The sequence below is a fragment of the Brachyistius frenatus genome, unplaced genomic scaffold, assembly GCF_029030835.1.
Source record: "Brachyistius frenatus isolate BFR_SWC_R1_liver_20210118 unplaced genomic scaffold, ASM2903083v1 Contig_363, whole genome shotgun sequence".
Taxonomy (NCBI): Eukaryota; Metazoa; Chordata; class Actinopteri; family Embiotocidae; genus Brachyistius; species Brachyistius frenatus.
Window position 1 is genome coordinate 1,146 of NW_027210962.1, and position 141,747 is coordinate 142,892.

At 42.3% G+C, this 141,747-nt stretch overlaps 9 protein-coding genes and 2 long non-coding RNA genes across 18 annotated transcripts in view; 8 read left to right on the top strand and 3 right to left on the bottom strand.

Annotated features, from left to right (window-relative positions):
- The first annotated feature begins 1,841 nt into the window (after positions 1-1,841).
- zdhhc12a (zinc finger DHHC-type palmitoyltransferase 12a) lies at positions 1,842-6,713 on the top strand. The gene is made up of 4 exons (XM_069724181.1): positions 1,842-1,969; positions 2,647-2,736; positions 3,825-3,991; positions 5,152-6,713. The coding sequence occupies exons 1-4, from the start codon at positions 1,934-1,936 to the stop codon at positions 5,465-5,467; spliced, it is 609 nt and encodes a 202-aa protein (XP_069580282.1). The 5' UTR covers positions 1,842-1,933; the 3' UTR covers positions 5,468-6,713.
- A 426-nt stretch (positions 6,714-7,139) lies between these two features.
- Positions 7,140-27,491, bottom strand: LOC138636245 (serine/threonine-protein kinase N2-like). 6 transcript variants are annotated; one of them, XR_011312246.1, is made up of 21 exons: positions 26,729-27,491; positions 26,348-26,507; positions 24,690-24,841; positions 23,108-23,330; positions 21,908-22,036; positions 20,834-20,943; positions 18,329-18,472; positions 17,874-17,949; positions 17,543-17,735; positions 16,365-16,500; positions 15,603-15,655; positions 15,311-15,368; positions 15,134-15,225; positions 14,406-14,582; positions 14,190-14,252; positions 14,030-14,106; positions 13,020-13,162; positions 12,711-12,818; positions 11,154-11,234; positions 10,785-11,056; positions 7,140-9,250 (listed from the first exon to the last, which is right to left on the bottom strand). XR_011312246.1 is itself a non-coding variant. In XM_069724177.1 (21 exons), the coding sequence occupies exons 3-21, from the start codon at positions 26,499-26,501 to the stop codon at positions 10,853-10,855; spliced, it is 2,373 nt and encodes a 790-aa protein (XP_069580278.1). In that variant the 5' UTR covers positions 26,502-26,507; positions 26,729-26,853; positions 26,938-27,491; the 3' UTR covers positions 7,140-10,852. The 6 variants fall into 6 exon arrangements, 5 of the variants coding, with proteins under 5 accessions (XP_069580278.1, XP_069580280.1, XP_069580277.1 ...); XM_069724177.1 differs by having other exon boundaries at positions 7,140-11,056; positions 26,729-26,853; positions 26,938-27,491; XM_069724179.1 differs by having other exon boundaries at positions 7,140-11,056; positions 26,348-26,488.
- Positions 27,492-28,829: 1,338 nt separating this feature from the next.
- Positions 28,830-32,786, top strand: seta (SET nuclear proto-oncogene a). Its single transcript, XM_069724182.1, has 8 exons — positions 28,830-29,144; positions 30,194-30,251; positions 30,491-30,633; positions 30,760-30,863; positions 30,965-31,078; positions 31,227-31,397; positions 31,582-31,713; positions 31,815-32,786. Exons 1-8 carry the CDS (start codon positions 29,072-29,074, stop codon positions 31,836-31,838), a joined length of 819 nt encoding a protein of 272 aa, XP_069580283.1. The 5' UTR covers positions 28,830-29,071; the 3' UTR covers positions 31,839-32,786.
- Positions 32,787-32,812: 26 nt separating this feature from the next.
- LOC138636249 (uncharacterized) lies at positions 32,813-34,146 on the bottom strand. Its single transcript, XM_069724183.1, is given in 3 exon segments — positions 32,813-33,051; positions 33,447-33,618; positions 33,621-34,146. Coding segments are annotated over 3 exon segments (564 nt in total). The 5' UTR covers positions 33,859-34,146; the 3' UTR covers positions 32,813-32,897.
- A 234-nt stretch (positions 34,147-34,380) lies between these two features.
- Positions 34,381-46,640, top strand: LOC138636253 (outer dense fiber protein 2-like). Its single transcript, XM_069724190.1, has 17 exons — positions 34,381-35,266; positions 35,523-35,618; positions 36,345-36,481; positions 37,877-38,000; positions 38,136-38,267; positions 38,349-38,423; positions 38,499-38,570; positions 38,704-38,820; positions 39,782-39,970; positions 40,649-40,749; positions 42,194-42,329; positions 42,666-42,776; positions 43,065-43,328; positions 44,348-44,448; positions 44,534-44,696; positions 45,578-45,703; positions 45,849-46,640. Exons 1-17 carry the CDS (start codon positions 35,162-35,164, stop codon positions 46,041-46,043), a joined length of 2,244 nt encoding a protein of 747 aa, XP_069580291.1. The 5' UTR covers positions 34,381-35,161; the 3' UTR covers positions 46,044-46,640.
- An 859-nt stretch (positions 46,641-47,499) lies between these two features.
- Positions 47,500-62,410, top strand: gle1 (GLE1 RNA export mediator). Of its 2 annotated transcripts, none has more exons than XM_069724172.1 (15): positions 47,500-47,693; positions 48,873-49,145; positions 49,909-50,067; positions 51,033-51,181; positions 51,269-51,329; positions 52,587-52,844; positions 53,500-53,722; positions 54,256-54,368; positions 57,266-57,478; positions 58,926-59,116; positions 59,210-59,339; positions 59,423-59,527; positions 60,678-60,760; positions 60,862-60,925; positions 61,727-62,410. In XM_069724172.1, the coding sequence occupies exons 1-15, from the start codon at positions 47,571-47,573 to the stop codon at positions 61,793-61,795; spliced, it is 2,214 nt and encodes a 737-aa protein (XP_069580273.1). In that variant the 5' UTR covers positions 47,500-47,570; the 3' UTR covers positions 61,796-62,410. The 2 variants fall into 2 exon arrangements, with proteins under 2 accessions (XP_069580273.1, XP_069580274.1); XM_069724173.1 differs by having other exon boundaries at positions 48,873-49,115.
- Positions 62,411-63,434: 1,024 nt separating this feature from the next.
- Positions 63,435-69,044, bottom strand: ptgesl (prostaglandin E synthase 2-like). Its single transcript, XM_069724174.1, has 7 exons — positions 68,743-69,044; positions 67,096-67,284; positions 66,741-66,796; positions 65,945-66,097; positions 65,240-65,440; positions 65,031-65,148; positions 63,435-64,753 (listed from the first exon to the last, which is right to left on the bottom strand). The coding sequence occupies exons 1-7, from the start codon at positions 69,031-69,033 to the stop codon at positions 64,604-64,606; spliced, it is 1,158 nt and encodes a 385-aa protein (XP_069580275.1). The 5' UTR covers positions 69,034-69,044; the 3' UTR covers positions 63,435-64,603.
- Positions 69,045-70,773: 1,729 nt separating this feature from the next.
- LOC138636254 (uncharacterized) lies at positions 70,774-71,085 on the top strand. Its single transcript, XR_011312247.1, has 3 exons — positions 70,774-70,855; positions 70,894-70,945; positions 70,987-71,085. It is a non-coding gene; the product is annotated as an uncharacterized lncRNA (long non-coding RNA).
- Positions 71,086-100,066: 28,981 nt separating this feature from the next.
- Positions 100,067-130,092, top strand: LOC138636256 (ral guanine nucleotide dissociation stimulator-like). The gene is given in 19 exon segments (XM_069724191.1): positions 100,067-100,279; positions 116,651-116,955; positions 117,605-117,679; positions 117,943-118,136; positions 118,472-118,596; positions 119,838-120,053; positions 120,159-120,262; positions 120,362-120,446; positions 124,074-124,151; positions 124,486-124,572; positions 124,686-124,718; positions 124,898-125,019; positions 125,806-125,901; positions 126,027-126,120; positions 126,122-126,265; positions 126,615-126,689; positions 127,280-127,546; positions 128,439-128,553; positions 129,264-130,092. Coding segments are annotated over 19 exon segments (2,580 nt in total). The 5' UTR covers positions 100,067-100,090; the 3' UTR covers positions 129,440-130,092.
- Positions 130,093-130,114: 22 nt separating this feature from the next.
- On the top strand, positions 130,115-133,530 carry LOC138636261 (uncharacterized). The gene is made up of 2 exons (XR_011312249.1): positions 130,115-131,841; positions 133,261-133,530. It is a non-coding gene; the product is annotated as an uncharacterized lncRNA (long non-coding RNA).
- Positions 133,531-135,951: 2,421 nt separating this feature from the next.
- The window catches only part of smarcb1a (SWI/SNF related BAF chromatin remodeling complex subunit B1a), an 8,770-nt gene continuing 2,974 nt past the window's right edge, over positions 135,952-141,747 (top strand). For both annotated transcript variants that reach the window (XM_069724185.1, XM_069724186.1), the window contains exons 1-5: positions 135,952-136,076; positions 138,425-138,536; positions 139,432-139,561; positions 140,674-140,811; positions 141,602-141,729. In XM_069724185.1, the coding sequence (XP_069580286.1) occupies positions 135,993-136,076; positions 138,425-138,536; positions 139,432-139,561; positions 140,674-140,811; positions 141,602-141,729 (592 nt within the window). In that variant the 5' untranslated portion in view covers positions 135,952-135,992. The remainder of the gene's footprint in view (positions 136,077-138,424; positions 138,537-139,431; positions 139,562-140,673; positions 140,812-141,601; positions 141,730-141,747) is intronic.

Sequence of the window (141,747 nt, forward strand, 5' to 3'; positions counted from 1 at the left end):
TAAATATAAACTATATATAAACTATACCTAAACTAAATATAAACTATATATAAACTATATATAAACTATATATAAACTATATATAAACTATATATAAACTATATATAAACTATATATAAACTATATATAAACTAAATATAAACTATATATAAACTAAATATAAACTATATATAAACTATATATAAACTATATATAAACTATATATATATATAAACTATATATAAACTATATATAAACTAAATATAAACTATATATAAACTATATATAAACTAAATATAAACTATATATAAACTAAATATAAACTATATATAAACTATACCTAAACTAAATATAAACTATATATAAACTATACCTAAACTATATATAAACTAAATATAAACTATATATAAACTATACCTAAACTATATATAAACTATATATAAACTAAATATAAACTATATATAAACTAAATATAAACTACAGATAAGCTATATATAAACTATTTATAAACTATATATAAACTACATATAAACTATATATAAACTATATATAAACTAAATATAAACTATACATAAACTAAATATAAACTATATATAGACTAAATATAAACTATATATAAACTACAGATAAACTATATATAAACTATATATAACCTATATATAAACTACAGATAAACTATATATAAACTATAGATAAACTATATATAAACTATATATAAACTATATATAAACTATATATAAACTATATTTAACTATATATAACCTATATATAAACTACAGATAAACTATATATAAACTACATATAAACTATATATAAACTATATATAAACTAAATATAAACTATATATAAACTACATATAAACTACATATAAACTATATATAAACTATATATATTGTAAAATATAAGGAGCTGATTAAATATGATGCTTTTTTTATAAATGAAAACCACCTAAAGATGAATATAAATATTTACTGAAACAGCAAATCAGTTGATCTATGCATTGATTGACAGGAAATAAACCGAAAACTATGTTGATAATTAAGTAATTTTCCATTTAAAATGTCAAAACCTTCATGATTCAGGTTTAGCAAAAATGTTTTAATTTCTTTTAAAATAATTTTAAAATTCTGGCAAAACTTATCAAAGTGACGTCACTCTGGAATCACTATGAAGTGATTTATTTATTACAAACCAAACAATTAATTCTGTGGATTCATCCATAATGAAAATAACCGTGATCATGAAATAATGAAATATCAGCTCCACGTCAAACCAGCAAACAAACGCTGTTGATAACTCCACTGTGTACTTTTAATACTTCAAGTACATTTTGCTTATTATACTAACATACTTTGCTCAAGTAACAGTGTATTTTTTTTCCAGTGTGGTTTTATATAAAGACTTGAATACTTCCTTCATTACCAGGTTACATTATATGAAAACATAACATTTAATTTGCTTTAAAGCAGCTTTAAACCATAAATACATGTGGATTACCAAGGCAACGGAAAAATACTGTAATTTTAGACCCATTTGTGTTGCTATGTGCTGGAAAATACATTATTATGTCATGTTGTCTATTTGTCTTTTTAAATATGTTATAAACATAAAGCATTAATCTTGAAAGGAAAAGATCAGAACTACGATATTTACACTGCTGATCACTAAACAATAAAAATACTTTATATCAAAGCATAAAGACAGTTCAGTATTTGTTAATGAGGCTTTGATCTAGTGTGTATGTACTAATAAAAAGGTGTGTGTGTGTGTGTGTGTGTGTGTGTGTGTGTGTGTGTGTGTGTGTGTGTGTGTGTGTGTGTGTGTGTGTGTGTGTGTGTGTGTGTGTGTGTGTGTAGATCTGCGGAGATGTGAGGAGCGTGGGGAGCTGCTGCTGCCGGTTCTGTTCTTCCTGCTGGTCGTGCTGTCGGTTCTGTTGTACTTCACCGTGTCACTGATGGATCCCGGCTTCGTTCTCACCGACGCCGTCAAAGTACGATTTGTTAACGAGACCCAGATCACAAAGACGGAGTTCAGATTTCAGACTCCTTGAAAAAGATTAATATGAAACTTGTGGTTGTTTCTGCTCGGTGACCTCATCACACGGGTCCCGTCTGTAGAGGCGGATTTTCTCAGTATGAAAATCAGAACGAGAAACTTATTCTGTACGATAGAAAACGGTGAGCAGTGATGTCAAGTTTATTTGCTTTTCAGTAAATGAACTAAAACATGCAGTAACATGTATAGTTATTTTGGGTAAAAGGTCACAGTGAATGCAGTGTGTGTATGTGTGTGTGTGTGTGTGTGTGTGTGTGTGTGTGTGTGTGTGTGTGTGTGTGTGTGTGTGTGTGTGTGTGTGTGTGTGTGTGTGTGTGTGTGTGTGTGTCTGTGTGTGTGTGTGTGTGTGTGTGTGTGTGTGTGTGTGTGTGTGTGTGTGTCTGTGTGTGTGTGTGTGTGTGTGTGTGTGTGTGTGTGTGTGTGTGTGTGTGTGTGTGTGTGTGTGTGTGTGTGTGTGTGTGTGTGTGTGTGTGTGTGTGTGTGTGTGTGTGTGTGTGTGTGTGTGTGTGTGTGTGTGTGTGTGTGTGTGTGTGTGTGTGTGTGTGTGTGTGTGTGTGTGTGTCTGTGTGTGTGTGTGTGTGTGTGTGACCCACATCTGTGTGTGCTCTGCAGGCCGTTCAGGGTTCGAATGAAGAAATGGAGTCGATGCTTCCCGAGCCGTCGACCTCTCGGCTGCGTCGCTGTGGTTACTGTCTGCTGCAGGTAACCAGCTGATGTCGGCTGCTCACCTTCAGTGTTCATCTGAATTATCACGAGTTTGTCGTGAACACATATGGTTTATTAATACATCCTTATGCTGTGTAATATGTCAATAAAAACAGAATTTGCGACTCATGTAAACTCATATTTAATTGAAAATGAAACAAAGACAACATATCGAATGTTGAAACTGAGGAATTTTATTGTTTTATGAAAAATAAATGCTCATTTTGAATTTGATGCCAACAACACGTCTCAAAAATGTTCAACAAAACACTGGGAAAGTTGTGTAACGCTAAAAAAACAAAAAAAACACCTGGTGGAACATCTAACAACTACTGAGGTTACCATGGCAACAGATCAGCAACATGATTGGGTATAAAAGATGATTTCAGAGAGGCAGAGTCTCTCAGCAGTGAAGATGGGGAGAGGTTCACCACTCTGAAAGACTGTGTTGGAAAATAGTTCAACAATCTAAGAATAATGTTCCTCAACGTAAAACTACAAAGAATTAGTGGATTTCATCGTCTACGGTTCATAATATCATTAAAAGATTCAGAGAATCTGGAGAAATCTCTGAACACAAGGGACAAGGCTGGAAACCAATATTGGATGGTGGTGATCTTCGGGCCCTCAGGCAGCACTGCATTAAAAACACACTATTCTGGAGTGGAAATCACTGCATGGGCTCAGGAACACTTGTGAAAACCATCGTCTGTGAACACAGTTCATCGCTGCGTCCACAAATGATGTTAAAACTATCCAAAGAAGAAACCAGATAGAAACATGATCCAGAAACACCGCCGCCCTCTCTGGACCGAGATCATTGAAGATGGACTGAGGTGAAGTGGAAAACGATCACAAAGCAAAGAAATTCCTCATTCGATATGTCGTCTTTGGTCTATTTTCAAACAAAATATAGGTTGACAGGATTTGTAAATCAAACCAGTCTGGTTTTATTTTCTATTTTATACAGCGTTTAATCTTTTCTGGAAAGGGTTGTTTTATTTAAAACAAAAGAAAAATGACCTGTAAAGACGTGGAAAGTGGGTCTAACTTTTTTAACAGCAGCTCTTTCTGTTTCCGAGCAGCAGCCAATGAGAGCGAAGCACTGCCAGACCTGTCAGCGCTGCGTGCGTCGCTTCGACCACCACTGCCCCTGGATGGAGAACTGTGTGGGGGAGAAGAACCACCGCTGGTTCGTGGTCTACCTGCTGGTGCAGCTGCTCGTTCTGCTGTGGGCTCTTCACATCGCCCTGTACGTCTGCTCCAACATCTCCCACCTCCGGGGCGGGGGAGGGGGAGGGGGAGGGGGCAGTTAAAAATGACGATGTGGTGTCAGACGCTGAATTAGGTAACTTTTAGAGAACTTGATGGACTGATCTGTGTTGTGTAACAGCAGCTTTAATGTGTTGCACAAGCACACTGTGAAAGTCCAACACTCATTTCAGGTATTGATCTTTCTTGGCTGAAGGCTGATGAACGTCCACGAAGCGTGACGTAAATCAGAGCTGCAGGTGTGTGGACATTTCCTGGAGACAGAAATCATCTCACTGGAAGTTCAAAATCCTCACAGAAAGCTAACAGGGATTCATACAAAGTAATACAAACAAACAAACAAACAAACAAACAAACAAACAACAGGGTCTGAGGCTGACGAAGACCTCATCCAACCATCTGTAAGCAGGTCGTAGGTTTTAGTTTGGAGGTCATTCTTGTTGCCTGTCAGTCAACGTTCAGGGCTGATGATGATCCATATTTTCCTTATGGTTAACCAACCAGAGAGAAAATGTTCCATGAAGCGTTCACCCTCCTCCACCTCCTCCACATGTTCACCCTCCTCCACATGTTCACCCTCCACCTCCTCCACATGTTCACCCTCCTCCACCTCCTCCACATGTTCACCCTCCTCCACCTCCTCCACATGTTCACCCTCCTCCACATGTTCAACCTCCTCCACCTCCTCCACATGTTCACCCTCCTCCTCCACATGTTCACCCTCCTCCACATGTTCACCCTCCTCCTCCACATGTTCACCCTCCTCATGTTCACCCTCCTCCACATGTTCATCCTCCTCCACATGTTCATCCTCCTCCACATGTTCACCCTCCTCCTCCACATGTTCACCCTCCTCCACATGTTCACCCTCCTCCACATGTTCACCCTCCTCCACATGTTCATCCTCCTCCACATGTTCATCCTCCTCCACATGTTCACCCTCCTCCTCCACATGTTCACCCCCTCCTCCACATGTTCACCCTCCTCCACCTCCTCATGTTCCTCCTCCTCCACATGTTCACCCTCCTCCACATGTTCACCCTCCTCCTCCACATGTTCACCCTCCTCCTCCACATGTTCACCCATGTTCACCTTCCTCCTCCACATGTTCACCCTCCTCCTCTGCCGTCTGTGTTCCAGGTCCGGTGTTTCTCCCGGTGCCTCCTGGGAGTTGTGGTTCCGTGTGAACGGGTTCCTGCTGGCGGCGCTGGGCGTCGTCGGGCTGTTCTCCGGGGTGGTGCTGCTGCTGCTGGGCTGCCACCTCTACCTGATCTCCATCAACTGCACCACCTGGGAGTTCATGTCGCGCCACCGCATCGCGTACCTGAAGAACTGCCGAGAGGAGGCGAGCCCGTTCGACCGCGGCGTCGTCTGCAACCTCTGGGACTTCTTCTGCATGTGCAGGACGGTGATGTGGGAGCAGCTGCACCGGGGAAACACCGCCGACCCCGTCTGACCTGACGGACACCAGCAGGAGACGCACCTTCATGTCTGTGTTTTACTAAACTGACTGTTTGCAGCTGATAATTGAACAACTTTTGATGGGAAAGTGTTTGTTTCGTGGAGCCGATACTCTGGTTTGATAAATGTAAGACAGGTACACTGTTGGTTCGGTTCGTCCTCCACTTTGCTCCAGAAATATCCCGACATGTTTCTGGCATCCTCTGAGTGTCTCTGCAGCGCCACCATGAGGTGGGTTTGAGCGAAAACTACTGAATGGGCTCCCATGAAATCTGTTGCAGACATTTAGGTCATTCTCAGGATGAATTTGACCAGCTTTGGTGCTAACTTTCACTTTTAGACACCATCAGGGATCAAATGAGAAAAGAGAAAAACTTGAATAATCCCCACATGGAAATGATTTTGTAGCAGTAATGTGTGAACAGTTCCACATATTTGTCCCATGTTGTCTTATGTGGTGAACATGTGTCATACATGTGATCACATGTGGAAAACATGTTTTTTTTTCTGAAAGGGTTTCCCTTCTGAAAAACAAAAAATATGTGACCAATTATACAATCTCTGTCTCATTTGTTTACTCGGGTTACTTGTTGGATTCGAGAGAAATCAGATGATGTTTTTGGTGAAATATAGAAAACTCTCGAGCACCACTGTAGAAAACATCTGGTGCAGATGTGTTGTTGTGCTGGTGTGTGTTGCCTTTTACACAACAGAGTTTTGCTTGTAAAGAAAAAGCCAACGATAAAAAGTAAACACGGCTAATAATCCCACATTTGGTGCTTTTTTTTGGATAGTTTGATATTTAAATCTACAGACAAAAGGAATGAGATTTTACTGGTGAGTGTTTGTTTCTCCCGTTCAGTGTTTCTTTAATGTTTAATTTTTTAACTCTCTGGACCAACAATGTGAAACTGGACCAAACATGAGCAGTTATCTGAGGATCCTTTTATCCACAATCACAAAACTGCAGTTAAAGAAAAAACCCTGTGTGTTGTGTGGATGTTTTGTTTGACTGATTTTCCTCACGTCTCCTGTCTCTTTTTCTGCTGTACGTTACTGTTGGAACACTAATTGCCTTTAAACAGTTCATGTCTTGTGCCTTTGGTTTCATGTAATTAAATATTGATATGAGCTCGTGTTCACACTGACAGCCAAATATTTGACAAACTTTTTTTTTTTTTACTGTTATTCAGTTTGTATTTATTGACAACAAGAGTACATTAAAACACGGATGATATGCATGTTGTTGTGTCTGTACAGACTGACATTCGTGGTCAGGATGCTTCTTCGTATACGCAGATAAATACACTACTGACACACGAGTAACATGTAACATTCAGCAGCATCAACTTAAAGTGCGAGAACAGCAACGCTGCCGGACGGTCCCGGTCCAGTTTCCTCTGAAACAGGCGGACACTCAGTTTGAAGACAGCAGTCCTGTTTGTTTAAAGAGCAACTTAACACCCAGAAACAGACTCATTCACATAAAAACACAAATCTAAAACCTGCATGGATTTAAATATTTTGTAAAACAAACAGTGATGCGTAAGGAGGGTAGAGATGTCGTTTATGATGCCAGTCTGTGAGCACCATCCTCTTTCAAAATAAAAGCTGGTAACAGTGACTGTCGAGCATTTGGTGTCTATAGTTAAAAAAAATTACATAAATCAAATCAAAATTTGTTTATTTGCTTTTAAGTGATGCAGCCAACATACTTTTTTTTCCAGAGTGACCATGACTGACTAAAAGTACGCTGTAAAAAACGAACCTGCATGCAGAGTCCTTTCATATGTTGATGTGCGGCGTGATTGGTGCTTACAATTGTTCTGAAGTCAGATCATATCTATTCTGACAAGAGATCAATAAAGAAATAAAGAGCATCTCGGGATAAAAAGGATCTTTTTTACACTGAAGGCCGCACAAAACAAACAAGAGTTACAGACTTTATTTTTGTTCTCATAAAATATAAATAAAATAAAAATAAGTTGAAAATGATCAAAATAAAGTTGAAGTGTAACGAGTGTCAAGTTACTCTTAATGTCTTTAAACTCTGCGTCTGCCTCTCCTCTTCTTGTACTGCCCTGACATCATTAGAGCTCAGTATCACGTCATATGATCTGCTAAATTAAAAAAATACAGATATTTTCTCACTATTATGGCTATATTAGATTATCTATGGCTTCTTTTATACCGCTAGCGATTAACAGGATTTCTAGTGCACACGATCACCACGGTGCCATGCACTTCTACGGTCGGAGCAGAAGACGGCTGCTCGGGAGGAGGACGACTGACTGATGTGGGAATGACTTGACAAATATATGAAACATTTCCTCGTTGGATTTAACATCATTTTTCAAAAATAAAGGTTTAAAAATCAGAATCGGGTCAACTTTGTTTCATTTGTTTGGTCAAGGCAGTGGGCAAAGCCTGTCACAGTGATGCATAGAGATGGCAGCACATACTGAACCTCTGAAGATGAATTCTTTAAAGAAATGTGATGAGCAAAGGCCACGAAGCAAAGCTGGACTTGAGTCCAACACACGGGGGGCTCGGAGAGGAGACGACCGCTTACAAGTGCTACGAACAGGATTTATTTAAATCTGTAAGTAATCTGAATACTGTTGAAGTTGGATTTTTGCTGAACTGTTCATCCAAATTTGTGAGAAAGTTTCACCTTTTAAAAAACAACAACTAATACATCTCCTCCATCTTGTGGAGGGACTCTGTCAGAACTGTTTTAGTTCATGTTGTCGACATTTGTAATTAACACAGAACACCGTTCACAGAAACAGTCAGGCTGCAGCCAACAATTATTTTCATCCTCAATACAGCTGACGGTAATTTTCTTCTTTTGACAGATTTTTAATTCATTTTCAGTCTCAGCAACTTTCCAAAAACCTAAAACTGTTGCAAAAGTGTAAATATTTATGTTTGATATGTTGGCAGCTTTTGTCAATTTATGATGAAGCAATTCTTTAAATTGTTGAAGATTAATGCAGATCATGTTTCTTGTTTTTTAAACTTGATGAGGATGAAACTGAGTCGGTGTTTGCGTACTGACATCAGGAGGATACCTCATTAGTTCAGCCGTCTCTAACTGCTGATTAACAGCTGCTGTGTCGATGATTAGAGACCAACTAATCCCATTTTTAACTTTGTAACTTTGCCGAGTTTGTGACTGATGCTCCAAAACTGAAACTGAAACTGGCATTAAGTGACAATTATCATTTTATTCGTCTGAGTCAACATCCAGCAGCTTCCAGATGTATAAACTTCTGGTGTATTAGATGCAAAATTAACAAATGTACCACAGAGCTGCTGTCAATCAAGGTTTTCTGTGTGCTGTTTTGACTCGTATGTAGGAAATGATCCATTAATGGATCACTGAAATCCAACTACAGAGAGGAGTAAAGATGTGGATGGAAGCGGTGACACTGTAACGTCATGAACTCTTCAAGCTTCCCTGTATCTGGCCGTCAGATGGGTTTCATCCGTCCACCGTTTCATCAGACATAAATAAAGTGTGGCAGCAGGAGGAGACGGTGGACGTGTCCTGCTGCAGACCGACGCTCAGACATTATGAAGGGCTACAATCACTTTCTCTGCTCCGGTTAAAAACAACAAAGATGCTGCCGAGCCGTTGTGTCGACGGTCGGCTGTCGGTTGGATGACGAGGGAGAACAGTCGGTGTTATTAGCCATGGAAGTGTTGAGTCGAGGTTAGCGGTGACTGAGCTGCAGAAACATCCACAGTGTCCAGATCAGGGGGGGCGAACTTCCTTTAAAGGGTAACGAAGAAAGTTTGTTCCTGTTCCAGAGGATCAAGTGATCATTTACAGAATATCTGCAGGGGCTTAAAGTTAAAGATTTCTCTTTACAACCCAACAGTTAGTTCTGAAATGTTGAACTGTTCCTTTCAATTATTGGTTCGTTGTGTTTTGCTTCCAAGAGTCTGAAGTGAGGCCTTAAAAAAAACATGTTTACGTGCTAACAACCCCGTTTCCAAAAGAAGTTGGGACACTGTGTAAGATGTAGATAAAAACAAAATGCTATGATTTGTAAATTGCATAAACCCATATTTAATGGAAAATAGACAAAAGACAACATACCAAATGTTGAAACTGAGGAATTCGTTGTTTTATGAAAAATAAATGCTCATTTTGAATTTGATGACAGCAACCGGTCTCAAAAAAGCTGGTACAGGGGCAACAAAAGACTGGAAAAGTTGTGTGACAAAAAAAAAAAAACACCTGGTGAAACATCTGACAACTAATTATGTTACCATGGCAACAGATCAGTAACATGATTGGGTATAAAAAGATGATTTCAGAGAGGCAGAGTCTCTCAGTAGTGAAGATGGGGAGAGGTTCACCACTCTGAAAGACTGTGTTGGAAAATAGTTCAACAATCTAAGAATAATGTTCCTCAACGTAAAACTACAAAGAATTAGTAGATTTCATCCATATCCATATGGATATCATTAAAAGATTCAGAGAATCTGGAGAAATCTCTGAACACAAGGGACAAGGCTGGAAACCAATATTGGATGGTGGTGATCTTCGGGCCCTCAGGCAGCACTGCATTAAAAACACACTATTCTGGAGTGGAAATCACTGCATGGGCTCAGGAACACTTGTGAAAACCACCGTCTGTGAACACAGTTCGTTGAAATCCTATATAAGGCCAGAATGGGACAACATTTCACTTCCAAAACTCCAACAACTAGTCTCCTCAGTTCCCAAACATGCTGTAAAACAAAGTGATGCAACAAAGTGGTAAACTTGATCCCGTCCCAACTTTTTTGAGACATGTTGCTGCAATCAGATTCATAATGAGCATATATTTTTAATAAAACAATACAATTTCTCAGTTTCAACAGGTGATATGTTGTTTATGGTCTATTTTTAATCAAATATGGGTTTATGTTATTTGCAAATCATTGCATTCTGTTTTTATTTATATTTCACACAGCGTCACAACTTTTTTTGGAAACGGGGTTATAAAAGTTATAAAACAGTAAAAGGAAGCAAATCCTCATGTTTGTAGCAGCAATCAGCAAATGTTCAATATTTATTTAGTACTTGATAAAGAATTCCAATCAGTTATTTAAAATGGCAGTAATTAATTTTATGCCAAATGACTGATTAATTAATCAATTTATCCAGCACTGGACCGAAGGCAGCAGTTTTAAAAAGCTCTGTCTTTGCAGCTCTTTCTACACAATTAAACAGGACTGGTTGATTACTTTTCATGTTTTTATCAAACCATATAAAGCTACTGGTCATATAAATGTACATGATCGTGGTTGGTTACCTGTCTCGGTGGACAGTAACGTGGACCAGCTGCTGGTAGTTTCCCACCTGGTCTGTGCAGCTCTCATTTCACCCGTGTAGGGCGCAGAAGTCGAAGTCTGCGAAGGCCTCCTGCTGCTCGGAGGAGAGCGTGAAGGGCTTGGACGGAGGCGACAGGACCGGCTGCAGTCGCGTGAACTCGCTGTCGAAGTTGCTGACGTCGACGGACTCTTTGATTGACGGCAGGAACGGCGGCTTCAGTTTCTTGGCCAGCAGCGCTTCCCAGTCGATGGTCTAAACAAACACAAAGTGAATACAAAGATGTTCAGAGGTTGAACAGTTAACTTTTTATCTGAGAGGAAATGTTGGATGAAGAAGGAGAGTGATTCACCTCAAAGAATTTCTCCCCTTTGACCTCGTTTGCGTCCCTCTCTCCGGCTCCGAGCCTCTTCAGCGGGTTCTTCTTCAGCAGCTGGAAACAGAAGAGGTTTGTTGTAGAAAACAATCAGATCCCTGCTCGACTGGTAGATTACACATCTGATTGTTGCAGCTGAAACTCTCAGATTAACATTTTCAACAAAAAATATTATCCTATATTCTATTTGAGATCTGCAGACGTTTATAAATACCAAATTATGGTATGTTGAATTAAAGAAATTGGATATAACATGATTTATTATGCTTTGTGATGAAGTGGCTACACGCCCAGGGTGAAAGTCAGCTGGGATATCCTCCAAACCAATCGTGTTCAGAATAAAGGGTATGGATGGATGGATGGATGGATGGATGGATGGATGGATGGATGGATGGATGGATGGATGGATGGATGGATGGATGGATGATGGATGGAAGGAAGGATGGATGGATGATAGATGGATGGATGGAAGGAGGGATGGATGGATGATAGATGGAGATGGATGGATGGATGGATGGATGGATGGATGGATGGATGGATGGATGGATGGATGGATGGATGGAAGGAAGGAAGGATGGATGGATGGATGGATGGATGGATGGATGGATGGATGGATGGATGGATGGATGGATGGATGGATGGATGGATGGATGGATGGATGGAGGAAGGATGGATGGATGGATGGATGGATGGATGGATGGATGGATGGATGGATGGATGGATGGATGGATGGATGATTCATTGGACAACCCGGTTTCCAAAGAAGTTGGGAAGCTTTGTAAAATGGAAATAAAACCAGAATGTGATGTTTGCGAATCATGTAAATCCATATTGAACTGAAAATAGACCAAAGACAACATATCAAATGTTGAAACTAAGAATTTGTATTTATGCTCATTTTGAATATGAAGTTGGGACCGGGGCTACAAAACACTGAAAAAGTTGTCTAATGCAAAAAAACCCAACTTTTTTGCAAATGAGGTTGTAATGAATGGGTTTTTACATTTTATTTTATTAAGTACCAAAAACCTTCAATAAAACGTGTATTTATTCATTTTTGTGTATATTGTTTGTGTGTGTATTTATACATTGGTATTTTATTTATTTGCTATACTTTTTCTAAAAATATTTCTTCTTATTTTTATTATGCGTGTATTTTGTACCTTTTTTTCCGAACTGTGTTGTTATGCTGCTGCGACGACTGAATTGCCCCACTGCGGGAATAATAAAGTCTAAAACCTTATCTTATCTTATCTTATCTTAAAACATCTGAACAATATATACAGTATTTTTTTACTTTAAACCTGCTAAAGGATCAAGTTAAGGGTAAAGTCAGTTTAAGGAGTTAATTATTCTGATCTTTCTTTCTGATTAGCACATATTTCATAAAAAGCCAACTCAGCACATACAGTACGTGACATAAAGGTGTTATTCTTGCATGCACCACATCAGTAAACTGCACGAGTATTCAGAATTCAGGATTCAAGATGCTCATTTGATTGTTCGTGAAGAGAGAAGATGATGTCATATTACCTTCTGGATGATGGCGACAGCATCAGGAGGAAGAGAAGGTGGATACTGCACATCATCGTTGACGATGCTGTCGAACACCTCCTCCTCATCTTCACCAGGGAACGGAGACTAGCAGCGGAGCAGAAAGATGCTGAGTCAGCCGTTTCACTTTGCATTGATAAGTAAGTCATTTATAGCTTGTAATTCAAACATTAAAATATGGACAGATTAAATCAGAAAGAAAAATCCTGTGTTAGAAAAAAGGGGCCGTAAAAGCAGAAGGGGGCGGAGCTTCAGCGGTCTACTGAGAACTGAATATGCGCCAACAACCTCTCCAACCAGCATCTCGTAGATGAGGACGCCCATCCCCCACCAGTCCACCGCGCGGGTGTAGTTGTCGTCTGTCAGGACCTCCGGAGCCAGAAACTCTGGAGTGCCGCAGAAAGTCGAGGTCCGATCTCCGTGACCCATCCCTGTGTCGGGACAGGACAGTCATCACAGGTCAACCCGTCAGGAGCCGGGAGTCGGCTTTCAATCAGGGATCATAAAGACGAATAATTAGAGCCTCTATGTCGGGGGAGACACACAGAGATCAGAGGACAGAAACACAGCAGAGATGCTCACATTGAGCTGGAAACAAACGGCTGCTCAGAAATTAGGTCAATAACACAAATACAAGATTTTTGGCAGGACTGCAACAGAGGGGGCGGGGCTATAAGTTCCACTGAATGCGGCGACTTTTACAATTAAAAGAAAGAAAAGAATGAATGCTTTACACGTATGTGAACCACAGATGAAGGGACGTGATGTGATACGGTGATACGTGGACAGACAGAAAATAAGGAACTGAGGAAAAGTAAGCAATAAACATTGTTTTTGTGAGCTTCATTAATTGAAAAAAATAAAGAAATGGACATAGAAAAAAACATGCACTGAAATGAAGATGTGATAAAAAAAAAAAAAAGGAAAAAAAAGTGTTTTCACATAATAGAAGCTGATTTAGCTGGTTTGGGTGGAGCTCAGCTGTGTGAATAAATACTACCAAACATGAGCAGCTCTCAGACACTTTCATTTTGTCAAAGTAGCTCTCAGAGTAAAAAAGGTTGGAGTTCCCTGATCTATGTGCTGCTTTGACTTACAGCAGCATCAATGTGACTTCAATAGAAAACATCAAGCGTGCTGCTAATTATTCTGACTCAGATACTCAAACCAACACGGGGATAATTGAGTATTGAGAATTCTATAAATCAGTCAAGTTGCAGTGAAGTGATGAATCAAACATAAGTTGTATTTGGTTTGAAAGTAGAAGAGTCAGGTGACAATAAACAAACTCAACTCACCTTCTTTACAAAGTCCAAAGTCGGTGATTTTCACAAATCCATCTGCATCCATCAGCAGGTTGTCCAGCTTCAGATCTCTGTCATAAAACACAAAGCAGGTCCAGTGAAAGCTGCAGTTTGTTTGCAGTCACATGACGTCACTTTGGCCGGTGCGACCTACCGATAGATGATTTTATTCAGATGCAGGAACTCTAAACCCAGCAGGACGCATGCAGAATAAAACCTGCACACAACAACAACAACAACAACAGATGTTGAATTATTGATTATAATAATGAATGAAAACACACTTGCTGCACCACAATGCTCTTAAATGAGATAAATAGCATATATGCTAACAGCGGAGAATCTTTAGAGGGCAGGAGGACGGTCACACCTGGTCTGGGCCTCCGAGAAGACGTTGTTGTGGATGTGGATCATGAGGTCGCCGCCGGGTAAATACTCCATGACGAAGCAGACGTGGTCGCTGGTCTGGAAGCAGCCGTGCAGGTTGACCAAGAACGGATGTCTGGACGCGTTGATCATCTCAAAGATCCGCTTCTCGCTCATGAGGCTGCAGAATAATGTCCCAGATTAGCGTGAGTCACTCTGAACTCAGACCCGGAGGACGCGGTGACACCTTTAAAAACTTGTCCTGTTAGGTTTTAACTCGTATTGAGGAACGTGTCCACAAGTAAACCAATCAACCAATGGTTGCAGAGCGTGAAATAGACACGCCGGTCCACTACAGCAAAACGTGAAATAGACACGCTTTGGCCTCTCTAGGCGTGAAAGTTACACGTTCTGGAAGTGTGAAACTTGCATGTAAATGTCATGTGACGCAGGATCATGTGACCGAGGTCCCACTACAGAGACAACAAAGGAGATGTTTTGGCAGTACTAGGCCGCAGACAGCTGACATGGCAGAAAAGCTTTTCCTGATAAAGCCTTTCCCAAAGCCCTCATACATTTACTTACGATACATTAGGATCATTGGTAAGCACATGGTTGGGGTTACGAAACAATCCGAATCCCAACCTGTTGTTTTAGCTATAAGTGAAATTTTCCTGTAAATCACATGGTTTAATTTTTGTCCACAGCAGGAAAACATGTAGCTTTACTCACCTGTCCACTTCATCCCGAGTCACGATGTCTCTTTTCTTCAGGGCTTTGATGGCGTACAGTTTTCCCGTCTTCTTAAACTCCGCCAGAAGGACCTGGACAGAAAACATTCACAATCACCTGGCTGAGGACAAACAGGAGAAGTTCTGGACGAGCTCGACAACTTTAAAAAGCTGTTACCTTCCCAAAGTGTCCTCGGCCCAGAACGGAAATATACATGAAAGCTTCCATCTGCATCCTCGTGAGACAAAAAAAGACCAAAAAAAGACTTCAGTCTTAACTTTCAGAGTGTGATGGTGTCTGTGTGTGTGTGTGTGTGTGTGTGTGTGTGTGTGTGTGTGTGTGTGTGTGCGTGCGTGCGTGCGTGCGTGCGTGCGTGCGTGTGTGTGTGTGTGTGTGTGTGCGTGCGTGCGTGCGTGTGTGTGTGCGTGTGTGTGTGTGTGTGCGTGCGTGTGTGTGTGTGTGTGTGTACTTTAGAGCTGAGACAGGCTGATCTTCACTTCCCTCCGTGTTGTTTATGGACGACTGCAAAGAGAGACAAAGTTTGGAACATTTTACTGTCCAGAAACCAAATCACAGCTCGATCAATCAAACTTTTTCTGTTTTCTGTCTTCTTGTCTACTGGATCCATCCAGAGCATCAACGATCGTCTTTACTAAAAGAGACTGATGCTTCCCTCTCTGTTGACTTTGGAGAGACTTTCTTCACATTAAAGAGTTGTTTGTAATCGTAAGATCCCACAGAAGAAGCTGTGAATCTTTTTTTTTTTTTAAAGCTGAAATCATGTGAAGGCAATAATCATTTGTGTGATCTGGTGGATTACATCAAAACAACTCTAAATAGTACGTCTCAGCATACGAGGTAACAAATAATGTTTGATCCCAGATCCCAACAAACCAAATGTATGTTGGAGAGGAATGATGTGGGACGAATGCAAGTTTAGAGAAAACACACAACATACTATGCAGGTTACAGGTTCAGCCTTTAGCAAATATAATTTATTTAAATACAACTGTTCCAACTTTGACAACAGTAAATATGAAGGAATCTAAAGTTTCATACAGAAAATGTAGTCGTTGAAGCTGCATTTGCAGATTTTAGAAAAACGTCTTTCCTGTACTTGTTCACTTTTAAAAATAGAGCCAAACGAAATGTGGGACGTCGTCTCGAGATGTGGGAGATGGGATGAAAACGCTATGCAGTCCCACATAAAGATTTTTTTTGTTGCATTTACCAGCTGTTCTCGCAGCGCAGGCACAGACGATGTTTGGTGAGGTGCAGTGAGGACGCCGGAGGTGTCGTCTGCCTGGTCGCGGCCGGTGGGAGACGGCTGATCTCCAGCGATGCTGAGTCGGATGACTGGAGCGTCGCTGCACAGATCAGTGGCGGAAGAAGGATTCAGACCGTTCACTTCAGAGCACCAATATGTCAGTAATAAATACTTCATTTCAGTGTTTTTCAAGAGTATTTCCAGAAAACATACCTCAAATATCAACAGTAAAATGTCCTTTGAAACGGATTACTATTATTATTATTATTATTACATCGCTTTACTACATTGTCAAAACTGATGTATGCTGTTTATTTTGTATGTAGTTAAGTCATTTAATCCAGTGGTTCTCAACCTATGGGTCGGGTCCCGCCAAAGGGTCACAAGATCAATTTGAAGAGTCGTGAGATGAATAATGAAATTAAAAGGAGAAGAAAAAATACTCAGTCCAAACTTCATATATGACTGGACCTCGTATTAAAATGCCAGAAGGCTGTAAATTTGAAAGGGATGCAGGAAGTGACGACATTTTGCACTCGCAATGCCGATCCCACTGTGACAGTCCAGCCAAAAACTAATTCTGCCACACACTATTCATTTTCTGGAGTTTCTTTGCTATTTTTTGTGAAATATTGGATATTTTTCCTCTTTGGGTCTAAAACCATAATTTTAATGAAATGAAGTTTAGAAAATAAAACGTCTCTTTAGTGGAAATGTCAAAAACCCACAGACATGTTAAATTAGACAAATATACCAAACTAGATTTCTTTTTTAAGTGTCAAAAAGATTTGGGAACCACTTAATCTTTCACAATTTATTGTATATTAGAAGCTTTTAATGTGTGAAATCTAGTTTTTACTGTAAAATGAGTGTGTTGGAGTTCAATATTTCCCTCTAAATTGTAGCAGAGTTCAAGTATAAAGTTATTTCCAACTGGAAAATAAGTTGGTCCATGGTATAGTTACTATAGTTATAGTAAAGCCTGATATCTGCTGAGCTGTAATGCTTTGTCATAAAATAAAACCTAAAATCCAAACGCTAAATAAACATGGTGTTTCATGTCTTGTGAACGAGATGGAGAGGAGAAGCGTGTTTTACACTTCACTATCTGACGCCGTGTAAAACCTGAGGATGTTTCTGACCTCGGCAGTGAGGTGGTGCTCTGAGGCTCCTTGTCGGCGGGGTGTGCGGCGTTGTTGGCCACCAGGTCGAGGGTCGTGGACAGAGAGCAGCTGAACGTGGTGAAGGAGCTGTAGCGAGGCAGGATGTTCATCATCAGATGACCCCACGTGGCAAAGTTCATGTTCATCTGGGCAGCTCTCAGAAAGTTCTTCCCTGAGGAGCAAAACAAGTGTGTGAAGCCACAACAGGTAAAGAAAGTGACATGTTCAAATATTTTAACAGCACCGAGTTACACTGCAGAAACAAATACACAATAAGCATGACTTCAATGTGCAGGTTGTGCGTGTGCACCTCTCTCTTTAGTGAAGATGCAGCGCTGACGTCTCAGTTTCGGCTGCCACTCGACCACAGTGTCAATAAATCGAAGCTGTAAAACACACAGAAAATAAATTCATTCTTAGTATGTCAACATGCAGTAAAAAACAGTCGAGCACAAAAACAAAACATTTCCAAGTACAAAAGTAGAAACAATGAGCTCAACAGTGTTTTTCAGTCCATTAAAGTAATGAGAAGATGGTATTGAATTATAGCTGAAGAACATATCTCAGCTCAGCTTTGTCTTTTCCTCGTCCTCTCAAATTGATCAAACAATGTCTTCGTTAGAAAACGTGTGTGTGTGTGTGTGTGTGTGTGTGTGTGTGTGTGTGTGTGTGTGTGTGTGTGTGTGTGTGTGTGTGTGTGTGTGTGTGTGTGTGTGTGTGTGTGTGTGTGTGTGTGTGTGTGTGTGTGTGTGTGTGTGTACGTACCTTGGTGTAGAGGAGGCCCTGCGGCTCCAGACGTAACTTCCTGTTGTTATTCGGACTGTCCATCATCTCTCCCAGTCGCAGGAACTTGACGGCACACATCGCCCTGCGGCCGCCCCAGAAGACGCTGACCTCCAGCTCTCGAGACTGTCGTCAGTTCAACAGAAGAACACAATCAGAAAAACTGTATTTTTACAGTCTGAGGGTTTAACTGGGGAAACGTAACGAATGAAGAAAATGGATGATGAATTTACTCTTTGCTACTCAAAAGTAACATTTAATCTTGGTTTGATCCAGCTGCAGTTCAGTGTTTCATTTGTAAATGGATATTCAATCAATATTTCCAATTTGGAAAACACATTTTTACAAGATTTCAGGATTGTATTGTTTTTTTGGTTCCAACATTTACAAATGAAAATGCAGAACAGATAACACAAACAAACAAAAAAGCTTTTATCTTATTATCCCCAAACAGAAGGCATAATTTTACAGGATCATATATTTTTTTTTTTATAATAATGTCAAAAATGATCATAATTTTTTTTCTTTCTTTTTCTGATTTCAATGTTTTACTAGCATTTTTATTATTACATTAGCTCTGTTCCATTTCCTGATGACCTCTCAGCACCAAACAGGGTTTTAGTTGTTAACTTTTCTAATTAATGACCAAAAGTCTGTCGTGAGGGACCCCTGCTGGCGTCAGACACAACTACAAACATAAACCTGTGCATACAGTCTATGGTGCAGTGTATAGTAGTTGTTATAAAAAATAAAAAATAGAAGGGCACAACATTGTGCAACAGCTTCCCCCTGCTGGTCACAAAGAGGAATGACTTCATAAGGGTGAAATATGGAGTACGTGAATGGAGAGAATCCAAATCTTTTACTTAGTTAAATGTAGCATCATCCCAAAGTAAAAATTACTCCTGAATATTAAGTACTGTAGTATAAAATTATACTTCAGTACAATCAGCTGCAAAATGATGACGATAAAAAGAGTGCTGGAGATGCAGAATTACCTTTTTCTCATGATTTGAGTGTACCGATAAAAGTGGAACTACTTTTAAGTACTATATAATGCAAACTGCAGGGCAGCTAGTCAATAACATTTTATTTTTTGCATGTTGCATGTAAAACTTTAATGCAAAATGATAATTTTAATTTCCCTGTTCCAGCCTTTATCTGCCGGTAAAGTTGATATCTGCACCAGAGTGTCACAAAGTTCTGTGAATTCATCATACAAGGTGAACATAATGTCATGTATGCTACACAGGAACGAAACAGTTTCAAAATCACGTTGTGTCTTTATAATTAAACGTTTTTAAATGTTAAAACAGGACAATCGAGACGACAACAAACACACCGTAGGCATTTACACAAAAATGACACTATAACTGCCATGACAAAAAATACATCATTAAAATTGTGACAGCTAAAATGCTAAAAGATGAAATTTGAGTATACAGTGACATTTAAGCATTTCACACACACTTACTTTCTAACTATCATCTGCCATGTGCCATGTCTGCAGCTGCAGCGTCAACTAAAGGTGTGTAAACGCTCCTCTATAAAACTGAAACTGAGTAACAAAGTGGTCTCAACTCAAAGTGCAATGGAGCTGCGTCAGGTGTCTCTGTGTGTTGAAGAGGACGGCGAGTTGTGAGTCGAACGTCTGAAAATCAAAATCAATTGTACATTTTCCACCTCAGTATCACGGCAAAGCGTGAAATAGACACGCCGGTCCACTGCAGCCAAAAGTGAAATAGCCACGCTTAGGCCTGTCTAGACGTGACAGTTACACGTTTTGAAAGCGGCAAACATACATGCGCGTAAATGTCATGTGACGCAGGATCATGTGAACAAGGAACCGCAACAGATGCAATAAATCACATTCTTTCACAGGATAAGAGGTCGGGAGGGGAAGGGGGGGTAAACTAAATTTTCTTGTAAACCACACGGCTCTACACATGCGGTAGGTTTCATTTTCATCCACTACAGGAAAATGTGTAACTTTCACGCCTAGATAGACCAAAGCGTGGTTATTTTACGTATTGCCGAAGTGGACCGGCGTGTCTATTTCACATCTTACCGTGATACCGGGTTGACCTTTACGCTTTGCAATCATGAAGAAGAAACTTTCACACTCAAAAGACATTATGGTAAATTACATTATAACGATCTACATCAGGGGCCTCCGACCTTTGTACCTCTGAGACCTCCTGCGATCTACCGGTTAGACGTGACCGACTGGCTGCAGACCCACGATCTACATTATACACTGATATTTAAGTCTGACATTAGTAATGACGGTAAATAATAATGTAATACTGCTTTTGTTTTTTATTGTGGACATTAATTCTTAACTGCTGAGTTCAGTCGACAAATTTAACTGAAGCATATAATCAAAACTAAGCGTGTTTATGGGATGGTGAGCAGTCAGGTTTCTCCTGGTTAAAACCAGTGGAGACCCTGACGTGCTCCTAACTGTTAGTGTGTGACTGGACCCACCCGCTCCAGCTGGATGAAGAAGGTCTGATCCCAGCTCAGCCTGCTGACCGCTGCACGGCACGTCCGACCCACCATCCGGCCATCCAGCCGGAGCACCGCACTGACCTCTGCTGGGACACGGAGAATACGACCGAGAGTGACCTCAAACATAGAAACTCATTCATAGTAATACACTGACTGTAGACACCCAAAAATGACTGTGGATTTTCATCATTTTAAGTCTAGATATTGAGTCTATTCCCACGGAGACACGTACAAAAATTCAGCAGCAAGCAGGTCGTCCTCGTACTTCAAAAACTGCACACTGATAAAGACTTCATGCTTAGGTATCATTTATCTTCTCCGTTCAGTTTGAGGGAAATATTAAGTAAATGTCAACATCCTCGGCAAAGGACATAATTTAATTAAATGGAATAAGCCCACTGATAATAGTATATTAACCTCTAAACAAGCATTTCATACTTTAAATAAGCATTTTAATAAAGAAAATTTCAGAAAAACATGTTAGAATATCTGTAAGTATCAAACGTACATCGATGGAAACAAAACAACAAATGACTTCAGAGAGCCACTTTGATTTAAGATTATTTTTTATCAAACTTCTTACCAACCAGGTCAAATGTTTTTCATACACATCTAAACGTGTAATCTACCCAAACTCATCTTCATATACAGCTGTCTGCATTTCTGTGTTTTACTATCTTTTAAATTGTAATTTTTTTGTGTGTGTTGTTAATATTTCACGAGTTCCTTATAATCACGAAGGAGTCGGACAATGAATAACTAAAAATGCACCAACTAAATGTCTTTCTTATTATTAGAATTACTGCCAAAAAACTTCAATCTCTTAAGAGCCTATCTTTGGAAATCATTCAGAGACTGCAACTTTTTTCTGTTACTATATTAGTATTTACATTTTTACCTTTTGTTGCTGCAAGAACTGAACTGCGCTTGCCTCATTCTACTGAATCTTTATTAGGAAAATCAGAAACAAGCTAAACTTTGAGCAAAACCTTCAAACAAAACTACACAAAAAAACACTAAACGCTTTAAAAGTGCATAATGTGCACTCACGAGGAGACGTGTCGGTGTGGCGAGCCGCTGATGAGCTGTCGTCGGTGGGACTCGGAGGAGTTTCCTGCTCTGAGTCTGTCAGAGGTTTCAGTAAATCCTCACATCCCAGAAGCCTGACTTCAAGTTTACCTGGAAAGAACATTCAAAAACAGACGATAACTCATTTTACAAAAACATCCTGAAATTCTTAAAAAAGAATTTGTTTGTTTTACATTTGTTGTTTGTTTGTTTTGCATTTCAAAATAAAACCTTGACACGTTGTCAGCACAGATAAATGTCTGGAGCTGCACGCTGCACTTTCACAGCCTCATTTTCCTCCTTTCACTGTCGTGCTGAAAGCTGTGGAGCGCAAATTCACCGCCAGTGTTTTCGCTGCTCTGAGACTCATTCTCATTATTCGCTGCCAACAGAGCAACTCCAGGATTTGTCTCCTGGTTACATCATCAAAAGGCTTCTTTTTTTTTTTCCCCCGTTTTTGCCTCGTGCAGGGAAAGACCAGCTTACAACTGAAGCGCCCAAAACCAACAGATTACATGTCCTGACTATCCACTGCCAGAGGTCAGTGTACGGTAAACCGTGCTCAAAACTGGGCACAAGAGAGAGGATGCATGTTAGATAGAACTAAAATATTAACTTGTTACATTTTTTTCTTTAAAAGAAAAGTGATTTTGAAAATTACTGGGGAAAAAAAACAAAACATTTTTTTACAGCTCAGAATTTTCCAAGTGACTTCCCATAAATGTTCTTTGATGTTTTCTGGAAATAACTCTAATAATTAGAAAAATAGAGACAGCATTCGACTACTACAAAGCCATTAATTAATTCCACTAACAAAATGTGAAGGCGAGTACATAAAGAATAGAAATTCTGTAATAAATCAATTTATTTGGATTAAAAATGCAGCAGTTCTTTCAAGAAAAATGACTTTTACATAATTATCAGGGGAAATTATCAGGAAAATATTGACCCAAACAATAAAGTGGTACCCTGAAGAATCCCTCATCTCACACTTAAAAATCTGCCTTCATAGGAAACACAATGTTTCATTAAATCAAACGGATTTAAAAAGCCCCGTTGTTCACTATAGTGCATTTATTTTACCATTTAAATGCCTGAAAGTTTCCACACTGACATAAAAACTCCCCATCAGTCCCATGTTATGACAGCAGTGTTCAAAAACAGCCCAGCGTGTGTTGGTACCGGTCAAGGAGGCGGGTCTGATGGAGAAGATGGACGGCGAGGAGGACAGGGGACAGCCAGGACACCCAGGTCCGGGGTTTTGGGGAGACGTCGGTCCCTCGGAGGGGTCGAGCTCCGTCCCAGGCGGCTGCAGAGGCTCCGACTGCGTCTCCTTCGGGCATCTCTCCAGCGACAGCCGCAGAAGATCCAGCTTCTGGGAGGACTCCTGCACCCGCGACTGGGCCTGACAGGAAGATAAACATTGTGTTGTTATGTTTGGCCTGTTAAACATAGTGCTCTTTGGTATTTTGGGATGCGGTTAGTGGTCCTCCGCTTCCAACACAGACATTTCCCAGACTTTTGGATTTTAACTCGATCTGAAGATTTTTGCTATTATTTTGTACTTTTGTTAATTATAGGACTTGAACTAATCAGGATAATACTCTGACCACAACTGAACAGGATCAAAAAGACTCTTTATTTTGGTTGCATATTAATGTCCTAACTTAACCCTTAAAAGGGTTATGTTGGCTGCATTAGACCATTCAATACAAACAATGAACACTGTATTACTAGTTTCCATTCAGCTTCCACGTGACATAGAAATGAAAATGCCACCTACGTTGTTTAATGTATTATAATAAAAATCGGCATTTATTTGCATCACGAATACTGAATGATATTATTATAAGGTAACAGACTCATTCTCAACAACATTACTTCGAATTATTTTCTATTCAAATAATGCCAACTCTATTACACATTTTCATACTCCCACTAGTACTAATGTGTAAAACATTGTAAGGGACTACAGCTTGCATACACACTGGATTGGTCTTGAAAGGTTCCTCATGTATGATTGGAGGCCTGTTTCAGAGGCCTGACAATAATTCAGTTATTACAAGAACGAAAATGAGTCTGGTTTAAGATACTGAATATCAGCACCAATCTATATATTTGTACCTAAAATATGTTTTAAGGGAAACCAAATATTGTCAACATATTATATGTCGCTAAAAGTTGTTCTCCAATACAGTTAACAGGTAAAACACAATAGGGTAACTTGAAAACAAAAATCAATCCTGAGTACAGGCTGAATCTACCCCTGCATGTTTAGATTCAGATGTGCATTACAATCCAACCCGGTACCACAGCAAAACGTGAAATAGACACGCTGGTCCACGACAGCAAGCCGTGAAATAAACACGCTGATCCATGACAGCAAAACGTGAAATAGACACACTTGATCTGTCTAGGTGAGAGAGTTTAACGTTTTTTGTTCCTGTAGTGGATGAAAATGACACCTACTGCATACACACAGACATGTAATTTAAAGGAAAATTTAAGTTTTAGGAAAAACCCATGGTTGGGGTTCGTGACAGGGCCGAATTTATTTATGATTTATGTTACTTTTAAGTGTGTGTAAGTTTCACACTTACAAAACGTGAAACTGTCACGCCTAGAGAGGCTAAAGCGTGGCCATCTCACGTTTTGCTGAAGTGGGCGAAGAGGGCGTGTCTATTTCACGCTTTGCTGTGACACTTGGTTGTACAATCAGCCTTCTGCCTCCTCTAAAGTACAATCACTGGGTGGAGAGTCCTACCTCGGCCAGCGCCTTCTGGTCCAGCGACGAGATCCCTTCCAGTTGCTTCACCACGTCTTTGGCCAGCTCCAGAGCGTCTGTCTCTCTCTGCATGTAGTGCTGCAACTCTGCTAAACAGGCATCCACGGGACTGACGGGGACCGGAGAGACCCCTGAGAGACGGAGGGAGAATTTCAGTAAAATAAGTCCTCATAGATCCTCACAGAAACTATTTTCATTCCTGCAACCAGTATTTGCAAAGCTGAAGTCAGCTGTTTGCTCTTAAATGTCAAGAAAAAGGTCTCAACACTGCGATTTGTGTGTGTCTGGCAATTAGCTGGTACTTATCTGAACGTGTGAAACCTGTAAAACGAGAGATTAAAAAGGATCGGGTCTGACCTGTTAATACAATGAGACCAGCAGGGAATAAAGAACAGTGGAATAAAATGGATTATTGTGGTGCTTTAATTGTGGTTTTGGTAATATTGATTTAAAAATGTTGATTTAATATTTCTTTACTAATTAAAACAAATGACTCAAACATTTGCTTCTTATCTGACATTTGGAAACACTGAGAATTAAAGTGCCTGCAGAAGCAAAGAGGATCTCAATTTCCTGCAGATCGCAATATTATAAGGAATCAATGAGAGGAAGGAGGTCAGGGGTTAGAGAAAGGAAAGAGGCGCTGAAGAAACTAAACTATCAAGTTACATTTCTCATATTTCAAATGCTAGGAATCATTTTGTAAGTTTCAGTTTTCAAATGGAACCAGTTCAGAATAAAATATCTCTTTGACTCGCTGCCTCAATTAATGCCGTTTCATTTTATATAGCAGGCAGAAGGAAGTAGAGCTCAAAATGGGATTTAAATCAAGGTACTGATATCATCATCTAAATCCCTTTGAGGAGTCTAAAACTTGACTGAAACTAAACTAGTACATTTGAATGACCCAAACCTCTTTCAAAGAATAGAAGCAGTGTCGCACATTACTGTCTTTAATTGAACTGAATCATTCATTGAAGCAGAGCGTTCTCAAACCACATAATCTGGATTAACATCAGCAGGAAAGAAACATGTTAAATATTGATGATGTTTGTCATTTAATATCTTTAATAGCAATAATTTTTTTTTTTTTACCAATTATCCGAATCACAACGCCTTCTATCCCCTTTTTAACTCATAAAAACAGAAGTTTTTGTAAATTGGAATTGCCCAGAAGAAAAGGAGGACGCTGACCTTTGACACTAAATTGTTGTTGTTCTTTTACTTTTTTAAAACAGATTTTTTTTCCCTGCCACATATAAAAAAAATCAACCGTGTCATCCAGGATCTGATCAAACTTATTATCAATACCAACGATTGATTTATTTCCAAGTGAAGGCGTCTTGTTTTCGGAGCCCATCATTACATCTGTACTGGTTCAATAAGAGATTTCAGATTTGGAGGTTTTTGATGCCTATAAATGGCACCACAGCTGTATTATTTCATTTTGTCATAATGTTTTCACTTGTTTCTTGTTTAATGAGCCAAGTTACTGAACATTTAGTGGTCTATTTCTGACTGAGCTACAAGCAGATGTGTCGCCAATGGCAACAGACACAAAAGAGCAATCTGACATTTCATGTACTTTTTCACATGCAGCACATCTTTCTGGGACCGTCTGAGGGAACAACTCTGACCTCCAGGAGTGGAGCCGTCACGGTCTCCGCCACCACCGTCACCATCACCGCCTCCTCCGCCGCTGCCAGCCTGGGTGACTTTGATAATCTGCAGTCGGATCAGCTCGATCTTGGAGCGGCTGTCCTGCAGCATCTGCTGAGCTGTGGACAACATCTGATCCTGGATAACGACATCACACCAAGAGACGACAAGCCTCACTTCATCACTGATCGGGGGTCAGGTGGGACCGGAGCACATTCACAGGCAGCACACTGACAGTCCTGCGCACATAACTCTGTCTCCATACCGGACAAACACCAGAGCCACAAGAGGAGCCGGAGTAAGTGAAGGCAACATGTTCACGTCGGGTTGGAAACAGTATGACTTTGCACTTCACTCACCTCTGGCTGGTTCCTGCTCCTTGCTGAATAAGGACTAATTTGTCATCCTCTGTGGAAGTGGAGGTGGTGGTGGAGGTGGTGGGGAGGGGGGACTTCTCAGGTTGCGCCTCTCCACCTTCACTATCCTTGAAAACACAACAAGTCCCCTGTTGTTATGGTGCATTCACAGACACACTCTAACGGAGGGATCTTCTGATTGCAGCTCCTACATCTTGAGACCTGGATCGCGCAGCCTAGCCCCTCGTTTGTTTTTGCCTCCCTGCAGCCTCCTGCGCAGCCTCCCCTTCCCACTGCATCCTCATGCTCCGCTCTGTAACCAAATCCCTCCCTCTCTGTCTGTCTCTCTCTCTGTCTCTTTTATAGAGTTTCTTTCTGCAGAGGGACGACAGAGGTCCTCCTCGGTGCCAGCACTGCTGCTGCTGCTGCTCTGACAGCGCTCACCGCCTTGCTCAGGGCTCCGGCATTGGCTCGCTGTATGACCACATGTCCCTGCTCTGCAGACCAACCAAAAAGACAAACACAGAGCTCTCTACGGGACAAAAGCAGAGAGAAGCCTGCAGTGCTCAGAAGATTTGTTTAAAACCTGCTTTTACAAGATGACGCCGTGGAAGGCTTTAATAACCACATTTACAGACGTCCAACGTGCATCAGGGTGTAGGGGACACGAAGCAGCTGCTGCTGCACAGGACAGGGCTATGGACAGAACAGGACTATGGACAGAACAGGGCTATGGACAGAACAGGACTATGGACAGAACAGGGCTATGGACAGAACAGGACTATGGACAGAACAGGGCTATGGACAGAACAGGACTATGGACAGAACAGGACTATGGACAGAACAGGGCTATGGACAGAACAGGACTATGGACAGAACAGGGCTATGGACAGAACAGGGCTATGGACAGAACAGGACTATGGACAGAACAGGGCTATGGACAGAACAGGACTATGGACAGAACAGGGCTATGGACAGAACAGGGCTATGGACAGAACAGGGCTATGGACAGAACAGGACTATGGACAGAACAGGACTATGGACAGAACAGGGCTATGGACAGAACAGGACTATGGACAGAACAGGGCTATGGACAGAACAGGACTATGGACAGAACAGGGCTATGGACAGAACAGGACTATGGACAGAACAGGGCTATGGACAGAACAGGGCTATGGACAGAACAGGGCTATGGACAGAACAGGACTATGGACAGAACAGGACTATGGACAGAACAGGGCTATGGACAGAACAGGACTATGGACAGAACAGGGCTATGGACAGAACAGGACTATGGACAGAACAGGTGCACTGCCGGGACGTGAATGTTTACATGCATTCATGACAGCTCTGTGACGGCGGACGTCCTTCTCCTCCTCCTCCTTCTCCTTCTCCTCCTCCTTCTTCTTCTCCTCCTCCTTCTTCTCCTTCTCCTCCTCCTTCTCCTCCTCTTTCTTCTCCTCCTCCTTCTCCTTCTCCTTCTTCTTCTCCTTCTCCTTCTTCTCCTCCTTCTCCTCCTTCTCCTTCTCCTCTCCTCCTCCTCCTCCTCCTCCTCCTCCTCTCAGCTGTCTGTCACATCAGATTGAAACCATGAACGTGAGAAGCCCACACTTGACTGACATCCTTCACCTGCACTTGTTCAGGCGGTTACACTTGAAGAGTCCACTCATCCCGCCATGTGTTCGTGTTCCGGGCTTCAGGGCGGAGCGCGGATTAAATGTCCCCTTTCTTATTGAAAACCTGTAATCATCTCCGGGCCAAGTTGTGTCTGCCGGGCTCATCAGCACGAGCCAGCAGACCGAGGCTCCCGCTTCAGCTGACAGACAGCTCTTTCTAACTGCGCAGGTGCGAGTCGGTCCAACTGGAGGTTCGGCCCGGCCCGGCCCGGCCCGGCCCGGCCCGGCCCGGCCCGGCCCGGCCCGGCCCGGCCCGGCCCGGCCCGGCCCGGCCCGGCCCGGCCCGAGTAAACCGGGTCTTTACTCAATAAATGTGGCCATCACAAATCAGACTAATTTAAGAAATAGCGCTCGGTTGTGCTCCGTTTGCTGGTTTGTGCGCGCGGAGCGTGCCGCGAGCCCGGTCGGAGCGCAGCCGCGAGCTCCGCTTTGGAGGCGGAGCTCGTGCGGCTCCACTCGGAGAGGCGCGTTCGTAATGAAAGGAGCGCGTGAGCGGCGCTGCTGTGACTTCCTCGCTCGTGCAGCTACATTGTGTGGAAGCGGCACGTTGTTGGCTCCCTGCACGCTGAACTTTACACCGAATTCACGTTCTCCTGTTCGGGGAGAAACCAGGTTCGACGCCACCGGCTATTCTCTCAGACGTCTGTAAGTTAACCCAGCTTGCGAAAACATGTCGGCCTCGGCGGCAAAAGTGAGTAAAAAGGAGCTGAACTCGAACCATGACGGAGCGGACGAGACCTCCGGTAAGGGGAATGGCGGCCTCCCTGTTCACCGCCATTTTCACTTTCTTCTCTAACATAATTTGTGGTGCCTGTGGCTGTCATATTTTGAGTAATTCTCGCAGGTATTGCTCTGATCTGTGTTCCACACCGGGAGCCCTCTCCGGGTGTCCTCCGCGGTTGCTGCGTGTATTCAGATTTCGCTCGCAGCAGCTAGCATGCCGCTCCGGCTGCTGTTGTTCCGCTCGCCGCTCACAGGCCGTGTTAGCGCGGCCGCTAGCTGCTCCGGCGTGGCCGCTCGTGTCGACGGCTTCTTACCGGAGCGGCCGTATGCGGTGCAGAGGGGACCGTTGTTCGGTGCGCGGTTGTAAAATGGCCCCAAACGGTGTTGATGTTGATTTTCGGGGTTACTAATCGGGAGAACTTGTCCGCTTCGTGTGTCGCTAGCAGCTAGCCAGCTCGTGTTGTTGTACTGTTACCTAACGAGCTGACGACGCGGTGCTCCGTTACCGGACAAAATGCGTTTAAATCCCGCCATTAGTTGAAACCGGGACGCTGTTTATTTGGACGTTCGCACGCAGGACGCCGCTTCTCGAGCGCTCGGAGGTCCGAGCCTGGCGCCTGTCCCCCGGGCTCCCGGGCTGTGTGCCGTCGGATGTCCCACATTTAAACCACGCGGCCTCGCGTGGAGCAGCCGGCAGGAAGCGGTGAGTCCGGACCGCTGCAGCTGCAGCTCCCGGCCGCCGCGGGAGTCCGGTGTCCTCCTGCACCTTCGACCCGCTCGATGCCGTCGCAGCTCCGTACAAAGGGACAAGTTCAACTACTGCAAACACCCGAAACTTACGGGACTCCGTCTGCTCAGACTCGGACGTGTTTTTCCGAAAAGCACGAGGCTTCGTTTCATTGATCAGAAGTTTATATCCCAGGAGGAGGAAGAAGAGGAAGAAATGAATGTCCCTGAATGTGTAAATCAATGTCCAGAGGGTTTCCGTCCCCGTGGACATTGTTGATGCTCATGTACTCGAGTCCTGCTCGTTTTGTGACCTGATTTTTTAATTGTTTTTTTTAAACAGAGAAAGAGCAGCAAGAAGCTATCGAACACATTGACGAAGTTCAAAATGAAATCGACAGGTAATGAATGTTTTCATGAAATTATAATCTATCTTAATTTGTATAAAATTCAGAGGTGATCACTGCATCTTTCTGAAGGAAGCTGAACTTAATGTTAAAATCAGGTGGTGTACTGTTTATCAACCCCTCTTGCAGAACAATTTAATACACATCAGATGAGAAGAAGTGTGTGAATGGAACTTTTATTTTGTAAACTAGGTTTGTTTATTTAATCCCCCCTCTTTTTTCTTCTTTTTTAGGTTGAACGAGCAGGCCAGTGAGGAGATCCTAAAAGTAGAACAGAAATACAACAAACTCCGTCAGCCATTCTTTCAGAAGAGGTCAGAGCTGATTGCCAAAATCCCCAATTTCTGGGTCACCACGTTTGTCAACCATCCACAAGGTGAGCAAATCAAGAAAAGCTTTTTACTGCTTTTGTCTGTCCAGTTGAGCATCATGCCTAGTTTGTATGATTTTTGTTGTTGTTGAACGGTGACTAAAGTTAAAATGCGATGCGTTCTCACCACAGTATCTGCCCTACTGGGGGAGGAAGACGAAGAAGCACTTCATTACTTGAGCCGAGTGGAGGTGACAGAGTTTGAAGACATCAAGTCGGGCTACAGAATAGATTTTGTAAGTGCTGCAATACTGTGCTCACACGACACAACACAGTGGTGCAAGTTATTTTTTTGTGTGTTCTTTACCCGAGTGTGTTTTTTCTTTTTTTGTTTTAGTATTTTGATGAAAATCCGTACTTCGAAAACAAAGTGCTTTCCAAAGAGTTCCATCTGAACGAGAGCGGAGATCCATCTTCAAAGTCAACAGAAATCAAATGGAAATCAGGAAAGGTACGTGAATCTTTGTGAGGTTGTTGGATTTAAAGTTTAGTTCACAAGGTAGCCATGTAGATTTTCTTTCTTGAGCATCTGTGTTCATCTAGTTTTCCCGTAACTGAGGGATGTTTTGGTACTTTATATTTTCTTCCTGTGTTTGTAGGACTTGACCAAGCGCTCCAGCCAGACACAGAACAAAGCAGGAAGGAAGAGGCAACATGAAGAACCAGAGAGCTTCTTCACTTGGTTCACTGATCACGCCGACGCCGGCGCCGACGAGCTCGGGGAGGTCATCAAGGACGACATCTGGCCAAACCCCCTGCAGTACTACCTGGTACGAGTGCATTCACTGCTCGTTATAATGCATTTCTTTCTTGTGGCGTATCATTTTTGTTCCTGCAATAAGTCGACCTCTTAAAGGAGTTCATTTGAATCACTTTAACTTGCCGATTTAAAAAGTTTGTTAACATTTGATGTAGCTGAAAGACAAAAGTGCTGAAAGCTCTTCTTCTTTCAAGGTTCCTGACATGGATGACGAAGAGGGTGAAGGTGAGGATGACGAAGAGGATGAGGAGGGACTGGAGGACATAGATGAGGAGGGAGATGAAGATGGAGAGGAAGATGAAGAGGATGATGGAGAAGATGGAGAGGTAAACTGATCACCTCTAGAAAACAAAGTGTTGACAGTAGTTTGTTTTCATTTACTGACTGTCTGATTTAATATATTATTTTTTTTTTTTTACTCTTTCAGGATGATGAGGGAGAAGACGACTAAGAAATAACATCTACCAAGACCCTCAACCTTCTATTCCCTGTTTGGTTTTCCACTTGTATTCGGGAGCAAAGGTTTTAAAAACATTTTTTTTTTAAGTTTTTTTTTTTTTTTTTTTTAAGTTTTTTTTTAAAGTTTTTTAATTGGTGTGCTTCATCTTCCATTCTGAAGCCTCTTTGCCTGTCGGTGCCATGTTATGTTCTCCTTTGATTCATTTAAGGCCAATGGCACTTTGCCCTGAATTGTGAGTACCATCCCCAAAAGTCATCTCAAAAATAATAATAAAAAAAAATAAAATAATAAAAAAAAAGTCTAAGAATAGAATCAGCACGGCATCCTGAGTAGAATTTGAAGATGATTCACACAGAAGTCCTCCTGTTCAAGGTTGTGTGGTAAATTGACTAAAGCCATGGTGTAGTGACCTAGTGCTAGCAGACCTCTCAATATTTTCTTCCCCACTTTTTTTTTTTTTGTTTTATATTTTTTTCCTGTCAGTTGGGACGTTGAACCCTTGAAAAACTTATTTTTCCCCTGTGTGGTTAACGAGTACCAGCTCATTCCTTTGACTTGTAATGTTTAGGGGGAGGGAGGTGGGGGAAGCTGGGGAGGGGCAGGAGTATGTTGGTTATTGGGGAGAGTGGTTATTTTGACACCATTTCTATGGGACTTTGTTTTTTTTTGTTCATTGTATTGTTTTACAGATATCCATAAGATTTGAAATGACATTTTTAATAAAGAACAAAATGGAAAAAAAAAAACAAGCTTGTAAATTTTGGCCCCCACTGCTTCATGGGTAAAAAAAAAATAAATAAATAAAAAAAAAATCAAAACTGAGAACTGTTATCTCATAGAAATACCCTCACCCTTTCCTTTTCCGCTGGGGGGAAAAGAAACTGTTTTAAATTTGAGGTGTAAAACTTGCTTTGTTACAATAATAAAACTTACTGTGTATACACGTGTGGGAGTCTTCAAACCAAGCGGGTGCATAGAAATTTATTTAGAAAAACTAGATTTAGGTTGCAGAAAAGGCACCTGGGTTAATGGTCAGAGTCAAGAGTCCCATCAGCTGACGAAGGATTTCGGCGTCATCAGCAGGCTTGAAGCAAAGTCTTCTCTCAGCAGTCGATGGGTGATTAAAGCCACGAAGGTCTGATCCGACTTCTCAAGTCTGGCTGTTGTGATGGTGTGCGGCCGGTCGCTGGGCTGGAGGCCCAACCTGGTGGAGCCAGAAAACATGATCGGAACCAGAGACGGTCACGTGTGAGGATGTGTGTACTACATGTTAGGAAGATTGAACTAAGTAGGACGTGTGCCTCTGGGATGAACGGGACGAGTAAAGGTTTACATTTTTGAAGTTTATTAGTCCTTCCGACATTAATTTCGCTAAGCAAGAACTTTTTAATGATGTGCATCACTTCTCCAAAGTTGTTCGCCGCAATGACTTTAATTTGTGGCGTATAACCAGAGGATGAAGTCTTCCAGGACTTTTCCCTCAAACATTTAGCATTTGATTAAAGATAGAAAACATGTCGGTGAACTCCACAGGCCTCGTTCAAAATGTATTGTAACCGCTTTCGGTCCTTCGCACCGGGAGCTCGGTCAGACGTGCACCCACCTAAATGAGTCCTACACCGGGGACAAGTGGCGGCGGTCCGCGAGCAGCCCGGGAACCAGGAGAAGTTCGTGTCCGCCGGCCGGTGCTGGACGACGTCCGCCTTCCTGGACGTGACCACCTCAAACCGGTGTCCGTGCGGGTTTTCGAACAGCTGCAGGTGAACCCGTCGCCCCCCACCAGCGTGTCGTTGCGGCCGGAGAGCGCCAGCCGGCTGGGGACGGAGCGGATGTCGGTCCCGGACGCCAGCTCGTGTCCACACGCCCGACACAGGATGAGGGTGTCGGTGCTGACTCCCGCCTCCCCGCACGACTCAACGGGCTGGTACGCGGCGGGGTAGAAGAGGAGCACCAAGGAAACGCACCAAACCGTCAACCTCTCCGGCGGCCGCAGGCTCCTCGCGCACCTCATCGCTGCCGCGGCGCGCACATGGCCGCCCGGCAGCTAGCTGCGACCCGAGCGGCTTTGTTTTTAGCCGAGGCGGCTGCGACGCGCGAAGGTCCACGGACGTTGTTGGGCATCAAATATCAGTCGGGAGTAAAGCAGATTAGATTATACGAAATAAATGTATTAATTCTGGTCACTAACTGTGTAAATATAGTACATTTTCTGTGATTAGTGAACTTTAGAGGCGACTAGACACGCTGAACGTTTGCTTGCTGTTCCTCTGGCTGAATCACACCGGAAGTGCTTGGGAAGAAACCGGAAATGCAGTCATCGTAACCATTTCCCATTTAAACTGCGTACGTTACAGCATACCAGCTACACGATGTTAAAACGCTATTTACTGGAGTAGGAAAGTCATTTAAGTTACAACTTAGCCAAGAGTCTCAAGTTTCACCGTGGTTTGCGGGATTTAAAAAAAAAAAAGAAAGACTGCTAATAAGATTTATAAGATTTATATATACACATATATATATATATGTATATATTTATAAATATTTATATATAAATAAAAAGGCAGTTTAATAAAAACTTAGATTATAGACTCAAAGGAAATTGTGCTATAAATGCGTTTAAAACAAAGACTGTATATAAATTGTCATTTTAACGGTTGGTTTCATGCTGCATTCAAGGCCTCTTGTTTCAACCGTAATTACCAGATGTCAGCCAGGACACGCGCGATATCTGGTTTTATACACTCATCCACACACCATCAAACTGTTGGCAAAATTACTGCCAATAGTCCACCGATGACGAGTACACCAAAATAATATCCAGCATTAATAATTATACTATTAGCTAAATTTACATGAGCGATACCCTGGTTGATTTATGCAGTTTACCAAATATATAATGCATTAAAAAAAAGAAACAGCCAATGTGCATTTTCGTGTGCGACCAAAGGTTAGCTGGGGACGACAGCGAAATGAAGCATAACAAACGCTAACTAGTTGGTCAAAGTGTCTGCTGTCCTGTTTTTCCGACATCTCGAATGCAGCTTTAAGACATGACGCCTCACCATCAGTGGTTACCACAGGCAACGCTTACTGAAAACTCACATCCACCAATCACAAACCGCGATCTTACAAACGAGCCAATCAGGTTGGTCGTTCGTCATTTCCAAACAGTCCTCCGTAAAGAAGAGATTTATCTGGGAAAACATGTCCTGCAGCGCAGTAATACGGTGCTTTTTGTCTTTTTTAATGATTGTTTAGTTGTGTCTTCGTTGACACTGAACGAGATCTGAATATTGTAGTAACTTTTCGAAAGAATGAAAACCCGAGATTCTCCACCTCCGCCACCGGTTCACGTCCACGTACTGGAGACCACACCTGTACACTTTCACATGAGGAGGAGTCCCAGCAGGACTCCACAGGTGACTGCACTTTTTTAGTAATAGTGAAAATACAGTTTGAGGTGATCATAGATTACCTTTGAACTTTGATATATACGTGATGATCACAGTTTGAATAAAGTAGCTTTCAGCTTATATGTGGATTTGATCAACTTGCCAACTTCACCTGTGCTGATTTGTTACTTTCCATGATGTTTTCCCCTTTTGTCATATTTCCAAATAGATTACAAATAAATATTCAATGTTATGATGTGGAATCTATTTCCCGTTGTTGCAGGATGGGATGAAAGCTGTCCAGCTGAAGGGAGACGGGGGGAGGCCGAAGGTCCGGACGCCGTGGATTCCCCCGGGAAGAGTGTCCTGTCGAAGAGATGTGGGTTCTTACAAGTGTCGGGTCTCTTTAGAGTGTTTATCTCTCACGTCCATGCTTTCAACCAGAGTCACTCTGTATACTGAGAATTGATTACATAGGAAGTGATATTCTGGTCCCCTCACGGGACAGACAGGTTTTTACTGTAGTAATAAAAGTAATGACCACATTCACAGCTCTTTTCCGAGGAATAAAGTTAGCAGCTGTCCAGTCAAAGTGCTCATAACTTAACGTTTATGTTTTTCCTTTGTGTGTGTTTTGTTCACAATCTTTATGTTGCATAAACTGGAATGACAGTCTGCTTTAAAAAAAAATTGAAACAACAACATGTGGAGCAGAAATGTGACCCTATAGGAGATAACAAAGGAGAGTGTATATGTGTAGCGTCTGATGATAGATGTCACCTCAGGCAGCATCTGCTGCAGCAATAGTTGAGCAGAGTGTGTTTAAATCTGCCAGAGGCCTGATACATGAACATAAACTTTCCAGACAGAAAGAAAGTCGATTCTTTGATTGGCTCAGATGAAATTAATTATATTCACTGATATTCAGCATTATTTCAGTGGTAGGGAATTAGGCAGCACTGATCTCTTAAAAGATGTCCCAGCTACTTTAATTGCAGAATTGAATATCTCTAAATGTTTTGGTCGAGACGTGTTGACAGAATTCAGTTTCATTTCTAGGTGTTCCCCTGAACACAGTTTCTGTTTGTTTGTGTCATTTGAGCAGACGAGCCGAGCGCAGCATCCATCAGAGAGCTGGATCAGACATCAGCGAGATGCAGAGGAGCAGAAGGAAGAGCTAGCTGCAGTATCCAAGAACCTCAATGTCCTACTTAGAGAGCAAGAAAGCATTCACTTAAAGAAGTAAGAGCTGCTTCATCAGACCCAAAAATAACAGGCTTTGTGCTGAAAGCCATCCCAAAATAATAATTAAAAAAAACTAAGATTATTTACTTATCACTACTGGGGACATTTTGTTTTGTGATCATGTGTTTTCTTTTAGTCTAGATGTAGACGAGACAACTCGTCCCTTGAAATGAAAAAGTCAGGCTTTCTGCCTGAGATGAAACACAGACCCAAAATAGACCAGAAAACGCTGCACAGGTTCAAAGACGCAGTCGACTAACTGCTCCTGAGTCAGATTTGGAGCAGATGTAGGACGTAAAACCTTCTGTGGAGATTCCCGCTGGTCGATGACTGGTTGTTGTCACACACGCCTCCCTCCACTTTTCCCACGCTGATAAGATGTCTGTGTGTCACCTTTAACCTTTTCAATCAGAATGACTTCATACACTCTGTAACACACACGTTGAAAAGAAGCAAAAAACCAAACAAATAAACAGAACCACAAGGTAAAAAATGTAGGTTAAATAAATTGAAGGACTTAAAATTGCAACAATAAAACAATGTTTAAAAAAATCAATTCAGAAAAATAAAATAAAACAATAATTAGAATTTAAAATCAGGATCATTAACATCACTAGAAAGCCAGATTAAAAAGATGAGTGTTTAGTTTTCTTTTAAAAACAATCAGAGAGTTTGTTATTCTGATGTCCAGAAGCGGCGACTTTGTAAAAAGAGAAGTCGTTCTCAGCAGAGCTTCAGTGGGACACACGAGGAATATTTAAAAGAAAAGCAGAGGAGGATCTCGGTGATCTGACAGGAACATAAAACGAGACCAGATCACTGATGTAGGAGGAACAGGATCATTCAAAGCTTTATAAACAAGTAAAAGACATTTCAAATCAATTGTAAAAGATACGGGCAGCCGATGCAGTGTTTGAGTAGTCGGGTAATGTCTTCTCTTTTCTTGGGTTTTGGTTAAAACTCTGAACAAGCTGCAGTTTATTTAATGACTTTTTTGGTAAACCAGTAAAAAGGGATCTAGAATAATCGAAGCAGCTGGTAATAAAACCGTGAGTGAGTGTTTCAGTGTCTTTGTGAGATAAAACAAAAAACCTGTCAGTCTTTAGCAATATTCCTCAGATGAAAGAATGAAGTTTTAATCACCTTGTTTGAGATAATACTTTTACTTTCTCTCGTGCTGCTTTGGATCCTAATTAAAGAATTTCAGTCTTCTTTGAATAGTTCTTAAGAACTAGTTCTGAGAGCCCTTAAACTCCTCATCATAAATACTTTCAGGGAAAAGTCTTTGTTTGGATGAGACTCCTCTCTGCTTTGTAAAAATCCCTCCCATGTGATGACAGATGAAAACACACGTGGGTTCTGGTTTAACGTAGTTTTTTTTGCTGATTACAGGTCAGATTCTCAACACCGAGCGACAGACGTGCTGCTGAGGAGGCTGGTGGAAACGGAGATCGACGGCGTCGCGGTAGGCAATCAGCTGACGGCTCTGAAGGAAACCGTGGACGGCCTCACCAAGGTGATTTTACACCGAGTGGCTACACAGTCGGTTCTGAGGATGAAAGGACAGATGCAGGATGAATGAAAGAACGGATGTGGATTCATTTTTGCTCTTCCATTATTGTGCTTTTCTTTTCTTTTCTTTTCTTTTCAGGCAAAGCGTCTGTCAAAGCTTCACGCCGCGTCGCTGGGACGGCAGCAGGACCTGCTGCTGGAGAAGATAGGCCTGTTTGATCACAGTAATCACAGCCTTCGAGAGCTGCTCAGAGAGTGGAGTGAATACGAGGTACGGAAAGGGGAAGAAGACGGGAGGAGAGTCGCATGTCGGCGCGCAGCAACTCACTCCTGACTGCTGTTGTATCCGCAGAGAGAATATCTGGTGTGGTCACAGCAGAAAAACGCCGTGAAGAAGAGACTGGCTGACAGTGAAGCAGAGAACATTGTGAGTAATTATAATTCTTTTTCTCACTCATTATCGAGCCAGCAGACATCTGAGGAGCTGCTTCTTCTCTTACAGCGACTTCTGGCCAAACTAACCAACAAGGAGAAGGAGGCCTCCAAGCTGGCCGAACATCTGGACGTTGAGAAGGTTTGTAACTCACCGCTGGATGTGTGCCTCTTCTTCCCACTTCTGTTCGTTATAGCTTGAAAGAAAAAAGACTGAACAGAAACTCCTCCTCCTCCTCCTCCTCCTCCTCCCCTGCCTCCCTCTGTCGCTGCAGGATAACGTGAAGGTGACCAAGGATCTTTCGAGGATCTTGGAATCGACCCGCAGCCACCTGGAGGCTCAGCTGAGGCGAGCCGAGGCGGAAAAGGCCCGTCTGGCTGCCCAGGTTCAGGTGTGTCCATGTGAAATACAATAAAACACACACACACACACACACACACACACACACACACACACACACACACACACACACACACACACACACACACACACACACACACACACACACACACACACACACACATTTCAGCTGCCAGATGTGGAGCAGTTGTTTCTATCGGTCCAACGCAGCCACGACAGGACAGGTGGAGCAACACATTTCACACAAACACATGTTCTTCTGACACATACATGACCGATCAGTGTCACAGCCTGAATATTTTTCAATGACTGTTTTTTCTTTGAAAATGGATTACATCTGCTGTCGTTTGCGTCCGACTGACAGTTACTGAGTCTGCAGTTCATTGGTGGCTGATTTCAGATTAATCCGACTCAGACTCTCGGTTGAACTGCCGCACGTTTGATCGTCTGTACCGTTTCGCAGATGAAGCGTAGCGACGGACGTCTTCACACAGCCTCTCTTCAAATTCAGCATCTGTTTCTGTTTCTGGTGCTCTTTGTCGTACGGTGGCCCGTGTGGTCCATATTATATAGAGACATTTACTGTATATAATCAGCTACTTTACTGTATGAAATAAATCATATATTACCTAACTCTTATTTTTGAGCACTCTGATATATATATTTTTTAACTTCATATTTATACACATTTCTGTGTTTTTCCATCTACTTGTATGCACATAATAGCTCGTGTTGCCCTCTCTCTGAACAGCCCTGTCTTTGCTTGTCTTTGTTTGTTATTTGCATCTGTTGTCTGATAATTGCTTGGTGCATTCAGAACAATAAAAGCTGCAGTCAGTGTCCTTGAATGTGCACATGTGCAGTAAAACCTGGATCGTGCTGATTTACCTTAGTTGACACTTTTCATCTGTTCCCAACTGGACAGTGTTGAAGGGCCTTCGGTACCCTTTAAAGCTGTTTTCCTGAATGCTTCGTTTCCTGTGTTTTTGCAGAGGATGCAGGGGGCCCACGAGCTGCAGCAGGAGGAGCTGCAGGTTCTGCAGGACGAGCTGCAGACTCTGAGGCTCCGCCGGGAGGACCAGGAGGCGAGACAGCACCGGGAAACTCTGGTCCTGGTCACGCAGCAGGCCGAGCGAGCCGAGGAGACGGCCAGGCAGCTCGCACAGAAACTTCAGGAGAAGGTGAGTGTGCAGAGTCAGCAACACAGAGTCTGAAAGTCAGAGAGAGCGACAGTATGTGGATCTACAGTGGAACAAACAGGAGGAACGTGTCAAAAGCTGCTGATTTTTGTCTTAAAGTCAATTATCTACAATAAAAAAAGGTTACTGATATTTTGTTAACCATGTAGGGAAAGATTTGTTTGCAGGATCAGCATTTTAATTTGTTGTAGCTTTTATATTCTGTGCTGCAGCCTCAATACAAAGCCGGTGGGTGTTGGTGGTGCTCAGAGTATTAAATAAAACAGCAAGAAGTATCTTTTCTACAAACAGACTCGTAGCTGAGTGGGATCCACTGACCTGTCTGGTTTATCCTGCATTCAAATCAGTGTCAGCGGTGGCGGCGGCTTGTCTGATCTCAAGCTTTTATGCAAATCAAATTCAAAGGAAAGCATGTCGGTCGAGTAGCAGTCTACCAGTGAAATGCACAAATAATACATGCAGCGGAGAGGGTCGGCTGCTGGAGCCTCCGATGATGGTTCATACGTTACAGCAGACTGCAGCACATGTTGTGAGAGTTTCCTACTTGTTTACCTGAGGGCATGTGACGCCTAAGACAGATTTTCTTTTTATGAATGAATTTGCAGGCGTTGGATTAAAAATGGGAAATAACGAGGAGACGTTGTGTGTTTTGTCCTGAAGCTGTCTCACGCGTTGTCCACATCCAGCGACTGGTGCCTCCGTCACTCAGAGGAGGCAGCTACTAAAGGACAGCTGGAGGAGGACATCTCTGCTCTCAAGTTGTGAGTGCACTCAAACACACATTTAGTTCTGATGGGGGAAAAAAAAAGTGGACCATTTTCACAAACTGACCAAACAAATCAGACCGTAGATGTTTCTTATTGTCTGAAGGCCGTCTGGTGACTGTTTTAGAAAATTAAACATCACTTCTTTGTAATTCAACTGTGTGAATCGTGTATGAATGATTGTTGACTTTACGTGATATCATTTTGAGTTTCTGTTGATTTGTCTCATGAAAGGGTAGATTCCCTCAGATGTATCCACAGCTTCATTTCCAGTCATAATTTCAATGCACCAAATTTTAATAAATCATAAAAATGTTAGATTAAATGTGATCTTTTGAAATTCACCAACAGTTAAATGATTATGTAAAAAAAAAAAAAATCATCCTTAACATCAGTGTATACACGTAGTCACAGCTGCATTAGTTAATTACCTGTTATAAAAATATATGAAATACGCTATGATAAATTTGATCATCTAATTCTGCAAATATTTGTTCCAGTACAAATATGATGACACACTAAGTGCTCAACAGTTGTAGAGTCACCTCACATAATAATAATAATGTGGTATTTGTTCCTGTGAAGCCGATTCTCTGGCGAGTTACGTGGATTAAATGACACAGGAAGAAGTTTCTCAGCTTGTTTGAAAAATAAAAAGTTTTGATTCATCAAAAAAATGCAAATGTTGTACCACAAAACGGCATAATTACGTGTGTAAAACAAAACATAATTCTTGTTTTATAAAATTGGACCCGAACCTCTCAGCTGTTGGGTCGCCCCGCCGGCAAAATCATTTTAAAGTATATATTGTATGCACCTTCTCACAAAAAAAGAAGAAACCAACAATTTTCTCAGAAACAATTTGAAGCTGACAAAAGTAATCGACCTCCATCTTTGTTTATTTTGAATGGTAAGTAAAAGTCAGACTTTGCTTTTGATTTTTGATTCAACTGAATATTTTAGATAATAAAACAAATGAAAATGGCAATGACAAAATGAATGTCAATCTTACCCTATATTGTATTGTATTGAATATTATATTGTGTTTGACAACCTTCAAAGGAAATCCGTGTAAAACAGGTGACTTGTGCGGTTGTCAGTGAGACTTCCTGTCAGCAGCTGGTTTGGTCCACTGTTGCTCCAGCTGCCTCCTCCAGACTGCATGTTTCATCTCTTTTCAGAGATGTTTGATAGGATTCAGATCAGGACTCATAAAAAGCCGATGTTTTGTTCTTAGCTACCGTTGGTGCTTTTATCTGTGTTGTGGGTCGTTATTCTGTTGGAGGACCGGTGACCTCTGACCTGTGACTCAGACGGAGCTTTGTAACACCAGGCAGCACGTTTCACCTCAGAATGCCTCAAAAGTCTTGAGATTGTTGTGGACTTTTTGGGACGGCGATGACAGCGTAACTCAGGCTTTATGTACCTGCTTCCTTCACAGTCAGGTGACCGAGCTGAAGTCTCAGCATCATTCAGCAGAGGAGAAGAATCGGGTGGAGACGGAGGAGCTCAGGAATCAGCTGCATCATCTCGCCGCTGAAAACGCCTCCACCAGGCAGGACAACCAAAGACTCAAGGTACCTTCGGAGAAACCAGCAGCAGACAACGTACAATCACTTCCATCAACTGGGATTTAATCATCACATTATATTATTAAGAAAAATGACTTTTTTCTAGCCAGCTGTGGGTGTTTATGGCTCTACGTTTATGTTCTCTACGTTATAAGATGGAGCACATGTGAATCATTATCATGCCAATTGTAAAAAAACGAAAACAAACTTGTTTTATCTCATTTATTTTGCAGATCCACGGGGCAATTTCCAGGACAAAAATTTAACAGAAAATATTGTTAAAACTTCAATTGTTTCATATTTTCTTTAGCCTAAAGGAAATGTGTTTATGTTCATGTTTAGGGTGAGCTGACGTCATCTGAGGAGAAGTTCAGGGGACTTCACTCTGAAGCTCATCAGCTGAAATCATCCATCAAAAAGTATGAAAACCTCGTGGAGAAATACAAGAAAAAGGTAAAGTCAGAGTCTCAGAGAAGCTGCTGCAATTCACACAACTGAAACTAAAACTTCATCAGACTTCAAAATGAAACTTTATTTGCATTTCTGAATAATGTGAATGTTTCATCTTGAATATTAGTTCTGCAAATATTCAGAGGGTTAAAAAAAAAAAACTCATTTGGAATCTGACTAGCATTCTTTTACTTTGAAATCACGCAAAAACATGATCTCATTTGTAAAGTCTGGAAACATAAGGATATTCTGAACAAGTCCAGTGTGCTGCGGTGCCATCGAACCTCTCAGGTCCAGCAGGCTCGTCTGGAGTCGGAGGAGTTCTGCCTGAAGCTGGAGATGGTGCAGAAGGAGGCGCGGGAGGTGAAGGTGAGCCTGGAGAGAGAGAAGGAGCAGGTGAGGCGGGAGCTGATGGGTCGACTCCGAGAGCTGGAGACGCTGCCGGACCGACTGAGGAGGACCGAGCAGCTGCTCCGAGACGCCCAGAAGCAGGCCGACGCCCACAAGAGGAGGAACATGGAGAACAACTCGGCCCTGTCTGAAGTCAGACACAAGGTACTTCACAGAGATTACACCTCTGAGGATTAGAGGGAAAAACATAATGGCTGGAACAATGAAAGCTTTGTATTTTAGAGGTACAAGATTGTTTTAAACAAAAATCACAGCCCAGACGCAGTTTGTGTGCACCAAGTACAATAATTGTTGAATCCCGTAAGGTCCTTTGTCATTTGATATAGTTCCTAAACAATTTACCAAATGTACACTTGGACAGACTCATTATTAGGTTTCTACATACCTCACAGCACGATCGGTGTCAAACTCAACTTTTCCAGTTATTTTAAACATGTCAGATATTTTGTATTGGGTCTTGTGTAAGATGTGAGACGATGCACAAATTACCAAACATTATTCTGAGTAACGTTTAATGTCCTTGAATGAAACAAGACGAGGTGAAACCCGAGTCACCCTGTTTGAAACGCTAGAGCGCTTTTAATTTGAAATAAGGGCTTTTAATCTGAAACGGATACAGGAAGTGGCACCCTTCGGCTGACCAATGGTGAAACTTAAACACTCGCTCACTCCCTCACTCACATTGGGGTTTAATAGGTATACAAATTATTATTCAAAGTACTTTTTATACATCTTAAAACATGTCTGGATGGAAACTTCACAGAAAGCTTGCTGGTCAACTTTAAATGTGATGAAGTCCACGTGACCGTTTCATGAAACCGCCACACGGCAGCATGGGAAAGTTACTGTTCTCTCAAAAGTGTTAAACAAAAGGATTTCACTTGTTTTTTTGAGTGAAGAAACATGCAAACAAAAGATTATGGATATTATAAGATAAATGAGGGAATTTGTGATTAATCTTTTTCTTTCTCAGTGGATTATAAATATTAATCTCTGTCACATGAAAGGCTACATAGGACAGTTTAAATCAATCACTGCATGTTGTCTTCATCTCTAAGAGGAGTTTATAAGGAGTTTATATTGATTGTTTTTTCCAGCTGTTTGATGGCTGCGGGTTGAAACACATGTTGTTCTATCATCACATGAACTGTGTTCCTCCACAGGTGGAGCAGCAAGGCGCTCAGCTGGAGACGTTTCAGCAGAAGAACGTGTTGCAGCAGGAAGACAACAACATCCTCAAAGAGAAAGTTCTCAACCTAGAGAGGTAAACAAGCAGCTGATTATCACAGAGGTGGCGGGCGCATATTTTGCCACTGCGGTGTTTGATCTGCGCGTCGTTTTGTTTGCAGGAGGCTGGAGGACACGAAGGTGGAAAACAAAGCGATGTCTCAGGCTCTCACCTTGAAGGAAGCCGGCATCGGCAGCGTTCAGCAGCAGCTGGAGGAGAAGACGCACGAGTGCAGCGTCCTGTCCAGACAGCTGCAGCAGAGCCTGGACGACGCGCAGAGACAGGTCGGAAACCAGGAAGTCACCGCTTTCAGCCGCCCGACGGCATCCAGTCACAACAAAACATCCCATAACGACGGTGACCTCGGTCTAATCTTAGAATCAGACTTCAGCGGGTTCATTCAGAAAAAGCCTTAAATTACACTCTTCTGGCCTTTTAATATCTTAAAGAGGAGTCGATGTATGACCTTTTTTTATTTCTTATTTAATCGGTTGCTCCTTTAACACTGTTAGTGGTTGAGGAAAATGACATCAGTGTTGGTTCAGGTGGGGAGCATGAACGTCCTTCAGCCTTTGAATGGGGACAGGGAACGTTGAAGAAGGCAGTGACCTTTGAGTGACGGTGCCGCAGGCTGGTTTTGAATGCAAATTACATAAATGTGTTGCTTCTTTTGGGGGGGATGGAAGATGTTTTTTAGTTTTTTTTCAAGCCCTTAAAATAATTTGAGAACTCATATTTCCATATGTAGATTGAATCTCACTAATCGTATCCTCCGAGTTTGTTTTAGAATTGACTTTAAGATCTTACTGATGACTTTTTAATTTATCTGACCTCATTGTTGCATAGCAGCACGCACGCAGCTCTGGCAGTCAGAGATCCTCATTTATGGAACGATCTGCCGAATCAGTAACATCTTTGAAATCTCTTCTGAGAACATCGAAAAACTTTTCATGATTTTTGTGATCCTGGTTTATATCTGGATTATTTCACTCTGTAATTATGGTATCATAATTATCATTGCTTTACTCTACTTTTACAGCTTGTCTGATTTTATGGTTTGTTTTGATGGCTGGTTTTTGTATGAAGAACTTTGTAATGTAGTTTTAGAAAAGTGTTATGTCTAATGTAAACAAAGTGTATTATTATTATTGTGTCTGGTGTGCAGGTGGATGACAGCATGCAGAGGGTTTTGACCAAAGAGAGAGTGTCCCAGTCCAAAGCGTTGGACCTGCAGAGCCAGCTGAGCCGAGCCAAAACGGAGCTGAACCAACTACAGCGAAGCAAAGAGGAGGTAGGTGACGCCGCGAAACACTTTCGGTCTGCGTTGTCATGACTACTCGGTGTCTGTCAGACCGACTCCAACACTGAAAAGCATCAAGCTGTTAGAGAAGTCCCACAAATGTGTTGTTTGTTTTGCGTCTGTTTTGAACTTCCAGATGGAGCGACGCTTCCAGAGTCAGCTGCAGAATGTCAAGCAGCGACTGGAGCAGTCGGACTCCATCAACCGCTGCCTGCAGAACTACGTTCATTTCCTCAAAACCTCCTACGGAAATGTGTTTGGTGAATGCTTTCCAGCCAACTGCGAAATCCTCCAAACTGACCAGCACTCATCCATTCCCAAAGCGTTGTGAAGGACCCGAAGTACAGTTATCGAGTAGCTGCTTTTGACTTGAGCGATTTTAACCGTCTTTGGAATTAATAAAAATACACTAAAATCAAATGTTTATATTTTGGTTGCCTGAACTGTATTTATATTCTTTTGAATAAATAACCTCCTGCATGATACTCGATTCTGTCAGGAGTTGAAAAATATTCAACATTTAAGGAATTCCAAAAATACACAGCGATGAACTGTGTTCACAGACGATGGTTTTCACAAGTGTTCCTGAGCCCATGCAGTGATTTCCACTCCAGAATAGTGTGTTTTTAATGCAGTGCTGCCTGAGGGCCCGAAGATCACCACCATCCAATATTGGTTTCCTCTCTGAAATCATCTTTTTATACCCAATCATGTTACTGACCTGTTCCCATGGTAACCTGATTAGTTGTGAGATGTCCCACCAGGTATTTTTTTTTTGTATCTTTACACAACTTTTCCAGTCTTTTGTTGACCCTGTCCCAACTTTTTGGAAGCGTGTTGAGCCTATATTTTCCATAAAACAATAATATTTCTCAGTTTCAACATTTGATATATTATGTTTGGTCTATTTTCAATTAAATATGAGTTAATGTGATTTGTGAATCATTGCATTCTGTTTTATTTACATTTTACACAGTGTCCCAACTTTTTGGGAGACGGGGTTGTAGGAAGCGGTGTATGCTCTTATTTATTTAGTTTTATTATTCATTCTAACTGTTAAAATGTATTGTGGTACACATTTTACTTGTCACTTACACTTCCAGCATGTTTTGCTCCCTGTAACCAAAAGTCATTCTATTCTAATTATGCACTGGAAAAACAAAGAACTGATACCTTCAATATTTTAGTTATGATCCGCCATAATAATAATAATTAACTTTATTTGTTTAGCACCTTTAATACAAGAAATGCAGCTTAAAGTGCTTTACAGCAAGAGAATTACATGCAATGTTTCACATAAAAACCGATATAAAGGAACATTTAAAAATATGGAAAAGAAATTCGATGCATAAGAATGGATAAAATGCATACAATTAAACACAAATAGAGTCTGGGTGGAGTTGCCCACAAACTGTTCAGTTTCAGAAAATAATTTAAACTGTTAATATATAAATATATGTATATATACATAAATGTATATATATATATATATATGTGTGTGTGTGAAATTGTCTGAGGTCTGAGCTAAATCTGAAATAACCCCGATGTTATGGTACACATGTTTTGATAGGCTCTTCGTAACTTTATGTGTACAATCAGTGCAATGGTTCCAGAAGCAGACAGTTAGTTGAATGCCGGCTGCACATGCAGGACATCTCCTGTTGGTATAAATCACACTTACAAGCCTCACCAGTAGGAGGCGGTAATGCGCCATGTTGTTGTTTGCCAACCCATTAAAACCTTGAAAAGAGGAAAAGGAACCGTAGAGCGAGTAGCGCGGAGGGCGGGCTGTTTCTACTCGGATTGTCATGTCTGCTGCTCGTCTGGCGGCGCCGAGCGAAGCCCAACTTTAACCGGGATGAGTCGGTTCGGTTCCGTCGTTATGCCCTCTGAAAATCTACGATGGGAAACTTTACAGGCTTTACAAAGTTCACCGAAAGGGAGAATCACCTTCGACGCGCGCTGGTCGGAGAGGGGGGAGGTGAGTCGTCGCGAGCCGCCCAGGGGAGCCGTTAGCCCGGGTCCCGGGTCCTCTGACGCGGCATGTTTACGGTTTAATCAAACCACCGACTCATGTACTGACTAAAGGACCTTTCCATCGCTCAGCTCAGCCGAGACTGTCAGCATTGAGGACTTTAACCACCACCGTTTGGTTAACTACCGATACGACTGTCCAAGAGGCAGTGGCGGAACCTTCGTTTGTGACGTACGTGTACGTAAATGACGTACTGCCTTGTGGTACACATTTGTGACGTTCTTGTATTTTACGTGAGGATTTCTGTATTTATTGCCTCATTCTCGCACATTTCACAGCGCAGTATTATACTTTATTTATATTATTAGTAGTGTATTCACTTCACAGCTCACTAAAGTTACTGTGACTACAACATTTAATAGTTAAAATGAGCAGCTACGACATTAAACCACTTTAAAATGACGTCATTCAATGTACAACGAAGGGACTGCTGAGTACAGCAGTTAACAGTATTTATTCAACACAGTTTTATCTCCACAAGTGTGTACCACTGGTAGTAAAAATAACGTGAAACAGGTCTTTTAAGTTGTTTCACTTTTCTAATCTGGTTAATAGTATTGAGCTGGAAACTTACCTGCTTTCTTCCTGTGTATATTAAACCATGAATTGTCTGAAAAAAATTTGGGTTATTTAGGAGCTTAAAATCCTTGAATATGCACACGGTTTCAATTAAATAAAATATGTAACTACTGTCCTTAAATCCTATTTTTATCTACTCGAGTTGCTCGTTTCTATTTAGTTTCCAACCACAGCTGCCCGTCTGGCTGTTTTCATCATCACCAATAATTCACACGTGAAATTTGTATGGAAATTAATGTCAGTCTGTATTTCTTATACTAAATAAGTTTGTTATGAACTCAGTGACTCTGCTTGGTGATACTGGCATATGTACGCCTTCATCTTACAATCTTACATTTTGTTTACTTGCCCTGAAGTAAAAGAGCTGTTGTGGATGAAATGTCCTTTCTTAAAATAAGAAACCACATTGAGCCTTAATGAGATCAGATTTCCTCCGGTGACTCGTATTTATTATATTCTGAGAGTTTCGCTCCACTGCCTGTTTTATTAATTTATTTGGTACGTACCGTTCCTGTGTTTAAATGAAGTGCACTTGTGCTCCTGCAGGATATTTTGTCCGGCTGTAAAGAGGCTCTCAGCTTGTCGCCGCGCTCCGGAGTCGTGTTGGAGCGTCTCGGCTCGCTGCCCCTGCACAGGTCCGGCTTTCGGGGCTCCAGCTCCGGAGGCTCCAGCCCCGGTCTCTCCGAGGAGCTCCCAGCCTCCATTTTCTCCTCTGGCTCCATCCCCGACTCGTCCATCAGCACCAAGCACAGCCCGCTTTCTGCCGCCCCGCCGTCAAGCAACGAGCAGGCGAGTGAATACAAGCTCTCTGAGAGAAAGGTTTGTCTCATCGCTTTGTAAATTCTGGCTTCACAACAAAAGTGAGTTGCTGCAACGCTCAAATAAAATGAAATCTGATCTCACTCATAACTACAAGAAAAGGTTGTTTTGTCTTTAGAAATTTGCTAAATCCTTCAGTAAGGCAAGTTCAGCCATTCTCTGCATTATTCTTTAACAATCTATAGGTGTGATTTAAAAAAAAAAAAGATTTAACTTCAGTTAAATCAGCCCAAACATCTGTAATGTGTGAACTTGAATCCCTTTTAGTCAGGAAATCTCCGTCTGTGCACACGAAGGCTGACGAAAGACATCTTTGGTTTGCAGGTTATTACGACTTTGGATGGACATCGAGTTTTATTTTCTTGATGTCATGAACTTTTTTTCTCATGAGCTGCAAATCACAACAAAACTATCCAGATGTTTGAGCTGTAATATTTAATTTTTTGGGGAAAATTAAATACTATTTAAATCAACTAATTCAAAAACCAGTAGTTGATATTTTTGAGTGTTAATTGTTGTGTGGTGTGTGTGAGGCGTGTTGGTGATGTAACATCCTGTTAAAAGTGACTCTAAAACAGACTGAATTTTTCCTTTTTGTATAAACTGTTTTGCTTTTTAATAGTTATTTACATTTTTTCAAGAGTTATTTTCCTGCAGGTAGAAACCCAGATGTGACTCTTTCTGTTAGTCTGTGTCTATTTGAACTCTTTGTGAATCCATCCTGAATTTCTGTCTGTTCTTTCCTGCCGTTGATGTGCTGCAGGGTGTCAGTGACGAGGCGAAGGATGAAAATCCCGACTCGGATGTCTGCGAAGTTTCCAGTCCTCCGTCCCCACCTCCCATTTCCCTGCTGTCGCCCAAAGCCATGGAGACGGCCGGCCGCATCATCCGGTTCGAGGAGGAGCATCGAGAAAAGGCCAAGGTCAGACATGAAGAATTAATTCATGTATAATGTGTTTAACGTGTTTATTTAACACTGGAAGGTTTCTAATGCATGTGACTGACAATAAACCGAATGAGCATTAATGTGCACAGCCATTCAATACAAATAATATTCAGTCATCCTCAGTGGTGCTGAGGCAGATAGTTGGCTAACAGACAACTAATTAAGAAAGATTTGTATGGTTTAAAGCAGCAATGCCAAACATTTTCAGACAGGGAAAGTCATGAAATACCAATAATACACATTTTGTTTACCTATTTTTAGCAAAATGCACATGTTGCATGTATGTAGCTGTAACGTTAGTTATCTAATTATTGTATATGTGTATTTTCCTCTGCAGCCAGTATGTAGACGTGGATTTAATTTCTTTCAATGTCGGCACAAACAGAGAAGCATGTGTCGGCCAGTTTTGAACCGTTTCCTGTCCGCAGCCTGTTTTTCTGTTATAGGTCATGAAATTTCATCTTTTGAGTCAGTGAATATCAGACTTTGATATTTGACTCATCGTGGGAACCCTGTTTTCTACTTCCAGCTGCTTCTCTCTTTTTATGAACATCTGTTTCACCTCCAACTCAGAACATCAGTCTCTGTTTATAAGGCTTTTATTTTGAAAACCAAACATTTATCCTGAAGATCTTCTAGGTTCTTAAATGTGGTTGAGTTTTTTGGGGGGGCAGTATTTGTTTGTTTACTTGTTGCTCTTTTATGATTTGTAGAAATCCACTTGTCAACTAATTTATAGGAGGAATATGCAATCTAAGTTTTTCTGTTTCAGATGTGATACTTAAATTTTAAACACATTTGTTGACTCCTAACTTGCAGTTAAAGAGCATTTCTTGGATGTTTAACGTGTACTGGCGCTGGCGTCCTGTGTGTTTGGTCAGTGAGGTGTAACCCTGACATGCCGTCTCACTCCACTCTCGTCTTTATATCTGTCGGCTCAGCTGGCGGTCCGCCTGCGGCAGGAGATCCAGGAGAAGCTGGTGGCGGCGGTGGCGAGCGCCGAGTCGGAGCAGCTGAAACGCTTCGAGGAGCTCATGGAGCTGAAGCAGAGGCAGGAGTACCAGAGTATGAGGGACATGATGGACCGAGAGTAAGAGCCGACGACGAGCACGAACAACGATTGTGATGTTTACCATTGGTTAAACGGTGCATGTGATCACGCATGTCTGCTCTGCAGGACCAAAGAGAGCATGGGTCGGCAGGAGAAACTGAAGGAGGAGCAGCGACACAGGATGAAGGTAGAATTTGAATTAATGCACGGCTGGTGTGAGCGACGTCCGTAGAGCCCGTCAGCTCAGCTGGTGGAGCAGCAAGTCTGAAGCTTCATCTCTCTGTTCACTTTAACGTGTCTTTCTGGTTCTGTGGTCTGATGAGGCGCCTTTACCTTCTGAAGATCTTTAGTGAAACGCTCCTTTAGATCGGAGTTCTTTGGTTACGTCTCACTTTCAAGTGGTCTAATAGGTCAAAATACAGAGAAGTGGAACAAGGCAAGTTTATTTGTAGAGCACATTACAACAACAAGACAATTCAAAGTGTTTCATATAAAACCATTAAAAGCATCAAAACATCAGGCAAAAAAAAAGGACATTTAAAAACAATTAAGAACAAGTGATTGAAACATTAAAAACAGTGACTAAACATTAAGCAAGCTAAAAATAGGATCAAAGTTACAGTGCAGTTTAAGACGTCCTCAAATCTGGTTCAGTGAACGGCAGCAACAGAAAAGTCTCCAGTCTTGATTTAAAGGAGCTTCAGGTCTCAGCAGACCTGCAGCTTTCTGGGACTTTGTTCCAGATATGTGGAGCATAAGAACTTCTCCATGTTTAGTTTTAACTCTGGGAACAGGAAGTAGACGTGTCCCACACGATCAAAGTAACTGAAGTTGCAACAAGGTGTGAAGTATGTTTGTCACTCAACAGATAATTCAGATTGTAAATCGTTGGATTGACATACTTTACTACCTACCTACCTACCTACCTTTAGTGACATGTGTCAGTCTGACCACACGGAAAATATTAGTGATTTAAATTAGATGTAATTTAATCTTTTGATATTTTCTTATGGTTAATGAGTGACTCTAATTCTGTTAAAGTTGTCATTTAATATCAATATTAATTTACAATTGCCGTCATAAGTGTAAATGCATTCTTCATGGACATGAATGTCATGGCAATATTTCAACACCAAAAAAAAGAAGTTATTCCAGATCCCGACTGGTTTTTCATCATGTTTGAATATCGAATTGTTTTCTTTGTGGTATTAAAGAGTCTTTAAAAGTCTTTAAATTTAACTGGTTGAAGCTGCTAAAACAGGGATCATTAAGTTACAGCACACGTCTGAGGCCAATCATTTATTACTATAAATAAATGATCTGCACTGAGTCAGAAGTGTTTCCAGTCTCCGGTGATCCTGAGCTGTTTTCAGACTGTTTGGACGAACCTGTTTTTGTATGCAGTATAAAATGCATTCAGTCTGTCCGTCCTTTACACCTACAGATCCTGAACCTGCGGCTGAGGGAGGCGGAGCAGCAGCGCCTTCGGGAGGCGGAGCACGAGAGGCAGCGGCAGGCGGAGGGCAAGGAGAGGCTGCGTACCCTCAACACCATCCAGGAGGAGATCCTGCAGCTCAACCAGCTGCTGGAGCCGTCGTCTCAGACCAAGAGCGACTTCCCCGCTGCCAGCCTCAGCTCCTACAGCACCCGCGGCAACCAGCTGTGCTCCCAGGTGTCCGAGGTGGTGCGGAAGACGGCCGAGGTCAGTGTAACTCCCGATTGTTCACGCTGACCAGAAAAAAGACGTGGAGCATTGTGCGGTTGTGTTAAAAGATAGCGTGGGTCTTTATTGTTTTGTGCGTTATTCTTTCGAAATCGATGAATGCAGAGTTGCGTTCAAACTCGCTCCTCTTCTTCCTACTAATCCAGATTTCAAATCACAGCCGTCTCCAACATACAGCTGACATTACATCCCCCTTTGTATGAAAACTAATAATAATAACGTATTGTTTGGCTGACACCACAGCTGAGTGTGAGTCCCTGTTTGGACACCCGCAGTCATTCAGGACATTATCTGGTGACAAAAGACATCTAACGTCAAGAATCACAAGTGGTCAAACGTGTCAAAACAAACCTGCAGGTTAGATCAACGGGCCGCTGACCCATTCAGAGGTTGACCTTTGACCTGCCGCACTCTCCTCTACCATGAGGATATATGATTTAATTGTGCTCATCTTCACTTCATTTTCTGTTATTTTAAAAATGTTTACATTGATTTAAATCAGAAAATGAATTGGAGAGTGTTTGTCATGATGTTCAGTGGTGATTTTTAATCTGTTGTATGTCAATCCACCAACGTTTAATATGTTCTAATGTTCAGTTTTTGTTGACACTGTAAATGTCATATCTCTCTCCAGGGAGAGTTTCCCAGCGTGGAGGACATGACTGTGGCGGAGCGGGCCCTCCACGAGATGAGGGCGCTGATCCGGCTGATGCAGGAGGAGGCGGCCGAGGCTCAGGAGAAGAAGAGGAAGGAGCAGGAGGAGGAGGAGGAGCACAGGAAGCAGGCGGAGCTGCAGGCGCAGCAGGAAGCACAGAAGAAGGCGGCGCAGTCGGCCAAAGAGAAGGCTCAGAAAAAAGGTGATGAGTTACAGCGTTTATCGAAGTTACGGCGTTTATCGAAGTTACGGCGTTTAACCTCATCGGTTGAGGAGTTATCAGCTGCCCGTTCATACCAAATGAAAAAGAATTCAGAGAAACACAGACCTGTTTATTTCTATTTCAAATCTGGTTCCAGCAGCTTTGAAGCTCCACAGAGAATCCTAAAGATGTTTATTATATTATTATTATTATTATCAGAATGTGATGTATTGGAGACGACTTCAAGATAGTGAGTTTAAAAGTGTCGGAGGTTTGTTAGTTAGTGAGGAAGTCTGTTGCATCGAGTACAATTTACTGACATGAAAAGACATTCAATGTCTGGACCAATCAGCAACCAGCAGTGATGTCATCGTTGATTTGTGAACATTATGAAGCCTCCAGTTCAGATTCTGGTTCAGAAAACACAATCATGGGATAAAAAAAAAAAACTGGCATCCGGTGGCGTGTTGAATGTTTAGACTGAATAACTGCACTCTAGAATATTTGATGTGAACCCGTCCGTCCTCCATCAGGGCTGCAGAACAGCGCTGAAGACGTGACGAGGAAGTGGTTCAAGGAGCTGCAGGAGTCGGCTGCTCAGTGCGCTGAGGCCATCGAGCAGCTCAACTCCCCTAAAGACGCCCAGGTGGGTTTCTGAACGTCACAATCTTATTTATTTATTTATTTATTTATCTTTCATACACAAAACACACTTCATGAATACAAAAAGAAATGAACTGGAGACAAAACAACACCAGCAGGATACAAATTCAGCTTCACTGTTTGACAGAAAGACCCAAGAAGGAATTCTAGTCTTACATTTAATCTACGAAGTTAGTAGGAGGTTCAGTGACTCCTGAAGGACCAAACATTTAAATGAACACATTCTTACTTTTGATTGAATAATCGATCCACCAACTTCCTGACTGATAATCAGATAAAGGCTCCGGTATCGGCATCTCTTTATGGTCATGTTGTGTCTTTATGGTCATGTTGTGTCTTTATGGTCATGTTGTGTCTTTATGGTCATGTTGTGTCTTTATGGTCGTGTTGTCTGTCTTTACGGTCGTGTTGTCTGTCTTTACGGTCGTGTTGTCTGTCTTTACGGTCGTGTTGTCTGTCTTTACGGTCGTGTTGTCTGTCTTTACGGTCGTGTTGTGTGTCTTTATGGTCATGTTGTGTCTTTATGGTCATGTTGTGTCTTTATGATCGTGTTGTCTGTCTTTACGGTCGTGTTGTCTGTCTTTACGGTCGTGTTGTCTGTCTTTACGGTCGTGTTGTCTGTCTTTACGGTCGTGTTGTCTGTCTTTACGGTCGTGTTGTCTGTCTTTACGGTCGTGCTGTGTGTCTTTATGGTCGTGCTGTCTGTCTTTATGGTCGTGTTGTGTGTCTTTATGTCTTTACGATCGTGTTGTGTGTCTTTACGATCGTGTTGTGTGTCTTTACGATCGTGTTGTGTGTCTTTACGGTCGTGTTGTGTCTTTATGATCGTGTTGTGTGTCTTTATGGTCGTGTTGTGTGTCTTTATGGTCGTGTTGTGTGTCTTTATGTCTTTACGATTGTGTTGTGTGTCTTTACGGTCATGTTGTGTGTCTTTATGGTCGTGTTGTGTGTTTTTATGTCTTTACGATTGTGTTGTGTGTCTTTACGATCGTGTTGTGTGTCTTTACGGTCGTGTTGTGTGTCTTTACGGTCGTGTTGTATGTCTTTATGGTCGTGTTGTGTGTCTTTATGGTCATGTTGTGTCTTTGTGATCATGTTGTGTGTCTTTATGGTCATGTTGTGTCTTTATGGTCGTGTTGTGTGTATTTATGGTCGTGTTGAGTGTCTTTACGGTCGTGTTGTGTGTCTTTACGGTCGTGTTGTGTGTCTTTACGGTCGTGCTGCTTGTCTATATGGTCGTTTTGGTCGTGTTGTGTCTCTTTACGGTCGTGTTGTGTCTTTATGGTCGTGTTGTGTGTCTTTATGATCGTGTTGTGTGTCTTTATGGTCGTGTTGTGTCTTTATGGTCGTGTTGTGTGTCTTTAGGGTCGTGTTGTGTGTCTTTAGGGTAGTGTTGTGTGTCTTTATGATCGTGTTGTGTGTCTTTATGTCTTTAGGGTCGTGTTGTGTGTCTTTATGGTCATGTGGTGTGTCTTTATGGTTGTGTGGTGTGTCTTTACGGTCGTGTTGTGTGTCTTTGTGTTTGTTTTGTGTTTGTTGTGTGTATTTGTGTTTGTTTTGTGTCTTTGTTTGTTTTGTGTCTCTTTTATGTTCCTCTTGGTTGAAAGTTTCAGAGCTCCGTTAAAAGAAACCTAAAACTCCCTGTTGGAGTCTTTAGGAGTCATGAGACCATTTATGGTTCAAAGTCATCTGAACGGATTCGTTATAGCAGCAGGAATTAATCAACAGCAGTTTTGGAAGCAAATCAATAAATAAGGACTCAAGAGATTTCAGTATAAACTACTGATCGTCTTCAAAGTAGAACAGTTTAAGAAAAGAGAGCGACTTCACTGATTTATTTTCAGGAAATCACTTTCCAGACATTTTGGATGAAATCTTTCTCAGCAACGTGGTTTAAAATACGACTTGGACAGAAATATGAACGACTGGTATTCATAAAATGTATGTTTGAGTTGTGACATGACGACATGCGACAGACACGTAGAAGTTGAAGGAAGCTTTCGGCGTGGAGGAAATCCTCAACTTCTAAACCTGTTTTTTTAAATTTAGTTTTAAATACAGTACTTTTCTGTCCGTGTGGTATAAATCTATTATTTAATATATATGTACAATCTCTCTCCATTACAGGGGAACCAGCTTTCTTACTACAGTGTTTACGTTATAGTCTAACTGCAGAATATTGGGTTGATGAGCAGAAACAAATGGAGGCTGCGTTTATCGTCTCCACCAACTTCAGAGTTTCTGTAAAATCTTTTGTATGTTGTGTTTTGATTGGACTCAGACAGATTTACTGTCTTTAAGACTTTTCAAAGCAGATTTTATGAAGCACTAAAATCAACGTGTAGTTTTCCTGTAGTGGAGGAAATGAGATGTGAACAGATGGTTCCGTGATGTTTATTATCCTACCCTGAATATCTGTCCGTATACAAATATTAGGATTTTATTCTCAATGAATTTAAGATACATGAAGCTGGAATTAAAATGTTGACCTTTTATTGGACCTGATACTCGGTACCGGGTATCTGGATCCAGTCCAGCTGAGCTGTTACTAATGATCCTGAACGAACCCACCGTTAACGAGCCGAGCTACTTTCCAAATGAAGTGTACGAGGTGCGATCAGTAGGTTTTCTGAAAATAGAGACTGAAAAGGTTCACAGACTTTATATAAATATAGGAAAGTAATCAAGTAAATCAAAACTGTGATCAAAGAAAAAGTACAGATTATGAATCTGACCAGTTGATTCTGACTTTTTAAGGTTCAATAAAAGTTACTGAGGTTCAATAAGCAGCCCAGATGTTAAGTGCAGAAGTAATGATGACTCATGTTTAGTACGAGTTGGTGACGACAGATGGTTTCATTTCTCTCCTCTTGGTTTCAGACTAAGAAGCTGAAGCTGGAGCTCCAGAAAGCCGCCACCATCCCCATCAGTCAGATCTCCAGCAACTCGGGATCTCAGCTGCGAGAGATCTTCGACAAGGTGGACAAGCTGCTGTCGGGCCGGGCCGTGGTGTCGGGGGGGAGGTCCGTCTCCACCTCGCAGCATCCGCAGGGCCTCGACTTCGTCTGCTACAAACTGGCTGAGAAGTTTGTGGTGAGTTTCACATATTATATTATTACATATTATTATGTTGTATATATCTCAGAAAATCGGGAAAGTCAAGAAATGAATGAAAATACGTTTATTTAAAAAAAAAAAAAGGGAATAATAATTGAATTTGAATAATGACACAAATGAAATAGTTACAGATTTAATAACAAAATAAATAAAATCAAAGTATCAGTAATTGATAAAGCTACAATTAAAGATAGGAATAAATAAAAGCACCATTTGGTCCAGGGTGAAAAGAGAGGTTCCAATTTTATGTTTAAAGAAGTAAAGCTTTTCAGTTAGTGTCATTCAAGAAAAATATCAATGCGTTTTTACATTTGGTCACTTCAACATTAATTTAAAAATGGAAATTAGCTTGATATGAAATTAAGAAGTAGTGCCGCAATGATTGGTTGACTTGTAGAAAATAAATGGATTTTTACTCTTTAAATTCTGATGACAGGTAAAAGAAATTAAACAGTTTTAAACAATAAAACAATAAACTTCACAGATCTGAGGATTTACTGCTTTTCTCATGTTTTATGTCAAAGTTACTGAACTATTTTTGGGTTTTGGACAAAAATAAGAGAGTTTATAAAACCCTGTTTCCAAAAAACAAACAACAAAAAAGTTGGGACGCTGCATAAAATGTAAATTAAAAACAGAGTGCAATGATTTGTAAATCACATAAACCCATTTGATTGAAAATCGACCAAAGACAAAATAACATTTCTCAGTTTTAACATTTGATATGGTTTTATGAAAAATATCTGGTCATTTTGAATTTGATGCCAGCAACACGTCTTAAAAAAGTTTGAACAGGGTCAACGAAAGACTGGAGAAGTTGTGTAAAACTAAATACACTTGGTGGAACATCTCACAACTAATTAGGTTACCAAGGCAACAAAGCAGTAAAATGATTGAATATAAAAAGATCGTTTCAGAGTCTCTGAGCAGTGAACAACAACTTTTCACTTTCTAAACTCCAGAAACTGGTCTCCTCCGTCCCCAAACGTTTACAGAGTGTTGTTGAAAGAAGAGGTGATGCAGCACAGCGGTGAACATGTTGCTGTCACAACTCTTTTCAAATGTGTTGCTGCCATCAAATTCAAAATAAGCACACATCTTTTAGAAAACGATCTAATTTAATTTAATAAAATAGTCTATCTTCAATAAAATATAGTTTTATGTTATTTACAAACCATTGCATTGTTGTTTTATTTTCATTTTTACACAGCGTCCCAACTTTTTTTGGAAACGGAGTTGTACACTCGCTTATCAATTCTTCATCAAATAAAAATATGTAGTTGCAAAATAAATGTGAACCGCGTGTTGTTGCCAGCTGAGGACGTCCTGATCACGTCACCGCTCGTTCACTTCACTTCGTGTCCAGATTGGATTCGGTTCCTGGAAACTCAACAAATTTCCTGCTGGATTTTTCCGTCTGTAGAAACAAGGCGAGGAGGAGGTGGCGTCTCACCACGAAGCCGCCTTCCCCATCGCCGTGGTGGCCTCTGGTATCTGGGAGCTGCAGCCGCGGGTGGGGGAGCTCTTCCTCGCCCACCTGCACAAGAAGTGCCCGTATGCGGTCCCTCATTACCCTCCGATGAAGGACGGCACGGCGGTGGAGGAGTACCAGAGGTGAGGGACGCTCCGACCTCCGCTTAAATACGTTCAGGGATCAAGACCAGACCCGTTTCTGTGTGTGGAGAGTAAACGTCGGATGTCTCGCAGGATCCTCGGTTACCGCGTGGACGACGCCGGGGTCGAAGGTCAGGACAGTTTCCTGAAGAGGATGTCCGGGATGATCCGACTCTACGCCGCCATCATCCAGCTGCGGTGGCCCTACGGCTCCAAGCAGGGGGTAAAAACTCCCCCCCGTCCCGTCCGTCGTGCAGAAGCAGAACCTTTGACCTCTAACTTCCTCTGTGACTCGTTGTGTTTCAGTCGGTTCCTCACGGTCTGAACCACGGCTGGCGCTGGTTGGCTCAGATGCTCAACATGGAGCCGCTGGCCGACATCACGGCAACGCTGCTGTTTGACTTCCTGGAGGTGAGTCGCTTCAAAAAGCCTCATCACATGATCTGGGCTGGCATACCCTTCCCTCCTTTATTATATACTTTAGATTATTTAGTTCCCGTCTCTTTGAGGCTTTTCTCCTCATAAGTCCACTCTGTTCTGGTCGTCATCAAAATGTCAACTTCTCAAATATCCAAACATCTCTGTGGAAATCAACTCGACTCAAACGTACCGTGAAAACATGTTGAAGGAAGACAGAAGTTATTAACAAACATTTTATTGCACACATATTTAGTGTGTCACAATATCACATACCTCTGAAATCACTGATGCAGCCAATGAGGGGACTTTATCACGCAGGTTCTCCTTCAGTGAACCGGCGGGAGGCTTTTATTTTGAAGGAGTTACAGGAAATGCTTCATGTTTGCATGCGAGCAAAAACTGGCAGTTTGAATCAACCCGATGTTTTGGTTTTCTCTGCGAGAGGTTCATCTGCATCACCGGGAGGCTTCAGGCGTGAGGTAACAACTCCCACCACGGCACGTCTTGAACGTACCTGCAGACGTCTGACATCCTCACAGTGTATAAACGGTACAGATTCCTTCTGCATGCCGTTCCCGCTGCAGCTGATTCTTTTTCAGATGGAAAAATAATCTAGTCGGATGCTCGGTGGAGGACACGAAGCCTTAAATTCACATCCGGCAGCTCCTCCTGCTTTCTTCTCAAAACCTGAAGAATCACCTGCTTTATTTATTTGCCATCTTTTATTTTGTAGGTGTCTTGTGTCCTTCTCTTTGGTTGTCGAGTTTTATATGTTTAAATCTAAAAAAAGCAGGATATGTCCCCTGTGACGTGTCCCCGGCGGCGTGTTGAGCTTCGTCACTGAACAGTTTCTCCTCTGTGTTTCCTTTACGTGAGACCAGTTTTCTCTTGAAGAATCCTCATATTGTTTAATAATAACGTGAAGTGATGCAACAGCTTCAGAATATGAGGCAGAAGATCAGTGGAGGACAACTGGAGTGCCGAGAGACGGTTGTCTTTTGTTTTATATTTTGGTCGTTGTCCTGACGACAGTATGTGTTTGTCGTCACTGAACTCCGGGAAGTAAAGTTGAATTTCGGTGTTTGGTCCCTGAAGTCCGAGGACGTGTCTCCGGTGTTGATGTTTTGTTTGTCTGTTGCAGGTTTGTGGGAACGCTCTGATGAAGCAGTACCAGATCCAGTTCTGGAAACTCATCCTGCTGCTGAAGGACGAGTACTTCCCGAGGTACACGCGATGACCTCATCGGACACGTCTCGTCACGCTGAAAGCTCTCTAACATCTCTTCTGCCTCGATTCACTGACATGTTTCCGTTTGTTGTCTCCAGGATCGAAGCCGTGACCAGCAGTGGACAGATGGGCTCCGTCATCCGACTCAAACAGTTTCTTCAGGTACGTTTGGCAGATGTTATATTTTTATTATTCTTAATTTCCTCCATTTGTACACGATCTGTGTGACTGTGGATCGTTGGAGTCCAAAATCTTTCGAGATATTTTTAGTTTTCAAACCTTTTCAAGCCTGATGAGCACCAACATCTCTTTTTCTTCTGATTTGAGCCATAGTTCATTTCCACAAACATGTTATGAAGCTCAGACTTTGATTAAAAACCTGCTCTTTGAATAAATCAGCGCTCCCACTCACCTGATTTTCACCCCACTGACTTTAATTTCACCTTCAAATTTTCTGAAAATCCTCAATGAGAATCCTTTTCCTCAGTAAATAAAAGACCAATATTGGTATAACATTTTTTTATTTTTTTATTTTTTTTAAATCTCATGTTTTAGTATATTTCCACAGAAATGCAGACAATGTGGGAGAGTTGACCAACTTTAAAGACCCATGCTGCCACTGTGAGGCGTCCCAGCAGGGTTCATTCAAACAATATGCTTATGTCATCATAAAATAAAATAAAATAAAAGACTTTTCATCCACAGTGTCTGTTCAGGTTTGGCTGATTCCCCAAAATAATCTCTCTTCTTAAGCACACCTGCCGGCACCTGAATTACTAAATAAAATGGCAAGAAAAAAACCCATAATTTTAATGATGTTTCATAATTGTAGCATTTAAAGAAAAAACTAAAACTGAAACGATGTTATTAAAAAAATAAAAAGATCTCCAGTCATAAAGTGTGTTGATGGAGTTGTTGTGACGTCACTGTTTGATGAAATGTACCTTTGTGTCCTTCACGCAGACTTCACTGCAGAGCCGACAGATCAGCCCTCCGAAAGGCCAGCTAGGCTCCGCCTTCTGGAGGTCGTGATGGAGGCGGAGCCACGTCGGATGTCGCTGCATGACGCCTTTTAGGACCGAGTAGAGCACGTGAGTGGAGAATGAGCCGAGAAACACTGGACTGATGTTGAGAAACCTCCTCTGAGGCTGGAGGGAAACTTTCTCTACATGTGACATCATCAGAGGGGGACGGAGGAGATGAGTTTTATTGACGTCCCAAAGAGCGGATCTCTTGTTGGACGCTTTCTTTGGACATTTTCTGAATGCGTCGTGTTCCAGCAGGATATTTTTATATATATTTATATATATATATATTTATATCTCTGGATTCCTCATGATAACGAACTTCAGGAGGAGAAGGAGGTGTGTTTACATGGTCGGGACGATTCCTCCAGTTTGGAGCAGATTCAGGATATCATGTTTCCATGGAAACAGAAGTCTGGTGCTGTGTGTCACCGGGTAAATCCCAGAGTCCAGGTCACGCACGACTCCACGCTGCTTGTTCACACAATTTTTAATGTTCACAATTACAAACATGTGACCTTTAATGAAAATGATCTGACCTGCAGACTTCTAAACGACGCAGGATGTTATTTTGAAGAGAGACTTTCAGAGCCACCGGTGTTTGTTTCTGCCCGTGGACGACGAGGTCCACGGGCAGCGCTCGCCCGGATCAGGTTCTGTAACCGGGATGTGACGAGAGCGTGAGGAAACACACAGAACGGGAAACTTCAAAAAGTCACAGGAACCCAGATGCTGACGTCGCGCGGAAACATCCGTCCTCCCAACATCTGTCCAGATGTCTGTCGCGCTCGGATCATTTTTTTTTCTGCTTTTTAATGATTTGCTGGGGAAAAAACAAGTTCAGTTCAGTTGTTAAATTCATTAATAATGACGCCTTGCACTGAGTGATGAGAATCATAAAGTTCACAGCTGTTTTTACTGTTGTTGATAGATTCCTGGGGAGGGGGGGAGGCAACACTGATTGTATTTGGTCTCGATCGTCAACCGTTCAAATCAAAAACTGTCAAATGATTTGGACCTTTTTCTTTTTATTTCTCCACCGTGTGGAACATCTGGGAGGTTTAACTGTTCTTCAATCATCGTCGATCAGCTGATCGGATTAAAGCACACTCAGTTTTAAAGTCAAAGTCCGTGTGAGTCGTTTTGTTCCAGCTGATCAGAGGCAACGCATTTCAACAAGGCCATTCATAGAGCTTTACATAAAAACATAGGGAACGTCAAGCAAAAGAAAAAGACATTTAAAAACAAGGACTGAAACAGGAAAATAAAAGACACTGAAACATGCTTAAATAGGATAAAAGATTTAATCAGGATCCTCAAATCTGGTTCATTTAAAGTCGGCAGCAAACGGGTGTTCCCGATATGTGGAGCATTAAAAAGTGAAGCATTTCTTCTCTACGTTCAGTTTGAACTCGTGACTTCAGGGCGTCTGGATGCTTCATCAGAGCAGAGTATGTTCTGAATATTAGGAAGAATAAAAAGGTGTGTTGAGGAGCAGAACTGCAGGAATCCAATAACTGAATGTCTGAAATCAAACATCAGCAGTTAACTGGATTTTTAAAAGAAATTTCCCTTCTTTTAAGAAGACAACTTTTCAGCCTCTTTAGTTTTTCTTCCTGACAGCAGATGGAACTAAAAACCAGGACTTAAAGAGAAAAACGGTTTTATTCTGTATTTATAAAGCTGAAACACGTAATTCTAACTCAAATTAAAGACAAAAACACAAAACAAAAAGGTTTGCTTCTTTTATTTGACCTTTTTACAACTATGCACATTGAGTTGGTTTTAATTCAGTTAAGTTGCAGTTGAAATATTTGCATATTAAGAACATTCAAACCAGCAGCTCACCACTTCTTCAATCTTATTTTATTGTACGAGAACATGAGCTCGTCGTTTCCTCGCTGCCGCACTGATCCTGCATCAGAGACAAAAACCATCTGAAATAACTCGACTTGATCTCGAGCTTCAAACTGGAAAACCGAGAACGAAGCTGCTGAGTGCAGAGAAGAAAATCAAAGTGGATCAAATCAGGAAATTCAGAAAAGTGAAATATTGAGCCGTTTACTTCCTTCGTGTTGACCAAGTTTTCTATTTATTACAGATTCTCAGCCTTTGTGCTTCGATCTCCTGAAGCTGAGTGGGTGGTCGACCAAACACAAGAAGTAGTTTTACTTCTCGAAGAAGCTGAAAGCTTAAATTTCAGTATTTCTGAGTTTCTAGATGACACTTGTTTTTATTTTTGGTCGTAAAAAGGAATGAAAAGTTTTTCTTCTGAGAAATTTTTCACATCTTTTAAACACCAGTCGAGGCCTGAAAATGATCACATTTATTTTGAGCACTGAAACAATACAGGCGGATTATTAAAGGGCAAATAAGTATGATTTGTATTTCCCAAAGACGCTGAATAAATCACATTTGCAGAAAGGCTGCATCCAAAATATGCAGATGTGTTCGTTTAATTGTTCTGTGAAAATGTGACTTCTCTGTCGGAGAGGACCGAGTGTTGTTTTGATGTCTCTGCAGTTCCCGCAGTTCACCAGTAGAGGTCAGTAAAAACACACAGAAGAGCTGATTGGTTTCTCCACAAAGCAGCTTTAGTCATTAAACCGTAAAATTAAATATGTGGTGAGAGTACCTTCAAACGGGAAATCTCTTTATCTAACATGAACGTCTGCGCTGCACCGGCGGCTTTTAAATTCACGCGTGTCTCGTAGGAAGTGGACGAGGACAGGAGCCGTTCTGGACCCCCGTGGTGCCGTTTGAAATCTCCCCTAAACGAAGCCGGTCCTCTGGTTCACCGTCTCTCCGGAGGTTTTCACTGCTCCGTGTTTCTGCCGGCCGGTCGACCCTCGTGGTTGAGCGCCGCCCTCTCCATGCGTCTGTACCAGTATTTGACTTTGGTGTTGGCCATCATGTCGTCGAACGCCTCGAGGCCCTCCATCACGCGGAGGACGCCGAACACCGCCTGCAAAAAAAAAAAGTACGAACTTTTCTTCTAAATCTTGATCCTAAAAACTTTTGACAGAAGTCGTCAAACTTCTCAGACATCGTACCGCTAAGAAACCGACGTTTCCCCGGATACCAACAGTTCTCTTCACAAAACTACATTCAGCCACACAGTCTGAATCACAACATGAAGCTGCTGTTTTAAAACCAAACACTACATGTATGAATCAGATTGAATGGACAGAAGGAAGTCATCGATGTAACGGAGCTGCAGAGCGAGCGGAGCGTCTCCTCACCAGGTCGGCCAGGTTGGGCTGATCTCCACCCATGAACTTCCTCTTCTTCCCGACGGCGGCCACCCACTCGTCCACGGCCTTGTAGAGCTCCTGCCTGACGTCGTCCTGCAGGTTGTGTCTAAACATTCACATTCACACGAGGGATGATGGCGAGACGTTCACGCCTGAACTGAGATGAACACATTTGGACCGTGACTGACGTCACTCACCGACTCTTCAGCCTCTTGGAGATGAGGAACATGGCCGCCGCGCCCACGTATTTGGCGAAGAAGCCTTCGAAAGTACTGAACTTCCCCTCGCGCACGATGTAGTCGAAGGAGGCCAAGGCCTCGCCGGTGGTCCGGTACACGTTGGGAGATATGAGGTGCACGAGCCAGTCGTCGGCCCACTGACGCCACTTCATCTCCTCTCTGAAGACAGCAAGGAGAACAAACACGGTACAGAACAGGAAACCACCAATCAGGCTCAAACAGCCAATCAGGAGCCAGAGAGCGACTGCTGCACCGTCATTGGATGGAAGCTGAGCTGTCATTCATGTGTATGCTTCAAGGCTGTGTGTGTGTGATGGTGTGTGTGTGTGTGTGTGTGTGTGTGTGTGTGTGTGTGTGTGTGTGTGTGTGTGTGTGTGTGTGTGTGGTGTGTGTGTGTGTGTGATGGTGTGTGTGTGTGTGTGTGTGTGTGTGTGTGTGTGTGTGATGGTGTGTGTGTGTGTGTGTGTGATGGTGTGTGTGTGTGATGGTGTGTGTGTGATGGTGTGTGTGTGTGTGTGTGTGTGTGTGTGTGTGATGGTGTGTGATGGTGTGTGTGTGTGTGTGTGTGTGTGTGTGTGTGTGTGTGTGTGTGTGTGTGTGTGTGTGTGTGTGTGTGTGTGTGTGATGGTGTGTGTGTGTGTGTGTGTGTGTGTCCACCCTCACTTCTGCCCCCCCTTCTCCAGGTAGGTTCCAGAGGTGTCGGCCTCATTCAGCATCAACCAGTACTTGTTGCTGAACTCCGTCACCTCTTTCCCTCGATCGTTGACAGACTTCATCTCCGGGTAGCAGCGCAGGATGTCGGTCATGCTCTTCTCCCTCAGGGACAAACGGGGTTTCATTACATTATTTATGCTTCCTATATCCATTTTAATTCATTTTATCGGTTGTTTTTCACCATTTAGTAACTCCAAGGATCCCTTTAAATGGGGTTGGTTTTAAATGTTGATCTCCTTTGCTGAAGTTTAATATAAAAAACATTTAATTATTTAAACGGTAAGATCACAGTGACAGAAATATATCTTCTCTCCAGCGTCCTCGCAGAAAGTTTGAGTTTTATTTGCTAGCCCTCTCATCTTCAAATGTATTTCATCTGTTGATTAATTATTTGATTATAAAATGTCACAAATGGTGAATAATGACCGTTATAACTTCCCACAGTTCACGGCGACGTCTTCAAATGTCTCGTTTTGACCAAAAGCCGAAGATACTCAACACTTATGTCAAAGAAAAGAAGCTGGAACGTGATATTTCTTGGCACTTCTGCTTTCAAAAATTTGACAAAATAATGATTTTTCTGTGAATTAACCCTGAATGACAAAAGGATAAATGTTGTAAATGCACCCTAAAAGCTGCATTCCCCCCCGTGCTGCATGTTCTCCCTCAAACATGAGGCTCACAGGATATCTGAGGTTGAACGTGTTTCTCATTAAATAACATTTGAATAAAAGCGCCGACTTACTTGTTGATTAAATAAGTCTTGATGGAGCTGATGATGACAGACGAGTCGTTCAGTTGCTGCAGACGAGACACAAAAGAGAGAAAAGACAACGAGACGTTATGGACATTAAAAAAAAGATGCATATTTTTCAACTATTTCTTTTCCAAATTTAAGTGGATGATGTTTTTTGTTTTTTGTTTTTTTACTCAAATTGCGGTGGCTTCATTTTGTGGCTTCAAATGAGGATTTTGGTGTCGAAAGTGCAAAATATATTAAAAGAATTCAGTAAACTGCTCAACTTGTGGATTTGAAGCCGTTTCGTTTCAGATGAGCAGATTTCAGCACAAATCGAGCTGCCGACGTTCGACCGACTCACCACGTCGTCGCCCACCATCAGGATGGGCACCTTTCTGTAGGTGGACCACTTGATCTCCTTCCTCATCACCGGGTTCACCTCCACGACGTCGTACGGCAGCCCGTGGTAGTCGAGGAACGCTCGCACCTTGCTGCAGAACGGGCAGGTTTTGTACTGGTACAGGATCAACTTCAGACCTCCTGCTGAGACCTGCAACGAGGAAAGTGGATTCTTCCAACCTTATTGGCTTAAAGAGATGCACGCCATGTGGTCGAAAGTATATGGACACCTGTATTGGTTGATTTTATATGAAAGGGAAATATCTTAATAACTTCAATTTACTGATAGAATCACAACTACTCCCATGTACTTGCTGCTAAAACGATGTTTCTGATTTTAAAATTTCAAGCAGGACAACTGCTTGTTGAAAGTCGGGACGCTGTGTTAAATCATGAAAACCTGAATTTAACTCAAAACAGAAAGAAACAAACCAAAAGTTGAAACTGAGAATTTTTTCTTGTTTTCTGAAAAATATATTCTCATTTTGAATTTGATGGCAGCAACATGTCTGGACGGGTTCACCACTCTGAAAGACTGTGGGCAAATAGTTCAACAATCTAAGAATAATGTTCCTCAACGTAAAACTACAAAGAATTAGTGGATTTCATCGTCAACGGTTCATAATATCATTAAAAGATTCAGAGAATCTGGAGAAATCTCTGAACACAAGGGACAAGGCTGGAAACCAATATTGGATGGTGGTGATCTTCGGGCCCTCAGGCAGCACTGCATTAAAAACACACTATTCTGGAGTGGAAATCACTGCATGGGCTCAGGAACACTTGTGAAAACCATCGTCTGTGAACACAGTTCATCGCTGTGTCCACAAATGATGTTAAAACTCTCCAAAGAAGAAACCAGATAGAAACATGATCCAGAAACACCGCCGCCTTCTCTGGACCGAGATCATTGAAGATGGACTGAGGTGAAGTGGACAACTGTCCTGAGGTCTGATGGATCACAATCTGAGATTCTGTTTGGAAATCATGGACGCTGCATCCTCCAGGTTAAAGAGGAGAGGGACCATCCAGCTTGTTATCAGCTCAGTTCTACAGCCAGCATCTGTGATGAAAAGGAGACCCTGAACTGTGTCGTAGCTGAAATCCTGTATCAGGCAAGAATGGGACCACATTTCACTTTCAAAACTCCAGTAACTGGTCTCATCGGTTCCCAAATGTTTACAGAGTGTTGTTAAAAGAAGGTGAACATGATCCTGGAACAACTTTAGAGACGTGTTGCTGACATTAAATTTAAAATAAGCACGTATATTATCAAACATTAAAATTCCTCAGTGAACATTTGATGTCTGCTGATTTCCAAATCATCACAATCTGTAAAAAATAAGCTTTAATAAATAGAAGTTTGTTTGTTTGTTGCACTGATGACTCCGTGATGATCACGTGTCTTTATGATGCACTGCTGTTCAATCTGACAACTGCATTCATGTGTTCAACCCTAAAACACGTTTCCAGCTGACTGCAGTGAAAACAGGTGACGAGGAGAGACTCGGTCAAAGCTGACAGCAGCTGATCCTTCTGCACACCTGCAGTCACTGGAGGACGGACAGTCGAGATTAGAGGGACGCAGTTTCCATGGTTACGGGCTCACCTTGGTCTCCTCCTCGGCCAGGTGCTGCTGGACGGTCATCTTCACGGTCTGGTACAAACCCAGACCTCCGCCGAGCAGGAAGGCGCAGCCCAGCGCCCTGCCGCCTCCTGCCCGCAGAGAGGAGAGCAGCTTGGACCGGACCACCGGCCCCCTGGAGCCGGACGCCCTCCCGGACCCGCGCGCGCCCACATTCCCCAGCAGGTAGGAGACGGTGCCGGACCGGTGAGCTGACGGAGACCCCAGAAAGGACCAGCCGACCTTACGGAGCGCTCTGGTGCAGGCGGCTGCCATGTTGGTTTTACATAAAGTCCCATAATGCACCGCGAGGGAAACTGAAAGGGTTTTGCTACCCTGAATTCAGTCTGTCAGGCTGTTTAACATCAGGTGACGATCAAAGGCAAAACTTAGGAGGCTGGCGACGAAAGGGAACCATGGGGGGCCTGACAAGACCCATCAAAGAACATATCTGGTTGGATCACTGAACGAGAACCTGCGGGTTCAGAGACATAATAATAATAACAACAACAACAATAAACTATTTGTATTGCACCTTTCATACAAGAAATGCAGCTCAAAGTGCTTCACAGCAAGACATTTACATGCAGTGTTTGACATAAAGGAACATTTAAAAACATAGAAAAGAAATAAAATGCATAAGAACAGATTAAATGCATAAAATTAAACACAAAAGGAGTTAAAATATAAAATACAGCAACAGCAATCAAGTGTAGAGCGGCTGATTACGTCCTATATTTAAATGTTTTACATCCACAAAAATGGAAAACAGCGAAGCAAAAAGGTCACTAGTAGTTGTTTTTAAAGTCAAAAGAAGAGAATGTCCTCGAAGAAATCTGAAATGACCGTAACTGTGATAAAGATGCAACAATTTACGATGACAACATGCAATATGACCCCAAAGAGACTCAAAACAGCCACAAAAACATACAAAATGACCAAAAAGAAATGCACAGAGGATGAGGAGGATGAATCTGAAAGGACTCCAGCTCTCGTTCTTTGAGGAGATGTTCGACATCACCGCTTCACCTCCTCACAATAACCCTACAGCGGTTCTGTTCTCACCGTCTACAGGAGAGGTGTCGGACTTGGGCCGAGGCGACCCGGTGAGAGGATGCTGCAGGTCAGACATCAGACGTCCACTTTCACACTGAGATGTTTCTACCAGAACATATAGAAGCCATCCACCAATGAACAGGTTGAGTCCTGATGTCTCCTCCCTGCTGGAGACAGATGTTCTAATCAAATACACACAAACCACCACAACTGGCTTTACTGAACTACTACGTTTACTCTATCATGAAGATTACTAGAAACACAGCAGAGTTACAATTAGAAGCATTTCAGACAATTTGGAAATAAATAATTGGCAGCTGAGATGTCATTAGATTATTAAGTGTGAAACATTTTTTGTTTCAAAATAAAAAATAATGAACAGAAAACACAATACAGAGAATATACAACAGACAACAACACCAAGCAGTGGCCTAAACACAACAACACATTTTACAACTACACAACAGGAAACAAAACACAACAGATTTCACAGAACACAACAATGAAAAACAGCAAACAAAAATACAACATTTCATAGAACACAACATTTTACAGAAGATGACAAGAAAACAGAAACAGAAAACAACACAAAACCCAACAAATGCATTTCAGAAAACACAAGAAAACATTTCACAAAGCATGAAACACAATTACATTTCAAAAATGAAATAAATTCCAGCCGGAAAATACCACGTCAGAAAAAACACAACAAACAGAGGTTAGAAGGGTCCACTTCGTTATAGTTTATATCTGGTCAGGTGGTGAAATAGGTTAGAAGGGTCCACTTCGTTATAGTTTATATCTGGTTAGGTGATGAGTCCACTTCGTTATAGTTTATATCTGGTCAGGTGGTGAAATAGGTTAGAAGGGTCCACTTCGTTATAGTTTATATCTGGTTAGGTGGTGAAAAAGGCTAGAAGGGTCCACTTCGTTATAGTTTATATCTGGTTAGGTGGTGAGTCCACTTCGTTATAGTTTATATCTGGTTAGGTGGTGAAAGAGGTTAGAAGGGTCCACTTCGTTATAGTTTATATCTGGTTAGGTGGTGAGTCCACTTCGTTATAGTTTATATCTGGTCAGGTGGTGAAATAGGTTAGAAGGGTCCACTTCGTTATAGTTTATATCTGGTTAGGTGGTGATGAGTCCACTTCGTTATAGTTTATATCTGGTCAGGTGGTGAAAGAGGTTAGAAGGGTCCACTTCGTTATAGTTTATATCTGGTTAGGTGGTGAAAAAGGCTAGAAGGGTCCACTTCGTTATAGTTTATATCTGGTTAGGTGGTGAGTCCACTTCGTTATAGTTTATATCTGGTTAGGTGGTGAAAGAGGCTAGAAGGGTCCACTTCGTTATAGTTTATATCTGGTTAGGTGATGAGTCCACTTCGTTATAGTTTATATCTGGTCAGGTGGTGAAATAGGTTAGAAGGGTCCACTTCGTTATAGTTTATATCTGGTTAGGTGATGAGTCCACTTCGTTATAGTTTATATCTGGTCAGGTGGTGAAAGAGGTTAGAAGGGTCCACTTCGTTATAGTTTATATCTGGTTAGGTGGTGAAAAAGGCTAGAAGGGTCCACTTCGTTATAGTTTATATCTGGTTAGGTGGTGAGTCCACTTCGTTATAGTTTATATCTGGTTAGGTGGTGAAAGAGGCTAGAAGGGTCCACTTCGTTATAGTTTATATCTGGTTAGGTGGTGAGTCCACTTCGTTATAGTTTATATCTGGTTAGGTGGTGAAAGAGGCTAGAAGGGTCCACTTCGTTATAGTTTATATCTGGTTAGGTGATGAGTCCACTTCGTTATAGTTTATATCTGGTCAGGTGGTGAAAGAGGCTAGAAGGGTCCACTTCGTTATAGTTTATATCTGGTTAGGTGGTGAGTCCACTTCGTTATAGTTTATATCTGGTTAGGTGGTGAGTCCACTTCGTTATAGTTTATATCTGGTTAGGTGGTGAAAGAGGCTAGAAGGGTCCACTTCGTTATAGTTTATATCTGGTCAGGTGATGAGTCCACTTCGTTATAGTTTATATCTGGTCAGGTGATGAGTCCACTTCGTTATAGTTTATATCTGGTCAGGTGATGAGTCCACTTCGTTATAGTTTATATCTGGTCAGGTGATGAGTCCACTTCGTTATAGTTTATATCTGGTTAGGTGATGAGTCCACTTCGTTATAGTTTATATCTGGTCAGGTGGTGAAAGAGGCTAGAAGGGTCCACTTCGTTATAGTTTATATCTGGTCAGGTGATGAGTCCACTTCGTTATAGTTTATATCTGGTCAGGTGATGAGTCCACTTCGTTATAGTTTATATCTGGTCAGGTGATGAGTCCACTTCGTTATAGTTTATATCTGGTCAGGTGATGAGTCCACTTCGTTATAGTTTATATCTGGTCAGGTGATGAGTCCACTTCGTTATAGTTTATATCTGGTTAGGTGATGAGTCCACTTCGTTATAGTTTATATCTGGTCAGGTGGTGAAAGAGGCTAGAAGGGTCCACTTCGTTATAGTTTATATCTGGTTAGGTGGTGAGCCCACTTCGTTATAGTTTATATCTGGTTAGGTGGTGAGTCCACTTCGTTATAGTTTATATCTGGTTAGGTGGTGAAAGAGGCTAGAAGGGTCCACTTCGTTATAGTTTATATCTGGTCAGGTGATGAGTCCACTTCGTTATAGTTTATATCTGGTCAGGTGATGAGTCCACTTCGTTATAGTTTATATCTGGTCAGGTGATGAGTCCACTTCGTTATAGTTTATATCTGGTCAGGTGATGAGTCCACTTCGTTATAGTTTATATCTGGTCAGGTGATGAGTCCACTTCGTTATAGTTTATATCTGGTCAGGTGATGAGTCCACTTCGTTATAGTTTATATCTGGTCAGGTGGTGAAAGAGGCTAGAAGGGTCCACTTCGTTATAGTTTATATCTGGTCAGGTGGTGAAAGAGGCTAGAAGGGTCCACTTCGTTATAGTTTATATCTGGTCAGGTGATGAGTCCACTTCGTTATAGTTTATATCTGGTCAGGTGATGAGTCCACTTCGTTATAGTTTATATCTGGTCAGGTGATGAGTCCACTTCGTTATAGTTTATATCTGGTCAGGTGATGAGTCCACTTCGTTATAGTTTATATCTGGTCAGGTGATGAGTCCACTTCGTTATAGTTTATATCTGGTCAGGTGATGAGTCCACTTCGTTATAGTTTATATCTGGTCAGGTGGTGAAAGAGGCTAGAAGAGTCCACTTCGTTATAGTTTATATCTGGTCAGGTGGTGAAAGAGGCTAGAAGGGTCCACTTCGTTATAGTTTATATCTGGTCAGGTGGTGAAAGAGGCTAGAAGGGTCCACTTCGTTATAGTTTATATCTGGTCAGGTGATGAGTCCACTTCGTTATAGTTTATATCTGGTCAGGTGATGAGTCCACTTCGTTATAGTTTATATCTGGTCAGGTGATGAGTCCACTTCGTTATAGTTTATATCTGGTCAGGTGATGAGTCCACTTCGTTATAGTTTATATCTGGTCAGGTGATGAGTCCACTTCGTTATAGTTTATATCTGGTCAGGTGATGAGTCCACTTCGTTATAGTTTATATCTGGTTAGGTGATGAGTCCACTTCGTTATAGTTTATATCTGGTCAGGTGATGAGTCCACTTCGTTATAGTTTATATCTGGTCAGGTGATGAGTCCACTTCGTTATAGTTTATATCTGGTCAGGTGATGAGTCCACTTCGTTATAGTTTATATCTGGTCAGGTGATGAGTCCACTTCGTTATAGTTTATATCTGGTTAGGTGATGAGTCCACTTCGTTATAGTTTATATCTGGTCAGGTGATGAGTCCACTTCGTTATAGTTTATATCTGGTCAGGTGATGAGTCCACTTCGTTATAGTTTATATCTGGTCAGGTGATGAGTCCACTTCGTTATAGTTTATATCTGGTTAGGTGATGAGTCCACTTCGTTATAGTTTATATCTGGTCAGGTGATGAGTCCACTTCGTTATAGTTTATATCTGGTCAGGTGATGAGTCCACTTCGTTATAGTTTATATCTGGTTAGGTGATGAGTCCACTTCGTTATAGTTTATATCTGGTCAGGTGATGAGTCCACTTCGTTATAGTTTATATCTGGTCAGGTGATGAGTCCACTTCGTTATAGTTTATATCTGGTCAGGGTGGTGAAAGAGGCTGAAGGGTCCACTTCGTTATAGTTTATATCTGGTTAGGTGATGAGTCCACTTCGTTATAGTTTATATCTGGTCAGGTGATGAGTCCACTTCGTTATAGTTTATATCTGGTCAGGTGATGAGTCCACTTCGTTATAGTTTATATCTGGTCAGGTGATGAGTCCACTTCGTTATAGTTTATATCTGGTCAGGTGATGAGTCCACTTCGTTATAGTTTATATCTGGTCAGGTGATGAGTCCACTTCGTTATAGTTTATATCTGGTCAGGTGATGAGTCCACTTCGTTATAGTTTATATCTGGTCAGGTGATGAGTCCACTTCGTTATAGTTTATATCTGGTCAGGTGATGAGTCCACTTCGTTATAGTTTATATCTGGTCAGGTGATGAGTCCACTTCGTTATAGTTTATATCTGGTCAGGTGATGAGTCCACTTCGTTATAGTTTATATCTGGTCAGGTGATGAGTCCACTTCGTTATAGTTTATATCTGGTCAGGTGGTGAAAGAGGCTAGAAGGGTCCACTTCGTTATAGTTTATATCTGGTCAGGTGATGAGTCCACTTCGTTATAGTTTATATCTGGTCAGGTGATGAGTCCACTTCGTTATAGTTTATATCTGGTCAGGTGATGAGTCCACTTCGTTATAGTTTATATCTGGTCAGGTGATGAGTCCACTTCGTTATAGTTTATATCTGGTCAGGTGATGAGTCCACTTCGTTATAGTTTATATCTGGTCAGGTGATGAGTCCACTTCGTTATAGTTTATATCTGGTCAGGTGATGAGTCCACTTCGTTATAGTTTATATCTGGTCAGGTGATGAGTCCACTTCGTTATAGTTTATATCTGGTCAGGTGATGAGTCCACTTCGTTATAGTTTATATCTGGTCAGGTGATGAGTCCACTTCGTTATAGTTTATATCTGGTCAGGTGATGAGTCCACTTCGTTATAGTTTATATCTGGTCAGGTGATGAGTCCACTTCGTTATAGTTTATATCTGGTCAGGTGATGAGTCCACTTCGTTATAGTTTATATCTGGTCAGGTACAGAAGAGTCAAAAGTACAGTCCAGTAAGTCGACTGTAAAAACAGGGTTTGTTCAGTTTGGCCTCAGTGTCGCTCCACGTGTGATGCGTTCAGGATCGACGTTGTATCCGCCTCCTCCTCCTCCCTACTCCCCCTCCCTTCTCTTCCTCTTCCCCCTCCTGCTCCTCCTCCTCGTCCTCCCCCTCCGTCCTACTCCTCCCCCCTTATCCTCCTCCCCCTCCTCCTTCTCCTGCTGAACACGGAGATCCCCCCCCCCCATCAGCAGCCTCCATTAAGTGTTTCAGCGGTCGGACACCTCTTCCTCCTCCTCCTCCTCCACATCACCTCCTCCTCCTCCTCCCTCCTCTCCAAACTAGGATGCCGTGGTCGAGTACCGGGGAGGATTTGACGGTGTGAGGAGGTGTTGGACGCTGTCCCCTCGTGTTGGTCGGAGTGAGAGGAGGTGTTGGACGCTGTCCCCTCGTGTTGGTCGGAGTGAGAGGAGGAGGACACGATGGACGAGGACACGAGGAGACAAACAGCATCTTATAGTCGATGGTTCTTTTAGCTGGCTGACGCTAGCGCTAACGTTAGCCTGCCAGTCGCTCGGGTTTGTCCCTCCCGTCCACGGACCGATGTGGCGGGTCTCTTTGTCTCCGTGAGGAAAACACTCCTTCATGTCTTTTATATGATGTGAAGACATGCTGGAGCCGCCGAGGACATTTCTCTCAAGGATCAAAGCATCGTAACGGTCCGCTAGCCTCCCAGCGCTAGCTAGCCGTGAGCATCAGTCACCTCCCTCTCCCTCCCTCCTCCCTCCTCCCTCCCGTGAAGAAGAACATGCTGGCGGAGGAGGAGAGCGTCTCCCGGTGCACTTGAACTCGCATGGATACTCACTCCATGAAGGTCATGATACTGAGAGAATGATCATGCTGGAAAAACAGGTAAGCCTCGTTAGCATCGGAGTCAGCGGGTCATGTTTAAATGTCACCGGAGCTCATTTGCATATCGCGGCCTTCTGCACATCTGCACACAGCTGGAGTGATGAGTGACAGGCTTCAAGGTGAGTGTGAGCTGCAGCTCCTCAGGTGATCAATCAATACCTTTTGTAACGGGGACCGTGCAGTCCGTCTCTGCTGCCATGACAACCGTCGGACAGACTGCAGGTTCCTGTTCACGTGTTCCCACAGATGTACCACATTAAAACACACAGAGACCAGCTGGGACAACGTGGACACTTTCTCCATGTTCATCTCAGACTGGGACATGTTTCCGTCTCTATGTCTTTCTGTCTTTCTGTCTCTATGTCTTTCTGTCTATGTCTTTCTGTCTCTATGTCTTTCTGTCTATGTCTCTATGTCTTTCTGTCTCTGTTTCTGTCTTTCTGTCTCTATGTCTTTCTGTCTCTATGTCTTTCTGTCTATGTCTCTATGTCTTTCTGTCTATGTCTTTCTGTCTCTGTCTTTCTGTCTCTGTCTTTCTGTCTCTATGTCTTTCTGTCTATGTCTCTATGTCTTTATGTCTCTGTAAACAACACAGTTCTCTTTTTTGACAAAAGTAAGACGTGGCATTAAAGCTGCAACAATTATTATGAATAGTTTTGTTGATTTTAATTTTAATTTCAAACGTTGGAATTTGTTATAAATCATAAAATGACTGTTTGGGTTTTGGACTGCAGGTTGAATGAATCACGGGGCAACTGGAAAATATAACGGGTTTCAAATATTTCCAGACAGTTGACATTGCACCTGCATGACTGCATTTAAATGGCGAAGTTTGTTGTTGTAATTTTGTTCATTATTTTTTGCCATACACAACCAATGTTAAAATTAGGAACAGAAACCATAATTCAGTATCATGACCTGCCTTGTTTTATTTGTAACTTCCAGAAATTGTAATATTTATTTTACCGAGTCTTCTACCTGTTAGTTAAATGAAAAACGGTTGCAATAAAGTTAAATACAGTAGTTATATTTAATATGATGAATCAAAGCATAACCACAGGTGTTTTTATTGTGAGGCACCCGACCGTCTCCGGCCAGATGTGTTGATGGACCAGAACAGTGAGATGTTAGTGGGACGTCAGGATTTACTCTCTGAGTTGGAGACCAGCTGGAATAATCAAACACCCCTTAAAACTCTGTGAACTTATTTGATCATATTTAAAAGACCGTTGTTTGTTGTGGCTGCAGACCAGGAACCTGTAAATGTCCTTCAGCCTGTAGATCTCCTCACCTCCTCTGTCCAGGACCTGAGGTGGGGGGGCTGGGGGCTGGGGGGCTGGGGGTCCCCTTGTTTACTCCCACAGCAGCATCAGTGACCATAAACAAAAGCGGATACATAAATAATGCATCAGAGGTGTCTGCAGATGTCGCTGGTGATTCCTGCCATGAGCATTAGTCCTGAGTAGGCAAGGAATTCATCTCCATGAATTGTGTGTATTGATTTTTTGTTGTGTGGCTTCATTCTGCCAGGACTGTCGGACATGCAGGCATGTGAGCTGAATAATCTGTTATGTATGTGAGACGATGTATCGGCTCTGTGACGGTACTTTGATTAGTGCCCAGTGCATGCTGGGATATAAAATAAATAGTTAGAAAATGAGATGGTCGCTGATTGGTCTTGTGGTTGTGCAAATGTTCCAGACTAATCACAGAAGAAATGACTGTCACGTGTGATACTGCATTTAATTTAATATCATATCTTTGTGCTGAATGTGCAGCGTGATGTCGTTCAGCTGCATTCTATTTTTGTCGTTGCTCCTTTCGTCTGCTCTGTTTGTCCGTATGTGAACGGACGGTTCGATGATCGAGGGTGTCGTATGTTGTAAAGATGGTCAAGCTTTCTGATTTTGAGCAATTTAATATCATTTATTGGACTTCGCTTTGATTTTGAACGTTATCAGACCAGTAAATTATCGGTTGCCTACCAACCTGCACCTCCTCTGCAGCCTCTAGTGGACATGGTGGTTATGACCGGAGTCAGTGGTGTGATGGAGCAGACGCAGGACTGTTACCGTGGTTACCGCCGTCTGAGTCCCGCGTGAAAACAGAAGTCCACGTCGACTGATTTTAATTGAAATCATTGTCAGCTTATGTAACATATTGTAACTTCAGTGAGTAGCGTACTTATTGATCTCATCCTAAACCCCACCAAACTTTGACCGTGTCGCAACTTAACCACTGGGCTGTAGTTGTAACTATGACGACAGATGTCTGGCATGCTTGTCTGTGGTACTGTCCAATGGTCATGTATGTGTAGGAGGGGACCAATGAGCCATATTAATAACCATGTCAAGACAACTGGTGACGGCCAGTTCATTAATTAACCACGAAGCAGGTCGTGATAACTTTTAGGACATTTATTGGTCGTTGACATTTTAAATTACCCATTTAAATGAAACAATGGAGAGAGAGATTTTCCCTTTTAATTTGAAATGATATTATTTAAATAATTTTTCAGACCCAAAAAAGGTCAATCTGTCCAGTAATTCTCAAGAAAATGGTACAGTGAGAAAAAAAGTAACTTTTTTTGGCTCAACTTATACTTGGTGATTATTCTGTCAATCATTGATCTCCTGACCCCTTCGAGGTGTTTCGCACTACAGGAATCATAGCTCAAATGTTTGGTTGTTTTGTAGTTGTGTGTAAGAGGAATGTCGCAGTACCTGAAATGTGGTTGTGTACCCATACAACTGAAATTGAAAATCAATAAATGAAAAAAACACCTATTTCACACACAGTGGACGAACAAGTTGGAGGTGTTTTCCATCATTGTTTTAAAGATGTCATGTCCACGCGTAGACGACGAGTAAAATACAAACTGTCAAAGCTCGACTCGCCATCATCATCATCATCATTTCATTTTTTTTTCCCGATGAAACATTTAAACTCATATTTTTCCGTGCAGTTGTAAAACTAAACTCTTTCAGTCTGACAGGAATCATGAAGTAAACATGATGACTGTGTGTCAGAGGTCACAGCGGAGCTTTGTCTGGGAGGCTTCTCACTGCCTACACACACACACACACACACACACACACACACACACACACACACACACACACACACACACACACACACACACACACACACACACACACACACACACACACACACACACACACACGGCCTGGATTTTCACTGTAAACAGACTTCTCCTTTTGTCCCTTCCATGTAAATCCTGTTTCCGTTTGCTGGTATTATTGATGTTTATCCTCCTTTCAAACATTTATTTGCTTTCTGAATTGTAGATGAAGCTGAGCTCCTCTGTTGCTGCCGCTGTGCTTCACTCTCTGCTCTCCGAGCTCGACTTCCCTCCGAGCGTATCGGACTTCTTTGTCTGATGGAATGTGACAAGAATCAGACTTTTTCTTTTAGTCCCGAGGGTTTCTGGTTTTCCTTTTTTTTTTCTCTCTTTTTTTCCCAGAAGCATTATTTCAGTTTGTGTGGAGGAAGGCCCGTCCTTGAAACCTGTCGTCTGAAGGAGCCGTGGAGAAGTGTGTTTTCTGTGAACAGTGTTGCAGAGTGCAGGGTCGGTGTAACATTTGGACTTGTTGCTGTGCTGCTCTGCTGCCTGGTTTCTCATCAGCTGTGTGTTCGTCAGCGAGCAGCACAGATTTGTTTTATGGCTGACATTTGTCCACGTTCGTGATTTTCCAGCGGTCGGATCAGATGTGTGTGAAGACTGCAGGCCAGAAACATGACGTGTGGCTGCTCATCGGGTTTTTGTGAAGTCCACTTTGACTTCTGAGCAGATTATTCTCATTTTATTTTACAGAGCAGGTTCAAATCTAAAAGCAATCTAAAACAACATGATGTTTCTCCTCTTTTTTCCTGCACAAACCAAAATGTCATCAAAGTAAATTAATTGCTTTTCACATTTAAGTTCATTATTTTAGGTGAAACAACATGAGAATCAATCAAACCTATGAAATATTAGTTTTTGATAATAGATTAAATATCTTTAGATTTTTTTTTGGGCTATTTATTGATCAAAACCAGCAATTTTAAAATGTAGACTGTCATTTTTTTGGGACTATTTTCTAACATTTTCTGACCAAGCAATTAACAATAATTGTCAGATGAATCAACAATGGAACTAAGACAGTTTTTACTTTGATTTTTCATAACATTGAACCTTTACCTTTTAGACTTTGTGGTTTTTCCACCGAAGCATTTTTACTTCAGAGACCTGCAGTGTTGACTTTGTGTATTTTGTGCGATGTGAACTGTAAATCTCTTCATTTTGTCTTTGCACTAAAACATAAGATTATTATTGATATTCTATTAATTATTTTCAATATCAACATTAGGAGGACTGGCGTGTAAGTTTTCCGAAATGAAGAAATAATCTGACTGCACATCATGTTCTGAACTACAAGAGCACAAATATCAGCTCGCTCATCAGTATCAGGGAATGTCCCAAAATCAAATAACTGGCATTAGGTTGGATATAAAAATATTCTCCATTGTATTGTAAGAGACACTTGAACTTTATTTAAAGTCCCAAAACCTCTCCTGTGTTCTTTAAAATGACAAATTCACAAGTTTTTCCCAAGAAATAAATCCCCTAATGCCTCAAAGTAGCCTGAATATAAGGACACACTTCAGCCTTCATTCGGTATGTGTGGATCTCTGATCTCTGATGATTCCCGCCCCTACCTCCACCCTGATGGGTGTGATGTATGAAACTGACTCATTGTAGCGATGCATATTTCAGGCAAAATTACTATTCGAAATTCGTTCTGAATTTTTCCATGAAAAAAAATCAAGTATTTGCTCCCTGGTCCAAGTTTGATCTCGTCTCTTGGTGAAATACAGTTTTATCTTTGATGGTTGTTGGCAAACAGCTCTTAGGTGCATTACCGCCACCTTCTGACAGGAGTAAAGCATTACAACATGTTGCGGGAAATGAGGAAGAACGATGGTCGCACATACTAATCTTTTTGTATTTTTTTTGTATATATATATATATATATTAAATGATTTGAAAATGATAAACACCACATGGACATGTCAACAATTTAAAAACGTTTCATCGGAGGGGGAATTCAAACCTGATTCAGGACACTTTCCAAGTAGAAATATGTAATTTTTTGATGCAGATTGAACAAAACATTGTTGTTCCATAATTTGAGCGATAAATCAAGACGAGTAGTAATAACAGGAAATGATTTTTTTTCTGCTGTTCTGTAGCACCTCATCATCATGTTGACGCACCATGCTGCAGTGATAGCAGGTACACAGTCTGTGGTCGTGTGTCTCCGATGTGGACCGCCTCCACCCGTCCTGTCTTTGTCCCACAGGAAGCGGACCTGCAGGTTACAGTCTGGCTTCCTGTCCTGGCCCGGGTATCTGTAGAAGAGGGAGGGAGGGAGAGGAGGAGGGGGAGGGCATGAGGAGGAGAGAGCTGATCTTATGTAGCCCTATGAAGAGCCGGCTTTGCCTCCCAGTTTCCATGACAACCGCTCTCCTACAGTATTCAGCCGTGGGACGGCCTCTGCATCTCAAAGCAGTTCCCAGCGGTGTTTCGGAGCGCCTCGCTCGCCTCCTTCAGCTGCTCCTTCTCTGTCTCTGCCTTTTAAAAGCAGCAGCACTTCATCTTCACTGGCGGCCGTACTTTTAAATCTCCACGTCAAACACCATTAGCATCCGAGCCAGGGCTGAGTCCTGCCTTTGTTCCCTGGTTAAATTCCTCGAGACCACAGAGCCAGCACACACTTAAATTATTTAGACCAACTGTCCAGTAAATATGCAAATATTAGCCAAGTGCAAGAAAGAAAAGAAAAGCTTTGAAATTAACAGCGATTGGAGCACTTTGCTCATTATGCAGAATCCATGTTTTATTTTGCCTTGTATTTCCCCAAAAGACCCAGTTCATAATTACACAGTATAAACAGGGGTGTGCCATATTGTATTGTTGATGAAAATATGTTTTGATATGATAAAAGAATGATCATATTGTGATAATATTGTAACTTGCTGCCGTGGTGACATCGTGCTGTTACACAGAGCAACAGTATGTTACGTGCATTAACTCACAACAACGCACAGCAACAACAAGCATGACTGAAAACAGCATGTTTACGAAGCGAGGAAGTGAGACATGATTACCGTTCTGAAGTCAAACAGAAAGCAGGACTTTGTTTGATAGGTTAGATAAAGAAAAACCCTCAGAGGCAGGTTTTTTTTTTCAGGCCAACGCAAACATACTTCCTCTCCATCAACATTGCAGCCATCTGGGGTAAAAGCCGTGTGACCTACATACGACGAGTTTGACTTGAAAGATTTTTGAGATTTTGCAGGAGGCTGTTCGAGCCTTCGTGTTCAGGCTGCAAACACGACGCAGAGGAAAAGTCTAAATGTCAATATGGAGTCCAGCAGGAGGAACGATGTCTCCGATGGGCTCCAAATCAAACGTGGTGCTGTGAGGAAGCCCTCAGCTGCACAGCACTGAAACATCCATCGGAAAAAAACATGCAATTTACCAAGCAGGTGGATTTTCTGTCTCTCTTCAAAAGCAGCTCGGCGTTGTGTCGGCAGGCAGCCGTTGGATGTGTTTGTGATTCCACTTAGTTCTGAAGTCTAATCAGTCCACTTTATTGATCATTAAACACATAAAACTAACAATATAGCTGCTGCAGAGCTGCAGGATTGGTCACTTTCTGGAGCGTTTAATATGCACTGTGAGCAGATCCGGATCCAACGACACCAGAACGTCTTCCTTAGAACTTCAGATTCTGCCCAACAGAATCATAACATCACATGGAAACAGGAGGTTTCACTCTCTGCTGTCTCACTCCAAAACCTTCTGACCTCATTTCACATACTGACGTAGCGCCTCAACACTCATCAGCTGCACCGTGCAGACGCCTGCTCCACCGCTAGCAAGCAGAGATACGCTGTATGTGCAGAATTATGTAAAGTACCAAACAAATATATTACTTTAGCATTTAACTGCAGGAAATGAAACGTCACATCAGATGTTTTCAGAACCATCACTGGGTGGATGTGGGAGGTGGGAAAAATAATCCTGAGAGTGAATCCAGGTTTCCACTGAACTAAATGTTCTGTCCAATTTGCTGCTATTTTCTTTTAAAAACTGAATTCCAAAATTTTTCTACTGTTTCTTTGCGGGTTTATTGTTTTGTCTCTAAAATGTCATAAATCGTGGAAATTACTCATCATAGATTCCCAAAGTCCAGGATGAAATCTTCACATGTACTTCATACTATCATGTGTGACAAAGAAAAGCCTCGTCTTCAGATCCAAGAAGCTGGACCCCAAATTTTTTTTGCTTTTAAATCAATGAACCCCGACAGCTGACTCCGGTGGTTCATGTGTAAATCAGGAGGATGACGGAGGATGACGGAGGATGATGCTGCTGCTGAGGGTCAGGGTAGAGAAAAGGTCTGGAGCACACTGGACAGGTGCCAACTGTTGAAACTAAACAATACTGTCGCCACAAACAACATGATTTATCTATATTTAATAATCAGAGTATTCAAAATAAACACTCATAAGTAGCAGAGGGCGGGGCTTAGAAACAGCTGTTTACAGCTGGCATTTCTCTCTTGGTGCTGGAAGTTGTATTTACAACAACAGAAAGCAAACAGGGTAAGAAAGTGAAGTAAAGATTCTCTCTTGATAGATCACTATACTGTTAACCCGGTATAGTGATGTAACCCTGGTAAAGTTAACCCGGTATAGTGATGGTTAATATAAGTTTGATTGACTTTTCTTTGCATTTGGCCTTTCGTTGACTTTTCTCCTTGAAGTGTTTGAAGGCCTGTGTTTGGGTCCATGTCCGTTCTGCAGCACTTCTCTTCTTTCCGGTCTTTTCCTGGCACCTTGCTGTGTTTCTTGGCTTGTTATCGCCAACAACTGTCGGTCGAGCGCACAGCGTGAAATCACGAGCCGATGTGTTGTGTCAGCTGCATGCTCGTGCACGTACATGTGCCTCCGACATGCGTTCATTAAAACATTGCTCCATGTTTGGAACAGGTTGTATTCAGGGAAGCCAGCGTGGACAGCAGAAAACAACAGAACCAATTTTGACCAAGCAGAAAGTCCGGTTTCACATTCACCAGCAGCATTAACCAGGAGGAGCTGATTCAGACTTCAGCCTCAGAATCAGTCGCCCTGCTTCGTCTTTAATGGGCTCAAACACAGTCGACCACCGGAGTAAAAAGAGCTGCTCCTTCTCTCCTCATTAAATCGCTGCAGCATAATGAAGCAGAAGAGAGTCAGACGGGGAACTCGCAGCTCCTCCGTGTACCTGCTGCATTTCATTCGGAGAGCTTTTTCTTCCTGTGACTGATGCACAGGTCTCAGCCTGAACGTTAGAGAAAGAGAAGAAAGCAAAAAACACTGCAGAACAACAGCTGAGTGCTGCCGAGCTGTTGGGCAATACTCCCGAAGACGGGAAGACAAGAGAGCAGCTGCTGACAGTTAAGATGGTTCCCTGGTGAGGGAGGGAAGTCAGAAGGAGGAGGAGGAGGAGGAGGAGTGGAAGAGGGAGAGAGGGAAGCGAGGGGAGTGCAAGGTGGTTGGTGGCTGGGCGGAGGAGGAGGAAGGAGGAAGGAGGTGGAGGGGCTCCTTGCAGTCTTCGGTGAGAGGCAGAGCGAGCAGCCAGCGTTGGGAGTTCCCTCTTGATTTTTTTTGTTTTGTTTTGCTTTATTTTTATTTTGTTGTCGCTGTATGTGTGTTGCGACGGCTGCGTTGTGTGCAGCATGGAGGCCAAGTCCCTGTTCAGCCTGCACAGAGCGCTCGCGCAGCCCGTCAAGATGTGCATGTTCGATTTCCCCGTCACCATCCTGGACGACCTGGTGAGCTCCTGCATCCCGCCACACCGCAGAGAGGCTGTGTGTGTGTGTGTGTGTGTGTGTGTGTGTGTGTGTGTGTGTGTGTGTGTGTGTGTGTGTGTGTGTGTGTGTGTGGTGGGTGGGTGTGGGACCATATAAGGGCATTCAGATGGGTTTACATATGCATATACTGAATGTGTGTGTATGTCTGTAAGCATACATTAAATTGTATTTGCATGCATGTGTGAATGTGTGTGTGTCCGCCAGTGTTGCAGTGTGTGAATGTGTGTGTGTGTGTCCTCCAGTGTTGCAATGTGTGAATGTGTGTGTGTCCTCCAGTGTTGCAGTGTGTGAATGTGTGAACATGTAAACATGTTTGTTTGTGTACTTGTATGAATTTAAGTGTTGCACTTTTGTATTCAGTTTTGTTCTCTTCTTCCTCAGGTGACTTTTTCACCTTGTTGTGACACTCAGGTTTTTTCTCTTCAGGTGTTTGCCTTGTGTCTCGATTAGCTTCTGGCTGGATCTCGATGTTTATCTCCACACGACAGCGTTTGAGGATGTTTGCTTCACATCTGTTCCATGGGAATGGATGTTTATTTTGTTGGCATCTGAAGATTTTTTTTTCAGAACATGCTTGGCCTACATTTGTGTGTGTGTGTGTGTGTGTGTGTGTGTGTGTGTGTGTGTGTGTGTGTGTGTGTGTGTGTGTGTGTGTGTGTGTGTGTGTGTGTGTGTGTGTGTGTGTGTTGGGCTGCCACCTCACCCACCTCACCCACCTCACCCACCTCACCCACCTCACCCAGGCAACCGGCTCCCTGCAGAGGAGGCGGCGTCTTTTTAAATTTTGACATGTTTGGTCGTGCCTGTAATAATCCCGTGGAGCCTAATGAGTGTGTTCCTGAATCAGCTGGTTAATTAATCCTGAGGCTAAAAACACTTCACAGATCTTCAGATGTTGTGGGCAAACTTTTGATCCGCATCGTTGTGTGCAGCCTGATATTATTCTTTATCTTCCACTGAAGGGTTTATTTATTTAGCACTTTGTTATAAACCATTCCGTCTAATATTTGTTTTACGCTTTTAGATCACTTATTTCTTCTGTTCTCTCCCCCACCGAGCAGCTTTGTATTCATCATCCATTTAAATAACAAAGGTGGAAGCTTTTTAACTAAAAAGGAGCTCCAGTTTCAGACGTTCAGGAGTTCGACTGTGCAACATAACAACTTTCCTCACTCGCCCAGTAGATCAGAGTTTTACTGGCCCAGCAATCAAAACATGAAAAGAACTCTTTCCCTATAACTCTGGTGATTTATTGTACATTATATGTGAAACAGTGATGTTCCTTTTAAATTTGGTTGATTGTGATAGAAGAACAGAAAAGAACCAAATGCATGATACTAATATTTCACATATTTTGGATGAGCTTACTGGAGAATTCTTTTGTCAAGAACTGAGAAAATGCAGAGAGATTCTTGTTTTCCACAAATGGAGCGTTGACTGATGTTCACGGACTTTAGAGGGTAATTCATGTTGTTTTCTGTTGCTAGATGCTCCCTCTAGACATACAATTTACTGATGTTCCCTAAACGCCTCACATGCAGACTCTGTAGACATACAATTTACTGATGTTCCCTAAACGCCTCACATGCAGACTCTGTAGACATACAATTTACTGATGTTCCCTAAACGCCTCACACGCAGACTCTGTAGACGTACAATTTACTGATGTTCCCTGAACGCCTCAAGGTAATTGTTAGGTTGCAGTTTTCCGACAGTGATCCATATGTATAGAATACGTTTAGAAATACCGTCCATGTATTTTCTACTGAATTTAAAGCTGCTGCCAACTGAATCTAGTTTTTTTTCCCCAGTCTGTGTGTGAACACGATGGTCTTGTTTCAGCTTGTTGTTCATGACCCTGAACAGTTTTTCAGCCCATCTGTAGGGCACCTGAGGTTAACTTTCTTTATGAAATATGCTCAAACAGTAATATCGAGTTAGAGCGATACTCTGCTGCGCTGTCAGTGTGAGCGGTGGATATCTGGTGTCAGCGGTTTGCTGTTGCTTTCCTCTCTCGGCTGTAACACCTGATTGTATTTCATGTGGCTTGAATTCCTGTGCGGGGTCAGATGAAGTCGCTGGCGCCCCTGCTGTCGGTCTGCCGTTGAATGATTTCCAGACAGCCGTGTAGCCGTGAACATGAGTTTCATATAAAAGCAGAAGGCCGTGAGAGCAGTCGGATGAAGAGATGGTCGGTGACGTCCCCTGTGGCTCTGGAGGAGTTCTTTTCAAGTCTGAGAGAAGAACTGCGGATGAAATCATCGCAGTGTCATCGGGGTTGTGTCTCAACTTCGGCTTGGAGACTGTAAATTTAAAACAGACACACGCGTGTTTCTGGGGATGAAACAAAAATTTGCCTCTATGGGAAATGTGGGAAGTAAGAAGATGAGGATTTCTTCACATCTGATGCTTTGATTTGTAACATTGTTGTCTTCTTGTGTTTATTATTGATTTCATGCAGCAGCTCTGAGACCTTATGGTTTTATCTTTCTGTTATTAGTTATGAACTTTGACTACGCTCAACTCTCGGCAGGCAGAACATTTTGGTTTTGAAGCACGTCGGAAAACAAGGCTGTGCAGAGCTCTGATTAGTTGTTGACAGTCAATGATGGTAAAAGGCTTAAAGAGCAGCCGGATGTTCTCTGCTGCCAAATGATGGAGCTGTCAGACCGTCAGTTGGCTCGACAGGAAGTGAAGGTTGATAATGTTCACTGTCAGCGTGAAGTATTTTAACTTCAGTTCTCAACAAATAATCATATAAGTGGAGTATTTTATTGTGGATTACCCCGTCTTTATGTTTGTTTCTGTTTTTATACACTATACTTATACTAAGAAGAAGAGGATGCAGGTTTTCCTCCTCAGGCAGGAAGTGTGCTGTTAATCCCACGTTCTGCTCCCACTCGGTCTAAGAAGCCGTCACAAGTGATCATCGGTTGCTGATGTGGGTCGTTGAACAGAAAAAGGTTCAGCATCAGACAGACCTGCAACAGAACAAATAAGAAGTTGCTGGCTTCTCTCTTCTGGTTTGTGTCTGTTGTTGTGCCGACAGGAAGCTCGATGAACTTTATTTAAGGATAACAGAGCAGATTTTACTCATTGAAGTTTGTTTCCAGGTGGGAAGAGGCAGCGCTGGGTTTGGACCTGTTAGCCTGGTGAGAACCAGACCAAATGGCCCTGTGTGAATATCGGTCTGTAAGAAACGTGCTGCTGTTGTTCCGTCCTACTGGGTGAAGACCTCGGCTTAATTTGAACCAATCAGGATGCACCAAACCGGCCGACACTGCCACCGCTGCAGCCACCTACCGTGTCCACTGAAGCGTTTCTTTCCTCAGCACATCATCTTGTTTTTAATTGTTATAATGAACGGCAGCAGCTGGTCGAGGTGCTGAGTGTTTATTCTGCGCTGAGAATGTTGTTTACTGTCACCAGCCGTCCAATCACAGTGAAAAAGGGGAGGGACAAACACAGTTAACCACCGACACTGGTCTCTGATTGGTCCGACCTTTAAAGTGGCTGCAAACTCTGATACGAGCCAAATGACCGGACTGTATTCACAGAGAAGAAAACGGCAGGCGGGTTAATGGACCTGCAGCTTGTTTCAGTAAAGCAGCATTCCTCCATTTCTGAACAAACTGTCAACGGTTACATTGCACGGTTGGTAAGCGTTTAACAAGGAATTAAAAAGGAAGTATTGCTGCTTCTGCTGCGTCACTTTTCCCCACAGCTGTTCATTGATGATATGTTACCGGAGTACAATGCTAACTCTGGAGGACTCTCTCAAAAAGTTACAGACAAACAGAAATCCACAAAAACAATCTGCTTTGTTTATCACTTTTCATCTAAAATAAGTTGCATATTGCAGGTTTGATGTAGATTGTAGTTCTTATGGCACCGGCGATAAGTTGAAGTGTTGCTTTCATGCTATCTGTGCAGTTCAGTTTTGTTCAAGCTACTTTAACTGAACTTTGTGTTGAACAGAAACTTTGCACACGTGATTGTCCGATTTGATTTTCCCTGAGAGATGACTGGAAGAGGAGATGCAGCCGTTTCTTTGTGCAGGTTAGATAATAGAGCCCACGGAGATCTCACTTCAAACACAGAAAAGAAAGAGGCAAAACAACAAATGGTCCTTCAAGTTAAGTGAATCAAATGAAAAGATGAAACTTCAATCAATAAAAACAAAAAATGCAGAACAATTTTCCTGACAGTACAATTTTCAACAAAAACAAAAGAAACCCAGGCTGGTTTATTCTGTCCTCAGTAACGGTTGACAGGTCGTCTCAGAGCAGCTGTGATCCCCAGTCGGCTGCAGTCGGCATGAGAAAGCATTTTTAAATGCCAGGACCTCGGAGGAACACCTGAATGTCTCTGATGTCTGAAATGATAGCAGGGGATAAATCCAGAGGCAGCTGAGAACGAGGAGCTTCTTCTGGTTTGTTCCTGGGAAACTCTGGTGGGTTTTCTTTGCCCAGTGCAGCAGAGAGAAGGCGTCTGTGAAAGAAAAACAGAAACTCTCCTTGGACTCATGAAAACTAGATCTCAGCAAGCTGTTTGAATGCATTTTAATTATCTTAAACTAACATAGATCTATTATTAATATTATTGATTTAGATCCATTTGTTCGTGGCCTGTGTTTGGTCTCGACACCACACCCATATAACGTATATGTATGGAAACTCCCAGAGAGTTCATGCTTTTCTTTTTCTTACTCAATTCGAAATTCCAGATGTTTATTGTTACACCGGTTGTACAAGTACAGCTGTGTGAAAAGCTTTGGCTGGGAGGCTCTATTACAAGAAAAATTTAAATAAATATACATAAATAGTTTGTCGATACATAAATATAAAAGTACATGTAAGATATAGTAACACAGTATAATAATGTGTATATTTAAGGCACGATAGAAGAGCTAATATGTTTTTATTTTGGACTGTTTGAAGACGTCCCCATCGGCTGTGAGAAACTGATTTTCTGACATTATTATTACTATTATTATTATTATTATTATTATTATTATGATCAGTGTCATAATTGTGCCAGCTGAATGCACAGAGGCTCTTTTAAATAATGTAGTACAGCAGGTTAACTGAAGGAATTCCCTCCTGTAGTTAAACAGGGAAGTCCCTTTGAGTTTCACTGCCTCATCTTCAGCTTTCATTTTCTGTTGTTAGATGTGTTGAATGTGTTCGAGCACCACAGACGAGACGTGTAGTTTTTAGGGAAACTATCACTAAAAGTTTTCAGCGCTTCTGGAAAGCCTTTTTTTTTTTTCTTCTTATTTCCCAGCACCAGTTAATTTTTTCTAGTGTTGTTCCTTTGCGTTGTTGACACAGCTGGTAAAGTAAACATGTATGAGCCGAGCGTCGGCGGGGGTTCGGCCAATCTGTGACGAGGGGAGTGGGAGCGCTGGAGCTTTTTCTCCTCGATCCTTTGGATCCTGAGGAATCCGGTCCGGTGCTCGGTGAAGTCGTGATGTGGTGCCGGAGCCGGTGGACCTGTGGACTGCTGCTCAGGACGGGTGTCTGCTGGGACGTGGAGGATTTCTACGGGAGAGTCAGGACAGCACACAGACAGGTCGGATTCACGGATGCTTCCTTTTATTTCCAGACATACAGATGAACATGTCGTCCCATTTCACTGAATATAAAGAGGGTGAGCTGCTGGTAGTTCGGTGTCTCACGGGGGACATTTGGATCGTGACTGAACTGTAGGATTGTCCTCAGTCAATATCTTGTATCGATTAACTCTCTAAAGAGGCTAACTAATGATAGCTTCAATTAGGGATTTTAAAGGTTATACATTAAAGTACAGTACATGCGCTCCTAAATGAAAAACAATAATTTATGACATACATATTTACAGTGTGTGTGTGTGTGTGTGTGTGTGTGTGTGTGTGTGTGTGTGTGTGTGCGTGCGCGTGCGTGCGTGTGTGTGTGTGTGTGTGTGCAATAACAAATATCACCAAAATCCCACATGGGTCCACACTAGTCCACACTGGTCCGCACGGGTCCACATGGGTCCATATTGGTCCACACGGGTCCACATGGGTCCATATTGGTCCACGGGTCCACATGGGTCCATATTGGTCCACACAGGTCCACATTGGTCCATGCATACTGGAAGCAAAGGCTGCAGTTTCATATTACAGGAAGAGGTCAACACAGTTCATGGCTGAACGGTGTATGAAACATTAGAGGGCTTTTAATTTGAAATGAATAAAGAAATTTGCGGCTTTCAGCCAACCAGTGGTGAAACTATATCGTTCAGTCAGTCAGTGACATTCACGTTTATAGAACTGCTCTGCTGTTGTGGTCAGACCAGAAAAATAATTCTATTGGCAAACCAGCTTTTATTGTGAAAGTGCTACAGGAAATGCTACACATTAGATGTAGGTAAAAGGTTGAGGCAACGTTACCACTTCAAAATCTGCTCACGTTTAATCACCACAGTTGTCTTGTGTGTGATTGATTAGTTACATTTGTAAAAACAGATTACAGTAGGTTGTCATTTTTAATTTATTTATATCAGAGTGAACGACATCTTTAATAATGATGAGACATTCGGCTCCAAACGTGCTTGGCGACCTTTTAAAAATGGCAGCAGCAGGTTGCATTTTTCTATCAGATGTTAGCTCGGCTGTTTCCTTTTTGATTTCAGCTGAGGGCCTTTGTTTGCATGTCAGACACTGTTTCCTCTCTCCACTCATTTCCTGTCTGTATTTCTGCTCTCTTTAAGTAAAAACAAAAAAACAAAAAAAGGAATCATTAGAAACACTGTTAGAGAGACTTATTGAAGTGGAGATTGTGTAGTTACTGCTGACATTCGTGTCTTTTGGCCTGGTTAAACATGCATGGCCACACAGGTTACCAACATATTTAATGAACACATTTGCTCAGTTGGACTTTTCCTCTCTCAGTATTGATTCTGACAGATGAATTCAGGATATCTGCTGATGATATGATCAGATATCAGAGCTCTTTTTCTTTATTTCAAAATCTAGACAAAGGCTATTTTACTGTGCTGAAGTCTTTCAGATAAATAAACAATGTATTTTTTAAAAAATTTTGGACGTGGATGAAGTAGCTGTATTTCAAGTAATGGATAAACTTGATCAGTTTGAGTTGGGATCAATCAACTGGATCAGATCAGAGGATGACTCAGCTTCTCTTTTTGTTTTTTTAAGACTCGTACCAAATGTCCTAAAAGCAGCTCTGGTGCCGGATTTTGAAATGTGTCCAACATGAAAACATCCCACAGAGCTGGTGGGAGCAGGAACACAGCATGTGTTAATGATGGTTGTGTAAGCTGGATGTATATAAGCTGCACAGTGTGACACGTCTGCAGTGGAAATAGACTGCTGCATTTGAAAAATGAAAGAACGAAGTATAATCTGATCCTATTAACCATCATTACAGCGTTCTGGCTTCAGAGACATGAAACAGCACCGACACCTGACCTCAGCTGTCTGCTCCCGTTAACAGCTGTCAGACTGACACATCAGCAGGGCATGAACATTATTATTATTGTTGTATATCATAAAAGCCACTTTTTTTCTTTGAAGATCGGTTAAATGCATGACGTCCTCCGACTCCCAGCTGTCGTAAGCAGCGTCTGAACAGCATGCATAGATGTAGACAGACCAGGAAGAAAATGTTGTGCGTGCTCTGAATCTTTGCCTTTGATGTTATTTATTAATATTTAACCTCCAACAACGGTGAGACGGAAAGAATATTAACAACCAGCCTGATGGAACATTTATATATATATATTTTTTTAGATATTTGAAAAATAATAAAATCAGAGTAATGAAATAAATAAACAATTACTTTAAAGGAAAAAAAACATCTGCTTGTCAGAAGGGTTCCCACACTGCCACGTTCACATCTCCTCATTGGTTGGAAGGAGAATAGTTAAATAACTTCCAGATATTCAGACTTGTGCAGAGGACCAGTCTGTCTCTAAAACGGTCCTGCAGTTGGGAAGTCTGTTTTTCAGCTCTGTCATTTGTTGGAGTTTCATGTGCAGATCGAACAGCTTCTCCTGCAAGTCTTTTATTTAATCATAGAAAACCCTTTTACGTAAAGTCCTCCACGCTGAAGATTAAAAACATGTTACAGAGTTTGTTTTTTTGGTCCCACCTTCTCTCAGCTGTAATTGGACCCTCCATTTTTCTTAAAAAGGTTCAGAGGAGCAGTAACAGGTTGTCCTGTCGATTCGTACAGAACTTCAATGTTATGGTTTCAAAGAGTATTAAAACAAGTAAAGCTCAACACTTAAAAACTCTGCTTCTTCCCCCATGTTGTCTGTGTCGGCCTGCTGGTGGTTGACTAGCAGGTAGTGTTCACTGGAGGTTTTTACTGCTGGAAAAAGACTGAGCCAAACCAGGAAATATCATCTATGTAAAACTAAAACAATGAGCTAAAAGAGGCTAAACACTTCTTAGAGCTGCAGAGTTGATTTCAGTGATTTCATTCCATTGTATCATTCCTATTGGCATTATAAATGTAAATTTTTGGTTTTATATAAAAATACTAAGTAGTGCAGCTTTAAACAAGAGACAAAAAGAAACCTTCATATGTAAATGTTTAAACCCAGAAACTACCAAAAAACATCTATTTCTATGTCTCTGGTGTCGTACTTTACAGATTGAAATGATCTCATCATGACCAGGCTTTTCTGCGTCCATTTTTGTTTTATAATCAGTTTATTCTCATTTCATTGGCCTGTTTTTTTCCCCCCCGTTACATAACTCCAGACTCGGCCCATGTCTGGCACTCTCGCTGGCTTTTATTTGTCTCAGATTTATTGATCGCAGCAGCCCGATGGCAGCCGCCCAACAGAACCACAGGCCCCGGCTGCTAAATGGCATCCCGACAGGAGAAGCAACGAACTCTCTGCGTTGTGTTTCGTCACCGCGACTGAAATATCTTCCTGATGTCGCTGCTCTGATTTTAGTTTTAACCTCGTCATGATGGAAATCTTCGGCCAGCTTTGCAGTCGGTGACGTTGACTCTGGCCTCGCATGGGGCCGGCTTCTTCGGTTCTGCTGCTGCGTATTTATCTCTGCCTAAAAGTGTGAGTGTTCCTTTGTATGCGAGGAGAGTAAGAAAGTAATGCAGCCCGTTAGCGTCACCCTCCTCAGGGAACACTAAAACATGTCAAAGCATCGGCCGGTGCCGCAGCAGCAGCAGCAGCAGCAGCGGCAGCACAACATCCTCTGGTATTGATTTCCAGCAGATGGAAGAAGAGCTCAGACTCAAAGCTGGCCGGCGCTTCGAGCCCTCGGAGACTTCTGGGATTCAGTCCTTGTGGGTTTTCATGGAAGACAGATATTAGTAGGGATGATTTTAAACTTCTGCTAGTTGTTGTTGTGTTGAGCGACTTTAAAGCTCGCAGTTCTTAAAGTCTTCCAAGTCTTTCATCAGTATTTTCTTTTTAGGAGCGTCTCATTGCGAGAATGTTGCTCAGGTTTTTATTTCTGAAAGTTGACAGTGTTCTCCTTACAGACCAGACAGGAAATAGTCCCACTAAACTCCAATCTGTTGTCTGTTAAACATATCTTTAATCCAGGTCAGCATTAGTTTTAGGTCCACAAAGAGACGTGAAATAGCCACGCTTTGGCCTGAAAGCGTGAAATTTACATGCACGTAAATGTCATGTGACGCTGGATCATGTGACCAAGGTCCCGCAACAAAGGCGATAAAGGATATTTTTCCTGCAGTATTAGGAGGCTGGAGTGGTGGCGGCCTTAATCACAGACTGTCATGTGGGATGATGAGGTCCAAATCCAGGAGGTGACAAAGTTTTTGTTGAGTTATTTTTTGTTTTTTAACCCCAACCAATCTAGCCCTGCGCTTGTCGTCTCCACCAACAGCTCTTCTCTTCTATCTCTATGCTGTCCTTTTCTCTCTCTGCTCTCCTCTCACCCCAACCGGTCGAGACAGATGGCCGCCCACCTCTGATCCTGGTTCTGTTAACAGATGCTCCGCCCACCTCTGGTTCTGGTTCTGTTAACAGATGCTCCGCCCACCTCTGAGCCTGGTTCTGTTAACAGATGTTCTCCACCTCTGAGCCTGGTTCTATTAACAGATGCTCTGCCCACCTCTGAGTCTGGTTCTGTTAACAGATGTTCTCCACCTCTGATCCTGGTTCTATTAACAGATGCTCCGCCCACCTCTGATCCTGGTTCTGTTAACAGATGCTCCGCCCACCTCTGATCCTGGTTCTGTCGGAGGTTTCTTCCTGTTAAAGGGAGTTTTTCTTCCCTCTGTTGGAGGTTTTTCTCCCTTAAAGAGGAGTTTTTCCCTCCTAGCTTATGTGGGAATTGTTGAATTGTTGGTTTCTCTGTATAATGCTGTAAAGTCTTGCTGTAAGGACTTTAATGTGTCAAGTGCCATGAAATAACCTATGTTGTGATTTGGCGTTATATAAATAAAGTTGAATTGAATTGAACCATGTGCTTATTTAGTAACCCCAACCCTGTGTTTTAAATCACATGGCTCTACGCGTGTAGTAGGTTTAATTTTCGTCTACTACAGGAAAACATGTAACTGTCACGCCTACACAGACCAAATGCTGGCTATTTCACATTGTGCTGTACTGGGCGGGCGTGTCTATTTCACGTTTTGCTGTAGTGGACCGGCATGGCTATTTCACGTTTTGCTGTAGTGGATAGGCGTGTATATTTCACATTTTGCTGCAGTGGACAGGCGTGTCTATTTCACATTTTACTGTAGTGGACAGGCGTTTCTATTTCACGTTTTGCTGCAGTGGACAGGTGTGTCTATTTCACGTTTTGCTGTGGTGGACGGGTGTGTCTATTTCACGTTTTGTTGTAGCGGACCGGTGTGTCTATTTCACGTTTTGTTGTAGCGGACCGGTGTGTCTATTTCACGTTTTGTTGTGGCGGACGGGTGTGTCTATTTCACGTTTTGTTGTAGCGGACCGGTGTGTCTATTTCACGTTTTGTTGTAGCGGACCGGTGTGTCTATTTCACGTTTTGTTGTAGCGGACCGGTGTGTCTATTTCACGTTTTGTTGTAGCGGACCGGTGTGTCTATTTCACGTTTTGTTGTAGCGGACCGGTGTGTCTATTTCACGTTTTGTTGTAGCGGACCGGTGTGTCTATTTCACGTTTTGTTGTAGCGGACCGGTGTGTCTATTTCACGTTTTGTTGTAGCGGACCGGTGTGTCTATTTCACGTTTTGTTGTAGCGGACCGGTGTGTCTATTTCACGTTTTGTTGTAGCGGACCGGTGTGTCTATTTCACGTTTTGTTGTAGCGGACCGGTGTGTCTATTTCACGTTTTGTTGTAGCGGACCGGTGTGTCTATTTCACGTTTTGTTGTAGCGGACCGGTGTGTCTATTTCACGTTTTGTTGTAGTGGACCGGTGTGTCTATTTCACGTTTTGTTGTAGTGGACCGGTGTGTCTATTTCACGTTTTGTTGTAGTGGACCGGTGTGTCTATTTCACGTTTTGTTGTAGTGGACCGGTGTGTCTATTTCACGTTTTTCTGCGATACCCTGTTGTTATCTGGTTGCTGCTGGACTTCGTTTAAGTTGTTATGTCGTGGGGATTTTGCAATAAAGTGAAATGAAATTAAGCTAAATAAAATAAAGAGCTAATGTATATGGATCAATGTTGCAGCCTTAGGAGAAGATTAAATGATTCTTCCAGACAATAATGAAGATGGATGAAAAGAAATTAGAAAAAGAATTCTCCCCGACATTTACCAATGAATTCTGAACATCTGCCAAACGTAGATAAGAAGTCCCTGAATTGGTCAGAAAAATGGAAACGTGAACATGGAGCTACTAAGTGGACGTAATTTTAGTCTAATACTATTTCCAAGGTTAAGAATGTTATAATTATAATTTTATTTATTTATTCAGTGACATAACCTTGGACTATTGTTTACTTATATTTATTTATATTTGTAGCAAACAATCACTTATCCTTTCCTCCCTGACAAAATGACTTTTTCTTGCTTGTGTAAATTTTGACCAAGATGATGAAATACTGAAGTTCTCTTACTTTTTGTGATAGTATTATCATTTCAGATGCTCTTTTAAAGGCCTGAAAACTTGTTGGCAAACCGCTGACTACTTTGACTTTGGACACTTTTCCTTTAAGATAGTCACAAATTAAACATAGACATAAATTAAAGATGATCAGACTCAGCCTCAGCTTCACCGTCTTCTCCCCCTTCTGGCGTCCCACTCGGTCTTTTCTCGTCCAGCAGCTGCAGATTTGTGAGTTATGAAGCGCAGCAGCTCGGCGATGAGAAAGGTCGTGGAGGTCAGACGTGTTTGTGGTTGGATTCGGCCTCAGCTGGCGCAGCAGATGTTTGTCTTAAATTTGCTAAATCGCTTTTACACCTGCTCTTCCTGTCGGTGCATCTGCATGGAAAGCCTTTGGATAATGTAGTTCTCTTCTGGAAAACATACCACACACTGTTGTAAAATGAACATCATCTGTTCCAGTTTAAAGCCACTCAGTTATGTCCATTTGTGTGGTGAACATGTGCTGCTGATTACAACACTGATTTGAGTTGGTTATTATTTTAAAAACTTGTCAACAGTCTTCTTTAGATGATCTGTGATAATCTCTGTGATATGAGACGTTTGTTCCCGACATTGACCAGTAGGAGGCAGTGTTAAATGTTTAATCCACAGAGGCTCCTGCTGTCATGTCTTCTGCTGTTCGTGGAATCCATCACAATCCCCCACAATGCATCTGTCAAGCTACAGTAAAAGTGTCAGAACTAACTTCAGATGAGGCTCGTTCTGTGAGGAACTCACAGTTAAATCGATTTGAATCTGCAGCTAACAGGGACATGATGATGGGTAGTTCAGGTACTTTCTGGTATTTCAAATCAAGGATGTGGTTTGTTTTGGAGATAGAGATAAAATCTCAGCACTGCAGCAGTTAAATAACTTCCCAGATGCTGCCGAGTTGCACAGATGTGTTTAAAATAACTGCAGATATTTGTGTTTATGTGGCTGCACTCAGAGTTTTACTGCGTTTGTTGTCCTTGTTTGTTGCTGGCTTGTGATAAAGTTGGATTTGTTGATCAGTTGTGTTTTAGTGGCAATGGTAAAAGACATGGTTAGAGTAATTTATTACGAATTTTAACCACAATTTAGTAATTTCCAGCATCCGTTAATCCTGACAAAAATGAATGATTTCAGCTGCTTATAATTTAAGTTAAAGTTTAATATATTGGGGATTTTAGATGGACAAACAAATAAGTCATCTTCAGCTTTTCAAACTTTTTCTTGTTTATACATTTAATACAAAACCATTAATTATTCAAGAAAATAATGAAAAGGTGAATTCATATTTAGAAGAATAATTTGTTTTAACCCTACTCATATCATTGACATCATTAAAAGTAGCTATACCAAAAAGTCAAAGTGCTCCAAGTAAAATCTTTTACTTAAGAAAGTGAAATTAAAAGTAAGACAATGATCAGATTTCAGTTTAAATGCATTTAGCATGTAATCATTTTAAATGTGTAGCTGATCAGTATTGAACCGATTTAAAAAATAAAAAAAATAAAAAAAACTACATGCAACTGGGTTGTTTTTGGATTGTGTTTTATAAGCTATACAAGTTATTTTATGTAAGTTATTTACAATTCAAACTGTTTAGAATAGATAGCAAAACTAATTAAAGGTACAATATTCCCCTCTAAAATGTAGTAGAATAGTATAAAGTAGAAATACGAAGGAACATAAAATAGAAATACTCATGTAAAGTACAAGTATAAGTATATATAAAACTTAAATGAGGTTGAATGTACTGAGAGTTTGAAGACGGCTGAGTTGCTAGTTTCAGTGTAAATATGTGATTTTCAGGAGACAGCAGGGACGTAAACTGTTCATCAGTATGTTGTGTTTTCTTTTCCCATTCTGTCCTGCTGCCATAGTGAGCAGAAACACTGCCATCATTTCCCCAAGGCATGATGTAAGAGTGGAGGAGTTAACGCTGCCTTCAGGGACACCTCGGACGCTTATACTTCATTCAGTACAAGTTGTAAATGTGAACCTATACTGCGTAGTGTAGCCATTATAAGAAAACACAAAAAGTTCAGCAGAAACATTATATTCCAATAAATAACTTAATATTTTCCACACAAGTGTATATCTAATATTTGAATAGTAGAGAAAATATAAATATATATGTACAAAAAAAAGGTAAAGAAGTTATGTGTTGGGGGAAACTCCTTCTTGACAGATCCAAAATTTCAACCGAGTGAACTACATATGCCAATAATCAATATGATGTTATTGTTCCAAAATCTCAAAATGATCGATCCCAGAAAGGAAATTTCCATCTTAAAGAAGTGTAAGCACAGCAAAGAAAGCACATTAAGAACTACAGACAACAACAAACACACCAAAACAAAACAATAGTGGAATATTGTTCTGATAAACAATCAGAAACCATACAGATATTATAAAATATCTCACGACTTTTTCATTATGGAAACATTTGTCAATGATGGGCAAAGTCATTTATTTGCAAAGCACATTTAAAAACAATCAATGTTGACTAAGAGAGATGATTTCTGAGAGGATTTATAATTAAAACAAAATACATAAGTCAGCCTATCAGTAAAATAAAAGCATTGAATGTGTGGATAAAATCAAACACAGCTGATTTACACCATTTATTACAACACTTGGTCCTGGGATGACGGTATTATTGCTATTATATTGCTTTTTTTTCTGAGTAGATATAACATTATATTGAAAAAGCTCCAAGGCAAATCCAATTTTTAAACTTGTTGATATGTCCATGTCGTGTTTATAAGGAAGAAGACATATCATGAGCAAAATGAGTAAATGTCATGGCAGAGTGTTTCCATTCAGGAACTGTGGTGACAGTAGAGTTACATGAAAGTCTTTTTAAGGCGTTAGTGGATCAAAAGTTAAAAGTATGAAGCGGAGATACATTTTTAGGGTTTCTTCCCGTATTCGTGTTATTTCCGTCAGCCGTGAAGGCCTCACGGGGCTGGGGGCGTGGTTTAGTAAAGCCCCGGTCTGAGTCATGACGGTGCTGCTGCAAACAGGCGATGATCCCTCAGAGCGGCTGAAACCTCACGAAGCAGCTGCGACTCTTTGGCTGAAAAACTAAACGCCAATAAAACTGTAAAAAACATGTCGCGACCGTTGCTGTGAGTCCAGCCGGCAGCTCCGCGGGCATCCATGGTCTATTTCCCGGGGATGCAAACCGAGGCGCGCAGCGTCAAGCCGGAACAGCTGGTCGAGATGTTCGACTCGTCGTGGAGGGTACGGAACATTTGGGACGGGGTGAGGCTGGAGGTGGTGGAGGACCGCAGCCCGGTGGTCCTGCACAGCTTCACGCACCTCGACCCGGACCTGCCGCTGCTGGAGGTGAGGAGGAGGAGGGTGAAGGAGAGGCGGGGAGGAGAGGTCCGTTAGCCGCTGCGGTTTGTTGTGTTGTGATGAGGAGGCTGATCGGCCAGAACCAGGACTCAGACAGGTCTTCAGGGTCCATGGAGGAGATTCTGACTCAATCCTGAGCTAATAAGAAATTATTTCTTAAAAAGGACTCTTATTTAAGACCAGTTGCCACCAAGTCAAATATATTTTTCAATATTTTGTCTGCTTTTACAACACTTTTAAACCCAACTGTAAACTGTCAAAACAACTGAAATATGAAGTGAAATAGTAAAATGAGCCGGTGATTCATCTGGTCTTGTAGCTGAGGTGGTATAGTGTAACACAAGTACTAATCCAATATTTTAAACCCTGTTGTTAAGCCTCTTTATAATGCAGCTATTTAAACAGCTTATGGTTGAGTGGCTGGAAAGTTCACAGCAGGTTTTTGTGTCCTTTCATGGAGGTGTCACAAGTTTTAAGTGGTTCATAACAAATGCAGAAAAATGTAACAGGAGCGTTGCTGCGGCTCCTCAGACGGCTCGACAACACTGTTACAGGATGACTTGCTGTTTTAGCAGGTTTCACCTCTGTGCTTATCACTCCTCTCTCTGCACACACACTCATTCACTCGACCGACCACATGCCGAGCTAAGCCCTCCTGCAGCTGTCACCGAGTCACATCTCATCAAACCGCAGGAAATATGAGGAATTCTGATATTGAAAATAGTTCAAGGCGTCAAATCAAACGGTTTTTTTCATGTCTTCTGCATCGACTGCTTGTTGTGTGCAAAATATCCTCCAGAATACTGTGAATGAACCAGGTTATGGACATTATCTTTGTATCGCAGGAAATATTGTCCAACTTCAGTTAGAAATAAATTCACTGTCTGGTTAAAGAAGTGTATTAAAGCCGTAACAGAAGCCAAAAAAAGGCCATAAAAATGCTCATACTTAAATCATCTGTTAAAAACATACTAAATCGAATAAGTACTTATCAAACTAGTTGCTGATTACTTTTCTGTTGACTGTCTAATTGAATAATCCACTTGTTTCATCTCTACTGTGGTCGTACTGTAAGTGATGGTGGATTATAGATGCGTAGTGGAGACAATCCACATCAACACACACAAATCCGTCCAGTTATGAGAACTCTCAACGTTAATCAGAGTAAACAGTGACCAAAGCACTTATTATCAAGCTGATGATTATTCTCATTATCAATTAATCTGTTTGTTATTTTCTCCAAAGCTTTAAATGAAGTTTGTTCATGTGGAAGTCTAAGTTTCCTGTTTCAGCTTCATCGGGCTGACAGTAGTCGACAGTCATGGATGTATGCAGTCGTAATTAAAGGGAAAGAGAGTTTGTTGACAATAAGGCTGCAGCTGACAATTACTTACATTGTAAATTAATCTGTAGATTAATTAATAAATTGTTTGGTCCAAAAGTAGCACAAAATACTGACAAGTCAAAAAAGTTACAGTGCTTTCTTTGTTCAGCCATTAATTAAAAAAAACTAAAATATATTTACTTCAGTATCATTTATTCATATTGAAAAGCTGGAAGGGATTTTTTTAAATACTCTTTGCATTCGATTGCATGTCTGGTTTTACTTTGATTGCTTGCGAGTCTGCATCGTGCAGAAAATCCATTTCAGACGTGGTAATTCATGACGTTATGCATGTTTAATGACAGGAGCTTGTGCTTAGTGTTCAGTATGTTTGGTTTCTCTGGCAGCGCGGCGTGCGTGTTTCATTTTTTTTTCTTCTTGTGGCTGTATACCAAATGGTCTCTATTTTTATGTCTATAACTGGTCTTTTTCCGTTTCCACTGCGTCAGTCTCCCCCTTCAGCCTCCAAACCGAAGATCTAGTTTCACTGCTATCTGTAAAAATGTCTGTTTTTATGGAGTAAGCTCTGTAATCAATACTTCCTGTACATTCGATAAGGATGGAGGATGATATTTATTGGTCTTATATAAAAGGGTGGATGAGGACGACAGCATAACATAATGTCCTCTGTTTGTCCTCTCGGTCCGGATGATGTGTTCTTGTTTTGATCAGTCTGACGTGGACTGCCATCACGAGCCTGTTATTAAAACGCTGCTGTTTTCCTCAGTGTGTCCTGTTGGTCTTCGGTCTCCAACTAACCTGCTCCGCCTCGTCCCTCCGCTCTAATCTTATCCTGTCCTCTAACACAGTTACTTAACGCTTAATCCCCCTCCTGCAGCGGCCGAGGGGTCTCCTCCACGGTCCCCGCCGTTCTTCCCGTCCTGCTGCCGAGGTGAACGTTACTCGATGCGGAGGTTGTGTTACAGCACGAGAGATCACTGGTAGAGATCAGGGTGGGGGTGGGTTGGATTCGGTCATCTGTTGATCCCTCTGGCTCCCTGTAACCACCAACGTCCGTGTGTGTGTGCAGTAGATCATGTAGCTGAGAGGATCGGGTGGCGAGGTAGAGTTACTGCAGTGGGAGGCTGATACCAGAGGAAGGATGCTGGCGTGTCCCGGTTGTATCAGAGTTTCTTTCTGGTTTCTTGTATTGTTATACGTGACAAAAGATATGAGAAGAGTGGAAGTAAATCTGAGCTCACAGTAATATTTGAAATTTCTTGGTTAGAAACTATCTGAAGTTCAGGTTTGTGTGGAAGGCTTGCTGCTCGTGCTGGTTGCTTCACTCCTCCTCAGTTGTTGATCACACTGAACTTGGCGACTTACTGCAGACACTTCCTGTGATTTTTAAGGCAACTAATGAAAATATATCTATTTTATATCTGACGTCCAAGTAGAAATACTTTGGTGTCCAAAAGAACAGTTCACAACCCCAAAATGATCAGTTAACGTTCGCATGGGACCAAAAAAAGCAGCAAATCCCCAAAATTTGAATTCTAGGGCCATAAAACGTTTGAACATTTTTGCTTGGAAAATGGTTGAAACGTGCAAAAACATTCACGAGGACGTGGCAGCGTTTCTTCAGCGTGGGGGACTTTTTCTGCATTCACATCTGAGAATATATTTCCACTGTCTTTGATAATCATTCATTTCAATATCCAACCCCACCAATAATTTTCATTACTGATTCAGCTGATTCTTATTCTTTGTTTTGCTCCATCATTTAGTTTAAACAGTCAGTAATGTGTGTAATAATTTCACACAGACCAGATGACATCTTCATAAGTATTGTTTCTTCCCATTAAAAGTCCAAACTCCAAAGATATTCAGTTTACTGTCACGTGCGGCAACGAAAGACATCAAATCCTCATTTGCTTACAAATATTAATCATATTTTTGCTTCTAAATGAAGATAATAGATTTAGATTAGATTAGTGATTAAGTCTTAAACTGATCTATTTTGCATGTACTTTGGTGTGTAACAGTGTGCACCTGAGCTGTTTGAGTGTCATGAGTTTTTTATGTGCTTTCTTTGACTTTATGTAATCACGTTTTCCCGATGTCATTTTATTTTCACGGTAGCCAAGAAACCAGCTTCGACACAGATGTAAGAAGCTGCAGCAAAAACAGTTTACAGCAGAACATTTGAGCTAAAAAATAGTCAGAATTAGGATGTGGTCCAGTAGCACAGAGGCAGGATTAAGGGCCAAACCTACAGAAAACACTGCTAAACAAAGCTTATTGAGTCTGTCTCAACAGGCCTTAAACAGCGAGTGCTTCAAACTGTTGGCTCATTCATTCAGAAATCAGTTTACAGGACATCAAAGAATGAGAACAGATCCGACCAGTTCAGGACCGTTGGAAAACAAAGCCTCTATTGCTGCTGTGGCCCCTCGGCGGCCCGCCGTGTAGATGAAATCACTTGGTTTCAATGTAGGAAATTCTCACTGTAGAACGTCTTATTTCACTCCTTTCAAACTCATTTTCTGACTTCACACCTTTCTGAGTTTCTGAGTAACTCACTGAAGGTTTCGAAAAATCTGCAGTGTTTCCTATTCATAGACTTATTTAAGTGGGCCCTGCCGGCCGCCCGGTATGCCGTCGGCCGGCCCCATTTCAGCCCTTTTAAAATGTATTTATTTTGGAACCTGTCCGAGAGAACAGCGCTGTCAACGCGACCGAGTGGACGATTTCCCCTCGCTGCCTCCACCTGTGTCTGCTGGTGGAGGTGGAGCTCCGCCCACAGTGAGACACACAGAGATCAGAGGACAGAAACACAGCAGAGACTCTCACACTGAGCTGGAAACAAACAGCTGCTCATAAATTAGGTAAATAACATGAATACAATATTCCAGTTTATCACAGGCTCCCGCCATATACATGGTTTTGATTGAGATGCGTTTCTTTCCGGAGCGGGAGGAGGTCCCAATCGAAGGGAAACACCGAGTTTTCCTGTTAAATCTCTTATTAGAACGCTTTATTTAACAGTTTTCAAACTAGTTTGGCCGCACAAGGTTGCGTGCACTGCAGGAGGCATGTTACTAAATACGAGAAGCATTCGGACACGTTCATTTAATCAGAGTCTCTGCACGCACACGCTGCATCAGCCACCACCACAGCTCAATTCTCAACCTGTGGCTCACTGCAGTAAAACATGCAGCATCCTCGTACCAACACAGAGTAAAAAAAATGTCTAAGAAGACATGAAAAGTGTGGCTGCATTTTATCAGGCTCCAATAATATTAGGAAACTGCTTCGACTGTGTAAAAATACTGAGCAACTGCAAAATAAGAACTAAAGATTTGGAGGTTAAGATTTCCTTTTAAAAAAAGCATCGGTCAGGAAGTGTTATTAAAGTCGAGGTATCAGTGCTGGACGGTGTTGAAAGTTCTAGAAATCAGAGACACAAAGCTGCTGTAACAAAATCTAGCAGCAGTGTGATTTTCCTCTGTGATCACAGTGACTCATATACGCACTTCTAAGCGGTCCCAGATGAGTGACATAATAACACAGTACAACGAGAGTAATCCCACATGGAAGAAATAATCTCACACTCACTCAAAAACAAAGAGGATGTCACTACAGGAACATAATAGAACTGAGTTCAAGTTTACTTTATGTCACGCTGGATGTCGCGTACTCTATTTTTACCCACGTGACCCAGATCTGGAGTGAAAAACTGTGACTTCAATCAGCCTTTTCTGCTGCCGACACGTCGAGGGGAAGATGTCGCACCAGGTCACGGCGAGCGGAGTCACAATCCGTGATGAGCTTTTATTCAAAGATAAGCAGCGACTGAGGCGCAGGTGGAAGTTCGGCTGAGAAACAGGATCCGGACCGTCCGACTCGGACAGACTAGCTTTTGTCTGAAGAGAGTGGAGCAGCAGAGTTTCAGATCTCAGCGGCAGACAGAACGACAGGAACAGACAGCAGCTGGAATCTGAAGGCCCGCTGCCTGGAAAAACACTTTATTCACTTCACGTCTCTTAAATTGTGAACTGGCTGTCGGTTCTGGTGCAGTCTGATCATCTGGAGCGGTCTTACATAAGGAGAATTTAAAAACACATAACCAACCGTGTATTTATAGAGAAGCTCCAAATGAGGCTCGTTTTCCCTCCATGTGATATAAATCTGAGGCTTCTGACGCTCCCTGAACAGCAACAGGCTGCTTGAAGTTTCCTTTTTAAGTTTCTGAATTAAATTGTGGGATAAAATCACACGTTGAGACATGCAGCCTGAAGGAACTTCAAATCTGAATCTGTCTGTTTCTATAAATCTTTCATTATTAAAGGAATAGGTCTGTGTTTTTAGAAATATTCTTCTTTGCTGAAAATCAGAAGAGAAAGTGGGACTATCCTGAAGCAAGAGGAAACTTTGGATGATGCTGGTTGAACCTGTGGAGGATGTATAATACAGAACTATCTATCGGGAAAGATTCTGTAGCAGACCTGATGGTGACGAGCGCTCCAGCCTGAGAGGAAGCAAGCAGCTGCCTTTAAGTCTGATATCATAACTGAACCGATTTGGAAACGGAACCAGATGTGACATGTTTGGTAGTTTTACTCTGTGCAGACATTAACTGGGAGAGATCATTTCAACTTCAGAAGAAAAATAACGAGACATCCACAAACCAGAAACTGTTTGAAGCAACAGAACAACAGAAATAGTCAGCTGACACAAAATATATACGAGTATTTTATTTTAAAGTTATTATTTCTCTATATAGAGTCCGTTACAGAGACAGACTGAGCAGGAGAGAAGTTTGTGGAGGGATTTGATCTGACGTGATTCAGAGGATCTGGTTTCTGTAGCGGTTGGAGGGTCGAGGTCTTGACTGAACTGGATCTGGACGATGCTGAGAGGTTTTTGGTTTAAAGAAGCGACATTTGTTATTTACGGATGTGTTAGGTGGACTTCTCTCTCACCGTTTTTGTGACCCCAGACTGTATATAGAAGTGGACAGAGCATCCGCTTCTGAAAAAAGAGGCCGATGCCTTAAGCTGCAATACCAGCAAGTGCCACTAGAGGTCGGCTCCAAAAAGCCTCCGGCTCCATAGACTCCCATTCAACTTCTCTCATCAAATCCAAAGTGAATAAAATGTGTCCATCAGTTCTCTCGGTGTTGTTAGCTAAAGTCACTCCTTCTTATTAGTTTTCTGGAGGTCCATCTGAAAATAATCCCTCATTCATTAGAAAAGAAGATTCAAGAAGACCTGTTTTTGGGGGCGTGTCTGTTTGATTGACAGGCCTGCGGTGCAGTCAGGTTGCAGCTATCGGTGGGCGGGACGTAGTATCGTCAGGTTTCCGATCAGATCGGTCAGATCCACCTCTGGCTCCTCCCCCAGCTCGTCCAAATATGGTCACTTCCTGCTCTGAACTTGCAAGATGGTGACGGACAGAATCTGAACTGGAGGATTCATAGCGTTAACAAACCAACGGGCGACGTCACCGCTGGTTCTGATTAGTTGAACCTTCCTCCAGCTCAAACCAGATTTTAAGCTATTCAGTGAGTTTAACTGCGGCTGTCTTGATTTTTACTGATTTTACAAGCATTTAGTTGGATTTAACCTGAAACCCTGCAGCTGTTTGGTGTCTTCGTCAACAAACCAACGATGACATCACTGATGGATGATGACATCACTGATGGTTGCTGCTTGGTTTCGCCTAAAGTTTCGTTTGGATCAGTGCTGTTATTCGTTACTCTGACTCAAACCTACCTTGCCCACGCCTTGTCAAGTGTCAGCATGGCAGCTCTGTTGTCTTAGGAAACGTTGTAAACTTTCAACTTTCTCGTGCAGTCTCAAAGTTATTCCTCATTGAAAAAACAGAAAGACGTGATTATATCTTGTAAAATCTGTTCTAACAGGTTCAGGCAATTGTTCAGGCCAGAAAAGGGCCGTTGTCCCTCCACCTCCCTCCACCTTCCTCCACTACTGCTTGATAACGGCTGACAAAGCCAGTTTAGCTGCCCGGGCGGACTTCTAATACATGTCACAACAGGTCTGTCACCCAGTTTTAAGCGACACATGGGCAGCAGCGTCCTCAGCTGAGGGCTAAATAAAGGTGGAGGATTAGTTTTTATGTGTGAGGCAGCGATAGAAAGAGAAAAGAAAGTGAGACAGAAAGTAGTGGAAGAAGCTTAAAAGAAAACAAACCTCCTCCAACTCCGTTACTCTCCCTCATTCCTGTCACTTTGAATTTACAGTGGTACTTTAAACATGCCTGTTACAGCTAGATAAAACAAATAATCATCTCATTCCAGGAAATGCAGATGGAGGTCATCTTTAAAATTGAATCGGGAGTTCTTCGGCTCGTCGTCGGTCCGTCTGCTTCATTTCACAGCAAAATCTGTTTATGTTCACGTCAGCTTTTTGCTGGAAGAAGCACAAGCAAATACAGAAATAGAGCCTTTGAGTTGGCAGTAGTTTGGAAAGTTGATACTGAAACGATGGTTGCAGCAGAGGGGAGTGGATAAATGGAAAGATAAGAGGCAAAAGAAAAGACTGACTGAATGAATAACATATTTTTCCTAATCCAAGGAGGTTATGTTTTTGGTATTGTGTGTTTGTGTTTGTTAGCAGGAAAAACTATCCCCGTGATTATCATGAAACAGTGTAGAAGGGTGAGACTAATGCCATTAGAACTATAAAACTGTGGGGCGGATCCAAATCAGCTGATTTTTCACTTTAAGTATCATCTTAAAATGGAACATTTGACCAAACAAACCGCCGATATAAACGGACATCCTTCATGTAGGAAACCTTCCCTGTCCACCTGTGGATCTTACCAGCTTTCTGTCAAGTCCTTGAACCAAAGGTTTCTTTTTTTATTCATTCTCTGCTTCACAAACCAAATAACTTAGTGAATTCTTGGACTTGGCATATTTTGTTTATCCGTTTGAGTCCGTTATTAAAACATTATGAGCAGATAAATCTGACTTCTGTTATTATTATTGTCATCCCATTTCTTTAAAATATCTCCAAATAATTTCATCTACTCTTTGCTGTGCTTGTGGTCATTTTTGACTGACATATTTATCACAAATATTCATGGTTCCCAAAGGAATTTGAGGATTTGTGGTATTATGAATGGTATGTGAAGGATTTCCATGAAATTTGACAGATATTCCCCACAAATGACCACTGATCAGACCACCCCCGCCTCACCATTTAACCCCCCCCCCCTCCTCCACCACCACCATCACCACCAATGTCTCTTGCCCCACTTCCAGATGACCTCACTGGCTCTCAGCGCTCATTGTTGGCGAGGGGAAGTCGCTGGCTTGTGCTATGGGGTTGAAATGGATGCATGCTATTGTTGTCTTTGTTTAGCTGTTGACTTTTTCAGGGGCATGTTTTCTCTTTCCACTGGGAGTTTCCCAGCTGATCTACATTTAGACTTTGCCTCTAATGGTCTCTTTCGAAGGCAGGTGTGTTTTCTGTTGATGGGACTCGTCCGAACACACTCTCTGTTCAACCTCGAGGGGATTTGACTCAGAATGAAGGTTAACTTCTGTCTGTTTGTTGTCGTGCGTTCTTCTGCTAAGTGGCTGCTACTCTTTGATTTGGAGGTGATGTGATCGTGTTTGTGAACTGATGAGCAGCTCAGCCAGCTGAAGTTTTTAGAGATGTTGACATGTACTTTCCGTAGGGCATCTTTCTCCTTCACTACAACGTGGGTCTTTATTATTTTTGCCATCAACCCTGTCAGTGATTATATAACTTTGAACTCACCAGATTTATCTTTCAGCTCTGGAGATGAGGTAACTACTAAAAGTCCATCAGGACCACAAATATAGCAGCCAGACTTGGTAGGCCAGCAGGAACATTATGATCCAAACAGTCTGTTTAAACATCCATCACAGCTTACACACTGACCTCCTGGTCAGACGTTCATGTTTATAGTGCTGGCCAGAGTAAAAGGCTTTCCATCGACAAACCAGCGGGAGGCTTTTATTCTGAAAGTGCTACAGGAAATTCTGTGTTTTCATGCAAGTACAAAATGGCTAGTTTTAAACAACCAGATGTCTTGGGATATCCTATGTGGACCAATGGTCAGTGTATTCTCATTACACATGTTTAATAATCCTAATTGTTTTATATTCAGTCAATATGTTACGTTTATAAGAAAAGATTGTTGAGGGTTGTAATTTTTGCTCTCACTCTGCTCCTAAATTCGTTTTCTGGATTACAGCTATTTATCTTTAGGTTAAAATGCGGCTGAATTACTGCCATTGTAGCTATTAGATGTCCTCCTCACTCACTCACTGTTGGTTAATTTAAATGACTATTGAAAAATCAATGAAATGAAAATCAATTCATTCCACTCCAGAACGATCGTCATCCATCGAGGCTCATGTGACTTTCTTCTCTCGGCCTCTCGGCTGTTCGCTGACGCTTTTATTGTTCTGGCATTCCTCCGGCCCACATCTACATCCACGGTCTCTCCCGGTCAGGATGCTGTAGGTGAGCGTTGATCTGATAAGAGCTGGAATGAGTGCGGAGGAGGCTCGGTTCTGGATGCCAGACGTTTGGTGGGTCCGGCCTTTTTCTTTTTCTTTCAAAAACACGAGCAGCAAAGAAACAGCTCATAGAATATTTATTTCAGAGTTGCATTACTCAAATTCCCATTTTTATTCAGTCCATGTTATCATATTTGTGACATTTAGTTGAGGATTAATATGAAAACGTTGGTACAATAAAATTATGTCATTTACGTTGGTTTTTTTTAAAATAATAGCAGCTTTGTTATTGACACCCACTAACAGACATCTGTTCATACATCGTAATCGAGTCTTCTGCTGTGTGACTTGATTTGTGCTAATTAGCACCGCATGCTGCCGCTTACAGCTACATATTCTGGCTGCTACTTTAATAAGAATAACATGCACTTTTTGGTGGTGAATTATTTACCCCCCCCCCCAACCTCTCTGACACATCAGAACGAAACTAACATGTACATGTTAACGGGACACTGTGACCCAGTTACACCTCGTTGTTTTCAGTGGGACACACAGTGACCACATTCAGACCAGTGAATACAAACCTGTCTTCTGGTTTGATGAATGCGATGCAAATTTGTAGTTTTTTTTCCCAACAAAGGTTCAACACATTTCTATAAATAAATTTCATCCGCGTCTTTGTTTTGAATATATTTATTCGGCTCATGTTCGCTGCTGTAAATACTGAACATTATGTGATTTTATGGAATAAAGATGATAACAAACAGCTTTATAGATCAGCTAATGGGAGTTTTGAACTAAATATATCAGTAGCACCTGGTGGAGTTTGAGCCCTTTAACTTTCTCATCGCAGATATCAGGTGCTAAGTGTTTTTTTTATTTTTTATTGTGAACTACTGTATTTTTTTTTTTTAAATGCACAGTAAACAACTTTGTGAAGTCTCACCCGCTACAACCACCTTATTGACACTCTTAGGTTCAAGTAGAAGGGGCTGTTTTCTTTGCTCCGGCCTCTGGGGGCAGTAATGAGCTCATTAGGCTTCAGCAACATAAACCGGCTTTATTCTGTCAGATGGTCGGATAGATTCTGCTGTTGGAAAGGGGAGCTGAGTCCAACCATTTTAGTTCTTTGAGTGCGGCTGCTCAGATCAGCTGCGAACTCTTTAGACAACACATCAAACCGAACCTTAGTTGGACAAAAAACACAAAGGTGGAAGGTGAAATTTATGTTTATAAGCGATTCAAATAGTTGTTTTTTTGGTTTTACTAGAGAAAAGACTTTGAGACCAACCAGCTGCTTGATTTGGCAAATGTGCAACTGGTTAATTGCCCCAAAAGCTGCTTATCAAATGAAAAGGACCAATCCAGAAAAAGTAGGTAAACAAATGTCTGAACCAAAGAAAAGGGCAAGAGAGAGTGAGAAAAAACATCTCTAGATCCCATTCAGACTGTTTATTTTGATATTTATTTAAATCACCTGTTTGCCTGAGCTCAGAGAGATCATGAGGTGTGTGAAGTTTTTTTTTTTGTCTCTTTTTTAATGAAAGCATAAAAGACAGCTATGAGAGCAAATTCCCTGCACTTGCAATCAAAAATCCAAATCACAAGTAGAACCATAAGAACTGACAGTAAAATGATCTGCTTGGTTTTGGTTACAGATTTGAAGCTTTTGCTTTCAAAGCCTCTTAATTGTGTCACAAAAACCTGATTGTGAATCAGACCTCTTTGATTTCCAGTGAAAAAGTTGTGTTTGCAAACTGAATTGGATGTAGTGTTCCACATCAAAGCTGATGGATGAGACGAGAGTTGATTGGTGGGTTTAACTTGGATCCACAGTGTGGCTTTACATACGCAGTCCCACTGTTCCCACTGTAAACACTCAGCAGAAGCTGACTGTGTGTTGAGCTCACAAGACTGTATATAAAAGTGTTCGTAGCTTCCAGGTCTGAAAAATGAGGCCTTTGCAGAAGTGTCTTCAGCTGCAATACCAGCAAGTGCCACTAGAGGTCGGCTCCAAAAAGCCTCCGGCTCCATAGACTCCCATTCAACTTCTCTCATCAAATCCAAAGTGAATAAAATGTGTCCATCAGTTATCTCGGTGTTGTTAGCTAAAGTCACTCCTTCTTATTAGTTTTCTGGAGGTCCATCTGAAAATAATCCCTCATTCATTAGAAAAGAAGATTCAAGAAGACCTGTTTTTGGGGGCGTGTCTGTTTGATTGACAGGCCTGTGGTGCAGTCAGGTTACAGCTATCGGTGGGCGGGACGTAGTATCGTCAGGTTTCCGATCAGATCGGTCAGATCCACCGCTGGCTCCTCCCCCAGCTCGTCCAAATATGGTCACTTCCTGCTCCAAACCGCTCCGAACTGGCAAAGATGGTGACGGACAGAATCTGAACTGGAGGATTCATAACGTTCACAAACCAACGATGACATCGCTGATGGTTGATGACATCACTGATGGTTGCTGCTTGGTGTGCAGCTGTGGATCCCAACAACTGAAACTGTTGTCTATGCAATTGAACTTGCAAGCAAAAGGTTTTGACTTCCAAACAAAGAGGTCTGATTTACAATCAAAAAATGTTGTGATGCATTAAAGAGGCGTTAAAAGGAAATTCTCAAGTTTACGACTGAAACCAACAAAACTGTAGGGGATCATTTGTTGGCTACTTCATTCAGTTTTACTGACAAACGGGATTTTGATTACAAAAATAATCTGTTATGGGCGGGAGGATCCAGGAACGACCGTAGATTCCATGCAGAGTGTTTTCTGGTGCAGTGGGCCAGAACTTGTTTTGCCCAGAAGCATGTCTGTCTTCAGCAGCCACTTCCTGCGTGTTTGTAAGCGGGCGGGTTGACGAAGCATCGAGTCAGGCTGAAGGAATGTGAGTCAAACCTTCATCTAAAAGCAGAAGAAAGTGGGGCACATTCCTGGGAATTCCCTCTTTATTTCCACCAAACTTCTGACGAATCTGGTTTGTCCGAACAGATCCCGGTTCAGTCCGACCGCATCTGATTTACAAGAGCATTTCCACGTTGTGTTTATGAGCAGGGTGAGAGAGAACAGTGTAAATATGTTTCTCCAGATTCAGACCTGTTGTCAGGTGATGTGATGGGAAACTTTTGGCCTTTAAATGTGCCTGATTTGTTTGATCTTTTTGATTGTAAACACTTTTTTATCATTCAAAACCCAGAGTGACTGTGAGTTTCTGTTTGTTCAGTTCTTTCTGTATTACGGTATTACGGTGGCGTTGAACTCTTTGAAGTATTGATCTCTCAGGGTGCGTGCTTTGTTTTTGTTGAAGTTGTAGTGAGAGTTTGGTTATCATGGCAACACTCAGGCTTGAATAGGAGCATTATTCTGTTGTTTGACTCTCCGACGGATCGAGGCGCTGCCCTTGAGTGCTGCATTTTTTGGGGGGATGTGAAGCGATAGCAGCGAGGCGGCTTCTGTGGTTCGGCTGATAAGAAGCTCCTGCTGTCACGGCCGCTCGGCTGCAGCTGCTCCTCGGACATTATACCCGACAGGATTTACAACAGTCCAGGGGTTTGTCTGCTCTCTCCCCATTTATCTGTCACATACCCCCTCCCCCCCTCGCTGAGGGTTTCTGCCGGGGTTACCGAAGTTCACGTTCCCTGCTCATGACTCACCGCTGTCTCGGTTCGTGGACGGAGGTTTGAGGAGTTTCACTCGACTGCAGCCTTTTTTTTTTCTTGTGTTCAAGAACACATCTTAGTGTGTGTTTTTTAAGTATGTGGAGCAACATCACCTTCTACCTGTAATCTGTTGTGGGTCTTAAGTAGATTCTAAAGATACAACCAACTAAAACATTGTTGTTTCCCGACCACCCAGGGCCACCGCTGGTGATTTTATTCATTATTTATTTCAGTGGTGATTAATGTGATCGAGTCATTGCATAAAATGCCAGATGTAATATTACATACAATATGTCACAGTTTAGGGGGAAGTCTGAAGTTCAGGTTTATGACCAGTTAATCTGCTCCATTAATCTTTTTTTCTGTAAAATGTTAGTAAACAGCTTTTACATGCATCACTGACACCTTCTGGCAGGAATGAGTTACTGCCAGGCGAAGATAAAAACAGGCACATTTTTTATGTCAAGATGATAGTCTCTAACTATAAAATCTGTTTTTTATAATTTGTCATTAAAAATGGTAAAATAATGACCCGTCCCTAATCCAGACATGCTGTGGAGTCAACTCTCCTTGTTTGGGTAGTTTGTGTTTTGCACAGTTTGGTATGATGATTCATTATTTTATTTTCTGCCGATTTTGTATTTTCCCTTCTTTGGAAACACCGTGAGCCTCGTAGCATCTCTCATCTTTTTTCATTTGTATCTTTACCTTCTTTATCGTGTCCAAAACATGAAACTGAAATATAAGAAGTGCTTGGTGATCCTCTATCACTCATTACACCAGTTTTCCAAATTCACAACCGTCCTTATTACAGCTTGTTACCATGGTGACTGCGATGTTACCGACCTAAAGGTACAGGCAGTGAGGCTTAGGAAGGTCCTCGGATGACTAACGCTGCCAGGACACACAACAAGTGTCCGTGACAGATGACGGTGGCTCGCCGCCTTACTTGCCATCCGTCGGCTGATTGAGTCACGGCGCTGTCACTCTGCTGTTCAGCCTCTCAGCGCTCACAGGCCACGTTTATCTGGACGCTGATGCAAACAGCTGATAAACTACTAACAAGATTAGTTATTCACCGCTGCTGAGTACAAAGTGTTCTGTTTTTCTGAAGGGACACTCAGTGAGTGTTAACTTTTTGCATTATCGTTACCAAGAACTTTCTAGTAGGACTGAAACCTCATCTTTAATATCACAAAGTTAATTTGACTGACCCAAATTCACAGATTTACCTAAAATGATAACTTCTGATTAAATTCTTTAACAATTTCATAATTTGAAGTATCTTCTCATGTCTTGATATCAACAGGAGTCCCAAAACATTGTATGATATGGATCAAGACCTTTAAAATGATTATCACAGTATCACTGACCTCTTTTCAGACCAGTTTTCATCTGCTGCTTCCAGACACATGATGTTGTTTTAATGTTCGTTAAAAACATTCTCCACGACCTCCTTCATGTTAAAACTGATTTAAAATGGCGAGTTGAATATTCTGGTAATTTAACATATATTTTGAAATCTCAATTGTGGAAATATTCATTAACAAACAATGCTCATCGTGTGTTAATTAAACAAGGATTGGGTCCAAAAGTTATCTTTCATTACAATCTCACTTCTGATTATCATTTTCATAAAGTTGTACATTTCTGCTTTTACATCTGATTTTCATTCATTCATCTTTTCTCAAATTTGCTGCCTAAATCACATCTTTATATCTTTATATCTTTATACATCACAGCAGCAACAAACTAATAACAACATAAAACCCTCATTTTAGCCTCTTTGTGTTGATGTCCTGCTGATTTTAGAAGGACGTACCTTCATGCAACAAAAGTCTGCTCAGTTTCCCGATTGACTAAATTCACACTCAAAGAGACTGCAGTTACTTTTAAGGGCTCATAATCTTCTTCAAATATCGAATAATGAATTTCCTGCTTCCTCTTTAGATTAATGTGCGTTTTCTTTGTCTAATTTCAATGTTTTGTTGTGCATTTTTCTGTCTTTTCTCCTGTGAGCTTCATACAAAATCCTGTCACAATACGATGAATGGTTTACAATAAGGTATTATAATAATAATATAATTTTGGATTATTGCCCATCCCCTAAAAGGCTATTTTTTTTTTTTTTAGCTCCGTACGTTTCAAACATTGCTGCTGTTGAAGTGTTGTTGAGTTTTGTGCCTCTGGACTGGAACTCGCTTCAGTAATACTTCATCTGGTTTCTGTTGTGTTAACTGAGCGGTGCTGATGCAGGATACATGCATGATGAGCCTGAATGTGTTTCATGATGATCACATGCTGCGATGATGTCTGGAACCATCTGTCACCATCACAGTGTTCCTCCACGGTTTGTTGCATCTTTGTTTTTTCATGTCGGGGACGACAACAACAACAAAATGCTGCAATGATGCCATGGAAGAGCCGACAGAGGCCGCATTCATGCAACAAGTAGCTTGTGTTAATTCCCCGTTTGGGTACCTACAGGCTGCAGCTTGTATTGTCTTCCCAGTTATCCAGCAGGCTCTGTTTAGTAGCGAGCTATTGTTCGTTTGTGCACAGCCATGCACATGATTCACAGAGTGAGTCAGAGAGAGCCGGGTCACACAGATGGTCATAATTAAAGGGTTGAGAGAGGTGTCGGGTATTTTTAACTCCACAATCTGCACGGTAACGGATGCCATTTTGAACTGCCTCTAAAGTGCACGAGACAGATCTTCGAAGGCCTCGTTCCAACACGGCAAAACCACCAGCATCAAATTGAAGGATATAACTCCACTCAGTCTGGAAGAAAAGCCAGTAACTGTCGTCGTTGGTTGGAGCCAAACGTCTTATTTTCCTGCTTCTCTGTCTCGCAGAGCTCGACGCAGGAGATCGGCGAGGAGGCCGAGGAGGACGCCATCTTCACCATCACGCTGAGGAAGGTGCAGCTCCACCAGTCGGCCAGCAAGGGGCAGCGATGGCTGGGCGTGGACACGGACTCGGCCCTGAGCCTCTACGAGACCTGCAAGGTGCGGACCATCAAGGCCGGCACGCTGGAGCGGCTGGTGGAGTACATGGTGCTGGCGTTCAGGGGCAAAGACTCCACCTACGTCACCATCTTCCTCTGCACCTACCGCTCCTTCGCCACCACCAAGCAGGTGCTGGACCTCCTGCTCAACAGGTACGGAGACGGCAGGCGGCACACCTGGAGACAGGAAAACACATTTAGACTCTTTAGACTTCTCGGTTCTTTGTTCGGTGGAAAGTAAACTTGAGTTCAAACCTGCGTTCAGATTGTTGGTGTTTTAACTCACGTTGGTATGTTTACTCACGTATTTTTATTTGATTTATACCCAATACTTTCACTGCCCTTCAGTTCACGGGGATTTATAATATTTTTTACCCAACGACTTTGTTTCATACATAAGCTTTGATTTCCTTTTTATTTTTCATCATCATTTTTAATACACAAATTGTCAACCAAACTCTTAAATTAGTAGATTCGTTGTTCACCTTGGAGGCTCTCCTGTTATCGAAAAAAAATTAAATACATGGTGACATGAGGATAAAGTTAAAAAAAATATATAATTCTATTTTCAAGTATGAACAACACGTTCCATTTTGAAACAAACATTTACAGAATATAACGTCTTTTTTTACAGGATGAACGAAAGCAGAAAAATTAAATCAAGCGAATGAATTTTGTTGTTGTTGTCAGACTTTACGTTTCTTTTTTCATGAGCTTCTTTAATACGTCTGAGCTCGTGTTTTGTTGTTGATATCAGACTTTATTTGTTCTTTTCTTTAATACTGGTGTTTTGTTGTTGCAGGTATGCCAAGCTCCAAAACGTGCCTGCAGCCACAGCACACCGAGTCTCCCAGGATGACCGCACAGAGCTCAGAAAGTAAGCGTGCTGCGACCTTCAGTGTTGAGCTGCCGACATCCATCACCGAGTACATTCAGCCCCCCCCCCCCCCTTCCTCCCCCGCTCTGGGTTAAAGTTTAAACTGGTCTGTTTCAGCAGGACAACACTATCACATTTTATGTGACGGCTTCCAGTAACTGCAAAACTAACATCAGATTTAAATTGCGCCTCGGTTGTATGATGTATATTTATTTAACAGTTTATATAAACACATCTTTTCTGTCATTGTCTGTGCGTTCCAGTACTGTTTCATCCATCCTGGGTGCGTGGCTGGACCAGTACTCCGAGGACTTCTGGACTCCTCCCAACTACGACTGTCTGCACCAGCTCATGTCCTACCTTCACCTCCACTTCCCCGGCTCGGACCTGGAGCGCCGCGCCCGCAACCTGCTGGCCCACTTCCACCGCCGACAGCAGTGTGAGCCCGATCCCGATGGTATGAAGGCAGAGGACAGGAGAGGGAGCGCAGGGCTCGTGTTAAACGTTTCCTACAACCACAGACACGGTGTCAGTTCACATGCCGGGACGTTTGTTGCTGTAACGAACAGTTTGGTTGTGCAGCTGATAAGAACCAGCCGACCGTCACGGTCAGAACTCATCCAGCGATGAGTGAATATTTCAGATCCTGCAGAGAGAACAAAAAACAAACACCGAGTTGGAAGGCAGGATGAGATGCTGGAGCAGAAGAAGAGCAGGAACTGTGTGCAGGCTGAGCTCAGGTGGAGGTCATATTGTGAGAAATGGGTTGTTGTTTTTTCTCTTTTCTTTTAGGGGAACACATCGGCTGCCCTTTTGCTACGCAGGAAGAGAGTGGCTTCGAGGACGAGCTTCCTGCTTTCAGCTTCCTGTCGTTTGACCCCATCATGGTGGCGGAGCAGTTCACGCTCATGGACGCGGTGAGGACCTTTAACTTCTCCTATAAAGTCTCCTATAGTTTCCCACATTGTTTTAGTCGTATCGATAACGGGTGCAGCAGCAGTTAATACTTATTTTACTTAAATTATAAATAGTTTTAATCTGTAAATTCTATTTTTTTTTAAATTATTAATTGGAACAAGTTTGAAAATGTCTACAGAGATTTCCCAGTGGTTCACATGTTTTAGCCTCTTAAAATACGCTGAAGCTGCACTTTTGTATTAAAAACAGATAAAATCCCTACTTTTAAAGTGAAAGTGAAGACAAACCCAGGGAGAATCATCTGCTTGTATGATATGTACGTGTTATGTGTGTTCATGGTACAGTTAGTGTTTGGTTCAGTTTCCTGCAACATCAAGCAGCAATTTTCCTAGATCTGATAGAACCAGCTGATAGAACCAGCTGATAGAACCAGCTGATAGAACCAGCTGATAGAACCCGCTGCACACCTCTCACTTTGTATAATGATGCTGCTTTGTATTTGCTCCATGTATAACTGTGACTATGTTATAAGATGAAACGGTGAAGGTGTCAACCTTGCTTGTTTGCCAAAGTGGCCAAATTGTGCTTTAAATTAAAGTTATTCTGGTGTTTTCTTAACTTTGTTCTGAAACAACCAGAAGAAAACCAACTTTCCATTAATTTATCAGGACACACTGGTTTATTTAAAATGTGTCAGTCATCCAAGATTTTACTCAAAAGGCCAAACAGCATTTTAACTCTTTTTTTATTTCAAGAAAATCAAAAGATGACCTGATTCTTACTGTCTCACAGCAGCCACGTTTGTTTTCTGTCTGTTTCCTGCATTCGATTTTCTAACTTGTGAGGTTTTTGCTGCTTTTTATTGGAAGTTAAGATGTCTGAACATTCTGGATGTCCATCCGGATGTTTTTAAAACTGTCCCTGATCATCAAATCAGTGCATCATTACTGACATTCTGCTTCACACAAGTGTGTTTGTGTTTAATACAAGTTTACTTTCCAGGTTAAGTTGGTTTTCAAAATTGCATTTACTCCTCAAAACTCCTCCTTCAAACTCAAAATCTATATACATGTGCAAACGTTTTATTTAAAAACAAAAACAAACTGGATACAAGATGTCCAAAGTCGAACTGTGAGCAAACATCACTCTGCACAGTGAAACTCAAACATTTACCAGAACGCTCTTCAGAGCGGACCGTGCCTTTAATTCCCCGTTTAATTCTTTTATTCTGTCCCGCCAGGATCTGTTTAAGAAGGTGGTGCCCTACCACTGCCTGGGGGGGATTTGGTCCCAGCGGGATAAGAAGGGGAAGGAGCACCTGGCTCCCACCATCAGAGCCACCGTGGCCCAGTTCAACTCCGTCACCAACTGTGTCATCACCACCTGCCTGAGCAACCCGGCGCTGAAGCCCAACCAGAGAGCGCGGCTGCTGGAGCGGTGGATCGACGTGGCCCGGGTAAGCCGCATCCGTCTGTCTGTCTGCCGAGTTTATTTACACTTGAAGAGCCTTTGAAGGGAATCGATCTGTTGGTTTCTGACTGGATGTTCTTTTTGTTTCCAGGAGTGTCGGATCCTGAAGAACTTCTCCTCGTTGCGAGCCATCCTCTCCGCCCTGCAGTGCAACGCCATCCACCGCCTGAAGAGGACCTGGGAGGAAGTGTCACGGTAGACTTCCTGTCTTTAAGTTAACTGAAGCTGAATATGAACTCTTGAAGGTGTTTGTTCGTTCGTTTCTCGTGCTCTGACCTCTCCGCCCGCCTGCAGGGAAAGTTTCCGAACCTTCCGCGAGCTGTCGGAGATCTTCTCCGACGACAACAACTACTCCCTGAGCCGAGAGCTGCTGGTGAAGGTGGGTCGCAGCTTCTCAACAGCACGCCGTTAGGCCTTCTTTAGAAGTAGAATAGGAGCAGTGTACGCAGACAGGAAATGACATGCAGCAAAGTTCTGACCCGGGACCAACCACTCGGACATCGGGTCACACAGACGGTTCATTTTTTGTAATGACTGGAAATCCAAGAAAACAACTCATAGATTGAAGCTTGTTAAAACTACAGAACATAATTTTCACGCGTAAATAATTCTATTAAAATTGAAATATCTCTGCTCGTCTATGAGTAACTTAAAACACACAGTTTTGACCTTTTCGTTCAGGTCATTTACAATAATAATAACAATAATAATCTTATTCGTAAATCACCTTTCATACAAGAAATGCAGCTCTGCAGCAATAAAATGACATTCAGTGAACATTTCAAAGTATTGAAAAGAAATAAAATAAATCACAAAAAAATCAATAATAGCAGTATGCATTTAATTATTTCTAAAACCATGTCATTATTGTATTGTAATACCAAGACACTGTGAATCCAAAATTTTGTGTTGTAACAGTTAAGTAATCCTGATCATTCCAATTATTTATTCATGTTCATATTCACACAGAAAGTTATTGTTAGAGTCTCTCAATATCCGCATGACTGTATTGTTATTTATTGATATTGAAGTATTTCTTTTAAAATATCACAAACCATTTGAATTCATTGATTTGTTTCTTAACATAACAATTGGATCTGTCAATTCACATTTTTTTCAAACTTCCTTAAAAGCAAAGGACGTGTTTTTCTCTTCAGTCATAATTTTCAGACTTTAGACTGTTTGGCAAATATTCTGAAGACATGGAATTTTCCCAGTCCTGAGTTACTGATACAGACATTTTTTCCCGTTCATAGACCGAGTGATTACTCAATTCATTGAAAAAATAATAATCAGAAAGGAAAATAATTGGCATTGAAAGCCCTGATAACAGTATTTGAATTGTTCAGTGTCACAGTTTTAATTTTCATCTCATGTTATTTATTAACAGTATCACAATACACAGTTTGTTGCTGTTATTGTAATAAATTACAAGTTCTCCTTTATCTGATCCTCTTCATCACAGTAAATGAAGGTTGTAGCGTCGCTGCTATTTGAATAGTCAGTGAACATAAACAGTGGACGTAATCTGAGACAAGAAAATACCAGAACAGAGACGGGAAGATGTATTAATCAGACGCACCGATCAATCAGCGTGTGCGTTATATAACAGCTGCACGTGGCAGCAGGATGTATGTGTCCGTGACCTCGTCCCTCCGCTGTCCTTCCTCACGTCTTGTTCTCTAACAGCTGCAGAGGAACATCGTGTCCTCTGGATCCCGTCCATCACTCCCGGTGTCCCGGTGGGCTGCTGACAGTTTACTGCCGTCATTAATGGGATGTACTGGGTTTAATGTAGAGAGGTTGTCGCCTGTTGCTTCGACTCCTCTCTCCTCCAGTTTGTGTTTATTTACGTGCAGGAGGTGAGTTAAGTTCACCGGCGCTCACCGAAGACACGGTTTCTTTTAAGGAGTGAACTGATGCACTTCGAGCAGCCGCTTGTGATCGGATCACGCAGGATGCATGTTAACGACAGAGGAACCACCCTGAACCAGAAACTAGACGTCAGTTCAACATGCTGCATCTACTGCTGCTGTCATCCCAAGTGAAATAAATACTCATAACTCATTCAAATCTGAACACACAGGCATGATTCACATGAACCCGATGAATGCAAAGTGCCTTCAAATTCACTCGTCTTCATGTCGGTTGAATTGCGCGGCGAGTATCTGTGACAGAGAGTATCTCCCGACATGCTGTGAAACTGCACGACTTCAGCTTTCCAGAAACGTCGGTGCCTCATCTGTGTGGGAAAGCGCCGCGGAGATAATCCAAGTTGAAGTTGCGTCGTCGTTGCACTGCATGAAGGTGCACAGGGTCAACCGGGACTTAGAGTCCAAAATAATTTTGTCTATTGCAAATACAAATCCTTAAATCCAATAAAATTGGATAAAAATGGCAGAACTGGACCGAGAATCATCATATTTTGTAAGTTGTTTTCAGTTTCAAAGGGATATCGCGATAATTGTTCGTGCATTCACAGATGAACTGCAGACAGGAAGTGCTAACAGCTGCTTGGGTTCAGGACAGTTTATGCGGGATGAAGTCAGAATAATATATGAGGAATCAATGCTGTTTTTGGGAGCAGACTGTTTTCGAATAGATCAAACTGAGGTTTATTTGGTGGAGACTCTGAACTCCAGCAACACGTCGTCACTCTTCTTTTGGTTCAGTTTGAGTTCTCTATCACCTCCTTTAAACCGGAGGAGTTTTCCAGCGTGACGCTGAGTGACCCCCGGGGTCCTCTGAGGGAATCCCTGCTGACGTCAGCGGGAGGAAACCCGTGAGGTGGAGATAACGGCTGCGATGTGATGATGTGTAAAAGCGGAGCTGAGGGTGTCGCCTCTCTTCTCTCGTCTCTTATCTGCTCCGGCCAGGCTGCGTTCGCTGCGCTCGCTGCGTTCTCAGCGAACAGCTCCGGTTCCACGACGCTGCCGACGGCCTCTCGGCGTTACGTCACTCTGAGGAATGTGAGAGGACGCCAGGAGGAGGATTTACTCCCACTTCTCCTCAGAGGTTTGATTCCTCTGAAATACAGCAAAAAGGGAAAAGAACAGTCCCATTCATGCTTTGTAATGGCAGATTCAAACTTCAACCAGCGTTCGGTTGTTTTTCATCTACTTCGTAACACTTTTCCTGCCAACGAACCCTCAGTTCAACACAACATCCACCAGAGGGGTCCGCGCTACGAGTTTCCAGACGAGTTTCTCGTATGGAAACATTTGATATATGAATTAGGTATAATTATTTACAATGTTTGTGTTTCCATGATGCTCCTGATGAAGGTTGTGTCGACTGAAACATCATAAATAAACTTTTTAAACCTGCTTCAGCTGAAACTTTAACTTTTATTCAGACGCCTGTTGCACATTTAGATATTTGGGATAGTTCTGTTAAATTTGACATTATTTAATAAACAGTTTGCAGCTTCACTGATGATGAAAAATAAAACATGCTGAAGTATTGTACTGAAGAACCTCCCTTTAATGGTGAAGCTTCAGTTTCAGGCCACTTTTAAGATGAAGGTTTAACATTTTTGGCTCATGACTTGTTGTTTTGTTGTTTTGTTTATGAGATGAGAGCAGTTCCTCCAAAGACACTCTGAACTTCTACAGAGGTTCAAGTAGAAAAGAGTTTTGTTTTTATTTCATTTAAAACCCTTCAGATTTATCGTGAGTCTTTGGAGGGGCCTGAACCACATCACCAAATTACTGTACCATATATACATGAATATTTAATATTCAATAGAAGCTACCTCAACCAGCTACAACAATAATGTAATGTGTGATCATATGTCACTTTTCTGCAGAACGTACTTTTACTTTGTTACTTTTGGTACTTTCCCAACTGAGATGATTGGTTGCTTCTTTCCTCATCGTTCTTGTTTCGATGTTTTTCAGGTAATTAATCTCTGAAAGTGAAATGAGGAAAACTGTCTCAGGATTTGAGGAGTTTATTCCTTTGTGTATTAAACAGAAACTTCCTGTCTGTGTTTATTTTTCTGCAGGAAGGAACCTCCAAGTTTGCAACTTTGGAAATCAACCCCAAGCGAGCTCAGAGGAGACACCAGCAGCAGAGAGACCTGGTGAGACAACATGTCTCTTTTCTGTCTCTGTATTCCTGGGCTCGACCGTTTCTACGCTGCTCTGCCTCTGATCGTTTATTCAGCGACAGCTCCACCTAGTGGCAGAAGTCGTCACTGCAGTCCGTCCAGTGTCATGTGCTCTTAAATAGCTCTTTGTGACGTGAAGCTCTTGTTGGTCATTTAAAAGAGTTTGAATAACAGAGTATGGAAATAAATACACAACTGATCAAAATGACAACCAGAACTTATGTACCATTTTTTAATTTCACATGCAGACTCTGACTTGTATCTGATGCATTTCTGTCCTTCTGTCCCTCTGTCCCTGTGTGAACAGGGTGTGATGCAGGGGACCATTCCTTACCTGGGGACCTTCCTGACGGACCTGGTGATGATGGACACTGCCATGAAGGACTACACTGAGGTCAGCCTCCTCACTGGCATCTTCACTGGGATCACTTCATTTTTTTTTTTACCTTGGCAGGTTTTATTTTTCTCCGGCGTAATTTCTAATATTCTTGGATGTGTTTTTTGCAGGGTGGTCTGATCAACTTCGAGAAGAGAAGAAAGGTGAGTTCAAATTTCTTCTTTTGAAATGATACAAAACAAAAAAAGAAATGCTGGTGTGACTACAAAAGCAAAGTGATTTATTCGTAGAGATCATCTTTCATCTCAGAACAGACCAAAACAAACGTGGTGAATGACAATAAGCTCATTAAACGGCGCTCCGCTCCGCCCTCTGCTTGCAGGAGTTCGAGGTGATCGCTCAGATCAAGCTGCTCCAGTTGGCCTCCAACAACTACAGCTTCACTCAGGACTCCCACTTCAGAGAGTGGTTCGCAGGCGTGGAGAAGCTCAGCGAGGCGGAAAGGTCAGTCGGTCCTCTCGTGCTGTGTCTCAACATGCGTGTCCCCTCAGGGACGCAGGAGACGTGTCCTCGTTGTCCTCTTCTTTCAATCATGTCCGAGTGTTTTGTCTTCTCTGTGCAAATAAAGCAGCAAATATGTTTTCAGGTTCCTTCAGAAACGGCTTCAGACGGTATTAGAAAGTCTGCCTGCCTGCTGTATTCAGTATTGTTAGTTAAAAGGTGGTTTCATATAATTATTTAATACATTTTTTTGCTGTTTCCAGGAATTATTATTATTATTATTGTTATTCTTATAAAGCTGAAAGGTTCAGTCAAAAATGTGACATTTATCAGACAGTAATTTCAGACATTAAATGACCTTCTGTGTAGTTTAGTCAAAGTCCCGTCTGTTGTCGTTCACGTGTCCTTTCTACTGTCAGGATGAAAACCTCCGTGCGTGGTGACTGATTACAGAAGGTGTAGGGAGTAAACTATGCTGCAGGTGTTCAGAGGAGGCAGCGAGCAAGATGATTGAAAATTACAATATCGGTTACTATAAGATGGCCGGTAGATTTAAACGCTGTCAAATCAGTTTGAAGCATCTGAAACAGACAAAGTGCTTGCAGACAGTTTCTGTATTAAAATGCAGCTGAAACAAAAAATGGATTTTGACTCCGCAGATTTTCTCTTTGTCCAAATTAGATTCAGAGTAACTGAGATTGTGACGTTTCATATTTGTATTGGATCCTGTCCTCTCCGTGACGTGCGTTTAAATGAACGCCGTCTCCATGCCGACTCTCTGCTCTGCAGCTACAACCTGTCCTGTGAGATCGAGCCTCTGTCGGAGTCGGCCAGCAACACGCTGCGAGCCAAGAAGAACGGAGGGATCATGAAGCGCTGGAGCGAGTAAGTGATGGACAGATTCACACGTTATCATCACCGTACTTCTTCAGTATCATGATCATTCAACCGTCTCCGTCACGGTTAACATGACCCCCCCCCCCCCCCCCCCCCCTCCTCTCCGTGTCCAGCCGGCAGCTGACGGAGGCCGGCTGCAGCAGCGCCTCCGGCTCTCATTCCAAGTCCTTCGACCACTCGCACTACAGACCGTACCAAGGAGGAGGAGGAGGAGGAGGAGGAGGAGGAGGAGGGGGGGGGGGGGGACAGCGGCGATGCTCTCAGCGTCACCTCCGTCAGCTCCAGTGGTTCGGACCTGGAGGACGTGAACCCCAGCTTCCTGTCGGATTCACCGGAGGGACACGACAGGAAGGTACGAAAGAGACCAGCACACGGTCGGCCTGCGCTTGTTTCATGATGTAAAAAAGGAGGCGGAGTTGTCTCATCTCTTCTGGACGTCTCTGTCCTCTTCAGAAAACATGAATCCGAGCAGACCAGAGTCTCGCCATCGAAGCTTTTTCTCTCCGATTTGTGAAACGTGAAATAGTTGTTAAATAGATTTCTTCTTATGCTACAAACAACCCACAATGCATCACTCTCTGTAGGACCACAGTTACACTGGTATTCTCTCCACTCAAGAACAACGTCTGATATGTGAAATATACTTCCTGTTAAGTAGGCATGTGTTCAGAGAGTGTTTCTGTTTTTTTGTCCGTCTCTAGACTTCGACTCCTTCGGTGAAATTCACCGTCTCTGCTTTGGGGAGAGAAGCTCCAGCAGCCGACACCACCTCAACGGTACCAACTTTTGTGGTGATTTTCCAAAGTTTCATGATTTCTCAATAATAGAGTGAATAGAGTAAACGTTCAGCAAACCAACAAGCTGACAATGTTGAAGTTACACAGCAAACTTAAGTCTGTTAACATGTGAAGTGTGAATATTGATGATTAGTCCATTTATTAAGAGAATATTTGAAACAGTATTTCTATCAGTTTAGTACTCATTATTTAATGGATTTATTAAACGGGTTAAGCATTAAAAATATAGAATTGACATTAATTAAAATACACAGTGGTCAAAAGCGCAGCATCTGAGGCTCAGATATGATGAATTAGAACGAAAACCCAAAACACCCATAATGCAACATAATATGCAAATACTCACATTTCAAACTCCAAGGTCCTAGTTTGTAATGCACGATGATGGTTTTGTCAAATTTAATTGAAAAATAAAAATAATGAAAATGATGACTAACCTGTCCACTAACCTGTCCTCCTGTCCACTGACCTGTCCCTCTGTCCACTCACCTGTCCCCTTGTCATCCTGTCTTCTCACCTGTCCTCCCGTCCACTCACCTGTCTCTCTGTCCTCCTGCTGTCCCCCTCAGTTCTGGGAGTGCACGTCTCTGTCCTCTCTGGACACCTCTGGGATGGGCTCCAGCTCCGGCTCGGCGTCCGGCTCCAGCAGCGCCTCGTCCTCCTCCGTGTCCTCGTCCACGCCGCTGTCGGCGTCCCGCTCCCACAAGCGCTCGGTGTCGGCGGTGTCCAACTACTCGACGCTGTCGCTGCCGCTGTACAACCAGCAGGTGGACGACTGCTGCATCATCAGGGTCAGCCTGGACGTGGAGAACGGGAACATGTACAAGAGCATCCTGGTGAGTGGACTCGTCGGTGGGATGAACCGACGGGGTTGTTCGGCTCTTCGAGGGCTTTTTGAATATTGATATCATTTAAAGGTGGGAACACATCACAAGTACGCACAAACCAATGCTTGAACCAGACATACCAATGTTTGACACACAAATCTGGAATTCATCAATATTTTCTTTCCTGAATTTGTTCGTACTCTGCGACCACATTTAGAATAACTTCAGACCATGAGTACGACCAAATGATGACCGCCTGTCTGTCTTAGAAGATGTAAACACACCTGTTAGCATATTAAAACTGCATTTATTAAAAAAGGATTTAAGAAACGACAATATTACTTTACTAATGCATTGACCAAATGTATTAAACAGGCTAACCATGAAACTGACGCCTTTTAATTATCATCAATTATTCTCTTAATTAAAAATATTCACATATATTCACATATTCAAAGATAAGATAAGATGCAAGTACCATAAATATTATGAAAAATAGCAGCCCACGCGTCTTTTTTTTTTTAACCATAGTTACTCGTGAGGAAACACTTTTGAAAAAAAGTTCCTTTTCTTCCACCTCAGACGCTCTTTGTTTCGATTTCTGCTCTCGTGGATTTTTTTATTTTTGGAGCCATCTGTCAGCTTCTCTTCACTTCACTGCTTTCTTCATGAAGCTCCAGACAACGTTGTCCTTATATGGAGAAAGGGGGCGTGTCAGATTTAAAATGATTCTGATTGGCCGGTACACATTTCATAAATCCCTGTGATTTTTGCAGAAGAGCATTTCTACGCAGATATTAGTGAATGAGGCCCGAAGTCTTTCAAACACATTGATGTCACCGGAGGAAAAACAATCCTTTGGCTCAGAAAGTCCAACGTGACGTTTTATTTCCTGATTCAGGTGACGAGTCAAGACAAGACTCCAGCCGTCATCAGGAAGGCGATGATCAAACACAACCTGGATCGGGAGAAGACCGAGGAATACGAGCTAATGCAGAAAATCTCTGAGGACAAAGGTGAACATGAAGCGTTTCTGAATTTAATCATTGAATTATATACAGTAAATATATAGGAAATATATATGTATTTATAGTAAATACGACTGCAACTTTAAAATTAAAAATGTATTCATAAAAAGAGGATGTAACGTTGGAAGATTGCTCATAAAAACGTCGGTTTGGTCTCAACGTCGGTCGGGACGTCGACGTTTGAACGGTGAAATTAAAAACATATCGGAGTGAAACTAACCAGCCGGCATCGTGATGGACGACGGCTGTTTACCGTGTCTGTAGTAAAGTAGTTAGTCTGATCGGTGCTGAACTACAAACAGATACTGAACTTCTGTAGTTACCTGGATGAGGTTTCGCCGGTTTGTTGAAGTAAATCACAGACTGTTGAGCAGACGGTGGGTTTCCCCCGACGGTGAAGGAGCGACGCCGGTAGTTAACTATCGTGTCGTTGCAGCACCAAAGACGAGTTCTTTTACCTCCGTACGGCTACGCTCAACACGAAACAGAAATGAGCTCGCTAACCCGGTGGGAGGGACGACTCTCCCGCCTCCCGTCCCGACGCAACTCTCCGCCCTCTCTGAGAACAGACGTTATGAAAGATAGTCATTCACAATTTAGATTTAGTTTCATTTATTCCCCCCAAAGTAACACCGCTTCTTGAGAAGCGTCCTCGTAAACATCTTGAGTGACTTCCTGTCGTTGGTGTGTTCCCGCAGAGCTGCGTATCCCGGACAACGCCAACGTCTTCTACGCCATGAACTCCACTGCCAACTACGACTTCGTGCTGAAGAAGCGCGGCCTGGCGCGGCCGGTGCGCGCCAAGAACGTGGCGAGCTCCACGCTGCCGCGCATGAAGCAGAAGGGACTGAAAATCGCTAAAGGGATTTTCTGAGGACAAACTCGCCACTTCCTGCCCCCCCCCCCCCCCCTCCCCTCGAGGCCTCCTCAGAAGAACGTTTCTGACCCGAAGGTCTCTGAGTTTTTGGGCCGAGCGGGAAGCAGCGGAGCACTTTAAGCACTTAGCGGCGGACGTGGCGTCCCCGGGACCCTCCGAGGCCTCGCCGGCGTCGGGCGCCGCTCAGACTCTCCGTCCCGCCTCCGCTCCGTCCCAAACGCCAGCGTCGGTCGTGAAGAGCGTTTCGTTTCCCGGTCCGTCACCTTTTGTTTACAACTGTTTACATCTTCAGCATCACTCGGTCGGCCCTGAAACGTTTCAGTTCCAGCCTCTTGTTCACCAGGGGATTTTTTTGCACCCCGGATGAAACACTTTTTTAATGTGCCGCCTTCATCTCTGTATTATACTCTTCGGTCTTCATGCACGCGTCTCCTGGCTCGGAGTGGACGTTCACGGACGATACGACGCCGCAGCAGCTAAACACACGCGCCTGAGTGAGTGAGTGAGTGAGTGAGTGAGTGAGTGAGTGAGTGTGTGTGTGTGTGTGTGTGTGTGTGTGTGTGTGTGTGTGTGTGTGTGTGTGTGTGTGTGAGTGTGTGTGTGTGTGTGTGTGTGTGTGTGTGTGTGTGTGTGTGTGTGTGTGTGTGTGTGTGTGTGTGTGTGTGTGTGTGTGTGTGTGTGTGTGTGTGTGTGTGTGTGTGTGTGTGTGTGTGTGTGTGTGTGTGTGTGTGTGTGTGTGTGTGTGTGTGTGTGTGTGTGTGTTTGCCAGGTGTTGGAATGTGTTTCTATTTTTTCAGGGAGCTTTTTTTTTTTTTTTTTTTTTTGTGAGTGTTGCCGCCGCCTTTACCGTCTCACCTCGGGGTCCCTGATGTCAGCGGCGTCTCGGGAGGTTTCGCTCTCTCAGCTTTCCAACACCAGCGACGCCGACGTGGAGCGACCCGAAACTCTTTTCACTTCTGAACGCTGCCAAGTTACAAAAACAAAACAAAAAACAGAAGGTCACGAGGCCCGAAACAAGGACGTGGTGTCAAGAGGCCGGAGGGCACCGCCACCATTCACACGCCACTTTTCATTTTTTTACTAATGAATCGTAACCACTACACGGTGAAGGACCTCCGCCTGGGACCGGAAACAGAACAAAACCCTGCGTGTACATACGGATTAACACCTTCCTGCAGTATCTTCTGAAACGGACTGTGACATTTTGTTAATTGACTCGTCACGATATCAACGCTTATTTTCTCATGTTGCTTTGTACATTTGCATCTCTGTTCGGATATGGTGCTGCTAATTATCTCTGACGACGTCGTGCCGGCTGCACGTCACACCTTCCTCTCTTCTCTCCCGACCGCCGGCCGCCATGTTGGACGACAGCTGCAGCGTCTCTTCTCTCTGCCGGACGTTTAAACGTCACGTCTGCTGTTTTTATGAAATTATTGTTCATCTTTCAAACATTTAGAAATCTGTTCTGCCAGGACAAAAAGAAAGTAAATGAAAATGGAGAACAATAAAAACATTCAGACATTACTTGATAAAAGTTTATCGAAATAGCTTATCGAGATATGAGATCAAAATTATGATATGGTCACAACCAGCTAAAAAGTATTTTTCCTCCAGATTGAGCTGCCAATTGTCTTTTCTATCAGTTATTTTTCCAGTTCTCTGCTCTAAATGTGAAAAATGTATGTTGTCACGTTGCTTGTTTTGCCAAAATCGCCAAATTATCCGATTTTAAGTCTAATTTTTTTTTTTATTATTTCTAATTTGTCTACAGAAATGACATCCTGCTTCCATACATCTTAACCCTTTTCTAAAAAATACATTTCTATTTCAAACATTTGATATAATTAAATTTGAACTTAATAATTGCAAAAATAAGTTTAAGTATTCAGTTTTGATGAAACATTTTTGTCTTCTAAAACACTGGAATCAGTCTTCAGATGTTTTTTTTTCTGCTGCACGCATCCAACACTTTATTTTTCATCCTAATAATCCACTTTGAGATCTTCCCGTGTTCCCTGAACACTGCAGGAGAGAAACTCTTGAGAAACTCGAGCCGTTCATGAAACAATAAATAAAAAGATATTCTGTCAGATTCCCAAAAGAACAATATTCAAACCTTTTCTACCAGCAGACTGATGCTTTGGTTTAAGCCCCGCCCCCTTGCCACGGTAGTTCAGTGGTTTAGTTCTTCCAACATGGCGGCTCATCCTTCATGTCCCTCAGTAACCACTTTTCAGATGTGCCATGCCGGGCCTGTGTGCTGCAGCGCTGCAGCTTCTTTCCTCTCTGGGCTCCAACCAACAGGACGTGTGTTGAAAACATGTTAACGTGTTAAAAAGAAAACGCGTCTGTGCGTCGGAGCCCTGAAGGACGACCGCGATGCTGCCGAGCTGCACGTGAGGGAACAAACTCTTCTTTCTTCTCTGTGATGTTCTTCTCTGTTTCCTTGAAGGAAAAAAATCCAACCTAACAACACTTGAAGCTGATCTTCAAAAGGTTGTTTTTGGTGATGCACTTCCAATATTTGCGTTTCTTTTATTCCCGTGAATGTTAAATGACAGCACGTGTTTATTAGTTCAAAGCGACAACAGAGGACGATGTGGCCTCTAGATTCTCAGATAGTTTCTGAAACAATAGGTTCTTTATTTCACTTAACATCAGCTCCTCATTTCTAACTTGTTGATTTAGCTGTCACACAGGATCAGCTGTTTTTATCTGTGACTTCAAAACGAGGTCTTATTCTCCAGACGCCACATCTTCTGGTTCTGGTATGACAGGATGAGGAAACATGTAACCCAGCGTGACCCAGAAGAAAGACCTTTAAACACGAGGACGAACCGACTAAAGTCACCTTCTTCTGTTGGCAGTGAGCTCGTTAATGTTTTGCATCACATCTTAGAATATTTAATCCATTCCCGACACTTCTGGGTTTGTATTTTTTGGGGGTTTTAGAAAATCTTTGAGTTCAGAGTATGTCTGTCACTGTAGCTCCATGTAGAGGAATCTGAAGCTCTGGAGGGAAACGGCTTAGTTTGAGTGCTGTTGCATAGCATTCTGGGAAATGTAGGAAATCGCTAATTATGGGGGAAGTAGTTTCACCAAAAACACTTGATGACTGAATATCAAAGGTTGGATTTTTCCTGAAGTTGTTCATATCTACACAAACACTACGTGAGCTCGCTACCATGTGTGGCCTTTTTTTTTTTTTTTTCATCTGCATGAAGTTCGAAAATATCTTGAATCAAATGAGTGAAGAACCCCAAAAAAAACCAAAACCTGCGAGAGCAATACGGGTGATGAGCGCGTTGTCCGGCTGTCTTGGATGTTGTTTGTGCCGTGAAACCCCTTCGCTGTTGAACACTGTGACCTTCGACCCTTGCGTCCGGACCCTCTCTTGCCTGTTGATCGGCGTGTCACGTCGAGCACTGTGAACCTCACTAGTGTCTCATTCCCCCCTTTAATGGAGTTGTAGTGAACATCCGCACCCTCGTCTGAGAGCAGCGACGGCCGCATGCTTTGACCCGACGTGCCAAAAATAAGAGAAAGGAAGAGAAAGTTGCTTTGAACAGATAAAAAAAAAAAAAAAAATCAAGGTTTTATGTCGTTGCATTTTTCGGGAGAAAAAAACCCACTAAAAAAGTGTGCAGCCGTTTCCATGTGGAGAATTAGATTCTGTCCAAGAAACCTCAAGCTGATGTAGAAACTTCATGAATTTATCCTCCTGTTTTTTGTTTGTTTTAATCTTTTAAACTTCTTGTTGAGGCTCCGTCACGATTGAACATCTCGTTCTTTTTTTTATTTTTTATTCCACCCAGAAGCTTCATCTGAGGAACGATCCGTGAAAAAAGTGCCGCAGGGAACGTTTGGTTTGATGATGTGAAGGAAAAGAAGAATCTTACGAACTGACCATCACTTTAACCAAGTTTCATGACCAGTTTTCATGAGACTTTAATGAGGTGTGTTTATATCATTTTATATGTTTCCTCCCGCTGGTTCAAACTGAAGATCTAAATAGAGCACTCGGTGGGGACTATTTTCTGCGGCGGATTAATCCACGTTAGTTTGATAAAAAGAAAAAGTACAAATCAGCTGCCTTCGTCTTTCCCTTTTCTAAACCTCCCTTGAATGCAGTGTGTGTTCCTTCTCCGTGCTGTTCGGTCGGGACAGAAACCGTCTCGTTGTTGTACCGTCGTCTGTCCCCCGGTCGTTCACCGGATGTTCACCGGTCGTTCACCGGATGTTCACCGGATGTTCACCGGATGTTCACCGGATGTTCACCGGATGTTCACCGGTCGCTCACCGGATGTTCACCGGTCGCTCACCGGATGTTCACCGGTCGCTCACCGGATGTTCACCGGTCGTTCACCGGATGTTCACCGGTCGTTCACCGGTCGTTCACCGGATGTTCACCGGTCGTTCACCGGTCGTTCACCGGATGTTCACCGGTCGTTCACCGGTCGTTCACCGGATGTTCACCGGTCGTTCACCGGATGTTCACCGGTCGTTCACCGGTCGTTCACCGGATGTTCACCGAATGTTCACCGGTCGTTCACCGGTCGTTCACCGGTCGTTCACCGGACGTTCACCGGTCGTTCACCGGTCGTTCACCGGATGTTCACCGGTCGTTCACCGGATGTTCACCGGATGTTCACCGGTCGTTCACCGGATGTTCACCGGTCGTTCACCGGTCGTTCACCGGATCACCGTTCACCGGATGTTCACCGGACGTTCACCGGACACCGGATGTTCACCGGTCGTTCACCGGTCGTTCACGTTCACCGGTCGTTCACCGGATGTTCACCGGTCGTTCACCGGATGTTCGGTCGTTCCGGATGTTCACCGGTCGTTCACCGGTCGTTCACCGGATGTTCACCGGATGTTCACCGGATGTTCACCGGATGTTCACCGGATCGTTCACCGGTCGTTCACCGGTCGTTCACCGGTCGTTCACCGGATGTTCACCGGTCGTTCACCGGTCGTTCACCGGATGTTCACCGGTCGTTCACCGGTCGTTCACCGGATGTTCACCGGTCGTTCACCGGATGTTCACCGGATGTTCACCGGTCGTTCACCGGATGTTCACCGGTCGTTCACCGGCCGGGTTCCTGCAGCAGCTCCGTCTCTGAGGCTTCGCGTGGACGTGAACGTTGAGTGAAACTTAAAAGAGGACTTTTGCGACCCCTGCGAGTGTTTCTGTGCTGGTGAGCTTGACATGATGGACTGGTCTGTGTATCGTTGTAGCCGTGGTGACGATGACGTACCTTTTTTGTGATTTGACCTGATTCTGTGCGAGTTTGAACAAAAAAAAAAGCTGCGTTTACAAAAAAAAAAAAAACAACTACAAACTGGAAACCAGCTGCCGTGGTGTGTGTTCTTCCTTTTATTTTTATTTTTTTGTTTCGTTCCCCTGAACTGTGCTTGGGTGCCATTTCCCATTTTAACAAAAAGAACTTCAGAACTTTTTCTAACTGCAGTCTCTCCTTCATTTGGACTTTTTCCCCAGAAACACAGAACCTGTGTAGAAAAACAAACCTGTCCTTGATTATGTCTTTTGTTTATTTATTGATTTGTATATAGAGAATTTGTTTTGCATTGTACATTCTCTCCTTTCTTGGTTATAGATTAATATATTCATGTATATACGAATAAACATTAAGTTTATAAAAGTAAAAATGACTTCTGTGTCTTTCTGATGTTTGTTGTGAGAAGTTGGTTCATGTTACGATCTTTAAGAGTCACTTGTGAAGATCCTCTACGTGACACAACTCCATGAAACTGAGCATAAAAGAGGGGGAAAACAAAAAATCAAGTATTTTATAGTAAGAAGTGAATAAACAACACTTGAAGGAAACTTAAGGAACGTTCTCAGGTGTTTATTAAAAACTGCTGATTTACTTTATGTGGACTGCAGTTATGAACGTGTCCAGTATGTGTGCAGCAAACGGACATTAAAAATGAACTGTTTGCTGTTGTAATGCGATGGTCTTCTTCATAAACTGAAAGGATAGAAAACAATTAAAAAGCAGTTTCTATATTGAAAAGTTTACAACTTGTAATATTTATAATCTTTTTATTTTTCCCTCTTAAATTATTATTTCTTTCAAAATCTGAACATAGATGTCTGAATTAGTCACGTGATATTGTTGGAAGTATAACCAGACCCTCCTTAAAAGTGTCATGAAGTCAGGTAAGATATTACCAATAGTGTAATGTCCTCACCATAGTCATGCTGGGTGTGTGGATTTATGGACATGTGAAATTAGTTTAAACAAATGCCTCCTTTTATCATACATCTAATTTTGACACTCAATATTACATATGATATATTTATTGAAATATATATTTGCATAAGTTATCATTAAGTTATATTACAAGAAATGTTGAGATAGATATGTTGATGTAATAGATACACACTGGCAGGTTTAGCGATTCAATTGTTGATTGACAGACTGATTAACGGCTCAGCAAAACGTCATTTGTCTGCGACAGGGTAAAGTTGTTGTTCGCGCCTGCGCAGCAGCACGGAGCTTTGTTATTTCATTTCAGTATGGCGCTTAGCAAAACGTTTGGACAAAAACCGGTCAAGTTCCAGCTGGAGGAGGATGGAGACTTCTACATGATTGGATCTGAGGTGAGTATTCACCTGTTTACCAGGCCGCTGTGTGAAGGTGCACCTCTCTGACCCGGAGGTGGTGAAGCTGCCCAGCCGGTCGAGTCGCAGCTAGCCACTAGCTTAGCTTAGCTTAGCTGAGGGGAGGACGGCAGCAGCGCATGAGCAGCTAAAATCATTTATTTAGATTTGTTGTTAATGTAACTGAAATCCATGGTGGGGCTGGAACCCATATATATCTATATACACCTATATATACCTCTATATATCTCTATATATCTATATAAATTCAGATGTAACGGAGGTCAGTTTGACCGGAGACCTCCGATGGCTCCCTTCGTCTGGAGCGAGCTAACGTTGAGCTAACAACATAACGGTTGTTTACATCCAACAAACCGAACAAGGGCTGAGTCCTCCTTCAGGACCTCCTCCTTCAGGACCTCCTCCTTCAGGACCTCCTCCTTCAGGACCTCCTGGACTCCTTCAGGACCTCCTCCTTCAGGACCTCCTCCTTCAGGACCTCCTGGACTCCTTCAGGACCTCCTCCTTCAGGACCTCCTCCTTCAGGACCTCCTGGACTCCTTCAGGACCTCCTCCTTCAGGACCTCCTCCTTCAGGACCTCCTGGACTCCTTCAGGACCTCCTCCTTCAGGACCTCCTCCTTCATGACCTCCTCTGGGACTCCTTCATGACCTCCTCCGGGACTCCTTCATGACTCCGGGACTCCTTCATGACCTCCGACTCCTTCATGACCTCCTCCGGGACTCCTTCATGACCTCCTCCGGGACTCCTTCATGACTCCGGGACTCCTTCATGACCTCCGACTCCTTCATGACTCCGGGACTCCTTCATGACTCGGGACTCCTTCATGACCTCCTCCGGGACTCCTTCATGACTCCGGGACTCCTTCATGACCTCCGACTCCTTCATGACTCCGGGACTCCTTCATGACCTCCTCCGGGACTCCTTCATGACCTCCTCCGGGACTCCTTCATGACCTCCGACTCCTTCATGACTCCGGGACTCCTTCATGACCTCCGACTCCTTCATGACCTCCTCCGGGACTCCTTCATGACCTCTGACTCCTTCATGACTCCGGGACTCCTTCATGACTCGGGACTCCTTCATGACCTCCTCCGGGACTCCTTCATGACCTCCTCCGGGACTCCTTGGCTATGTTTGGGGTTATTCAACTTCAGTGAAGGTTAAAATAGTTTCAGCAAGCAGCGATCAAAATAAAGTTGGTGAAGCACCGTTGATAAACATCCAGTTAAAGTCTCCGTTACTCCAACCAGCTCTCCTCCGTTTATCTATCTATCTATCTATCTATCTATCTATCTATCTATCTATCTATCTATCTATCTATCTATCTATCTATCTATCTATCTATCTATCTATCTATCTATCTATCTATCTATTATCTATCTATCTATCTATCTATCTATCTATCTATCTATCTATCTATCTATCTATCTATCTATCTATCTATCTATCTATCTATCTATCTATCTATCTATCTATCTATCTATCTATCTATCTATCTATCTATCTATCTATCTATCTATCTATCTATCTATCTATCTATATATCTATATATATGTATATATATATGTATATATCTATTATCTATATATGTGTATATGTATATATATATATATATATATATGTGTATATATATATGTGTGTATACACATGTTTTTATTGTCTTGGTCACACAAGTGTCGAACCAGTAACTGATGTGTAACTGAATGATGTCCATCAGTCCCATCGACAGACCGCCTTCACACTTCACCTCAAATCAGACGGTTTCCGGTTTGACTTATTTTATAGTTTAACTCTATTTGTGTTTAATTTGATTTGTTCTTAGGCATCTCGTTTCTTTGCTATATTTTTTATGTCCCCTTATATCTGTTTTTATATGAAACACCATGTAATTGTCTTGCTGTGAAGCACTTTGTGCTGCACTCTTGTATGAAAGGTGCTATAGAAGTTTATTATTATTATTATTATTATTATTATTACTTTTACTGGGTTATATCAGCCTCTAACAGACATATGGTGCAACATGAAACTCATTTGAGGAAATAAAGTGCCTCCATTACATATTAGATTTTTCAAGATCCAAAGAATCAGTATTGGATCATTTAAAAAAGAAAATAAAAAAAGTCATGATTTAATTAAATTGTTAATTTAATTGTTCGTACATAAACCACCAAGAACCCCCCTCTCCCCCCCACCCTCCAAAATCACCACATTTTTTAAACCACAACCAGGAAATGAATGAGTCATGATTGATTGATTGATTGATTAGTGAGTGATCTGTCTTCATGTTTCTTGATCCTCTGTTTGTTCTTCTGGTCTTTGTTCAGGTGGGAAACTACCTTCGGATGTTCAGAGGCTCTCTGTACAAACGGTACCCGTCGCTATGGAGGAAACTGGCATCAGTAGAAGAGCGCAAGAAGATCGTGGAGTCGTCACACGGTCGGTCGAGCTTTGAATCTCCATCATCTGTTTCTACATTAAATAATTTAACCATGAAACAATTAGAAGAGTTGGGAGGTTTGTGTGGAAACGTATCTTGAAGACAGAAACTAAATAGGAACAACAGTTAAAACGTGTTTCTTTCTTTCTTTATTATGAAGTGTTTAAAGTGTAATATTAATATGTTTCATGATATTCAAAACTCGGCAGATATTTGTCTGTAAAGGACCAGTATGTAGGATTTAGGGGGATTTACTGCCATAAATGCTCATTTACAGCCGCTGATGTTTCTGTGTTACCGGAGGCGGTTGTGCGTCTCTCAGCCCGTTTCATTTTAATGTGATAACTCATTTACTTAAATGACTTTAGCTCAAACTCTCGCAACTCTCCTTCTTTTAACAGCTTTCTCACTAATCCCTCAGTTGTTTACAAACTGTTCAGAGCTGCTAGTAGGTGTAGCTTAGCCGTTAGCGATGGCCTCTCTCTTTAGGCGACAATGACACGTTATAAATGTCTTTATTTCCCCTGACGGAGGCGAGGCTCCGTGAATTTAAAGCGCTGCACCACACCATGAAAACACAATTGTCTCATCCTCTATCTCGTTTTGAAAATATATTGATGTACCTGATGAACAAAACACCGGCTGCCCTCCGTAGAGTCGCAAAGGGCGAGTTGTGTTCGGTTGAAGTCTGCGACCACACCGCTGGAACACACTAAATCCTACACGCTGGTGTGGAAAACCTCATCTCTCATTTTATAACTGGGAAAGAAGCTGTGATGAGGTTGCACATGACACACAGTGACGATCATTTTAATAATGACGCGGCAGCTCCGTCCCACATTCGCTCCATCAGCTGCAGCTTCAGCACCGATCTGACTCCCGCTCTTCTCCCAGATCACGGCTACACTCAGCTGGCCACCAGCGTGACGCTGCTGAAGGCTTCGGAGGTCGAGGAGATCCTGGAAGGAAACGATGAGAAGTACAAAGCTGTTTCCATCAGCACGGAGCCGCCCGCCTATCTCAGGTACTGAGATGCTTTTATTTAAAAGCGCCTAATTTTTGCTAGATGTATGTATTTTGGCCACATACCCATCTGAGCAACTGGAGACACGTCTGTGTGCAGCCTCTGAACCAGCATCTGTTGATACCCTGCATGTGAGGCGTTTAGAGAACATCGGTAAATTGTAGCTTGCTTGTGAGGCATTTAGGGGACATCTGTAAATTATTGCTTCAGGAAAACTCTTCCCCCCCCTTAAACTGCATAAAATCAACAGATGTCCTTTATGTAATATTCCTTTTTACTATGAATTTGATCAAATTGGTGTTCAAAAAAGTATCATTCAGTGACCGGCAGCAGGATGCATTATGGGAAAAAGGAGAGCCCGAGAGGCAGTGTGATGCTCTGGACAATGTCCTGCTGGGATGTGGATCTGACACACATCTAACGGCGACGCTGGTCCCTGATGGCAGCAACATGACAAAGAGTTCAAGGTGTTAAGTTCACCTTCGAATCCTCCAGATCTCAGTCCGATGCATCATCTGATGGATGAGCTCCAAATACAGTTCCTTCCATTCATGTCCGACCTCACACCTTCCTGCTGCTCACATGGATGCAGCACATGTTGGTGCCGGACAGGTCAGAGCTGATTCAACCTGATGGTGCTTTTAATGTTGTGGCTGATCTGTGTATTTATATGGGATGTAAAATCTATAATCTGGTTCAGCATTTAAAGGAGGTGCACTTAAAGGAGGTGTATAAGCATTAGCTACAGAAACATAACCTTAATAAATCTCTACGCACAGTATTACAGTCATGAAAAAAAAACAGAAAATATAGTCAAATCTTTTATTTCAGCCATTTTAAATGTCATGTTTGCTAATTAAGATGGGAAAAAGTTTAGATTATAAAATGCAAATATATTTGTGAATGATTTGGAAGCCGGAGGTTTCACATGTATTATTGTGTTTTTGCTAAAACATTTAAATAGACAGTCTGATAATCGGTGATATTAAAGTCTGCTAGTACGATGACTTCATGCCAGTTTTACAGCTCGAAGTGGGAAAGAGTAAAGAACATGATCACCTCTTTATATTTTGGATGTGAACGTGTCTCTGTGTGTGTTGGTGTGTCACCAGGGAACAGAAGGCCAAGAGGAACAGTCAGTGGGTTCCCACGCTGCCCAACAGCTCTCACCACCTGGACGCGGTGCCCTGCTCCACCACCATCAACCGCAGCCGGCTGGGCCGCGACAAGAAGAGGACCTTCCCCCTGTGGTGAGCACCACGCTGCCGAGGAGACATCATACATCATATCTAACTCATTATATCCAAGTTATACAGGTTGAAGTAACAACAGCAGCGATGGACAACATATGACCAATGTTATCCTTCTCTGAGGCACCAGAATTATTTCACACTTTTATTTTACTTGAGGGTCTCTGGAGGACCCAAAAAGGAGGATAAAAAAACAACAACAACATACACAGCAACACAAAAATGACAGAACTCATCAGTTTACACCACAACATGTTCAGAAGGAACTACTTTTTCTCATCAAATCCAAAGTGAATAAAATGTGTCCATCAGTTATCTCGGTGTTGTTAGCTAAAGTCACTCCTTCTTATTAGTTTTCTGGAGGTCCATCTGAAAATAATCCCTCATTCATTAGAAAAGAAGATTCAAGAAGACCTGTTTTTGGGGGCGTGTCTGTTTGATTGACAGGCCTGCGGTGCAGTCAGGTTACAGCTATCGGTGGGCGGGACGTAGTATCGTCAGGTTTCCGATCAGATCGGTCAGATCCACCGCTGGCTCCTCCCCCAGCTCGTCCAAATATGGTCACTTCCTGCTCCAAACCGCTCCGAACTAGTAAAGATGGTGACGGACAGAATCTGAACTGGAGGATTCATAACGTTCACAAACCAACGGGTGACGTCACCGCTGGTTCTGATTGGTGGACTCGTGTTTGAAGTCACTCCTGGTAAAATCAGACTTCCTGTTGAGCTCTACAGAACTTATAACATCAACTTATCTGTAATTTTCTGCCCTGTGTTTTTGTCCCGCTCAGCTTCGACGACCACGATCCAGCAGTGATCCACGAAAACGCCACTCAGTCTGAAGTCCTGGTTCCGATCCGTCTGGACATGGAGATCGAGGGGCAGAAGCTCCGAGACGCTTTCACCTGGAACATGAACGGTAACGTCCCGTCAGCAC

Bases quoted from the DNA above. Each gene is read 5' to 3' on its own strand.
- zdhhc12a (XM_069724181.1), top strand. From the start codon at position 1,934: ATGGATCCCGGCTTCGTTCTCACCGACGCCGTCAAA. The intron at 1,970-2,646 runs GTACGATTTGTT...TGTGCTCTGCAG, and splicing joins TTCTCACCGACGCCGTCAAA to GCCGTTCAGGGTTCGAATGA. The intron at 2,737-3,824 runs GTAACCAGCTGA...GTTTCCGAGCAG, and splicing joins GTGGTTACTGTCTGCTGCAG to CAGCCAATGAGAGCGAAGCA.
- LOC138636245 (XM_069724177.1), bottom strand. From the start codon at position 26,501: ATGTTGTCCACAGCTCAGCAGATGCTGCAGGACAGCCGCTCCAAGATC. The intron at 20,944-21,907 runs GTGAGTGCACAT...TCCGTGTCCCAG, and splicing joins CCACACCGACACGTCTCCTC to CAGAGGTCAGTGCGGTGCTC. The intron at 14,253-14,405 runs GTGTGACCGTCC...TGTTGTGTGCAG, and splicing joins TTCTCGGAGGCCCAGACCAG to GTTTTATTCTGCATGCGTCC.
- seta (XM_069724182.1), top strand. From the start codon at position 29,072: ATGTCGGCCTCGGCGGCAAAAGTGAGTAAAAAGGAGCTGAACTCGAAC. The intron at 30,864-30,964 runs GTAAGTGCTGCA...TTTTTGTTTTAG, and splicing joins CGGGCTACAGAATAGATTTT to TATTTTGATGAAAATCCGTA. The intron at 31,079-31,226 runs GTACGTGAATCT...CTGTGTTTGTAG, and splicing joins TCAAATGGAAATCAGGAAAG to GACTTGACCAAGCGCTCCAG.
- LOC138636253 (XM_069724190.1), top strand. From the start codon at position 35,162: ATGAAAACCCGAGATTCTCCACCTCCGCCACCGGTTCACGTCCACGTA. The intron at 38,001-38,135 runs GTGATTTTACAC...TTTTCTTTTCAG, and splicing joins CCGTGGACGGCCTCACCAAG to GCAAAGCGTCTGTCAAAGCT. The intron at 42,330-42,665 runs GTACCTTCGGAG...GTTCATGTTTAG, and splicing joins AGGACAACCAAAGACTCAAG to GGTGAGCTGACGTCATCTGA.
- gle1 (XM_069724172.1), top strand. From the start codon at position 47,571: ATGAGTCGGTTCGGTTCCGTCGTTATGCCCTCTGAAAATCTACGATGG. The intron at 51,182-51,268 runs GTAAGAGCCGAC...TCTGCTCTGCAG, and splicing joins AGGGACATGATGGACCGAGA to GACCAAAGAGAGCATGGGTC. The intron at 51,330-52,586 runs GTAGAATTTGAA...TTACACCTACAG, and splicing joins AGCAGCGACACAGGATGAAG to ATCCTGAACCTGCGGCTGAG.
- ptgesl (XM_069724174.1), bottom strand. From the start codon at position 69,033: ATGGCAGCCGCCTGCACCAGAGCGCTCCGTAAGGTCGGCTGGTCCTTT. The intron at 67,285-68,742 runs GTGAGCCCGTAA...TCCTCGTTGCAG, and splicing joins TGGCCGAGGAGGAGACCAAG to GTCTCAGCAGGAGGTCTGAA. The intron at 65,441-65,944 runs GTGAGGGTGGAC...TGCTGTCTTCAG, and splicing joins CTGGAGAAGGGGGGGCAGAA to AGAGGAGATGAAGTGGCGTC.